General features: G+C 32.1%; 3 protein-coding genes across 4 annotated transcripts; all 3 read left to right on the top strand.

Moving 5' to 3' along the window:
• The first annotated feature begins 28,413 nt into the window (after window positions 1–28,413).
• On the top strand, window positions 28,414–79,777 carry LOC132741316 (complexin-like). Of its 2 annotated transcripts, none has more exons than XM_060729447.1 (6): window positions 28,414–28,531; window positions 55,086–55,290; window positions 60,531–60,694; window positions 61,467–61,608; window positions 70,195–70,338; window positions 78,576–79,777. In XM_060729447.1, the coding sequence occupies exons 2-5, from the start codon at window positions 55,236–55,238 to the stop codon at window positions 70,287–70,289; spliced, it is 456 nt and encodes a 151-aa protein (XP_060585430.1). In that variant the 5' UTR covers window positions 28,414–28,531; window positions 55,086–55,235; the 3' UTR covers window positions 70,290–70,338; window positions 78,576–79,777. The 2 variants fall into 2 exon arrangements, with proteins under 2 accessions (XP_060585430.1, XP_060585429.1); XM_060729446.1 differs by lacking the exon at window positions 28,414–28,531 and adding an exon at window positions 38,692–38,931.
• A 12,147-nt stretch (window positions 79,778–91,924) lies between these two features.
• LOC132741318 (uncharacterized) lies at window positions 91,925–117,829 on the top strand. Its single transcript, XM_060729450.1, has 15 exons — window positions 91,925–92,066; window positions 93,669–93,794; window positions 96,761–96,862; window positions 99,938–100,105; window positions 100,618–100,693; window positions 101,454–101,632; window positions 102,548–102,715; window positions 104,261–104,376; window positions 106,472–106,637; window positions 111,627–111,800; window positions 113,644–113,793; window positions 114,554–114,676; window positions 116,396–116,542; window positions 117,285–117,484; window positions 117,767–117,829. The coding sequence occupies exons 2-15, from the start codon at window positions 93,713–93,715 to the stop codon at window positions 117,827–117,829; spliced, it is 1,914 nt and encodes a 637-aa protein (XP_060585433.1). The 5' UTR covers window positions 91,925–92,066; window positions 93,669–93,712.
• A 601-nt stretch (window positions 117,830–118,430) lies between these two features.
• On the top strand, window positions 118,431–124,720 carry LOC132741314 (uncharacterized). The gene is made up of 5 exons (XM_060729442.1): window positions 118,431–118,641; window positions 119,199–119,367; window positions 121,349–121,475; window positions 122,187–122,353; window positions 123,516–124,720. Exons 1-5 carry the CDS (start codon window positions 118,461–118,463, stop codon window positions 123,541–123,543), a joined length of 672 nt encoding a protein of 223 aa, XP_060585425.1. The 5' UTR covers window positions 118,431–118,460; the 3' UTR covers window positions 123,544–124,720.
• The last annotated feature ends 4,383 nt before the right edge of the window (window positions 124,721–129,103 follow it).

The following is a 129,103-nucleotide window of genomic DNA, read 5'->3' as shown; positions in this document are numbered from 1 at the left end:
CTTTTTTCCAAACTTGGACTCTGGTTAAGTGTTTGCTTACAAGTTGGTATCTCCAAAACTATTAAAGGGAAAGTTTGAAAACTTCACACACTTATTTGAGATCATAATTGGAGGTCACTATTTAAGGCCAGTTATCTAACATTGAGTTTGACAGAGTTATGGCTCTTTTTGAACTTAGAAACTTCTACAGTCAAACGTGTATTAAGCGACCGGGCAAGGGAAACACCCAAAACGGTCGTTTAATGAAACGGTCTCTTAAGACGGTCAGCATGATATAAAAGTCAAGATTTATAAATGACATCTTTTTTATTCGGTGGGATTGTTTTTCAACTTCATTTTCATATAAATGTTGAAAAAAAAGTACGCTCCGATAATCTAAATGGATGCAAATGTAAAAAATAACTTTCTGATATTTATTGACAAAACAGTTTCAAGATCCATTACGTACATGTTTGACATTTTTCCAGAATTTTTTAACTTCTCCGTTGTTTTCCCTTGTCTCCAACACGAAAACACTATTAGTGAAGTTGTTTTCTGTTGTGCATTTTTTTTCATTTAAAATAAACAAACTACATCTATTTGTTACGATTAATTTAATGGCTGATCAAGTTCAAAGTCAATTCAATGCAGTCTAAATGTCAACAAGCGAAGCGTATACACCATCTCAGTATGGGCGGAGCGTTGCAATTTGTTTATCCGATATTATTGGATAATACATGTCACGCGTATACTTAACTTCATTTGCATACGCTAAAACGGTATGGGAAATAGAGTTTTTCACACGTTTATTGTTGTGTTTTGATTGTTGACACTTGTGACATAACGAGGTGGCGTTCTCTAAAAACACAATTACTTGACAGGTAAAAGTGGTCGTTTAATGAAAAGATTGATGTCAATTAGGTGACTCATTAGCGGTCGCTGGTCGCGTTGAGCAAAAGTCGCTTAATACATTAAAAATATAGAGAGAAAATGATCGGGGGGAATTTCAAGTGGTCGTTTAAGACAAAAGTCGCTTAATACACGTGGTCGCATGGGCAAGTTAGACTGTATATATCAAGGCTCTTGTTTTACTATCATGCACTGAGTGTAAGTTGAGCATGCTGTCCTAATGGCAGCTCTTGTTTTAAAGGACAAAGTTATGAACTCACATGGGGTAAATAAATATTCCGTTACCTGTGCTTTAAAAACCAAAATAAGAACCATGTGTGCAAAAATTCTAGTTCAAATTTCAAGTGCAAGTTCTATTTACACAACTACTAAAGGTGTTCAGTTGAGACTCATGTCTTTGGGTTGTCATAAATATTTTCACTTAATTTATATGTGGGTCGATAAGGAAGGTGATTAAGGGTTTATTACCCCCCCCCCCCCCCACTACTACCCCTTCCATGGGTTATGCATAAAAATATTTTACTTATCTGGATAGAAACGTCAGTTGTTTTTCTTCTTGAAAATCATGTAAGAATTGGGTATTGCAATGGAAACTTCATAAAATACTAAGCCCACTCTAGCATATACAAGTACATTATCCCTTGTCAAAATTTTGTTAAAGATCTGTTAAAAAAATTGTCTGGATCTGAACCAGACTTTGCCTTTATGATCTTCATGGCCCTTGTTTAACTGTCAGTGACCAAGAATAATGGTAGCCTTTGCTCATTTAGTTCATTAAGTTCTTAGTTTAATACAATAAGGTTCTGCCTAACTCTGTAATTTTGTTCTTGAAATAGTATGTCATTCTAATGATTTGTACACTAGCAGTTTAAACATCAGTCTCAAACCATTAATCACTGTAATTAAAGTATTTAAATGTCAAGGATCTAAGAAGCATTTAGTTGTGACAACTCTTTCATCTAGAATATGGTGTAGGAATTATTTAGTTTTAACCATGATCCGGCCTGCTAATGGCAACTGAATTAATCCATGTGACCACTGCAGACCAAAATCAGCCTGCACATCTGTTCCCTATCCAGTCTGTACATTCACTGCATTGTTTTGAAATTTACCCCAAAAATGATAAATGGTTTTGTCCAGAATGAAAGATGGGCAAGTCCATTTAAGATATTTAGCGTGGTTAGGGTTAATGGTTAACAATGTTTTTGGGATCATTGAATGTCTAATGTCAGAGGTTAGGAAAATTAAGTACCAAAAAAAGGACACAGTTCTTAGACAAAGGTTGGAGGCAATCTTTTTAATTTCCCAAGAAGAGTCGTAAATATTTGATGAATTTTATGTCAGTATTGATGCATATTTGAAATGATAAAACTGCCACCATTATTGAATACTGCCTGACTTAATGCCTGTTTATGGTAAGAGTGTAAGTGCACGGAATTATTTCAGAGCTTCAAAAAGAATAGGTTTGTACTTAACAATTACTTAAAGCAATAATTTCAATGTGGACTGAATGAGCACTTACTGCCGAGACCTCTGCAAAGTCTATAATTAGTGGTTATACCGGAGGTCTTTCATCTGTATAATTTATTTTAAGTGCATTCACCAGACTTCATGTTTTAAGTTGCACTCTTCCATCAAGCTTAGGTTTATATTCTACTTACTTGGCTTCATGTGCCTTAAATGATAAATAAAGGGGTACCCAAGGTCGTCATTGACCAGTAAAGCTTGAATGTTGCCATACTGATTGCTATAATTTTTCTGGTCCTTTGGGATCATTAATTCTGATTATTTTAATGTTATAAACTGAATACTGGTTTAGCCAGGAAGACTGAATATTGGTTAAGTTAGCGGGTATAAGAGATTAAGAAGTCACATTATCTCACTCGAACAGACTTAAATAAAACTGAGTCTTTAATTCGATCACCTATTTGATTGGTTTTCATTGCCCTTGTGGGTTCTCTGCTTTTTTGAAGATTTTTACAGGAATTCTATTTTTAGCTCCACTTTTCAATGAAAAAAAGCTATTGTCATGACCCTCATCAGCTTCAGTGTTGGCCAACCTTTTCATGAAGGCCCATTTTCTCAGAAACTTTGCAAGCTATTCTCTTCAAACTAGAAAAACTTGTTACATTTTTAAATTGGAATGCATTTCCATAGGGCAACTAACTTTTGTTCTCAGTTATGCCCCCTTTTTAAGCATGGTCTGATGAGCTATATGAATGGATCATGACCACAAACTTAAAATGTTCTCTTTTTTTCTATGTCTTAGACCATCAGAGCAATAGTCGTTATCTAGAATTTGGCAAAAGTGGGTTTTAATATCTAAGCTTCTCCTGATACAAAAACAAACCTTACCATTATAGTTTTACAGTTCACTACAGTTCACAATAGATAAGTCATTCTGTTGTGCTTATTTTTGGAAGCTGTAGCTGTTAAAGTTTCTTAATTGTATCCCCAGATTAGCTGGGAAATTATTCAAATTATTCTTAATTCCGAAGTAAGTCTTTTATTAACAAATTTTAGATGGCGACATTATGGTTATACTGACACATATTCATCATTTGGCTTTTGTCTTGGTGTGATGAGAAAACAGAGAATGCCCATTTGCCACTTTTTGTCATTCTTACACATAATATCATAATTTCTTTTCTTACCTGTTCTTGAGGCAAAAGAAATTAACACTTATGATATACAAGCACAGGCTGGCAGACAATTTCAGCAGCTTTAAAAGTAGTTTCATGAATATTTAAACATAAGTAGATCATGAATATTTAATGTTTTAAGTTCCTGTGAATTTCAAGACAGTCGTTAATGAATATTTTAAGCTAATTATCGACCAATCAAGAACAGACAGTTATAGTAACGTAATTTTTTTTTTCTGTGTATCATGTATATTTGGAGACCTGTTAAGGAATGGTAAAGGGAACCATATACTTTGTCAGATTTCATTGCCAAAGTGCATTATATCTCATGAACAGACCTGATAAAACCTGTGAATTTTCATATATGCATTGTACATGTATAAATATGTGATAAAATACTTGAATTGTTACTATTCAAATTGCTTAAGTGTTAGTTAAAAGTAAACAGTAAGAACTTCTTTCATTTGATAGTCACACAGGATATATTTACTGTAAGCTGGTTTAGTTATCGCCCTTTCCTTTTGTTACGCCTTTTGTGACTTGCTTATAAATGCCAACAGCTCAAAATTTTGTCATGAAATTGAGACCGATTCATGAGTCGAAGTCCCGTTGTGTTGAAGTTTTTACGCAAGTCCCTTTCAACTTCGACTTACCAAAGTTCTATGGGGGGGGGGGGTCCGTGGCCGAGTGGTTAAAGTCGTTGACTTCAAACCACTTGCCCTTCACCCCTGTGGGTTCGAATCCCAACAGGGACTTTGGATTCTTTCATGTGAGGAAGCTATCCAGCTAGCTCAGGGAACGTCGATGGTTCTACTCAGGTTCCGGTTTGTGTCAGAAATAATGCACGGAAGGGCACCTGAGGTCTTCCTCTACCAGTAAAGCTGGAATGTCACCATATGACCTAAAATGTTTTGATGTGACGTAAAACCCAATTAAACAAACAAACAAACAAACAAACCAATGTTCTACTGTAATTATTTTTGTTTTTATTGCCACCTCTGTTTTGTAAATAATGACTCACTAGTCAGATTATTTTGTGGAAATGGTTTTCATGCTACAGAACACTAAAATTGTTAATATTTAGTGAAATGTTCTCGCTTCTTAGGTCCGCGTTTAAATCATAATGGTATTTGTCTCAGACCAGTGTTTTTTTTTTCAGTTTTGGGGGAAGGGGGTCGTTGCCATTTGGAGGGGGAAAAATGCAATAGGAGAGGGAATTTCATTTCTTTCGCAAATGAGGAGAAACAAAAAACAATCCAGTGCATATTTTGATATATCACCTACCACTGTAAAATTTACTGTTGTGCAACATTGTTTTCTTTCCATTAAAAAGGGGAACAAGTCTTGCAACACAAGTTTAAAATACATCACTTTTTCTAAATATATGGATCTAAAATATCAACAGCAGATTTTAAAATGTAGCATGTTAAACTTGTTGGGATGCCGGGAGTAGCTTTCCTTACCTACCCAGGAATGCTTTGTAATCAACCTTTCTTAACAGTAAGTCTTACATCTCTATGACAATTTCTCACTCTGCATCAGGAGGGGACATATTTGTGTCATTCCAACATCTCTTGTCTTGTTAGTAACATGGTTTAAATGTGCATGTCTTTAGAACATGCAGTAAAACATTTCTAATTGAACATTTTCATGTAATCTGATTTTCTGTCCTAATTAACATGTCAATTGATTACCTTCTTCAGCAATTCTGATAGGATAATTTCCTGTTTCATAAATGTTAACTTTGTGCAGGCATGTAAAAGCTATTTTCTTCTTTAAATCTTAAAGGTCAAGTTCTGTATTTTAATTCTGAATTCAGGTGAATGCTGCACTAACTGAGAGCTGGTCATGATAACAAAATTCCTTTAATGCCACCATTATAGAGTCAGTAAAGACTGATGTCTTACAAATCCAAGCAGTCTTACTGGGCTTTCACAAATTCTTTGCAGACTGATCAGGCTTTACACAAATTACATACAATCTGACCAGGCTTTACACAAATTACATACAATCTGACCAGGCTTTACACATTTGTCATGCAATCTGACCGGGCTTTACACAATTTTTTTGCAATCTGACCAGGCTCAACACAAATTCCATGCAATCTGACAAGGCTTTACACAAATTTCATGCAATCTGACCAAGTTTTACACAAATTTCATGCAATCTGACCAAATGTTACACAAATTTCATGCAATCTGACCAAGCTTTACACAGATTTCATGCAATCTGACCAAGCTTTACACAAATTTCATGCAATGTGACCAAGATTTACACAAATTTCATGCAATCTGACCAAGCTTTACACAAATTTTATACAATCTGACCAAGCTTTACACAAATTTCATACAATCTGACCAAGCTTTACACAAAATTCATGCAATGTGACCAAACTTTATACAAATTTGACCAGGCTTTTCATTGTTGCTCAGTTTTTTCTTGACTGACTGAAATCCCTCAAAGTTCATTGATTTTCCTTATTTGTATATAGTTAAAACTTAAAAGTCTTCTTTAAAAAAAACCAAAGAGCAAGAGCTTAGATATTAAGCATAAAACATCTTCTAGTGGGTGTCTACCAAGTTTGTTCAATTAAGGTCCCTGGGGTTAAAATTGGCCTCGCCACGGGGGCCTATATACAGGTGAGCGATTTCAGGGCCATCTGTATGATGGCCCTCTTTGATTCAATTAATCCAGGGATTCAAACAAACTTTTAGCCTGAAAGCTTCACAGAGCACAACCATTCTCAATACAGTGGTCAATGTGTTGTTAGCTATGAAAAACAGAGTTTTGTTCTGGAGTATATCTATTGGATAGCCTGTTAGCCAATTTGCATAAAACAGGTACTTAAGTTATACCATTCGTGACAGAATTTGAACTCTGATTTTTCAGAAGAGCGGGTTAATTTTCAATTGGCATACTTAGAAATGTATGTCCCTGAAGTGTTTGTAAACATTATTTCCTTACACTTTTGTTGACACTTGCGTTTTTTTTTGGAAATTTTTTAAAATTAACATGATTAAAAGAACATGATAAAGCATATAAAGTGACACTGATTAGAAAGTAACTTTGTCCAAGTAACATTGCCAACAACATTGTCAATACCGTGTCTGTAATTAGACATTTTGAAAGCAGCCTTAGTAAAAAAAAATCCCGGTAATTAACTATAGCAATATGTTAAAGGATTCTTACACTACGTCCAATTATGGTTTCTTTATATATTTAAATGGAGTGGCTCTGCCTTTGACAATAATTTGTTAGCACAGTTATATTTATAATGGTCCTAATTTTCTCACAGTTCATTTATTTGCTTGTCAAGCTTTTCTGTGAATTAGATGACCTCAATGCCATACAAGGGCTTGATGCTGGTAGTTAAGAACAGATTAAGATTTATTTTTTTCTCCAGGAAACTTATTTTCCAGAGCTTTTTCTCGATATTTATTCGCAGGATGGTAATCTATCATTTGGCAAAATATACTCGTATTTTTTTCAAAAAATCACATTTTTGTATCCTTATGATCATTTCTGTAAAGATTTTTAACAAAATATTATCTGCACATATTTCTATACTTTTGCATAATGACTTATATTCATGCATGCATGGCTTTAGCATGAAATCTTATGCTTTTCTAGTTGCATATATATTTGATATGTTTATGCATGGTTATTGCATGTAATTATTTATACAAGGCATTTTTTCTTACAAAGGAAACATTACACTGGTTTTCATGGAGTGGCAGAAAAACATGTCACATTGAAGATTCCATGATAAACTTCATATGAATACATTACTGTTGACGTTTTAAAATTCAAAATTTCACTTTATTTTTATGTTTCAATGTTGTCAGTTCTGGTTAATCACGCAATCTGGTTGCTAGTGGGTGTGGACTAGTGGGTGTGACTAGTGGGTGTGGACTAGTGGGTGTGACTAGTGGGTGTGGACTAGTGGGTGTGACTAGTGGGTGTGACTTAGTGGGTGTGAACTGATATTACTACCGCCAATGAACAGACGTCATCAATCAATCTGAGTCGGCAACATTTTAGGGATTCCTTTTTTCTCATTTTTTGCAAAACTGCTTCTTATGTATTTGCATTGCTTTTGCATAATTTGCATGATCCATTGATTTGATGTTACCAGCAAAATATCTGTTTTGAGAATACGGGAACAAACTTTATGTTTTTATTAAAATCTCATTGAAAACAACAAAATGTATTCTTTGAAATTGTTCCCTCTTCACTCTTTTATAAAGTGACGTAGCTTCTTCAAACAGAGAAAGAAATGACAAAAAAAAAACCAGAAATAAAGATTTATGTGTTTCCTGTTTATTTAAAATCTTTCACTGTAATTTCTCTACAAAATGAGTGAGTTTCCTTTTAGTTATATTAAGTTTAGTTTTAATAGTACAACAGCGTGTTGTGTTAAGTGCAGTTTTTTTTGTGTCATTGCACGCAGAAACTGATGGATTATGGGAAGGAATTTGTTTTTTTTCTCTTCTGTATCATTTTACGTGACAATTTAATAAGGAAATGAAATGAGATGTATCGAAGTTTCTTTGTACTGTGTGACGTTAACATGTTCTCTAAAGAATGTGATAGAAATAATACAGTAAAGACTGTTTACAGTGACCTTCGATGGGAGAATGAAAAAAGGTCATTATAGACAGGGAGTCACTGTGGACAGTCTCTACATAATTCGGATATATGAACATATCAAACCACTATTTTGTTGAAAAGCAGGTAGTGCCATACTAAGGGTTTGATTATATTTTTATTGATATTAAACATATCAAATGTCATTTATAAAAAACAAGAGAGTATTAAAATTGCATGTATAATTGGTTAAGATTATAAACTACACCATAACATTAGTATTTAAAAGTTACATAATCTTTAAAATGTAATTTATATTGATAAATCTGTTTGTAAAAAAATGTTTAATTTCAATTTTACTAATGAGATGTTACTGTAGAGACATTTAATTTTGTATAATCAGCCTGTTTTTTTTATGGAGTTCAATGTATTAATAAAACATTAGGTACAAATCTCCACATAATTTCTACAGATAAGTGCTCCGAAAAAAATTAACAATCGAGGTTTCAAACATAACCACACGTTTGGCATTGTTTATCTTTACTCGCGAAAACACCGCAGTAATTGTGTATATGCAGGTGTCTTTAATCATTTTATCTGCGAATATCGCCATTTTGTGTAATTGTCAACGAACAGCCACAGTGTATTAGCGTGTCGCCGATTGGTCAATGCAAACTGCCGTAGATACAACGCGCGTTCTGATTCGTCAATCGCATGAATACGTAATGAGAAAGATAAACATAGTGAACTCTTGCCTTGCGGCGTGTATTGAACTTTGTTGATGTTGACACGCGTTCTTAATTAGTGGATTAAGGGTAATTGGTTGTAATTGAGAGGTAAACAAATTATTAACAGCGGTGTAAATAAGTATGCCGGAAAATTATAAAAATTAGGCGACTTCAAAATCTCTTTGAAGCAAAGTCGCTGATCCGAAGGCGACTTCTTCGCCTAGTCGTCACCTAGTTCAAGTCTTGCTCCCCTTGCAAAAGTCGGTGTTCACGGCTCAAATACCGTAACAGGTGACTAAATCATGGTCGTTGTACGTACTAGACAGGGAGTCGCTACATACAGACCATTTATATAGTAAATACTGTTTGGCGCACCTAACTATGGTCACTAAAGACAGAACGTCGCTATATACAGGGGGTCGCTAAGACAGTCTTTACTGTACTACAATAAAAACACGACAATAAGATGTAATTCAATATTATGTATATTAAACTTATTTTGACAACAAAAATACTTATAATTATATACTTCTGTATTTACTTGCCTCATAGAAATATAGTTTTTTACTCTCAAATTTGCAGGATTTTGCTTAAACATTTATAGTTTTCTTTGGACTTCTATGATTTGCTTGTAAGGAGCATTGTGTGGAATAATCCTTTGAAAACATATCTTTTTAGCTTGTAAATTGAAAACAGTATGTATTTGAACAACTTAAGTTTTCTTAAATGTTTCCTCCAGAATGTCTAATTATGTCGTACAGGATAGCTAATTGTATTACTGTTTTACTGGTAAACTCTGAGCTCATCAATTAAGTACAGTGCTTGATGTATCGTTTTTTAATGCAGACTAAAACTGTAAGATGGGGAGTGGACTTCTTTCTCTTATGGCCCCTATTTAAATTATTCAATTATTGTACTTGTAATTATGATGAAATAACTGTTGTTAATTGGTTTCTAATTAGTATCCTAACTGGAGTGTAACAGGATTTTTTTTTAGGCTGGGTTTGTAAGTCTCACAGACAGCGTTTGTCATGTAGCCCAGACTTTCCAACATTCATGATAAAGATTTTTGTACTCCTTTCTTGCATTATATGAGTCATTAGCAGGCACTTGAATTGAAAACCAGCAATCTGATGGCATCATATGACTTCCCTAAGCTTCATTGTATGTAAACAGTTCAGTGTACTCACAAGATTCAAACCAGGTTAACTGTATAAATTGCTGGATAACTCTGCTGTAAAATATCATCTATTTACAGAAATAAGTAGAATTGCTATAAACCATAGTATCTGCTGTTATCAGGAAATATGAGCACTGATAGCATCAGCAGATTTCCTTGTCCCTTGACAACATTGCCCACTCCCCATTTAAATGAAATAGTAATAATGTATAACATAGACACCAATATGATTTCAGCTGAAATGCATTAATTATTGATGCATGTGAAAATGCAGGTCTTTAACTTGATGCAATTTTTCCAAATTTCTGTTTCACAAAGCCGTGGAAACTATTGTATGTCAGTTATAATGTCTAAAATATTTATCCAGAAAAGTTGATATGTCCTATGATGACAGAAATATCGTTAAGTCTTATATATTATGTCAGTTTGATGTCATAGAAACACATTGCTAGACCATATATATTAATATGCATTTGTTTGTATGAATAATTGATATATAACAGTCTTGTTTTAGAAATATTTCAGGGAGTAATGGTTAATTTAGAGGATAAAATTCCAATAGCATGCTCCTTGCGTCATTGTTGAGGGACTACATGTATTGCATTTTATCTGACAAATTTATTGGGAATTTATAATTAAAGTGTTTAGATGAAAACCATAGGGATTCTGTAGAAAAGAGGGTCAAGGTCACTGATTATATGAGTGCAAGCTGACAGTTTTCATACCTGAAATAATTATCATAATTATGCATGAAGAAACTTTGGGACATATGGTATGGCATTGTCCATGCTTGGTGCATCAGTCTGTCCATAGACAATTGGTTTCTGCAACATAACTTTTGAAGGATTTCAATGATTACGTTTTTATTTAGCATATAAGTATGTAAGATATCAAAACACAGGTCAAATTCGATTTTTGGTGCAATCCACTTATTATTTATGAAGTTAATAAAGTTATGCCCCTTTATATGGAAGCAATCTATTGCAAATATGCTGATATAACTTTAAAAAAAATATATTGTATAATTTTTTTATACATTCGATGAAGTAATCATCTTTTGTGCTAAGTAAAATAATAAATTTGCTTTCAATTCATGATCTTAAGGGCAGATTTTTATCCTTGATATCTTCTCTTAAATTAGCCATTGGTTTTATGTTGCCCTGTCTGAGCTCTTGTATGAAGGTGCTTTAAAGTTAGTTGATCAGAGAGGACCGAATAATTGTTTCACATCTATAGAAATCTGTGCCTCATATTTATCTTCATTAAGTCTTTTTCTCCAGTCAACTTAAATGCTAGCACTACCATCTTCTTGCTTTCACTGTCAGAAGAAAATTGATTATACAGGCCAAATCTTCAAATCATAAATTATATATATCTAGACACATTTAATGAATCCCTAGAAAATCCCATTTCTAAATCTGGTAATGGATGACTAGGATCTGACCTAGACCTCACTTTGGTAAATAAGCAGGAAAAGATTGCTTATATTACATATAATATAGTATATTTTTGTCTATCTGGCTGACAAAATAGTATGTGGTATCCTGGCAGGCATGTAAAGTGCCATCTATCACACTGACACAATGATGAAGCATCTCTAGAGAATTATTCTTCTACAACACTGAGCAATGATCATGAAGAAATATTCTCCCACTCTCCAAACCACTATCAATTTACCTGCTTTAACAATATTGAATTCTTCCCATTAGTTTCTTTCACAATGTTTTCTCAGATTTTCATCAATTCTAATAGGTTAAAATGTTTAGGATTACAATTCTCTCAAAATTCCATTTTGCACATGCGTTTAACTCCTTACAAACAAATATCAGATGGTTCTCTATTTTTTTTTTTGTGACAAGGACATATCATAATGGTATCCTTCTAGCCTAAATGTCTTTCACGTTATGAAATGTAAGTATACAACTGTCTTTAAAGCATTTTGTATGTAGAAGTGTTTTTTTTTTTATTATTTGCAACTTTTAGCTCAAATTTAATCATTTTGACTAAGTCTGGCCGTAAATAAGACACACCTTTTTCTTAATAAAAAATCAACTAAATAATATCTGACCTGATAGTGAGTAAATAATTGCCAGCCATGAAGTTTGAAAATTACCTAAAAATAAAGGTCACAAAGTCATACACTTAATGTTAATAACATACCATCATTAAAGGTCACAGGGTCACTTCAAGGTCATTCTTTAGACTTGAATTGCATACCATCATTAAAGGTCAAAAAGTCACTCCAAGGTCATTCTTTAGACTTGAATTGCATACCATCATTAAAGGTCAAAAGGTCACACCAAGGTCATTCTTTAGATTTGAATTGCATACCATCATTAAAGGTCAAAAGGTGTCTCCAAGGTCATTCTTTAGACTTTTATTGCATACCATCATTAAAGGTCAAAAGGTGTCTCCAAGGTCATTCTTTAGACTGTTATTGCATACCTTATTAAAGGTCACAAGGCCTCTCTAAGTTTATTCTTAATACTTTAATTACAATCCATCATTAAAGGTCATATGGTCACTCCAAGGTTATTCTTTAGACTTTAATAGCATACAACCATTTAAAATCACAAGGTCACTCCATTGTATTACATTAGACTTTAATAGCTACTTTAAAGGCAGCTTACAGCCATATCATACATGTATTTTGGAAGCATTATCTTTTAATTCAAACATTAGTTTTTGCACTAGATATATAGCTTTATACACTTAAAGTAAGTCCTAATTGTATTATGCACTTTAAGTAAGTCCTAATTGATAATATCTGATGATAACTGATGTAAGTAACATTGCAAATGTCACATTGTGACTTCAAATATTGATTTATTTTCTCTTGATAACAATGTCCAGGTCATTTATAAGCCAAGCAGGGTATACTGTAAATAACACACTGACATTGACTCTTAACCTTGACCTTGATTGATGGTTAATGGAAACTTAGAAACTTTCAAATCTATTCTTGTTTGATAATTGCTTTTATGTTTTTGTTACACAATTGATATCAAACTGACCTTGACCTTGTGTGTTGACTTACATTTCCTGATTAAAGCTTGTACATTTAAGTCCAGTAGAATACACAGTAAACAAGAAAAAAAACACAAGAAAATTGACCCAATTTCCCTTTTGACCTTGACCTTAATTTTATAGTGAATGAAAACTGGCTTATCTTTATTAAATTGTCTCCTGATACAAGTCTGAATATTTGAGTTAGATAAATAGTAATTCATAACTGACCTTACCATATTCATCATTGTGACCTTGACCTAAATTTTTGTAATTTTCTAATAAGTAATCCATGGTATGCTGGGAGAGGATAATCTTTACATATCTAATTCTGAGCTGAATCAATTATTCATATAATACAAAATGTAAATTAATATTTGTGGTCTAAAAATGTATTGAATTGAACAGACAGAATATAAAAGGCTTTCTTGCCTTTCTGTCATCACAAGAGTACAGTTCCTGCTTTGAATAGATATTCTGATATTACAAATATGAATTCCCATGCAAATTTTACATCTTTCATCTTATTTTTAGAATTATTTCTATAGTATACAGTTCGTTTGACATTAAAATGAAATATTTTCAATGTTTGTCTACATCAGTTGAATAAGAAACTTTGATTATATTATGTTGCAGCATAAAGTCTTGTTAGCCACAAATAATGATTTCTTTAAAAAAAAAAATGATATGTATAAGTGCAAAATATGACCCAAATCTGTATCTTTTACCATTGATTTAAGAAATGCATCAGCCATTGTAACTTAGCTCCTATTCTTGTGAGGATTTTAATTTCTAGGTTTTAAAACTCTTTGTAGAGGTTTAAACTAAGCGCATTTCCTTAGCTGTCTACCCAAATGGGACAATCACTTGATTAAATCTTTGCTTATTATGCCTCTGCAATGTTCCAATAAAAAATAATTCACTGCATTTACTTGATAGTCACTGCATTTACTTGATAGTACATAGTATGCTATAAAAGTCTGGAGATCAGTGATGGTTATGCTATAAAAAGGGAGAAAAATAAAAATACGCCCATTTCCTCAGCTATGCCCCATTATCTTCCATGTTGGGGGATGGGAGAATTTACAATTGGCTGCAATGGGTTTTTTTAGCGAAAGGGGTTTTTCGGTTTTTCCCTTCAAAACATAAAATGAATTTCTTTAAATTTATAACAATGTTTTTCCCTTATGGTTCTTTAACAAATTCCAAAAGGCGAGACCCTTTTTTAACCCGTAAAATGTGAACCCCGAACACCCAGTAATTACCTGTTTTTCTTTTTACAATGTTTTTTATTTTTAAAAGGGGCCTTTTTTAAATTTACAAACAAAATTACCTTCAAAAGTCTTTAAAAAACAGAAGAAAAAACCTTTTTTAAAAAGGGCATTATTTTCATTAAATTTAGGGAAATTTCAAAGTAGATTCATTTTTTTTGGATGATCCCCCTTTAAACACTGATTAAAGGCATACCCCGAATTTTAAAGGAAAAAAACCCCCTGAAAAAAAACCAAAAAACAGGGAAAAAATACCCTTTTTTAATGCCAAAAAAATCAAAAACGCAACATTACTAATCAATAATTATTTATATATTTCTTTGAATTTGTAACATGGGAATAAACATTTAGCTGATATTTTCCTTGGTCTTAAAAACATCTTTATGTGTTAATATTGGTCCAATGATATAATTTATTATCAAAATTTCTTCTATAATTGTGGAAGTCCGATGCTGATGCCACTTTGTCCTGTAGTCAGTATCAGTTGATTGCAAAATTACCCTGAGATAATTTTATTCATTTGTTTGATTTACGGGGCTGAAATTTCCTGACGTTATTATATCAGATAGTTAGGAGAATCTTTAAAGTTGAACTAAACTGATTTAGCAAAACAGACTGGCCATTTAACGATAATTTAATATAGTGTCATACAATAAAAGTTGGCCACAAATTTTGCAAATTTGGTCTGATGGCATAACCTTGTTGTGTTCTATAGGAATATTATCAAGTTTCTTTGGAACAGTTTTATCAACATTTAAAGACATGTTTAACCAAAGTTTATGTTTAGAGAAATATTGATTACCTTTAAGTATAGGTTAAACTTTATTAGTTTGTATTTAAAAACTTAAATTTATGCAATCCTATTGGGCAAAAAAATAATTTCAAACACTAAAATAAATTAAAAACAAATATATGTCTGAAACTCTGACATTATATTTTAAAGATTATACTATTTAGGTAGTATCTTTAATGGTTTGGTTTAATTTTAGAGGTAAAAAATATTAAACCTTTTTTCCTGGCAAACAATTTATGAATACTTAAATCTTGTTTCCTTCTTTTATTTTGAGCCAGCTCTTGTAGTATAATGTATAAGGAAAGGTTAGCCCCAACAAAGTGTGAGTCTGAGGGCTTTTTATTGTATATACAAAATGTTTCTACATATGCAAACAGTGCAGACCAAGATCGGCCGGCAGATTTGTGCATTGTGATCATGGTCTGCACTGTTTCTTTCAGTCTGTACTTATTTTGAAAGTTTCTCTACAAATGATTGATGTGTTTTTCAAACTGAAAGATATTTTGGGTGGTTAGAAGAGGTTAAAGTGACATATATTACTTATATTCTGATATTGTGACCATTTTTTTCCAAAAGTTAGTTTTTTATGAATTCCATTTTTTGTTTTGTTTGACAGACTGTCATCTGAGTACCAAATATAAATCTTGTCATGGCATTTGTTTACCACTTAGTCACAACATACAGTAACTTTATAAACTTCTCAATAAAGTTTTATTTTCTTCATAAATCATGATGTACAAGGAATTGTGAAATACCAAAGGTAAACCATTTTACAAAAAAATTGATTAATTGATTTTGGCTTTCAAAGTATTGAAAGTTTTACGATCCTGTACTGTCTAAATTTAAGATTTTGTTCCCTCTCTTTTAACACCATCATAGACAAATGATGAAGAAAGTAACTTAAATATTTCCGTATTTGGAAACAATGTGGTGTATTATTTAAAGGCGACTTCTTGTGCCATAAAATATTCTGTAGTTATTTTAATCTTTAGGTGGATAGTAATAGTTTTGGTTTGTTCGTAAAGCAACCATCCCTTCCATTTTTTGGGGGGAAAAAATAAATGAAAAATGTCTTCAAAAGAAAATAACAACACGGGTCTTAACATTTTCCTGAAACTAGCTCAGAGAAATATTAGCTTGTTTAAAGTGTATGAAGCTATATGAGCCGCGTCACGACAAAACCAACATAGTGGGTTTGCGACCAGCATGGATCCAGACCAGCCTGCGCTGGTCATATACCTTCAAAAAAAATAATTATTTGAACTTTAAACACAAATACTTCCAAAATGCTTGTATGAAAGGAAGATTGGAATATATTGCCTTAAATGGCAATGGTGCATGCATGATTATACTTGAAATATAGTAGCATAATATTTTGTTCTGGGGTGTGTTAATTTTAGCTCACCTGTCACAAAGTGACAGGTTGAGCTTTTGTGATCGCTTTTCGTCCGGCGTCCGTCCGTCGTCCGTAAACTTTTACTTTAAATGACATCTCCTCATAAACCACTAGGCCAATTTCATCCAAACTTCACAGGAATGTTCCTTTGGTGGTCACCTTTAAAAATTGTTCAAAGAATTTAATTCCATGCAGAACTCTGGTTGCCATGGCAACCGAAAGAAAAAACTTTAAATATCTTCTTTTAAAAAACCCTAAGAGCTAGAGCTTAGATATTTGGCATGAAACATCTTCTAGTGAGTGTCTACCAAGTTTGTTCAAATAAAAGCCCTGGGGTCGAAATTGGCCCGCCCCAGGGGTCATTGATTTTCCCTATATGCATATAGTAAAAACTTAAAAAATCTTCTTTTAAAGAACCCAAAGAGCTAGAGCTAAGATATTTAGCATGAAACATGTTCTAATGAGTGTCTACCAAGTTTGTTCAAATAAAAGCCCTGGGGTCAAAATTGGCCCCGCCCCAGGGGGTCATTGATTTTCCTTATATATGCATAATAGTAAAAACTTAAAAAATCTTCTTTTAAAGAACTCAAAGAGCTAGAGCTAAGATATTTAGCATCAAACATGTTCTAATAGGTGTCTACCAAGTTTGTTCAAATAAAAGCCCTGGGTTTAAAATTGGCCCTGCCCCGGGGGTCATTGATTTTCCAAATATGTGTAAAGCAACAACTTAAAAAATCTTCTTTGAAAAAACCCAAATAGCTAGAGTTTAGATATTAAGCATGAAACATCTTCTAGTGAGTGTCTACAAAGTTTGTTCAAATAAAAGCCCTGGGGTAAAAATTGGCCCGGCCCCAGGGGTGTCATTGTTTTAAGCCCTGGGGTCAAAATTGGCCCCGCCCCAGGGGTGTCATTGTTTTTAACTATATGTAAAAACTAGTAAAAACTTAAAAAAGTCTTAAAAAGCCCAATGAGCTAGAGGTTAGATGTTTAGCATGAAACATCTTCTTATGGGTGTCTACCAAGTTTGTTCAAATAAAAGCCCTGGGGTCAAAATTGGCCCCGCCCCAGGGGGTCATTGATTTTCCTTATATATGCATATAGTAAAAACTTAAAAAATCTTCTTTTAAAGAACTCAAAGAGCTAGAACTAAGATATTTAGCATCAAACATGTTCTACTAGGTGTCTACCAAGTTTGTTCAAATAAAAGCCCTGGGTTTAAAATTGGCCCCGCCCCGGGGGTCATTGATTTTCCTTATATGTGTATAGCAAAAACTTAAAAAATCTTCTTTGATAAAACCCAAATAGCTAGAGTTTAGATATTAAGCATGAAACATCTTCTAGTGAGTGTCTACAAAGCTTGTTCAAATAAAAGCCCTAGGGTCAAAACTGGCCCCGCCCCAGGGGTGTCATTGTTTTTAACTATATGTGTATAGTAAAAACTTAAAAAAATCTTCTTTTAAAAAGCCCAATGAGCTAGAGCTTAGATGTTTAGCATGAAACATCTTCTTATGAGTTTGTGGGGGGAGGGGGGGCTATATACAGGTGAGCGACCTCGGGGCCATCATGGCCCTCTTGTTATTAATACAGAATATTCATGTAGGAGTTTTGTTCTTTGTATTTTAAGGGTTGAGGTAGAAAAGATTGAGGCAGCAAAGATAGAAGGGATCTTGATTTGTTATTACCAATTTGAAAGGTATGTGTCGAAAAATGTTTATTTTATCGTTTTGAGTGCTAGCAATGATATATTTATAGTCAACATATACTACTGGTATGGTCAGCCAGGTCAGCTGACACCTCTGTGTAGTCTGACTTGTCTCTTTGTACTATTTGATACTCACTGTATCAGAATCCCAGTGACTACAAGTTTAATGGATATTTTTACAAGCCCGGTATATAAATTTCAGGAACAGGACAGGAAATCTTTGTCGTTTGAAACAATACAAAAATTTCATTCAATAGAGTGACGTTTCATTTGCATATATTTTACTTAACTTTTATCAGAAGACTGCTGTGCCTTGTTCATTAAGTTCTTTCAGTTCTTTCTATGACAGCATAACTCAGGATTTTCCTTACTAGGAATTTCTTACAGAGGGTCCATACAGCATAACTCAGTATTTTCCTTACTAGGAATTTCTTACAGAGGGTCCATACAGCATAACTCAGTATTTCCCTTACTAGGAATTTCTTACAGAGGGTCCATACAGCATAACTCAGTATTTTCCTTGCTAGGAATTTCTTACAGAGGGTCCATACAGCATAACTCAGTATTTTCCTTACTAGGAATTTCTTACAGAGGGTCCATACAGCATAACTCAGGATTTTCCTTGCTAGGAATTTCTTACAGAGGGTCCATACTGCATAACTCAGTATTTTCCTTGCTAGGAATTTCTTACAGAGGGTCCATACAGCATAACTCAGGATTTCCCTTACTAGGAATTTCTTACAGAGGGTCCATACAGCATAACTCAGTATTTTCCTTACTAGGAATTTCTTACAGAGGGTCCATACAGCATAACTCAGGATTTCCCTTAATAGGAATTTCTTACAGAGGGTCCATACAGCATAACTCAGTATTTTCCTTGCTAGGAATTTCTTACAGAGGGTCCATACAGCATAACTCAGGATTTCCCTTACTAGGAATTTCTTACAGAGGGTCCATACAGCATAACTCAGGATTTTCCTTACTAGGAATTTCTTACAGAGGGTCCATACAGCATAACTCAGGATTTTCCTTACTAGGAATTTCTTACAGAGGGTCCATACAGCATAACTCAGGATTTCCCTTACTAGGAATTTCTTACAGAGGGTCCATACAGCATAACTCAGGATTTCCCTTACTAGGAATTTCTTACAGAGGGTCCATACAGCATAACTCAGGATTTTCCTTACTAGGAATTTCTTACAGAGGGTCCATACAGCATAACTCAGTATTTTCCTTACTAGGAATTTCTTACAGAGGGTCCATACAGCATAACTCAGGATTTTCCTTACTAGGAATTTCTTACAGAGGGTCCATACAGCATAACTCAGGATTTTCCTTACTAGGAATTTCTTACAGAGGGTCCATACAGCATAACTCAGTATTTTCCTTGCTAGGAATTTCTTACAGAGGGTCCATACAGCATAACTCAGTATTTTCCTTGCTAGGAATTTCTTACAGAGGGTCCATACAGCATAACTCAGTATTTTCCTTACTAGGAATTTCTTACAGAGGGTCCATGAACCACTATGTTTGAGATTTAAGGAGTCAACTGTAGTTTAAAGGTGTCTCCATATCAAAACTTAATTATATTTCAATCAAAACTTTTTATAAATTTGTTCATCACTAGGCTTCTGTTTCAGGAGCACATCAGTACAGAGAACTATAGAGCTTTAAGTTCAGTGGGTATCTTAAATAGAAAATGCCTAAATAATACAGGGGATCAAAGTCTGTTTATATAAAAGTTACCAAATTACTGTCGAGTAATGGAAATTCTAAATTGTTGTCAATTTAGGTTTGGATGTCCTCAGGAGGCATATTCCTGTTGAAAAATAGCAGTCCTGGGACCAGAACCTAAAAATCTATGTCAGGGAAGCAGAAAACCTGCTTAAAGGAAAACCCTGACATTTACTTTAACCTGTACACCACTGACTTTGTGTAAAATAGAAAAAAAATCCCTAAAGGACACCCAAAATGGCAAAGTTGAAAATGTTGTGTGATTAAGCCTGCACATCGACAGGACTGGAAATTACAAGCTATAGTTCATGCCCCTCTGGCGCTTGCTTAAGCAGAATTCAACATTTTAGCTTTTGACTTTTCACCTTCAGTGATTAAATATCTAAATACAAAATAAGCATATGAGTTTCTCCAGCAGACTGTAGCAACTTGTGCATTGACTTGGCATTATACTGGTGGCAAAGATCTGTTATTACCGACATTAATTTTCAAAGATTTAAACAACTTGATTCCCTACAAGGAACATTATAATAAACAAAAACAAACAAAAATTTCTTCTAGGATTGTTCTGTAGTAATTTCGAAAGTCTTAATTTAGATGCCCATAATTTGAACTATTTTAAAATGCTTTTAAAAGATCCTTATAATCGTGATCAAGCACATATAAAAGCAGGAGGGAAATTGCTGGTTCCCATTTTCTAAGGCAAAAAACTGGTCATATTCATTGTCTGTTTAATTAAAGATGCAGAAATAGTATTTGAGGTTTTATTGATGGAGATTGAAGAAGACCAAACAAAAATTACAAGATGAGTTTTCTGAAATGATAAAGTTACGCATGAAATGCGAAAAATTAAATAGGAAGTTGGTTTAATAGCAATAATATTTTAAAACTAACAAAGACCTTAACAAAAATTGCTAAGTCTTTTCCCATTTCACAGAAACGTGCGCTTTTTTTAAGGTTAACGAAAAACTTTTATGAAGGGGGATTTAGAGGGAAACATTACTTTCCTTTAATAAGATATTAAATTCGAAACATGGAGCATTGAATCAAGGAATTTCCCTATTAATGAATTAAGGAATTTCCCTATTAAAATGTAGGGACATGTAAAATGAGTTTTTTTTCTTGGTTGGGTTTTATGTCACACCAACACAGTAAAGGTCCTATGGCAACTATCCAGCTTTATTTTTGTAGGAAGACCTCTTTGCATTATTTCATATTCAAAACAGGTACTTGAGTATATCCACCTACCTTCCGTAAGCTAGCTGGATAGCTTTCTCACAGTAAAGAACCTGAAGACACAAGCGCAGCTAGAGCCTACAGCAGTGAGAGGCTTTGAAGTCAATGACCTTAACCACTGACCAAATGAAACAAATCAGTATTAGATATAAATAAAGCAATGAATTAAGATCACAAATGCACAAACAAAAGCATTGTCTAAACCAATGTTTTCTACTGTATTTATTGTGTAAGTTTATATGGTTGAGCACAGAGGATCAAGTTTTGTGTATAATTTTGGAGATGTCTTCTTAACCTTTGTTTTTTTAAAGAAGAATATTTGTCAGAAATATGAATGATTTTCTTGTATCATTAAATGGGAAACTTTATTTATAAAAATTTCCAGAATTTTGAAAATCTGTTTCATCTTAGGGCAAAAATCTTGAAAACTGCAACAATGTCTATTTTAATAGAAGTGACAAAGACATGAAGACCTGAGATTATGTTGTCAATATCTTAATGCAATATTTTTTTAAGAATTTCTGGTCATGTTTTTGACTTGTAGATTAAAATGTAAATACATAGTCAATAATTTTAAGAAGGATTTTACTACAAAATTTATTTGAAAATACAGTAGAATGTATTTATGGCTTTATTTTTAAAGTCTAATCATTTAAAATGACAGTAAACTTTCTATTTGAAGGATATGATTAATTTAGATATTTCATATTTCATCATTATAGTAGATATTGTTATTTTGAATTTATTTTGGAAAAAAAAAACAATGAGGAAAACATATGTATAATAAGATAAACATTGGTATAATGAGATAAACCTTGATATAATGTGATAAACATTGGTGTATTGAGATAAAAATTTGAGTAATGAAATAAACATTTATAATGGGATAAAAAGGGTATGATGAGATAAACATTACTAGAATGAGATAAACATAGATACAATTAGATAATGCTGGAATTATGAGATAAACATTGATGTGATGAGATATAAACATTGGTATGATGAGGTAATTGTTGATGTGATGAGGTAAAGTTGGTATCATGAAGTAATATTTGATGTGATGAGATTATAAAACATGGAATCACATTAGAATACTGAGATAAACATTTTTATATGATGAGGTAATCATTGATGTGATTAGATAAACTTAAGTATGATGAGATAAGTATTGATGTGATGAGATGAACATTGGTTAGTTTAGATAAGTTAAGAATAATGAGATAAACATTTATATGATGAGGTAATCATTGATGTGATGAGATAAACATTAGTATGATAGGATTAACTTTGGTGCATTGATATAAAAATAAGTGAAATCATAGAAAACATTAGATTAATGAATTTAGCATTGGTATTTTAATTGATGAAAACATGAGAGAGAAAAAAACTTTGTGGGAAGAATTTAATACTGTTAAAGCAGGTAAATTGATAGTGGTTTGGAGAGTGGGAGAATATTTCTTCATGATAATTGCTCATTGTTGTAGAAGAATAATTCTCTAGAGATGCTTCATCATTGTGTCAGTGTGATAGATGGCGCTTTACATGCCTGCCAGGATACCACATACTATCTTGTCAGCCAGATAGACAAAAATATACTATATTATATGTAATATAAGCAATCTTTTCCTGGTCATTTACCAAAGTGAGGTCTAGGTCAGATCCTAGTGATCCATTATAAGAAATGGGATTCTCTTGAAAATTATTAATAGTGTCTAGTATGCTTACACCCAGACATGTTACCAGAAATGCTCTCTTTTTATATATTATATTAATCAAAGGGCTGCAAGCTCTGTGGTATTTTCTGATCTTTGTAATCTAAATCGTACTGTATATCTGTATGTATTTTCCTGTATAAGTTTATTTTTGTATACTATAATTCATCTTACAGGGCACCGAGATGCAGCGACTGTGTTTAGATTTTTTACTATAACAGCCACACTTTATCCTTGCATATCGTGGCTTCTTCCTTTAATAAAAAACATAAAAAAAAAATATTTGCCTTGACTGGGATTTGAAACCCAGACCTCTCACACCCTGAACGAGCGCATTTACCCTGCACCACGGGGAAGTTACGGGGAAGACAGCCAGAATAAAATAAAACAATTCTTAATTTAGAATTTCTATTTTGGGTTTGTAATCCTTATTAATTTCGAGGTATTTTGCATATGATAAACCTGTTGTTTAACACTGATGTAAATAATTTAATGAAAATCTTCACGCCAAAACAGTCTGACATGTATATATTCCACTACTAGAAAGTCAGATTTATTTGTGTACTACACTCTGAAATATTCGGTAATCAACATCGCTAAAAATAGCATTTTCATTGATTTATACGATATTCATCTGCGTAATTTGTGATTGTGCATTTATTGACAATTCTATAAACCAACGCTACTTTTAAACTTTGAATGCGTTGTAATTTGTTGGATACTTTTAAGCTGTTTTGAGAAGTACTTGTTGTTAGGTTTGTCGTGAAATTCTGTGCCAGAAATTGAATGTCAGCATTGTATTTCCAGATCTGCGATCAGAAAATACAAAAACAGAGTGTTTCCAGATATCTCGATTAATTAATGTATTCAGACCTTAAATTTCTTCATCTTTAGAGTCTTATTTATTTAATCCATTTGTGCATATCTTCAGACCCTTGTGTGCATAACTTCAGAGCCCAGTGTTCATGTCTTCAGATCCCTGTATGCCTATCTTCAGATCCCAGTATGCATGTCTTCAGAGCTCTATTTTCATATCTTCATAACCCTGTATGCAATTATCTTCAGAGCCCTATATTCATGTCTTCAGATCCCTGTATTCATATCTTCAGATCGCTGTATGCATATCTTCAGATCCCTGTATGCATATCTTCAGATCCCTGTATGCATATCTTCAGATCCCTGTATGCATATCTTCAGATCCTTGTGTGCATGTCTTCAGATCCTTGTATGCATGTCTTCAGATCCTTGTATGCATATCTTCAGATCCTTGTATGCATATCTTCAGATCCCTGTATGCATATCTTCAGATCCCTGTATGCATATCTTCAGATCCCAGTGTGCATGTCTTCAGATTCCAGTGTGCATGTCTTCAGAGCTCTGTTTTCATATCTTCATAAACCTGTATGCGCATATGTTCAGATCATTGTGTGTATGTCCTCAGAGCCCTATGCTCATGTCTTCAGATCCCTGTATGCATATCTTCAGATCCTTGTGTGCATGTCTTCAGATCCTTGTGTGGACTGTGTTTATGTCTTCATAACCCTGTAAGCATATCTTCAGAGACTAGGTGTGCATGTCTTCAGATCCATGTGTTTCAGATTCCTTTGTTTATGTGTCCAATCTGTGCATGATTTCAGTGCTTAATTTACATGTTTTTAGATTCATGTGTCTTCAGAGTCCTATGCATATCTTCAGATTTGTTTGTAGACCATCATGGTTTATGTTTTATATTGCTCAAATTATTCAATTGCTCAGCTGCAAGACATAGTGTTCATTGATGTCAATTTCATTTTTTTTTAATCCTATGAATCTTATTTTTTCTGTTGTTGAAATGATGTGGTAATTTTGTATTTGAGAAATTAAAAATGAGAAATTAAAATTTTTTGTAATAAAAATCGACCACATAAATCTGTTCTTTTGCAGGATTGAGGCAATAATTTGATATCTCCTTCAAACACCCAAGCGCAGCTGTCCTTACTTGATATGAAATTTCTCCAAATTCTTTTTTTTTTTGGAATTTTCATTTAAATTTCTTCCACATAATTCTGGAAGTCTGATGCCACAGTGGCCCCCAGCTAGTATCAGTTGATTGCAAAATTACCCTGAGATTATTTGATTTGTTTGTTTGATTTACGAGGCTGAAATTTCCTGACGTTATTATATCAGATAGTTAGGAGAATCTTTAAAGTTGAACTAAACTGATTTAGCAAGATGCTTTTATAGAAACAGACTGGCCATTTAATGATAATTCAATATAGTGTCATACAATAAAAGTTGGCCACAAATTTCATTTTTATCCTATAACCACATGTATTGTCCTGGTTTTACTGACTTCCTACAATTTGTTTTTGAGGTATAAATGAGGTACAAATAATACTTTGTCAATATATCAGAAGTGCCTCTTTTGTTGAAACAACTCTAAATTTTATTTTTTGCAACTCAAATCTCACCAACTTTTCCTGCTTTGAAATATTTCAGCATTAACAGGATTCCACTAAAGTTTTTTAACATGATGGAACTGGAAATAATTTTTCTAGATAAATGTTCCATTTGATGCAGGGCTTGACTAATACCTTGTTTGCAAAATTTCAGACCATTCTCTCATTCTGTTTTTCAGTGTGAAAAATAATTCAAAATCGAAAATTGTTTCAGCAGGGTTGGTTCCAATGACCTCATACCCCATCTAAGAAGGTGGAAACTTCTGTGAGTATAGGTCAATAAATTGAGGCATTTATAATGAAGGAAAGTTACCAGTGGAATCTCAAGGAATATAGTAAACAATTTTTAGATATTTTTGAATATGGTAAGTTTGATTGGACAAGAAGACAGTCAAAAAGACGAAAATGACACACATGTTACTTTGATATTATAAGGAAAAGCAACAGCAGTCTAAGTCTGCCTTGTTTATTGCACAGACAGATTTCTCTTTAATTTCTAGAAGAAGAAGGAAAAAACATTCCCTCACAGTTTAGTTAACGAGGGCAATTAGAATAATGTTATTCAAGTAGAAATATTGAACATACAGCAGTAGCAGCTGGTGTATGGCTGTCTTTTGTTCACATAGGACTTCCATACGGAGAATAAACTAAATGGCATAATCAGCATAGTTTCTTGTCAGATCTTTTGTCCAGAATTACAAATCAATATTCAACATGAATATATTCATATTTTAAGTGAAGAATATGGAAGTTTTTAGGTTTTAATAATTGTCCTGCTGAATTTGTTTAAAATAAATTAATGGAGCAGTCAGGATTCCATTTTGGAAATGTTAAACTTAATGGACCTGTCCAGCATTGTATATAATATACATGTACCAGTATTTTTTGGGAATTATGAATCAAATTGAAAGTAGAGCTTAAGTGGGTAACTTCTGCAAATGTGTTTTTCCCCATCTAGCATCTGCGCATTCTGATCAGGATCCATGCTGTTCACTTACCAACCCTTTTACAAGTAGAGAAACTGATAGCAAACAGCATGGATCCTGATGCGCAGGCTGGTCTGGATCCATGCTGGTCGCTAACGCACTATGTTGGTTTTGTCGTGACGCGGCTTAAATGCCATATAAGAAACTATCGATGTGACAGAAGGTTGCACTGCTAAGTAAGTCACTATGCTAGACATATGTTGATATATTGAAAGAATAGAAGAAATTTTAGATTTTTTGTTTTTTTGTTTTTGTTTTTTTTAGTTGTAACAGGTTGCGGCACAGTAAAATTGAATTGCAAATCAATGTTCTAGACAGATACGTTTATATTGGAGTTAAGAAAATGGAAATATCTGGTATTCTAAGAATTGTAACAAGATTTAACACTGAAAGGTTCTTCTTTACCTACAAAGTCTTTTGCTTAAATTTCTTTTATTGTCTAAGAGTGATTGATGACACAGAGTTTAAACTGAATACCTGATTTGAATTTGATTGGATTGACTGGATTAAGGAAGCCGATTTGACCCACTTTTTTCCAGACTTGAAGTAAGGAAACACAGCTAGTATTTCTGACACAGATTTTGACAATTTATATTCCAAACAGTGATGACTTGTGAATGTGACACCACTATAATAATAATAAAGACTTTATTTAAAGAGGCAACATAGTTAGGCATGCCTAGTCTTCCCTATGAGCCTCTATCAAATATACAATGTACATAGTATGAACATTTACAACAAAAGGTATGATAAACAACAACAGCAGATGTAGTCAAATAATACAGGGGAAAAAAACGGAATCCCTAAAGATCACTGAAAATGGCAAAAGTTAAATTGTTGCAGGCTTGATAGATTGACTTGAAATTTTGAACACCCATAAACTAAATGTATTGTTACTGTCATTTATATCAGTTTGAAAAATTTCAATATCAAATTAGTAATCAAATAGAGTTGCTCTGAAACTCAGTAAATATGGGTTGTTTTATTTTGTGCTGATCATAGAGTATACAAACTAATGTTTACAGTTACAACTTACAAACTTTTACTTACAAATATATATATATATATATATGTATATATAATTAGTACAAACACAATTTATTTGTAAAATAATCTAAATTGCTCTTTTCTAGATTCTGAGACATGTACTTGCTCAGACTCTGGTATCAATTAATTCCTACCTTTTCAATTTTAATAACCAGCAAAAAAGATATAGTTTTGTTTGAATTTTATGATAGTATTCCAGTCTATTGCTAATCATTTTTAATGACTAAAGAAATTCTATGAACGTCTAGACAGAATTTTTTGTTCATTTTACTTTTGAGGATAATGTCAGAATTGATGGAATAGTAATATTTATGTGCGCTTTTTTTAAAAGAAGAGTTTGTTTCTTTCCTGTTCATTTAAAAGGTTTTTTCTCATGTAATGTTTGTTAAAAAACTTTAATTTGTTTAGTCATATATTAGACTGTTTTTCTCTATATTTTAGAATTAAAGTTTCATTTTTCTTTCCTGGTAGACAAAGACCTCAGATGCTCTACCGTGTTCTTATTTCCTTCTTTATTTTGGTACATTGGTGAAAAAGTCATAGAGGATTAGATCTAAGTATTTAGGAGGTCATCGGCTTGATCCGGTCAGAAACCATTTTAGTTATAGCATTCTTCAGGTCCGGCGCTCAGCAATTCATTAATGGGATTAGTATCGGAAGGGGATTTTGTCCAGCCTTTTGTCCAGCCTTGCAAAAACATGAAGGGGATTATGTCCACCCATTGAGGGGATTTTTGTTCGGGTATGTGAAGGGGATTTTGTCCGAAGGGGATTTGTTCGTACACCACTTCGGAATGGTCACTCCAGTGTCAATATAAGTTCTCTGCATGAAATATCAGTGTTTTCAGGGTGATGTTTTAATGAGGCATCCCTATAAAATCAGACATTGCATTTGTGCTACTGGCTAAAATTACACACTGCCAACCATTTAACTGAAAGGATGTTGACTTAAAAACTCTAAAGTACACTACTTAGAATAGGAAAGCTATAAGTCAAGATGAATATGTTAATAATATTTCTGGAACTCCTGCTATAGAGAGATTAAACAGTTTTAATGATAATTTTTAATTTGATAGAGGTTTTCTTTTATATATTTTCAGTTAATATAAAGTGCAGTGTCACATAAAGGGAAGGTTACAAAGACAAAATTTTTGCTGATTCTTAAGTGCCATTTCCAGAAACAAAGGTAAACATTTTGTGTGTGTTATTTTCTGTGTTTTTATGTCCCCACTTAGGGGGCGGGGCATATAGCTTTGTCCATGTTTGTCCATCCTTAGCTGTCTTAATGTCACACTGTTCAACATTTCACTGATAAAAACAGTGAAATGTTGGGGCATCCGTGTCCTATGGACACATTTTTAGTTAACTTTGACTTCTATTGAAGATTCTTGATTTTATCACTGCAAGACATGTCTTGTTCTAAAGTTTTAACAGGAAACAAGAAAAAAAAAGTCATGTCTTTGAATGTACTAGCTTCCATCTTATAGGAGATCCAAAGCATATATTTCCTATTTTAAGGTAACACTGAGACGCCCCCCCCCCCCCCGTCTTATATGTGGTCTGTCTTACAGGCGAGTACATATTGTATGTTACTACTCTATATAGTCTATGCCAGCTGTCTAAAAGTTAAAAGCTTGAAAACTGCCTGAAATTCAAATTGCACAATTTGGTAATAGAATTCTGATGGAAAAATTACGGTTGTTATTTGGGGAAAAAGTGCAAAACATCCTTAGCTATCTCAAAACAACAGCAGGGGGGATTAAAATTTATCCTGTCACATTTGTTTGTGACAGAACCCATTAGCTATAATAAGTATTGTGGATTGTTTGGGCTGAAGTCACAGGATATCAGCGGTATTCCAGGACGGATTTCTCTCTAGATTTTTCGCCTGTCATTTGCTGGAGAAAATACTAGAAAGTCATAGCTATAGACGGTCTTAGAAAATAACAAACTACCCTGATAGTAAACATGATTAATAGGAAATCTATATGTCAGCTATAGCTGTTTGTTTTTGAGAGATTGTCCCGTTATCATTGATCTTTGAAAATGTTTGTTTTATAAATTGCAAACCACAATCAGCTGATAATGTTGAAAGTATTGAAGAAATTTTGTCAATATTGGAAACTGATATTGGATTTTAATCAGGAAATTTAATAGATATTGCTGAAGATAGTGAATTAATTGCTGAAGATAGTGAATTAATTGCTGAAGATCGTAAATGATATGTTATTCCAGTACTTTCAGGTAGAAATGGATAGACTTTGGGTCCATGTTGCATATTTCATAACAAGTGATGGGTATAATTCCAAGGGGGATGAAAAAAAACTATTGTTGTTTATTTTTTGCTAAATTGAAACTTCCAGAAATTAAAATAATTATCTATCTCTAAGAATACTAGATTAGTTAAATGGAAAAGAAAGGGACTTACTTGTTTAAGATTAATCTTCAAAGTAATAAAGATTAGAATGTTATACCCACTCATTGTAAATCTCTTAACTACACCTGTAACCCCCTCAATTTCCTTAATGTTCTTGCCCAGCTTCCATTTTTGGAACTGTCCATTATCAGTTTTCAGGATATCAATTAGAGAATTCAAAGTTTGTCAGGGCTAGTGGCAATAAGGCTAAATACTTTTTGTTTTAGCAGACTAAAAGTTATTTTTGATAGAAAACATTTAAAAAATTACAATGTCATTTTAATTTGTAATCCTCCAAAATCATGGATTTACTTTAAATGGCTTCAACATACTAAGCGTTGTTTGCTTAGGGAACAGTTCTACAATATGTGGCAAATACTGGCACATGTATATCTTTTATTACAGAATAATTTCAACCAATTTGATTTACATTTTATTAAAAAGTGAGGCTGTCAGTAAAGTAGATCAGTATGGATATTGATATGGTGTATTATAGCTTCTGCTTTGTCTGTGGTAAACACTAGTTGTAGACTGGTTGTTTTCCTCTAATGTGTTTATCTCCTTGTCACTTTCATCACTGTCCTTGCAATCCAGTATTTAGGATCACAAGTGCCCAGTAATTTGATTTCAAAGTTTATGTAGTTGTATCAAAATAGCCATTTCTATAAATCATTCTTTAGAAGTCATAATGCATTGACAATTTGAAATACAAGATAAACCTTTAAAGACTGGTACAGAAGAGTTTCCTTTATAGTTATTTGGGGAATTGAATTTTAGAAAGAAAAAAAACAACACTGTTTTTCATGGACCAAGGGTATTCTGGGATTTTTTTGCTTATATTATTTTCTAAATCCAGAGGAAAAAATTCCCAGTTGAAAGTTACAAAATAAAAATATTGAATAACAGATTCTCAAATCTTTGAAAATAAGGGCTTCTTCACTAATATGGTGATAAAATGTTTGAAGATGCCATCTTTGCATTCATTTAATCACTGCAAAATTTAAGTCATGTATATTTTCATTTTTAACAAAACAAGCTAAAATAACTTCACAATTCCATGGGTATGGGTCATGGGAAAAAATCCTGAAAAATCCCCTGGGTTTTTTAGACTAAATTTAGTAATGTGTATCAAATTCAGATGACCCATATGCATTGGCAATATGAAAAATAAATTATAGTTCTCAAAGCTTAGTAGAATTCTACTTTAAAGTTATAGAAAATTAGATGTTTTTTTAAAAATAAAAAATAAATATATATATATACATTACTATATACATTACTAAATTTATCCCCCCAAAAAAAGTCCCCCATGTCCGTAAAAAATGTGTTTTATATATAAAAAAAGAATCTAATTTAAGTGACATCTTCAGGAACAAAAAGTTTAACAAGAATATATTGAAGTATTATGTTTCTATACCATCAAATGACAGAAAAAAAAAATTCCCAATCAGATGAAGAGCTCTGCAATTGAAGTCTACGTTGAAAATGTTCTAGAAAACACTTCCTGAAGTACTAGCTTGATTTGCATAGTGGCTTCATTAGTATTCGGTACAGGAGACTAAGGGTAATTGGCGAATCTTCTTACCATAATGATATTTCAGGGCCGCATGGAGACGCCAAGTTATCTGGCTTGCAAATTAGCTTTAATCACACAAATAACTCAGTATTTTCTTTTACACTCGTGGAATTGCTTAACTTAGTTTTAGATGAATGACTCAGCAATTTTTTTGTTTTTGTTTTGTTTCATAGAAGTTTTTTTTTTTCAATCCTAGGAAGGGTGTGATAATCTGATGAGACATTTGAGAGTTTTGACTTGGTAAACAATTCTATTATTATAATATTTTTATCTGTATTCATTTTTTAGATCAGCTATTTCAAGGATAGGGAGAGCTATTGTAACCAATCCAGTGTTGGACTGTCACACTTTGGTTAAGTTTTTGTGTGCAGGGTGGTATTTCCAACACTAATATGAAGAGAAAGGGTTGAAACTTCACACACTTATTTAAGAGCATAATAAGGGGTCGCTGTCCAAGGCCAATAACTCTTAACATGCATTTTGACAGAATTATGGCCCTTTTTGAACATAGAAAATTCTACATTATCCAGGCTCTTGTTTTACTATCAAGCACTGAGAATAGTCGAGCGCACTGTCTCTTGCTTTATATTGTAAAATATATTGAACATGATTTTCAAGAAATACAAAATACTTTTATATAGATAGAAAATTTTTCATCTTGTGGTATGAAGATTGTTATTTTACACTTGCGGCGGTACTCATGAAATATTTATTTTCATACCACTTGATAAAAATAAATCCTGTATTTATAGAAAAAAAACTTAAATATCCTCTATTTATTTTGGTAATGTTTTGTAAGGTTTAGTTATGATATAAAGTCAGGACTACTTCTTCAGTGGAATAATGTTAGTGCCGTCATTATAAACACAGTAGGCGGCAATACTTGTATGGTGTATCAATTATACATAGAAAATTTCCAGAAAAAGTAAGCCTTTTTTTATATATCAAAGCTAATAATTACAGTAGTTAAATAAAGATTAAGTGTACAAATTACAGTATTTGTGGCTTTAAAGTCCCTTTTTATTGTACAGATTTGCGACAAACTTATTCATTTGAAGTTTTATAGCACCTATAAAAATGGCAGCTAATTATTCACTATTGAAAACACCGAGGTGGGTTTGACACTTTGACATTGCCAGGAATATGTTTTGTGTTTTATATATTCATAAAGTTGGCTTCCTCTGAAAGAAAATTGAAAATATTCAGTATCGAAAACTGAAAAGACGGGTTTGACATATTTTGGGCATGTTCCGAGTTTTATTTGATCGTAAACATAGATTTCAAAAGAAATTGCAACGGTCTCTGTAGCAGAAATATAACAATAACAGAAGTAATTTTATCTTTATTACATTCTGTCTCGCAATATAAATCAACTGTCACAATGTAAATGAGATTTCCAGTTTTAGAGAAACAAGACTGACTTTGTCACAGAAGGAGCTCGCCAGTCTTGGGGTAGTCTTTTGTAAGGATAATATAATGAAGGGATTTTTGTGTGTGTGTCTGTACTTTTGCACTATGAAAGTTTTCTGCAAAGTAGAATGCTACTGGTTCAAATTCTGTCCAAGAAAGTTAAAATTCATAATGTTTCTGGACAATATAATGATAAACAAACAGTTGATTTGTTCAGTACTAAAGAATAAAGGGGACTAAATGACCCCCTGTAATTAATTAAAAGAAAATAACAAATGATAAGACCTATTAGTCAGTTTTCATAGAAGTTTCCTTCTAAAGACCAGCTTCCTCCCTTCCTTCCATCACATTTTTAGTTTCTTCTAAAACTGTCATGTCTTGTTAGATTTTATCACTTTCCTCAATAGATTATCAGGAACTTGGCAAATATGGGTTTTTCCAAGCTTATCAAAGGACAAACAAACACAGTGCACTACTCTTCACAATTTCACAATAATAAGATCAAATTGTTGTCCCCTAGCACTGACTTAAGCAGTGTTTAACATTTATACATGACTATATTAGAAAGAACTTTGAATTTAGAAATTTCGGCACATGAGTTCACATGGAACCTTCATTGTGACACAGTTTTATGTCTTCTTGCAAGGAAAGCAGAGTTTAAAAGTTTGTGTGCTCTGTTGTCAATGGTAGAGATTAATGGTCAGTGTTCAATGTTTGTACCTGGGGATAAGATGGGGGAAAAAACCATTTGCCAAGATGTGGATAGTATTTATTCATTATAAAAGGCTAAATGTCACCTCTTTTGATTTATATGACTCATGAAATTCATGTTACTAAATGTTCAGATTGAACAGACATCATGGGGAGACTGCAAAAGGATAAGAAACAGCTTCTGAATTAAGATGCATTAAGTTGAATCATGGATTGCCTGTACATAATTGTTATAATAATGAAGGCTAAAGCTAAAGCCCTATGACAAATTGCCAGAGACTTTGTTTATTTGAAATATATTGAATGATGTCTGATGTGTGTGCAAGAATTGTGGCAGCATTTGCATGCCATCAGGCAATATTTATACTGGCTTGTCAAATCTCATTGAAATTAGTAAAACTATAGTAGATGATTTATTTTCTTCTTGCATACAACTGGCAGGATTGGAAATTGATTAGACGCAGAAATTTGTCAGTCTGTAGATGCTTTTTAAGATAACTGTGCAATGTGAGATGATATTAGACGTCTTTGAAATTTTACAGAGCTTTGATACTGTTTGGTATAATGTGAGAAAGTGTTGTTAAGATTTTTAGATATTGTGTGATAATTGTGAGAATGTCAGGTTGTTTTGAACTAATTTGTAGGTCTTATATACAGCGCAATACAAGGAACTGTTAGTAGATTTTAGATTGTGTTACATGTGAACATATTTTATTACCTTTAACTATGTTCTTTTTAATATGATCAAGTTATATTGAATCTTTGTGTGCAGCACAAGAACTTTGATCTATGTATACATGAACTGCTCTGTAAAATATAAGAATTATTTCACCATCTTTAACTATGGTTTAGCAAAATTTATACTTGGTGTAATAATTTAGCAATTGTCACACCAGCTTTGTGGTGTTATAGATCCTAGAACCATAGTGTTTTAAGTCCTGGAATCATAGTGTTATAGGTACAGGAATCATAGTGTATATAATGTATCCAGGAATCATAGTGTTATATGTACCGAAATCATATTTTTATAGATGCTAGAATCATAGTGTTATAGATGCTAGAATCATAGTGTTATATATACAGGAATCATAGTGTATAGATGCAGGAATAATTGTGTTATAGATCCTGGAATCATAGTGTTATAGGTACAGGAATCATAGTGTATATAATGGATCCTGTAATCATAGTGTTATAGATACTGGAATCATAGTGTTATAGGTACACGGATCATAGTGTTATAGGTACACAAATCATAGTGTATATAATGGATCCTGGAATCATAGTGTTATAGATGCAGGAATCATAGTGTTGTAGAGTCATTTCATTAAGTTTTTGGTAAACAATTTTTTTGCACTCTATTGTGAAAATCTGGAAGTCTTTTGTAACAGTCTTTGTGCCTACAAACTCATTTATGGAGCAAGGAAATACTTAATGAAACACTTGATTCCAGTGACAGCAAATCTTATTTGTGTGTCTGTATTTGCCTCAGTCTACTGGAGTCTTAAATATTACATTATGGTGTGTGCCTGTCTAAGTTAATACGCTCCCATTGTCAACAAATATTCTGCTTTCCCTTGTCAAGTGTCTCTGTTTTTTGTTGGATTTTATTTGTGGTGTCAACATTTTGTAAAGTTTTATAATGTCTGGCCAGGTCACTGGCTCAATAAACTGGTTCAATGGTATTCACAGATTTTGTTCAAATCCAGTAAGGGACATTTGATCCTGCAAGTTTAAGTTGTTCATTGGTTGTTCAGCTACATTTAGGTCCCTCCTCAATAATCAAAACATGCACATCATGGGTTTTTATGGTTGGTAATATGTTTTAAGTTAATTTTGCTTTGAAAGAATTGAGTACCTGTATTTCTTTTGATATGTAATCATTAAATGATGATTTAGTATTTAAGACAATATGTTCAGTAAGTTTACACATCAAAAATGTATTTGGAATCATCAGTTGATTTGTATCCCTTAAGCTTTTATAATGTTTTTGTTTTTGGACATTACCAAAACAAAAGATTTTAATGTTTCTCTCGGTAACACAATTTTAAAAACCTTCTTCATGGGAATATGAAATTCAAACAAAAAATCGTACATGTACAATAAATAATGCCCATCTGTACAACACAAATTAACCAATCATAAATGATCTCTCTTATCACTTTATGTGCTTTGTGTCTCTATTGAACTTGCTAATGTATATCTCAATAAACTTTAATTGATTCTACGAAAATTGATACGTTCTCTATGATCATCGGTAATTGACAAAGTTGTCGTGGCAATGTAATCAGGTTTTGGAATCTGTGAGATTGCAATGGGTCTCTTTAATACACCATAATTTGATATTATTTAGATAGTAAAAAGTCTGTCTAACATGTAAATGTAACATCATAATATCATGGTTATTGATTGGATTCTTCGCTGACCTTGAATGATGTTAAAAGGTGACGCGGCTCAGCTAAATTTGCAGACATGAGGGTGTTTTATATGATACAACTATTCTAAAGTTTCTGGGTCTGGTAGGTGTTTTATTTTCTCCGGGATAAACACAGGGTTATAATATCCGAGATTGCACCTTAATTATGCGTTGACATTATGTTTATTTGATATCTGTTGAGAGATTTTAGAGAGTGATTGCAGATTTCGCACCTGAAGCGCTGACATTGTCTATATTTGATATATATATAGAGAAATTTATTGACCATTTCACAGACAGAATGAAGAGGTGCTAAGAATATCCTGTGTACCATATTTATTTCAAATTAATACCTTGAAGACAAAGTCTAATAGGCTTAATTTCGACCACTTGGATATAATTATATTATGATCCAAATAGATAAGATTTGTGGTCCTGTGTAGTCCTTACTTCAAGTTAAAGGTCACAATGCTTAGAGAAATTGCTTATAGTCTGTAGATAAAACTTATATTTTTACTTTTTATATGTTACAGGGAAAATATGTAGCCTGATATGTATCTATCAAAATCTTGACCAACAGAAACCAATTCCGCATCATTGCCAATCGTGCAACACAGAAACTTCATATTAATAATACAGAAGACTGCTCTTGGTTCTGAAGAAAAATGGTCTTAATAAGGGGATGGTCTTAACAGGGATCTTAATGCATGCAGCATTGTCAATTGGTTAGAAGAAAGAAGTAGTATAATGTAATAGTGGTGTGATCTCAATTTTGGATAGAAAGACCATTAAAGCAAGAAGAAGAAAATGTCTGTTCTTTGAAAAAATTGGTCATAATAGTAGATTGTGTTGATTGGTTGTGAAAATGGGGTGGTTGTAAGGTTTCTCATGTAGTTTCGTTAAAATATTTATATATAAATAGAAAGGTCTTTGTTACTATTTATAGATTAGTTTTTACCATTATCCGACTGGCAGCACCAGATTCTATATATCATTGCGTAACTGGTGCTGACCAAGATCAGTTAACACATCAGTGCATGTCTGATCATGATCTGCACTGTTTGATATTCATTCGACAGTCAGTACCTATTTTGATATTTTCCATAAAAGTGATGCATGGTTTTTGTCTAGATTTGAAAGATGGACAAGTCAATTAAAGATAATTTAGGTGGTAAGCTGAGCAGTTTCATGTGGTTAATTTATATTGTTGCATTAATCCATCAAGAACAAAGTTTGTTGTCTCTGTGAATTGAGTGATTTATTTGTGCTTGTTCAAAAGTCTAACACCGAACATGTAAATTTATTATATTCTCAGAGGAATCAACTTTGAAGTTTTAAAAGCTATAATCATTGTTTCTTTGTCTTTTGGAAGTAAGAGAGAAACCTATTTAGAATGAATGAGATATAGGAAAAAAAAAACATTTGACTTGGTTGTTGATGATGGGACAGACTGTGACTGAACAAATTAATGTATCACCATCTTAATGTAATAAAGTGCAATAACCTTTTAAAAGTAATTAAAATATTGTGAAGTGAACAAGAATATGTTACTTACATACCACAAAAATTATCAAAAAGCAGTCAACATAATTATGCAAAAAAGCCTTCAAAATCAGTCATTCTTGGCACATAACATGTAAATTATCACTTGAATCTTGAATTTTTTTAACTTTTCTTAAAACTTTAATTAATTTTTCTAAAGTTTGGTTTTCTTAATGTAATTTTGGCTCATCTGGAGGCATGAAGCTTCAACCTATTACTATGGTGATAAATTGTATATTGGCCTGACTCTAGCTCATGGTCAAGGTTGCTGATATCAAGTCATTCATCCCCTTTACCACTTTCAGTTCAAATTCACAAGGAATGTTGAATTCATAGGAAAGTTGACAGAATGTTGGTGATTGACTGAAGCTTAGGTTTATGTCTTATGAAACATGACAGAAGCTAGCCAGCCAGCTTGCAGTACATCGGTGGTATGTGTCTGAAAAAATGCATTATGGGACTGGCACCTGAGACCTTCTTGTACCAGTAAAGCTAGAAAGTGACCATAATTTTAACCTTTACAGTGTTGATGCACATAAGACCAAATTAAAAAAAGGTATTATAAAAAAAAAGTTTTTAGGTTCAGGCCAGCATACATTTCCTTGCTGCTGTACCTGAAATTCTTATCTTCTTATCTGGTGGCTTAGCTAAATTAAGGAGAGCATGGTATTCATAACCCAGCGGTTGCTGGTTTGATCCTTGGGGAGAAATATCTTTGATCTTAGACAAAATAAATTGGTAATTGCTGGTTCAGTATATAGTCACCCAGAAAAGTCTAATAAAAGCCTAAGTCTACATATTCATTCAGCATTTTCAGTGGGTTACAGTTTTAAAGAAATAAACTAAAAATAAAAACTAAGAAAAAAATAAAAAGGCAAAGAATGTTTTTTCCTGTAATCATTTGCTTGTAGCAATTGTTTAACACTGTCCCCCACTATTTAGCCATTTGATTAATGATTGAGGAGAAGTTATCAGTTCATAGTGGAGAAATAGGAGAGTACCAGGTTCTTATTTCAAGAACATTTCCAGCCAGACTGTTTAACTGAAATCCAGTAACAACTTGCACAAAAGAAATGAGAAAAAACTGCATAAAATATGATCTTGAAATTATTAAAATAGAGCTGTAAATGGACTGCCAACAGGTATTTGTAGGGACCGCTCTATTATTGCGGAATTGTCTGTGGTATTGACAGTTTTGTCCGATGTGATTTTATTTGTGGGAAATTAATCAATGTTGTAAATATTGGTCTTTTTTTTACTGAGTGTCCTGAAAGTGTAGTATTAACTAGATAACAAGTCTCCAAAAGTTCCAATAACCGGAGTGTAGTGATAAATGACAGTTCGGTGTTAATTCTCAGATTCATATTTATAAGAATTGCAGCTTGTTTACCATTCTTTTTTGCCCCCCTTTTTCCTCTGCATTTCTCTGTATTGGTTTATATTAAATAGTGTGACAGCTCTAGAGTTTTCTGAGGAATAGTGTGGAATTAAAGGAGATATTTCTTACATTTAAAAGGGGTAAGTTTTTTCTCTCTCTCTTCTTCTGCAGATAGTGTAGACAGTAAATATGTCAAGCGCTTGGTTTCTCGTTTGTGGCTTTTATTTGTCCTTTACAAACATTTGTACATTAATGTTGTACAAATGTTAAGAGATATTATATGTTGTCATGGAAAAAGTCTTTGTGTGCTTTTGTACTAGCTCAGACTTGTAAATTATTTGAAATTCTTTAAATAGCCTGATACCTAGAGTAAGTAATTAAATGACAGTTCTGGAATTTAAGTTGGAAATTCTTACACATTTTGTGATAGTTACAGTTTTAGGCTTTTCTCAGATGATCCAAACATTTTATGGTAGTTACAGTTTTAGGCTTTTCACAGATTTTATTGGATGAGATACATGCATGGTTTTCTGATTGTTGACACTGAATGATTTTATGGGAATTTTTTTAGGATTTAATAGTATCTGAGAGAAGAATGAAAAACTAAATAGTTTAATGTAAATATATTTAAACCCTTTAAATGCTTGCTGAGCTAGGTAAAAGACCAGTTTGCCACTAGTGTAAATTCAAGTAAGGAAGATACTTTGTCTTGCCCGAATATTGAACTAGCCACTCAAGGTTTTCATATAGGGAAAGCATCAAATTTGTAAACCAAGGGTAAATGGTGCGATCCCTTGCACCAGGAAAAATATCTCTGTGAAAATAGATCTAATGGATGTCGAGTCAAATAATAATTTGTTTAGAAATCATGTGGAATTATTTGTCGGTCATTTGCAGAGATATTGTTAATTTCTGGTTTAAGTTATGCATGAAATCTGGTTAAATGGACTGGCTGCTGAGATATGGCGAAAATGTGTAAAATCGTCATAAAAAAACAACATAAAATCAAGGTCAACTTGCATATTAGTCCTGCCTGTACAGACATTATTTAAAGCAGCTCATTTTCATGATTTTATTATATTTAAAATCCTATTCCTTTCAGAAAAAGCAATTTCAAATTCAAAAGCCATACAAGTCCATTATACTCATTATACTTGAAATACAAAAGGTTTACATTTTATCATATGGGAATCATACGCTGCTTTTTATGGAATGGCACTGACATGTCACATTGAAGGTTCCATGATAACTCGTGTATAAACACATTTGTGGATGTTTCAAAATTCAAGATTTCTCCATTACCATGATCAAATGTTGAATTCTTCTTAAGTTGGTCCTAGGGCGTGTGGATGGTAACAGCTTGCACTTTCCAGTACCGTCCATGAACAGGCTTAATCAAACTGAGCCTGCAACATTTCCAATTTTGTCATTTTGAGCGTTCTTTAGAGATTCCGTTTTTCTCTATTTTAGTGTTAATGGAAACTGCATAAAATATAAGAAATTTTCATAAAGGAGTCTGACTATAAAAGACCCAGTAATGTAGAAAAGGCTGTAAAAATGGTGATTTTTTTATGAAGAAACTTTTCTGAAGTGTTTTTTATGATGCTAACAGTAAGATGTAGTAGTAATAACGGCACTGACAGAAGACTATGACAGTGATGATAATAATGATGTAGAAGTTTGAAATCCTCTAGGTAGATTATTGCCATAAAACTGAAATTTATCAATATCTTCTTCCTTTATATGATGTATTACATGTTCTAAGTAATGTTTATAATATTTAGATAACATCCGTTTCTGCTATGTCAGAAGTTATGTTGAAATTTTGCCTAAATATGATAAAATAGTTATGTCCAGACAAGTCAATAAAAGAATTGAGCCGTGTCATGACAAAACCAACATAGTGGGTTTGCGACCAGCATGGATCCAGACCAGCCTGTGCATCCGTGCAGTCTGATCAGGATCCATGCTGTTCGCTTATCAACCCTTTTACAAGTAGTGAAACTGATAGGGAACAGCATGGATCCTGATCAGACTGCGCGGATGCGCAGGCTGGTCTGGATCCATGCTGGTCGCAAACCCACTATGTTGGTTTTGTCATGACACGGCTCAATTATTTAGTATGTTGGGTGTTAATTAAAATGCAGTCAAATTGTAATAAACAGCTGGTATTTAAAACTTGATCAAAGATCTAATATACCAAACTTGTCCAAAACTTGTCTTAGATAGCAGGTAGAATACAGTCAAACCTGTCTTTACAGCCAGTGTCACATGTAGAATACTATCAAACCTGTCTTAAACAGCCAGTGTCACATGTAGAATACTGTCAAACCTGTCTTTTACAGCCAGTGTCACATATAGAATACTATCAAACCTGTCTTAAACAGCCAGTGTCACATGTAGAATACTGTCAAACCTGTCTTTTACAGCCAGTATCACAGGTAGAATACTCTCAAACCTGTCTTTTACAGCCAGTATCACAGGTAGAATACAGCCAAACCTGTCTTTTACAGCCAGAATTGAAATTTGAAAATAATTTTCTTATTGATGATTGTGAATGGTTACTTTCAAAGCATTTTTTTATATAGGAAAAAAGAATATTGAAATAATTTTTATATTAACAGATTTTTTCTGTACTGCGGTGTTTATTTAGTGGTGATTTTCACAATAGGTTGATATAAGCTGTTTGAATATCATTATGACATTTGTAATATAGGTAAACCTGAATGATCTCATATATTGTCATTATATATCAAATTAAAGCAGAAACATTTGCTATGAAATGTTGATTTTTTTAAATTTGTGCCCACAAAATGACTTGAATAAATAAAACCACAAATTAATATTAGTTTTTGACATAAATTTTTCTTTTAAATATTTCATTGATAAGTTTTTGGGTAGAAGAAATGAAATTTATTAATTATATGAAGAAATTGAATTGGTCAAGGTCATTAAATCAAGGTTAGTGGGTCAAGGCTAAGTTATTGTGTACTAATATAATGTTAAGTTGTGTAATGAATACTGGACATTTATTTTCATCTGTGTACGTAGCTTATTTGGCTTAAGTATCTCTTGTTTTCTGTTGTAGACACATTGGTTTCTACAAATAATGAGTTTGTCTCTAACAAATGCAAGAGAAGTTCTTGTTTATTTTGTTGTCTACATTTATTTGATAAAAAATTGATACAATAGATGTTATCTGGATCTCCACAAATGAGCTGCGTCATGACAAACCAACATAGTGGGTTTGCGACCAGCATGGATCCAGACCAGCCTGCGCCTCTGCACAGTCTGATCAGGATCCATGCTGTAGCTATCAGTTTCTTTACTTGTAATAGGGTTGGTAAGCATATAGCATGGATCCTGATCAGACTGCGTGGATGCGCAGGCTGGTCTGGATCCATGCTGGTCGCAAACGCATTCGTTGGTTTTGTCCTGACGCAGCTCAAATTTATCTTTGGGTTCAAAGTTTCAAACAAACTTTTACTGTGATAGCTTCAAAGTGCACTAAAGTTAACAGTCACAGTACAATACAATGGTTTACAATAGCACAGTGCTCTATGGTTGACTATAGAAAGATCAACGCTCACTATGAACATTATATTTATTAAAGTTAAACTATAAAGGTTTGTTTGCACCACAGAATTAGATGGGGAAAACCCACATTTGCCAAGTTCTCGTATACCTTTATTGTAAACTGCTAATTTGTCATGATGGATATCAATATCTTAGGTGTGCTTGTTTTATATAATTGAGAATTTGAAAAGTCTTTTTAAGACCTTCAGAAGGTTAACCACAGTAGGCCACATCTTAATATTGGTTGCAAAGGGAACTCATACTCAAAGTTCCTGCAAAAAAGATAAAGAAAAGAGAAAAACAGCGATGCAGTATTGAATTTTATAATGCATCATAAGTTTATGGCCGTCTGCTGAGCCATTAAATATTGGCAGACTCTGTTTATTAATATTTTACAGCTTTTTAAAGGTTTTCATGCAGTTTTGGATATTATTTTCGATGAGTAAAACAGCAGTTAATTATATTATATAAATAAGATACTATTTATATCTAAATTTTGACCTTGTTTTATTATTCCTGATGGTGAGAAAAATGCTTGTAATTCTTATTTATTTTTAGATAATTTTTAATGTGATCATTTTGTTTCCAATTTTTTACAAAAATGTCAAGAAAAATAACATTTTACCTTAAAATAAAAACATGCATGCCATTATCATAGTTCTTTAAGATTGCACTTATTACAATTTTATTTCCTTTTTGAATCTTTATTTGTAGAACAAAAACTTCCAAGAAAATCTTTACTTCCTCATGGAAAACTGAAATTTGACCTATATATTTTATTTCGGGCATTAACACTGTTGTTGCTGTTTTAGAATCTTGGTCTGGCAGTTTATCAAAGCTTCTAGGTGATTCGGATGACATACAGTTTGATCATGTTCAATAACGTGAATATTTCTGGTGTCATATCTATACATTATTCACAGAGACAAGGAGAAGGAAGTTATTTCAATATCGGTTTATGTTTTCTATGACACTCTGGGGACTCTTCCCTGTTACCACAAAGGTAGCAAGTTTCTTGTGAAAAGTACAGCGAAAAGTAATCGACTTTCATATAAAAATCTCTATATTTAAACATTTATGTCGCTTAAGTAAATCATCATTAAATGATATGGATCACTATCATAATTGAACACATCTTCAGGTGTTACAGAATCATACCCTATGCAAACTATTTTTAATGATGAACTTTGCTTGACAGGTTCTTTGGTGACATTTGGACAATATCTTGCATTTACCATTGCTGTCCGGAACAGGCTTTTACCACTGCTGTCCGGAACAGGCTTTTACCACTGCTGTCCGGAACAGGCTTTTACCACTGCTGTTTATAAATTGGCTTTTACCACTGTTGTCCATTAACATGATTTTTATCACTGTTGTCCATGAACAGGCTTTTACGACTGTTGTCCATCAACATGGCTTTTACAAATGTTGTCCATGAACAGGCTTTTTACCACTGCCATCCATAAACAGGATTTTTAATGCTGCCAAACATGAACAGGCTTTAACGCTGTTGTCTACAAACAGGCTTTTACCACTGTCGTCCATAAACAGGCTTTTTACCATGTCGTCCATGAACAGGCTTTTTACCACTGTTGTCCATGAACAGGCTTTTTACCACTGTCGTCCATGAACAGGCTTTTCACCACTGTTGTTCACAAACAGGCTTTTACTGCTTCCATCAATGACCAGGCTTTTACCACTGTTGTCCATGAACAGTTGACCATGAACAGACTTTTACCACTGTTGTCCATAAAAAGCACTTCCATACAGGCTGATCTTGGTCTCCACTGTTCATGTTTCACAAAGTTTTGAATTTTCTCCTAAAATTGATAACTGGTTTTGTAAAGGATGGACAAGTCCATTGAAGATACAATGTACATAGTGATCAACAACAAAATGATACAAAATGTACCACAAAACTATTACCATAATAGAACAAGTTTGGCTGAATTCTCAGTTTAATTATAGTTATAGAGAATTGATGGTTTACAGCATCAATTTTGCATGTTACTGTCAGGTAGATTAGATTCTGACTTCCGGCTTTCTATTTGTACACACTGGTTTGATCACAGGTTATGCTTGAAAAAACAAACAAACATTGATAGGATTTATATGTTTTTGGAGTCTGCAGTACCATTTATATGTAGTGGTGCTAATCCTCTCCCAGTATCAAAACTAATAGTGATAACAAATGTGTTTATCATCTTAGTTGAAGAAAAATATTTCTTTTGTCTTCTTTTACCCCCTTGGTGTAGATATCTAAGAGAGACAGCATTAACAAGTAATGTTTAGTGGATATTGACCTTTCCTATTGACTGAGAGCTATGAACTTCTGGTAATGTTAAAAGGGCATATGAAGCATTGATAAAATTCACAACAGATCTGTCTACATCATTTAACCTTTACCCTGCCATATTGCTTGGATTCCATTTATGGGACTGTTCAGTAAGGGGGAAATCCTAATGAAAGTTTATAAATTGATCATTATATAAGCTAGTAGAACAAATTGTGGTATTGTTCAAACAACACATGTTTTTAAAATGACAATTAAGTTATTAAAACAGATTGTTGTTAAATTCAGATTGTTGTTCAAGTAAGATTGTTGTTCAAGTAAGATTGTTGTTCATTTAACATGTTTAAGATTATTGTTCATTTAAGATTGTTGTTCAATTAAGATTGTTTTTCAATTAAGATTGGTCTTCAATTAAGATTTTGTTCAAGTAAGATTGGTGTTCAATTAAGATTGTTGTTCAATTAAGATTATTGTTCAAATAAGATTGTTGGTTAATTCAGATTATTGTTCAGTTAAGATTGATGTTCAATTAACATTGTTATTCAAGTGAGATTATTGTTTAATTAAGATTATTGTTCAATTAAGATTGTTGTTCATCAATTAAGATTGTTGTTCAAGTAAGATTGTTGTTCAAGTAAGATAATTGTTCAATTAAGATTGTTGTTCATTTCTGATTTTTGTTCATTTAAGATTGTTGTTCAATTAAGATTGTTGTTCAATTAAGATTGTTGTTCAATTAAGATTGTTGTTCAATTAAGATTGGTGTTCAATTAAGATTGTTGTTCAATTAAGATTATTGTTCAAATAAGATTGTTGTTGGATTAAGATTGTTGTTCAATTAAGATTATTGTTCAATTAAGATTGTTGTTCAATTAAGATTGTTGTTTAATTAAGATTTTGTTCAATTAAGATTGTTGTTCAATTAAAATTGTTGATTAATTATGATTCTTGTTCATTTAAGATTGTTGTTCAATTAAGATTGTTGTTTAATTAAGATTCTTGTTCAATTAAGATTGTTGTTTAATTAAGATTATTGTTCAATTAAGATTGTTGTTCAATTAAGAATTTTGTTCATTTAAGAGTGTTGTTCAATTAAGATTCTTGTTTAAATAAGATTATTGTTCAATTAAGATTGTTGTTCAGTTAAGATTGCTGTTCATTTAAGATTGATTTTCAATTAAGATTGTTGTTTAATTGACACTTAAGTAGCCATCTGGCAAAGGATTTGACCCATGTGACAAGTGCAGACCAAGATCAGCTGTCACATCCTTGCCATGTGATCATGGTCTGCACTGTTCACTATCCAGTTAGATTACTAATCATTTAAATGTTTATTTTATTTTTGAAATTTGCATAATGGTTTTTGGTTCATAATGAAAGATGGACAAGTCAGTTGTAGGAAGGGTTTTTGTACCCCACATTTCACACTAGCAACCAACAATTACTTTACACTAGAGAGTCAATTATCTATGACTTTTTACCATCAGTGATCACTTGAAAGGCCAAATTTCCTACAAGATGTTACACAATTGACCAAAAATCTACCTTTTTACCTGCTAAATTTGTGTGATGGAATTGGGTGGCTTTGATTTTTGGAAAAGTTCATTCAAAGTTGAAGGGATTTCAATATCAAAATACAAAAATTAAGCTGGCGCCAACTGTATAGAGTCTGATCAGACTACATGTATATGCAGTCTAGCCTGGCTTCCTACTGGTGGCAAAGGCTAATCACTTATGGTTCCAGTATTGTAAGGGCTATGAGGGTGCATTGACACTTGTCCTGACCACACACCACATAGTTTGTGTTTTTGCATTTTGAGACTACAGATTCTTTAAATTACAGGGACTTCAGTATAAAAATGGTGATAATTAATAGTCCAACATTATGGTCAGTTTATTCTACACTAATGTTAATATAGACGTTTTCATTTTCACTACTAACACCCTATTTGTTAGTGATTTGACATGTTGTTTCATGTGTTAATAGTTACCTTTATGTCAGCAAATGTCATTTGACATATGAAATTGTTTATTCCCTTAATGTGACACCAAGTTAAAACTGCAATTTCAACTGAGCTGATCATATTTGATCTAGCTTAGATCTATGAACAAATTTAGTGTTTAATCAATTATTATCTTGTAATGCTCTCAGGTATTAACTATTTTATGACTTTTATCAAGCACATCTGTTTGGATTTTTTGTGTGTGTGGGTGGGTGGTGGGTGTGTTTGGGCTAGAATGCTGATATTCTGGTAGATATTAGGTCACATTCCCTATTTTATTTTTAATTTGACTATATCCTTAAAATAGGTGGAGCTATCTGACTATATCCTTAAAATAGGTGGAGCTATCTGACTATATCCTTAAAATAGGTGGAGCTATCTGACTATATCCTTAAAATAGGTGGAGCTATCTGACTATATCCTTAAAATAGGTGGAGCTATCTGACTATATCCTTAAAATAGGTGGAGCTATCTGACTATATCCTTAAAATAGGTGGAGCTATCTGACTATATCCTTAAAATAGGTGGAGCTATCTGACTATATCCTATCCTTAAAATAGGTGTAGCTATCTGACTATATCCTATCCTTAAAATAGGTGGAGCTATACTACTTACCCTCAGGCATCTTGTCATTACACTTTTGGTTTTGTTTTTCGTGCCACCTTACTTTTTTTTCTATACCATTTTAGGTATTGCTTTGCTTTGAAACTAGAAATATTGCATGTTGTTAACTCTGTTATGAATTTTGACATAAGATCCCAATTTTGAGCAAAGCAAATTTAGCTCCCAAAAAATCCCAATCCTAAGTGTATGGGTAATATAATCAAGGCAAATTTAAATAATTGTAATAATACCTATTTTTTTAAAACCAAATTTCATACTTATAATTATTTTAACAAAATAATGTAAATTTGTTTTTACCCTGTTCTGAGACTCTCCAACAAACAACCAACTTTTGCCTTGTAATTAATCAACATCATACAAGAATAAAAATGTGTCATCCTTAGCATGCAATTCAGTCATAAAAAGCAAAGGAAATGGTGACATTTTAAAGACAGCGACAACTTGTCTTACATGTTTTGTGGTCGAGGAGGGGGGGGGGGGGGGGGGGGGGGGGGGGGGGGGAGGGGGGGAGTATAGGAAGAAATATATTCAAGCACTGGTGTATAGACACAGTAGCAAAGCCTGTCTGATATGCAAGAATTTGTTTCATTTATTACCATACAGTTATGGTTAAAAGCTTGGGTGTAATTTTGCAGACAATTCTCTTCTGTTATATAAAAAATATAGTAATTGCGGTAAAATGTCTTGAAATAAACTACTTGCCACTTACAAGCCATTTTTTTTACCCCCCCTAAGGATATAACACTATGTTGCAATTACACCCTATTAACTCACGATCATCGCTAACCTATTTTTTCTTGAAGGAGCTTATATGATTGTATTAGAATTATTGTTAGCTTGGTTAACCTTAACTTCCATATTGATTTTCCCATACAGCAATTTCTTATCTCGGTATTCGCTTTAATTTGTCGGACAGAGTACTCTCCCTTGACGGTGAATGACGGGTTTCGCTTTAATCAAATTCACTATGGAAGATGGAGATGATTCAGATTGAATGTGATTTTTATGATATTTGACAAAAATGAGTTTCGATGCATTGTCAGCAAAGATTTGTCTAAATATAGCACAGAAGTGGTCTTGGTTTTCTAGAAGCTTTCTTTTGTAATTCCTAGTTCTCTGTTCACATGCAATGAGAACTTAAATTTTGTGAGACAATTAATGAAAGGAGACAGAAATGTCCAAATTGAAAAAAAAGAAGAGTTACTATTTTACAGTTCATAATTATGATAATGAAGATTTTTAAAAATCTAAAAATTCTCTGCATTTTGTATTTTGTTTTAAACAAAATTTGTAGTTTTCTTTTATTGAGAATAGAGATAGTTAAATGTTATTTTATATTAACTTATATAGAATATACTGAAGGAAGAGGAAAATATGTTTTTTGAATGTTAATTTGAATATTGTAAACTAAGAACTAAGAATGAAGTGTCAACTGGTAGCACTTCGAGCTTGAATATTCGAAAAATATTTACCCACTGTGTTGGCATTGGCTTTACACTTTGGTTAATATTTTACTTGAAAGTTGGTGGTTTCAAAAACTGTTGGAGGGAATTGGTTGAAACTTTCACACACATAATAATATGAGAGCACAGTAGAATAGTTACTTTCCAAGGCCCGTAACTCTTACATACATTCTAAAATAAATATTTGAACTTAGAAAATCCAGGCTCTTGATTCACTATTAAGCACTGAGAATAGTTGAGCACACTGTCTTACCAACAGCTCTTGTAATATTGATGGAGAAAACATGATTATAACTCTGTCTCATGATGATAATTAGTATTATAACAAAAAAAAAAATTTATAATAAAATGTAAATATTTAAAGGTTGCAAGTTCTGGAATATAATAAAACAGCTGAAATACTCTCTTTAAATTCAAGTGGAGAAATTCACATAGAATTTTAACATATTTTGGTACAAACTTCGAGTTTCTTTTTCTATACATCTGTATAACATAATATTTCACATATGGGTTTTACCAGCATATTATTCTTTTCATAACATGTTATTTTTATTCATGAAAAGAAATACAACGGTCATTGAGCCGAGACCTTCTCAACGTACAATATACGTGATACAATGTTAGTAATTACCCACAATATTCCCCGAGTGTTGCAGGCCTTGACGAGGACTCAAACTGGGAATACTGGGAATACTTTAACAAGTTTCCTGTTGTTGCGGAAGTACATTTGCCTGTATTGGAAACTTGCGTGCGTAAAAAATACGTCCATTGTTATTCGGTGACATCTTTAACTAGGTTGTATGCAAATCACATCCCAGAAGATTTTGAAAATATAATTTGAAATCGTGTTTGCTGAAACAATATTATGCTTGACATTTTTCTCAGTTAAGTAATTTCATTTTGGAAGAAAATATTGGTGATAAAGAACATTACGAAAAGAAATACAAATAACAGTACTCTTGTTTACTGTAATTTGTACCAAATGACCCCATTTGTTTGGTTGCGTACAATTGATCTTAAGGCCTGAATGTATTTTGGTGGATATTGAATATTTTTCAACCATTTGATTACTTTGAACCATCATAGTTAAGGAGCTTCTTTGAATTGGCAAGTCCGGGTTTAAAGTTTCCCAACTATCAATTGATTCCTTAGTTGCCAGGGCTTTGTGTTCAAATATAATTACGCTGCTCTAAAGAATATACTAGAATCATTGAGCTCATTTGTTATATAAATCTCATTGATCGTGGGTTTTTTAATCTATTGAAATGGTCTAGTAGCGCCAGGTTCCGTTGTTGGAACTGTTCTTTATCAATTTTGGGGATATCAATGTGTAAGTTTTTAAGTTTGTCAGTCAGCAGTATAAAGCCTGGTCAGTCTTCCTTATTTGCAAACTAGTCTCGGATATGTAAACTGTCTAAGATATGCAAACTGGTCTCTGATATGCAAACTGGTCTCGGATATGCAAACTGGTCTAGGATATGCAAACTGTCTAAGATATGCAGACTGGTCTCGGTCTGGCGGATATTCAAACTGGTCTTGTGGTCTCAGATATGGAAATTGGTCTTTGCTAGGCAAATTGGTCTTGGATATGCAAACTGGTCTCAGATATGCAGACTGGTTTTGGATATGCAAACTGCTCTTGTGGTTTCAGATATACAAATTGGTCTTTGATATGGAAATTGGTCTTGGATATGCAAACATGTCTTAAATGTGCAAACTGGTCTCGGATATGCAAACTGGTCTTGGATATGCAAACTGATCTTGGATATACAAACTGGTATCGTGGTCTTGATATGCAACTTGATATTTGATATGCAAATTAATCTCGAACATGCAAACTGGTGTGGGACATGCAAACTGTTCTTAGATATGCAAACTGTATTGGATATGCAAACTGGTTTTGGATATGCAAACTGGTCTTGGATATGCAAACTGGTCTCAGATATGCAGACTGGCCTCGGATATGCAAACTGGTCTCGGACATTCAAACTGGTCTGAGGCATGCAAACTGGTCTTGGATATGCAAACAGGTTTCACTCTAGACTAGTGGTAAAGACTTACCACTTTCAGGTCCAGCAAAGTAACTAAGGGTTAATTGTAATGAACAGTTATATGATTATTGTCTTTTGTTTACTGCAATAGATGGCCAGACACATTAATGATATACCATTTCCAGTCCTAGAAAATAAAACATACAATAAATATTAACCAGGATACACCATATAACTGACAGACTACAATACAACCACAGCAATAGCCTGAATGTGGTATACTTTCTACCTTTATGTTGAATGGTGCCTGTTAGATCTATGGTCAGGTTCTATGAATTACTATATTAGATATAGCATAAATAGTTTTCTCTCTTAACTTATGGCATTAGTTTGATTAGTTTCATTGAAGCACAACTGTGAATATAGATCTTGCAACTAAATCACATTCCCCTTGTGGCTGAGGGGTAGCCTTTACAGATTGAGGCATCAGAATTACAGCTGCATTTTAACCCTATGTGATCATAAGAAACGACTTTATAATTTTGAATTATTAGAATCTATGCAACTTTTAACTCTTACCAGATTAGAAGGTTTTGACCCCTGGTGTTGCTTAAAGTTTTTTATTCCCAAGGTGAGCCATAATCATTTTTTCAGTTTCCCCGGTGCCATGATGACCCTACACTGTGTTGTTGCATCGTTAAACCAAACCATATCAGACAAAAAAACTTAAATTGCACTTCACATACTGGTATTATTTAACAGTCCTACTATTACCCAGCTTCTGTCAAACATGATTTAAAAAAAATCTGAATGGCACTATTAGATTATTTCATCTATTGCCTTTCCCAGAGGGTATGGGTTTGAGAATTTATAAGATCATCACCATTATTTTATTAATCGGACACCGATACTCGGTCAAGTTTCAAACAGAGATTTAATATATCGTAACGTACAAAAAGTTCAAAATTAAATTTGAAAAAATATGTTTAAACTATTGAGCCTATTTTAAGATAGATCTGTTTAAACCTTAAAAGAACACATAGCTATAAAAAAGTTTATGATTACTGTCTGTAATGATGTAAAATAAATAGAAACATTAGACAACCATTGTAATGTTATGTTACCTACTCACAACATATTAATTTGAAATGATTTTCAGATAAAAAGTAGTTCCACACGAAAATAGTCCATGAGTTTTGTATATGGATTCAACAGATGATGAATAGTTATTGGCACAAAGTTTTAAGTTACTTTTTTGTGTCGTCTGCAAATTATTTTCTCGAAATTTTATAATGTAACAGACGCAAACTGCCATTTTATTGGTCTTAAGTTGGTACATTTCCTTGTAGTTTTTCCTTATATGCACTTGCAGCAATAAAAAGGTAGGTTTGGAGAATATTAAGGCTATTTAAAGTACTAATTTGCCAGCTAGTTGAGGGTAATGTGTAAGAAAGACATTAGAAAAAGAATGTTTTTATTTCTTTTGGCAAGGAGTTTTTAGTATTTAGACAAAAGTGTATGTTTTCTTTCTAACCTCTTTGAGTGAACATAGACATGTGCTTTAAGTCACACCAGTGGAGTAATTTAACTGATTGTGGAAGACAAAAAGAATCCAACCACTAATGGGGTTTGAATGTAGATTTATCTGATTGTAAAACACAAAAAGAATCCAACCACTTATAGGGTTTGAACCTACAAATTTAACTGATTGTGGAAGACAAAAAGAATCCAACCCTTTGTGGGGTTCGAAACCTATAAATTTAACAGATTGTGGAAGACAAAAAAAATGGCAGAACTTGTGGGGTTCAAACCTACAACCTTCTGCTTAACCCTTTCACTGCCATAGGGACGGTTCATGCCGTCCCTGTTATTTTCGGCGTATTTGCCATATGGACGGCTTTAGCCGTTTCTGTAATAATAATAGTAATAATAATAAATTAATAATAATAATAATGAAAATAATAATAAATATAAAGAAAATTATACCATTGACAATAATTATTATTATACTCACAGATTTGGAAACACATATAATTATTATAATACTAATAATAAATAATAATAATTATATTAATTAATAATATAGTCATTTCTTAGAAAACCCTCTGGCAAATAGGTAATCAATAAAACAATAACCCTCTGGCAGCGAAAGGGTTATGAGTCAGGTACTGTACCCCTATACCATTCTTCTTCTACAAGTTTCCACAAGTGGAGGGTAGCACTCTTTCTTCACAGGTCTCTACAAGTGGATGGTAGCACTCTTTCTTCACAGGTCTCTACAAGTGGAGGGTAGCACTCTTTCTTCACAGGTCTCTACAAGTGGAGGGTAGCACTCTTTCTTCACAGGTCTCTACAAGTGGAGGGTAGCACTCTTTCTTCACAGGTCTCTACAAGTGGAGGGTAGCACTCTTTCTTCATAGGTCTCCACAAGTGGAGGGTAGGTGTCAGACCCCATGGATGGCTTTAAACTGTTTTCATAAGTTGTTAAATCCTTACTTAGTGCTCAAAGAATTAAGGAACTTAATGGCAATGCACCCAATTTATGAGCTATTTTACCTTGTAAAATTAATGGCTTGCACCCACTTTACTAGCAATTTTTCTTACGAAAATTAATGGAAATATTTAAATATTTGAAGCCAGACTACTTGCCATTTGTACTTTAGAAAATTTATGGAAATATTCAAATATTTGTAGCCACTTTTCAAGCTATTTGAAATTCTATGCTTAAAAGTGGTGACTTTAAGTGCTAAATTACAATACAATAAAACTTTCTGTCTAAAGTAGTTTTAAATGTTCTGATATTACTTTGAGGCAAAATATACTCGCACATGCATATAATCATCTAAGCAGAGGAAAAAAAGAATAGAAGATGACAACAATGCATTATTTTGTATTAGAATGACGCCATTTTACTTTTCAAAACTCTTATCTGTCGACCCAAGTTTCTTAAAAGCATTTTCCTATATCGGACTCACAGAGGAATCATCAGACCTGCAAGAATAGGAAAAAAAAACATAAAAAAAAACTGTACAACACTTGATTAATCCCCTTAGAATTCCATTGAAAGACAAATACCAATTTCGTCTCCAATGCTTACTCGTAATATCAGGATAGTTTTAATAAGCCAGTTACATCAGTTGTGCACCGTTTACTTCAAAATACAGAAATCTCAATAAAATCCTCAGGCACATAGTTTCATTTATACAGATATTCAGTATTGATATATTGCTCTGCAAATGGGCAAATAAATTGATTGATAGCATTTCTGGTTTCCGCCATTATGCAAGAGTGATTGCTGCATTCACATTGTGTGTCAAGGCTGAAATTGCTCAAAAGATCAAAAATGAAATGTATCGTAAAAAAATAAAAATTCCCGTGCATTACAAAATGCATCATTGCTTTAAACCACAAGAGTATTAACCAACAAGTTATCTTTATTGAAATCTTCAAAGGTTTGCTTGAATTCATTCATAATCGTGTTCAGAAAAAAATGAAATCATCAGCATTTACACTTTATTTCTGGGTCTTATTTCTGACGATCTTGCACATTTGATTTACCCTGCTTTGATGTTGAATTTAACATTCATATATTGCCAATTTTCTGGAAGTGTGATTAGGAACATTATTGTTACTGCTTAAAAGACCACATACTGATGTCATAGGACTGTCATAATAGGAATGGAAAACCTATGAGTTAACCGAAACTAATACTCATATCATAGTCTGGAAACCTTTCTGTTGAAAATGTGTCAGAGTTAAATCGTATACATGCACAGTGCGTAAACTGGATTGCAGGTATTAGTTACCCGCACCACAGAGCATACCTATTTATTGGCTTATTTTTTTTCTGGGGTCTTCTTGTTGTGACAGCAGAGAAAGGGATAGCAATTGAAATATCATATTCATATGCTAGTTCATTTGTTTGTTTTTTTCTGCCCACCCTCCCCTCATACAAATCAAATAGCCTCATCATGGTTCAATGGCTACACCCCTTGTTCAAATCAGAGGGCATCATGTTTGGATGCTCTTTCTATAACTTACGCCCTGATAATGTAACAGAAATATTTTGCCGTTTTGTTTGACTTTAAATGCACATTTGGTATATTACAAAAAAAAGAAAATACATAGTGAGATAATTTAAGTAAGGATCCGATCTGATTTCTTTTCATGTCACAGATTTCTGTAAAAGACATGTGTACATTTGCAGAATGTGCAGCCAACAAAATAGATTTTGGTGGGACGGAAACTAAATATCTGGTTGAAATAGGCCAGTATGGCTGGCACATGCTGTTTCCGTCATTCGTATTACTGAAATAAACACGAATGTTTATTTTATATTTTCAGAATGTTACCACGGAAATAAAGCAGAAGACGTTATTGGAACATTAGTTAGACTGTGATATATTGGAGGGGAGCTAACTCCATGATCTTTCAATAATAAACGAGGGTACATCTTGTAAGGTATAACGAGGTCCAAAATTACGTGCCAAAACAATGGCTTCTTTCATCGCAAAGCAGATGGTAGGAAATCAGCTGAAGTCAGTAAAAGGTAATTTTTTAGTAAATTTTTATTTATGTATCAGTCCGTATCAGTTTTCCGTTAATGTCTTGGTCGCTAATTATTCCTGCAGTTTGCTTATTTACACAGCAACTCAGCTAGTAGATTAAAATAATTTGCAAAGTCATTAAATGCTTAGATAATGTCAATAAATTACAAATTTGTACCAGTGTGTCAATTTGCTGGTTCAGTTGTCTTCCTTTATTAAAATAAAAAATAAATCCATATATATATATATAGAGAGAGAGAGAGAATAATTATTCCAGCCTTATAAGACATTTTTTTAGTTTTTGTAAGCTCGACTTTTTTTGAAGAAAAAAATATAGGTATTGTAACAGTCATGTCGTTGTTGCCGTTGTTGTTGCCCTTGCCGTTACTGTCTGCAAACTTGTACCTTGATCATATTTTTTTAAGTTCTTGGTGTATTGTCTTCATACTTGGCCACAACAAACCTTTGGACAAGAACTTTCAGTAGAGTCAACTAACTTTGACCTTCATCCATAAATGATATATATATATATAATCGCTTTATTTGACTATTACTTTGTAATTAAACATTGGATTATTAGATTATTATATATGACCTTGACCTTTAGGTGACCTTGACTGTCAAATGATTATTTAATTTCTTAATGGATTGACTTCATACTTGGACATAACAACCTTTTAAGTAAACCAGACTGAACTTGGCCTTTGGTTTTTTTGCTATAATTGGCTGCAAATTTGTTATTTATGAGTGGTTTTTCTTCATACTGGGACACAATTATCCTTTGGACAAGACCTTCAAGAAGACAAAATTGAGTATGACCTTCACTCATCAATGACTTTGACCTTGAAGGTCAAATTGTTGTAATGTCACTTTTTTGCTATAATTGGCTGTAATTTTGTAAATAATGAATGCATTGACTTTATACATGTACACAACAATCCTTAACCTTTCTTAGGACAAGACAATAAAGAAGATTTAATTGCACTTGACATTGACCTTAATTGGACTTAACACTTATGGTTGAATTAGTGAATTTTGCTACAGTTGGCCATAACCTTATTAATTTATGGATTGATTTATACTTATACAAAAGAACACTTATGACAAATCCTGTATGTTGAATAATTCAAATATGACCTTGACCTTTATTTGATGTTCTCCAAGATCAAATTATTGAAATTTGTTTAAATTGTCATATGTTTGTTATTTATTTCAATCATGGTTCATACATTTGTACTTGGATAAAAGAACACATTTGACAAAACGGATATGTTGAATTATTCTGATATGACCTTGACCTTAATTTACCTTTACTGTCAAAGTCAAATTACAGAAGTTTACATGAATTGCCATAGCTATGTTATTTACTTACAGATTTTATTCATGCTTGGACAAAAGAACATGTATGACAAAACCAACATGATGATTAATTCAAATGTGACTGCCATGATGATTAATTCAGATATTACCTTGACCTTTAATTGACCTTGACAATTAAGGTCAAATGTGAAATTTTATTTTATTTGTTGTAAAAAATGTTTTGCAGGGGTACTCTACTAAATCAATGCGATCAGTACCTTAAAGCTGCCTTTATCTATTATTTCTCGCTCATTTTTTTCGTCTTCTTTTTTTTAAAATAAAAAGTTTTAAGTTCACAACATTTTGATGCTATTTGTTTTGTTCTTGAATGAACAGATTCATTTACAGGTCAGTATTTACTAACATTGTTAATGATATGTATACTAAAATACTAAATGGGGAATATTGGCATTTCAACAACAAAGTTGGCTTTGTTTGTTCTCTGAATAACCCCTTGTGTGAAAATATTTTAACACTATTTATAGAAGTAATTTCACTGTTTTCACCTAATGAAGTAAATAACCAAGGATGGTCTTTTAACTTTTAGGTGCTTGATTAATTCTGTAAATAATTCTTTTGTGAATATCACTGGTGTATTATATATCTATATTATAAAAACCTTTGATAAATAATTATTTCTGTAGAAAGTGATAGCCTTTTTGCCCTTCTGGGTTATTTATTTTCTCGCCTACAGATTAACCATGTATTCGGAAACAAATATTTTATAAACAGATATTTTATTTTTATGTTAGCTACAAATAAATTTAACATGTTTCCTTAAAAAAGACTTTCAGTGATTTTTTTTCAGTTAAATGGAAAGAGGCCTAAGACTTAGCCACTTGATTTTGGGAAAAATTATCGCGAAATTTTGCTAATTTGGGAAGTAAAAAAGCAGGTTTAAGTTCAAATTTTTTGGAAAGCTGCATGATTTTAAAGAAAATTTCAATTGGGAAGAGGCCTTTTATCAGAGTCTGTTATATAAGCAGAAAAATCACTGATTTACTTGCTGAATGAAATCAACAAGTTTGTGGTTTGGTGACTGAGTTATGATCCCCGACTAATACACTGACACCCTACTCTTCTTTATTAATAATTGTTTATTATTATTAATTTAGTAATCATTCTGAGTGGCTTTATTGTGTATATTTATTTTCATTCACCACTTGAAATCTATCTGTCATATTTATGTTTTTGGAAGATAGGGCAAGGTTACAGAGATTCTCTGGCCCTGAAATAGTCATTGATTCTGTAAGGTCAGCAAAATATAAAGCAGCTGTAGACTTACTCTGGAATTAGGAATATTTTGCTTTTTCCCAGCTATTCTGGGGGTACAAACAAACTCTTACAGTGACAGTTTCGAAAAATAAGTGCACAACAGCTTGAAATATATCTATCTTGTACCTGGGGTGGGGGGAGCTGGGGATTATAGCTTGGACAATACCCACATTTGCTGAGTTCCGGATAACATCTTTTATACAAACCTTGGTTCAATCTTGGTTCTCTCTATCTGCTCATATAATCATTCAATAGAAATTATAAAGAAAAGTGTGTCAGAACTAGAAAAAATATTTCAGAAATGAACAGACATTACTGTAATGTGTTATTTTATTTAGACAGAACCAATCAAATATTGATGACAGTGATGATTATCTGTTACAAATTGGTATGAGCATTTTGTATGGAAATAACATTTAATATAAAAATACATGTATACACCAGAACATTAATAAAAAAGAAAACAACAACAATTTTATTCATTATCAGCCATGGCAGCTAAGTTTTCTATTGATTGTATACATGTATATCAATCAATGACTGCGTGCAATAGTGTCATATACTAAGTTAAATAACCACAAAGATAAGTCATTGTCGCAGCATGTGTTACTTAGAATGGAAGATTTCAGTCACCTGAGGTCTCTTACTGAACTTTTCACCCTCAAACGTTTCCTGGACTTAATTTGATATATCTCCATTTGTGGCCATCTTAATTCTGCTATTAATATATATCTTATTTATGACACACTGGAAAAGTAAGTGATGATAACATTTAAATACTATATTTAAGCAATGTGTTAGACAGCTGATTGATTTACTTGAATTATACATGTATGTGTACATGTATATTTTAGCTCAACTAAGAATAGCAAACTGTCTTTGGGCAGGTCTTGTTTTAACATTTTGAAGTTATCTTAAAATGAATTTGTTTATACCTTATTTATTTTTGTTTGTGTAGAAAACAATAAGCTTATAGGTAAAAGACACACATTCAACCTCATTCCAGGATTTTACCAGCTGGTACTAAGCTATAAGTATAAAGTTTCTTGCAACAGCTTGCCCTGTCCCCCTGACAGGGTTGAACCCATGCTGTCAGCAAATTTCTTAGATTACTAGTCTGCTGGTTTAACCATTCAGCCATGCCACCCCTGAAAAAGATTGACAAGACAAATTTTCCAATTGTTCCTTACTTTGATTTTTAATTTCTTTAAGGTTTTTTTAAGCAATATATATGAAAAAAATGTAATCATTTAAAAAATTTTGTAAACAACTTCTTGTCTTTTACTTGCTGGTTTTTCTTTATACAGAATTATCCATAGTTGTACCTTGTTCTTTAACAGTTATACCTTCTTCTTTAGCTTTTCTAAATTATTCTTCTGAGTTTATTAATTGCATTTCGACCAGCTACCATTTTTAGCTTGACTATGAAGAATAGGGAGAGCTATTGACATTGCCATCACACTTTTGTAAAGGTTTTGTGTGCTATGTGGTTTTCAAAACTGCTGAAGGAATGGATTGAAACTTCACATATCTTTGAGAGCATGATAGAAGGTCACTCTCCAAAACCCATAAATGTAATATGGACTTTGAAACAATTGCAACATCTTTTGAAAATTCCATGTTATCCAGGCTAATGTTTTACTATCAGGCACTGAATATAGTCAAGCAGGTTGTCCTACTGTCAACTATTAACTGCTGGCACTTTTTGTGAGGTCTTTGAAGCAAGCAGAATTATTCCATGGTCTTAATTAAAATAACCTTCTTGTCAGTAAAGTAGTCCTTTACTTTTACATTTTGAAAATGCAGCAGAAAACATGGACAAATACGAAGAGAAAATACGAAATTTATATAAAGAAATAAAACTGTTATATGAAATTTGCCTAATTTAATTTCACAATTATGTGAAATGAATTTTGCAACATTTATATCCAGAAATAAAAATGTTAAATAAAATTTGCTTAATTTATTTCCAGAAACATGTTAAATGAACATTGCTAAATTTATGGCCACAAATGTTAAATGGATATTAATATCCAGAAACATGTTAATAAATGAATATGGCTTAATTTATATCCAGAAATGTAAATGTTAAGTGGATATTACAAAGTTATATCCAGAATCTTGTTAAATGGATATTGCTTAAGTTATAGCCAGAGAAACATAAGTGCTGAATGTATGTTGCTTAAATTATTGCATAATGCTAAATATAGATTTATATATCAAGAAATATAAATGCTGTAAGTTTATATGGCTTTTATATTGCTAAATAATTTATATCCAGAAATGCTGAAGGTTTGTATAGTAGGATAACTTCTTTAACATTGTTCATAGTGGAAATTCGTACCTTAAAATGAACGGAACAATTTTCTTCCAGTTAAGAATTTGTTGTGGTTCCAGACAAACTGTGTACTGATTGCAAATGTTTATGTTTAACCACAAGATAAGCAAACACCTAGCTCTTAAACAAGTCTGGATTACTTTGCTAATAAATAATCTAAAAAAGAATGTGCCTCATGAACTGCAGTCTGGATTAATTAACTTGCACTGTTGTATATTATTACGTCACAAATTTCCTAAAAAGGTAACTATCAGTGTAAAATGTTTGCAGGTGCTATGGGTGGTGATGATGAGAAAAAAGATGAGGGTGGTGCTGATGATGGTGAGGATCCAGAAGTTGCTGAGGCCAGGAGGGAAGCTGAAGAAAAGCGGAAAGAAAAACACAGGAAAATGGAAGAGGAGCGAGAAGAATTGAGACAGTCTATAAGAGATAAGGTAAGGAAAGTAGGTGAGACTGGCTAGAAGAAACAATGTAAGGAAAGTTGTTTAGACTGTTGTTTAGACTGTCTATAAGAAATAAGATTAGGAAAGAAGGTGAGTCCGTCTATATGAAATAAGGTAAGGAAAGTGGGTGAGATAGTCTATATAAGATAGGAGAGAAAAGTAGGCGAGACAGTCTATATGAGATAAGGTAAGGAAAGTTGGTGAGACAGTCTTTATAAGATAAGGTTAGGAAAGTGGGTGAGACAGTCTATATGAGATAGGATAAGGAAGTTGGTAAGACAGTCTATATGAGATAAGGTAAGGAAAGTTGGTGAGACAGTCTTTATAAGATAAGGTTAGGAAAGTGGGTGAGACAGTCTATATGAGATAGCATAAGGATGTTGGTGAGACAGTCTATATGAGATAGAATAAGGAAGTTGGTGAGACAGCACATAAGCGATTGGGTAAGAAAAGTGGGTGAGACAGTCTATAGAGCATAATGAAGAAAAATGGATGTGCCAGTCTATAAGGCATAGAAATGGTAAGTGAAGTGGATGTTGTGATACATAAGAGATAAGGTAAGTGAAAGTGGCTGAGGCAGTCTATAAGGGGTAGAGTCAAAGTAGTGGATGACATAAATAAAAAAATGAATAAATAGAAAAGATATGACATTTGTTTTTTTTAGATGATTTAATTATCTCAAGGATTAAAGCAGTTGCATTAGTAGACAATCAGAAAAGATGATTCTGGATTTGATATTTGATGTCTGTTTTTATTTCTTCAGTATGGTTTGAAGAAGAAGGTACCAGAAGAAGAGGGAATGATGCAGCCTCCGGAAGAGGCCGGACGTATCGGACGGAAGAAGAAAACACCTGCTGAGCTCGCAGCGGAGGCAAATGCTGATAGTGACGATGAAGATTTCGCAAGTAAATTCTCTTCACTGTGTTGTTGTATGAACTTTGTATAGTACATGCTACTCATATATATATATATTACCTTAATACTGTACTTTACTATAATTGTATACTTTATATATTCTAAACCACCTTAATCGTTCAACTGTATAGGCAAAATGTGTACAGTTCAGAAGTAACATTATTAAATACATCATTTACATCAAATAATCAATCACATCTCTAAGTCTATGTATATACAGTCTAGATCATAATCAAACTTTGAAGAAGATGTAATTCAAATTACAAGTTGTAGCTTTGTGATGTCAAAAACTTGTTGTATAAGTTACAGAGAAAGATATTCTCTTAAAATTGCTGTATGAAATGAATGGATACAGGAAATGGTTGAAGACAATAAATCATTATTTCTCTTTTATTAAATATAAGCAATAATTTATATACAAATAACGAGGATATGATGCTCTGAGAAATCATAGAAGAATATATACTAGGTATCGAAGAGGTGAAATGATAATGTTTAGACAATGATGGTTAATACTGATGGAGTGGTACATATCACTGCAAGTTTGTCTGATGTCGTGTGTCTTGTGCCGTCGTACAGACGTCAGGCAAATTGATCATTTATCATTGTAAATACTAGAGATATTTACTAACATTACGGTACATGATAAGGCATTGACTGCGAGATTATATATGAGGTTAAATGAGAGCTGAACACTACAGTGTCGTTAACCATAATGCACTTCGTGAATAAGATTTTTTGAGATTGTTGTGTTGACCTCGCATTTTTATTGATCGCATTTTTATTGATCGTATACATGTATTTACAAATTAATTGATGCCAAAGTGTGAAAGTGTACATTTTGTTTGTAATATAGGTAAAACATAAGAACATATGTGTAATTTGGTCGAAAAAGACGTTAAAGTTGTTAGTAAATTCTTCAAACAATCAGCATCAGTAAAACAAAAATCTTTGTTTATGGCCTAATTTTTAACTTGCATTTTAATGAATTGAATTTTGAGACAGATTTTTGTTGGGTGATTGTTTGAAAATTAATTATTTTTGTTGCAAAATAATAATATTGAATTCCTTTGGGTGAAAAAATGTAAACGTTCTGTTAATTATTTAAAAAAAAAAAATGAATTGAAAAGAAAAAAGATTGAAATTTAATGAATTTTAAGTTACTTGATTTAGAAATTTTATTATTATAGACACAAAAAAATATGTTGTGATAAAGACAGAGTTGTGAACATTTTTCTGTAGAAAAAAAAAATTGAAAAAAAATAAAAAAATTCACATGTGTTTTAACATGGTGGCTCTGCCATAATGATATTTATAATGATATTTATATTATGTATAATGTGTAATTATTATGTAATGTATATAGACTGTGTAAAGTTGTATATAATATTGATATTAATTTATTGTATTTAAAGAAAAAAAAAGAAAGTTAAAGTTTTAAAAAACCTGAATTCTCATTAAACAACAGTATACTCATGGAAATATCTGTAATATTTGTTTTATGTTTTATTATAATTTATAGGTTAAGTTTAGGTCTGTAAATATTTTTTTTTATTTCAAATGAAATATGCTCATTTTTGTTATATTTATCACTCTACTGGGGAACTGATTTAAATGGCAGTACATTTTGTATTTGTTTATTTAGAAAATAAGACTATAAAATTTAAAATTCTTCAACATAGACTGGTCCATTATGTTTTTTATCACTACTTAGGGAAGTAGACTTGGTCTGCCACCTTCTAAAGATATTTTTTAAGTTAAAAAATGTGCCTGTACAGGATTATGAATTTTGAACAATTACAGACAATATTTTATTTAGCCTTGTAATTTTTTTTATATAGCCTGCTAAAACCAAATGTGATTTGGCCTTTGTAAGAGCCTGACCAGGGTACAAAATGTAGCTCAATATTTGTATTTTGTTATTAAATCCCTTATAATTCAAATGGACTGTTCCAGAGTCAAAGAAGGGCAAATCCCATTACACAAATTCAGGAGATTATGCTATGAGGAGTGGGTCATTTTACCAGACTTATAAGACCTGTCAAAAGATGTAGGGTGTAAGGGGACAGAGGGGACACTGCTAGCTTTATTATGGAATATTTGTTTTAATGTTTTAATGCCAAGTTTTTCAACATTTCATCAACATTAACTTGGCAAAATGAGGAAAAACTTTTTTTATTTTATTTTTCTACAGATATATAATGCTTAATTTTTTTTCTTCTAAGGGTTTAAAACAGAAGAAGCATAACTTTAAGGCTCTGAACTACAAACAAGTTTTAAAAGAACAATTTCATACACTGTCCAACTTTGTTTCACTTTAAATTACATTGCATGTAAATAATCTGATTGAAATGAAATTTTACCATTGAAAAAGATCATTCACCATTATAGAGCCTGGCCAGCTTGCAGATCCACACAGTCTGGACAGACTCTATTCTGTTGGTTGTTAAGTTTGTGTAATTTAATATTGAAATTCTGTAATTTTCAAATGGATTATTCCAATATCCAAGACGTGAAGTTCAACAGTTTAAAGGATGAAAGATGACATTCTGGCATTGGCATAAATTTATAATGTATAATATATTTATAAATGAGAAATATAACTGTAAGAAATAAAATAATTTAATTTTGGCTTTTAGTCACACTTACCACTTACACTGTAAAGACCATATGACAATTTTCTGGTTTTCCTGGTGGAGGAATAAAGTGTGCCCCTTTGTGCATTATTTCAGGCACAATTGGACACCAAGTAGATCAACTGCTATTTTATATGTTTATATTTAGCAAGCTGGGTAGCTTCCACATTCCCCCCCCCCCCCCCCGAAGAAAAAAAAAAAGTAAAATAAGATAATGATAATAATTTGATAGCCAAGCTTTGATATATTAATTTTAGAATACTGAAATAATTAATTTTACTATTTTCATGCTCAGTAATTTTTCTTAATAACCTTTGTTTAAAAACAGTACGAAAGAAATTCCTAATTTAGCTAAATATTTGATTAAGATTTTCTTGAAAATGGACTGATTAGAGGTAGTGTAAGCTAATAATTGAATTATGTTATATGATAAATCAGATATTTACTGAATTAATCATTTGGTTACTATGGCAACATTTGCAAGTTGGTTTTTTTTCCTTCTTCCTATAAAAAGGTCAATTTAATTTGTAGAATAAGTAGGGAAATAATAGGAGTTTTGTACATTATTAAACAACATGCCAGCAAGAACTAAAATGCCAGCAATTACTAAAATATTAGATAACATTTCAGTTTATAATTGGAAAAATTCAGATACAAAGAAAATAAATTAGCCCTAAACATGCAGATCTAAGTCTTTCCCACTGGTAAAAAAGCCAGCCAGGCCAACCTGCTCATCCACTGGTTCAAAATCTCTTTAAATATATTTTGTTCTGTGGGTAAGCACTGCTATCCAGTTAGCTATAAAAAAAGGTTTAGATCGAAGTTCTACTCAAGGGCTTGTCCATGCCTGAAATAATGCAAATAGGGGTACCTGAGGTTGTCTTTCACCTGTAAAAGTTGGAATTTCTCTATATGTCATTTACAGTGTCAAAATGACATTAGAATCTATCCAAAAATAAAAGTGTACCTTGCTTTGTGTATTATGGAAAAAAATTTTGACTTAGAGTGGTTAGAATGAATGAATTTGCAGTAACGTATTTTTAGATTTCAAAACTCTCAATTATATCAAACATATCTAGTTATAATTTTCGTTATTGTCTGATATCGAGTTAATTGTCGTAAATTTCATCTTAAAAGGTACAGCTTGTATGACGCCTTCAGTCGTAAAATTAACGCCAAAATAATCCAATTACTGTCACAGAGATTCTTTTTTGTGCGTCATACAATTTCAGTTATTTTATGTGAAGATTTCTCAGCGGAAAATTGTCAGTCTAAAAGGTTTCTCCTGGCACCCTGGGACTAGTAACACAACCACCATTTCTTATTAATCAACAAAAATGATAATTTGACTGTACGACTATTTTTATGCCAGGAATAAAGTGTAGGAGTGGGTAATGTCTAATTCCTGTCTGTATTATAGTTATGTCTAATTCCTGTCTGTATTTGAGTTGGAAAACCATTTTGTAGACTGTTGCTCATTTCGCGTTGCCTTTTGAGGCTATTGTATTTAATAAGTCTGATATTTATATGGTGTTACAATAGCCTGGCTTTAAGAGGGAGACTTTTGTATCTGTCTTGCCGGGAGGTGACTAGAAACACCAGAGAATAAGTTTGCTCCTTTCCTTCATTCCAAGAATCCAGTCTGAGCTTGGGTCATTCCATTAGGGAGTTTAATAAAAATGTTTTACCCTTGTTTGCAACAATTCTCTTGATATACATCTAAATGCACAATTTAATATATTAATAAATGGGAGTAGCATGGGCGTACACTTTTCAAAAAGCTCCTAAATAACACTATGCATTAGGATCTGACAATCACCAATAGGTTGTCACCTTCTCCTGACCTTTTAAACAGCCATTTAATCATCTTATAAGAAATAAGTAGATCTGATCTTTAGATTTATACTATGGATGATATGGTGTGCTGGCAACAGCTTTAATGTTTTTTGTTACAAATACTTAGTTCAAAGCCTTTGTTCCACACAATATAAACAACTTCTAAATGAATATATGAAAACTTGTAAGGACAAGCATGTCTTGCTCGGCAATCCCATTTTCTGACTTTACATTTGAAAGGTATCATAAAATTGAGTTTAAGATTGGGCTGGTTTGTTCCATCAATTGAATCCATAGAAACTCTTTTGGGATTGTTTGTGACAGAGTGAGCAATAAAAAACTGATCAAATATTTTTTCTCATTTTTTTTTTGGTTTTTCTTGAAAAAATTTTATCATACAGAAGATTTTTATCATTTTCATCAACAAATCTTTGCCTGCAGTCTTTCATACATGTATGATGCTGACATAAGCATTAAGATAATGTACATTGTATTGCATGAACTTGATTTTTACCACAAAGTGTGTGTGTGTGTGTTAGTGTGTGTGTATTATGCTTGTGTATGTAAGGTGATTATATATATAGATTTTGAGTGGTGAATGGGTTCTTTCTTGCCCTTAACTTGCTGGTGAACTTTTCATTGATTTTAGCCTTTGCCACCCGTAAAGTCCTCAGCATACATGTGAACTTTTTTTGATGATCGAGATTTTTCTACAAAAAAAGAGGTAGATTTTAGAATTTGCAATAAACAAAGAAGGAAATTCTTACATGAAAAATAGAGAGATTTCTTAAATTTGTGAAATTTTACCCATTATTTTAAGAAAAATCTTTGAACCTGCTCAAAGTAGGAGAGTTGAACATGTATAGGCCAGCCTGCAAATCTGTGCATACTGAGCAGGCTGTATACCGTTGGGAGCTAAACAAATTTGTATGTTGATTTCCTTTAATACTTTGAATAAACTGTTCCAAATTCAAAGCAAGGCATATCCATTTTACAAATTCCACAGGTTGAAGGTTTAGATGATACAGGTTTGTGAGTGAAAGTACATGTATAGGACTGACACACTGTTTAAGTAAATGTTAAGAAGTATAATGAATTTCTATTACAAACATGCTATGTTAATTAGGAATGTCTGACTAACAGAAACACTTGCCTGTCCACTCTCTGTGTTTGGATCCCATGGAGTCTTTGGATTCTTTTATGCTTTGATGCTATCCAGCAACTTTACAAAAGGATTTGTGGTTCTACCCAGATGTGTACTCATTCAACATCTGATTATAATTATGATGTATAAATGTCAGTGATGAATGTCAGTGGTGAATGTTGGTGGTGAATTTAAGTGTGAATGTTAGTGAGGAGTTTCAGTGATAAAAGTCAGTGATGAATGTCAGTGGTGAATGTCAGTGACGAATGTAAGTGACAAATGTCAGTGGTGAATGTCAGTGGTGAATGTCAGTGATGAATGTCAGTGGTGAATGTCAGTGATGCATGTTACTGATGAATGTCAGTGGTGAATGTCAGTGATGAATGTCAGTGGTAAATGTCAGTGATGAATGTCAGTGGTGAATGTTGGTTGTGAATGTTAGTGAATGAATGCCAGTGATGAATATCAGTGAATGAAAACATTGTCTGTTGTTGCAAGAATATGATATGTATTGTAATGTCAATGAAATATTGTATGTTTATAAAGTCAGTTGATGAAAAAGATGATTTTTTTTTTTTGAGAAAATAAGTCATCACAGTGTAAAATAATAATGTAGTTCAAAGAACTGTACATAATACAGTGAAATAATGGAACAAAACATTATGTTTTTAAATATATGGTGGCCAAAAATTGAAAATGTAATAAAAGTTAACAGTTACAGCAGATAAATTATTTTCCAAGATTGAAAGAATGTCAGTGCAAGTTTTTTGAATGTGAGGTGATATTGATTGCACAAGACAGGAGTTTTCAGACCTGCTTAAGCACATGCTGATAAATGTACATTTTAATCATATAATCTGATCCAATAATGTTAGTGGCATCGTCAAAGCAATTGTCATTCTTGATAAATAATTGTTATATTTGATATGTTAAATGTTACAGGACAATAAGTTAGCTGAGCAGAATATAATATAATTATTTAATTATATGTGATTATCATTGAATGTTATCCATAGAAATTTATTTTTACTTCACCAAGCTGGCAAAGGAGTGTGGTGGCCTTATGGTTAAGGTTTCTGCATCTCAACCCACAGATCATGGGTGGTTCGAGCCCTACTTGGGTCACGACCATGTTTCTTCATATGACACCAGTACTAGTTGGTTCCAGGAAACAGACTGGAAAGTGATTAATAACATAAGTTGCAAGAATTCACAATGGAGCTTAAACAAATATGTTTAACCTAATTTGGCAGGGCGAAAGTCTTAGAATTATATGTATCTGTTAATTATTCATCTTTTTAAAGACAGGAAAGTAGTACCAGTATTTGATTGCATATTAAAAATCAATTCAGATATCTCAATTTTTACTTTAATGGTGATACTTATTAAGATTTTACCCCAAATTTACCATACCTTTGCCTGTACCAGGTATGGTATTTCCTGACCTAAAATCATATTTTAGAAATGATGACACTATACTTTGATACTACAACATGAAAATACCTATGAATTTTGACAAATACTTTTTCACTAATTTTTCATTTGTCATGAATAATACTTTGCATGTTTTCTTATTCAAGTATAAAGTAATATTATGCTGACTCATCGAAAATGAAGAAATTGTAACCGTCTTGATTTTAATAAAAATTTTCGTAAAATTATCAAAATATAATTGTTATTATTATCAAATTATCATAATTTATTGTCATGATTATTATTATTATTATTATCATTATAATTATCATTATTGCTACTATTATCATTAGTGAAGTTAGTGAGCTTATGGTCAATGAGGGTACAGCATTGTTATCTATGTGATCTATCTATAGGCATTATTTTTATGGTATTTTATAATTAGCATGTAGCCAAATTTTTATACCTTTTTGCCTCATACATGTAATATCCTAACCTTTGACCTTAATTTTACCATATATAGAGAAATTTCCATATATAGTAATTATTTGGTATGCGTAATTAAGTTATTTAAAAAATTTATGTTTCATTTCATGAAAATTTAATAAGTGATATATTGTCAAATAAATATGATAGTAGTTTGTGAAGAACTTGACTAGTTTTAATTGAACTTGTTTATTTTACTATATAATACATTAATATACCTGTTTATTTAATTAAGATACAAGTTTTGTTACGATGCTTAAATTGAAAATACGGATTTCAAAAGAATTTTTTGCCCATATCTGTATGCCATTAATTTTGATGATGAGCAAAGCTGTACATTAAAGTAACTTAAAGGATTAAGATTGCCATGTATGGTAGTATTTGTATGGCATAATGGTGGAGATTAAGCATAAATCTGTATATATTATCCCTTATTATGCCTTAGAGATAATTATTTTTCCATACTATTATGGCATTATCATTATTTTGATAAAGCTTTAAGCTTATATTGGAATATCAAATACAGAGCTAATTAAAAAATGTTATTATGATTATGTTAAGGTACTAAAAACATTGGTACTTAATTATGTTCATTTATAAGCATCATTTGTTTGGCATAGGGCTTTGAAATTAATATCACAAAGATGAGAAAATCTTTGAGTTCATGATTTAGGGATATAAAACATCCATTGTGATCTGGCACAATTCTGCTTGTGTTAAGCCCTTAGCCAGCTGGTGGCGGCTGGACCAGTGCAGATCAAGATCGACCTGCACATTCCAGCTGTCTGGTCATGGTCTGCAGTGTTCACTATTCAGTCAGTACTAATATTTTGTTTTTTGAAATTTTCCTCCTACAAAAATAATACATCGGTGTGTAGTTTGAAAGGTGGATTAGTCCATTTAATGTATTAAGTGTTTTAAAGTTTGAATTAAAAGATGATCAATGATTATCATATTACGAATGTAGGTTTAATGTATTAAGAAGAAATGTTAGGTATATTACATGTGTAGAGGCTATGTATGTTCCGAACTAACCCTTTTTACTTGTTTACTTGTTTCAGAGCTCCCTGGCAATTTAGGCGAGATAACTAGCAAAGTTACAGAGCTTCCGTCTAAGTTGGCCCAGGGTGTGGGTGAGAAATGTGCCCTCCAGTAGGCGCACATTTAATCCCCGCCCCCGTACATGGCGGCTAACATTCCATCCTGTAAGTGTCACTGCATGTGGCTGACTTCGCTAGCTTTAACCATGATCCGGCACTTGACTCAGCACAACTAAATTTAGTAAAAAAAAAAAACCAAAAAAAAACGTTCACTATATAGTGTATGTGCCCTATTATACCATTTGACTTTTACCATAAAATTTTATTATATGTATATGGCAAGCAAATCAAGTAGATATAACTCTCTAATTTCAAAATTAAATTCACATGATATCTTTTTTTCATAAATATATACTTTTAACAGAGGCAAAGAATAAAAGTAAGTTTATACTATGAATGCAAGGATAATTTACAAATGAAGAAATGAGCCATTTTTGCCCTTGTTTGCAGTGATGGGTGATGGAGAGAAGGGGAGGGGGTGGGGAATAGAGGAGTTTTCTCGTTCTGGACTCAAAATTGAAAAACAACCAGTTTTATGCATCAATGCTTTCTTGCTTACTTTTGTATATAGGCCTCTGAAATGAAAAACTTACATTGGCATTTGGCTTGAAAATTTGAATTGTATGGTTGATTTACTGATTTTGCTTTATTGTAATATTAAAAATAAATGTAAAACAGTAAAAGTCAAATGGTCGAGGCACTTTGCAATTCATCACTCCAAAATTAAAAAGGCCATTTTACTAAGGCACAGTTTAGTGTTGTTTTTACACAACTCATTAATATCACTCTTGTTTCATGTTAAATAAAACGTCACCAATTGCACTAAAAATAGAATGTTATTAAATACTGTTGATCAAATTAATTCTTCCGTTGTCGTCTTTAAAGAAGAAAATTGAAAATAATGACACAAAAAATATGTGTTAGGCCACAAAAGAAATTTTAGGTGAGTTATTTTCATGAGAAAAGATGCCACATCAAAGAATTGTCAAATGTTCATTCTTTTATTAAATTATTTATAATTTAAACCTTTCATTATACTAACCGACAGTAAAAGCCAGGCAAGTCTGTAAACTGTATATTCTTTTATTACATTTTCTGAAAAAGGGGGCGCAGTCTGATCAGGATCCATGCTGTTCGCTATCAGTTTCTCTACTTGTAATAGGGTTGGTAAGCGAACAGCATGGATCCTGATCAGAGTCGCAAACCCATTATTATGTTGGTTTTGTCATAGCGCGGCTCATATCTGTTTTTAAAATTCTTTAATTAATAACAAACCATTCCCATTTCATAGCAAAGTACATAAAAAAATTTTTTTGCTAAAATGAACAAGTTAATATCTGCATTTAACTGGAAAACTTTCAAACTTGTGTAAACTGGATAAATTTAAGAACAAATAGCAATTAAAGTTATTCTAATAAACGTGAAATGTTAGATATTTGTTTTGTTTCTCTAACTTTTAATTTGAAAAGTTAAGTACCGACAAAAAAATTACATTAGAACATAACTGAGTGAGAATTTCTGTCATACGAGAAGTTAATGTGTTGAAAACAATCAAATTTCTCTCTTATTTTTGTGCAATTTTAATACATTAATTTTTAGAAAATTCCCTATAGAATTCAGTAATGAATATTAAAAATTAAGCCAGAGAAAAATTTTTATTTAATTTTTCGGTTAATTAATTTTTTATGATGATGACAACTCTTTGAGAAGTTTGATTTGAGGCAGTGTTTGTGGGAAACTTGTGACCGAAATTGTGTTTGTTGGATATTTGCGACAGAAATTTAGCATTTGATAGATTTTTTTATTCGATAGATTCTTAATAGTAAGATTCTAGAATTTAAAAATATGAAAATATAGAAACATAACTCTTGAAGAAGCATTGTAATACTTTGTAAACAATTTTATAGAATTATGATGACTTTAAATTAACAAAATAGCAAGAGTCATGGCCCCTCAGGACAAATAATTTTGAAACAGTCAGTGTTAAACATTTAAATGTTTAAAGGCTGTGTAAGAAAAATTTATGAGCTGCGGCAGTGAGACTGTCTAAAAAATTCACTGGCTAAAAAGATATTTGAGAATTATTGTTTTGTCCCAACGAACAACAATGTTTTTAATGATAATTACTCGCCTAGTTAATTCTTCCAGTATTTAGCTAAATCTGCGCTTATCTACGCTCTATATATTGTTTCCTACACAATTTTAGTTAATCGATCAGTGCACTCACTGTGAATCAGCGAACCTCAGGGTTCGATTCCCAGATGATGCAGATTGTGATTGATCATGAAATCTTTTCTACGGCCATTCGCGCTGCACCTCTGCTCTGGCATGTACAGAGTTAACTGTTCTCAGCAATAGTGCTGACAATTTGTACTGGTTAATTGCTTGACAGCCTATTTAAATTGGCTTACTGCCGTGATTTTTAAGGTGGATGGGGGGATGGGGGTAATCTACCAACACTGGGATCATTAAAATATTGTAAAGAAGAACAAGTTTCAAAGATCAGTTTTTCATTTCAAAAAAATACTCAGGATTATTAAGACAAAATAAAAAAACAACTCCATATCTCTTTTATTTTCATAGCTTATTAACCATGTCATTTAATAATTAATATCAATAATTGTACAATAATTTATTTAATTGTTTGGATGAAAACACTGATATTTTCTAAAATTTATCACTAAAAAAAATATTGATAATTTGATAAACCAATACCTGATTTCTGTTAAATAGAACAAAATTAATGCATGGGGGGATTGATTTTAAGGAATTTATTTTTGTTGTGTGAATTTTAAACATTTTTCAATCCAAACTGAATTAAAAGAAATAATGAATAGACCAGCTTAGCTTGTAAAATATCGAAGGTTTAAAAGGAGATCCACTAAGGTTCAAAAAGATAAAAATATGAAAATTAAAAAATTCTTGCATAGAGAAATGGTGGCACTTAATTGAGAAATATAAAGGAAAAAATATTTTAAAGAAGTATACTCAGAACTGAATTTAAAAAATAATGTACGTTTTAGCCCAATTTTAGTTAAAAATGTGTAAATGCTTTTCATTTTTGGGTGATTTTGCACAATTTAAATGAATATTCTTGGAAAACCTAGTGTCAGCTACTGATCTGAAGTTATGTATTGGTCAAGATTTATATCAATTGGTACTCAAACATCTAAAAAATATTTCCAGTCCCGCCATATCAAAAAACCTTTAAGAATAGGCGCCCTTATCCAATAAAATTTAAGAAAAGAAAAAAATCTTAGGTTTAGCCAAATATTTGAAAAGAAAAGAAAAAAACTCAATCAGTATAAACTTGCAAAAGTATCAAAAAAAACAATAACGTTAAATAAATTCATTAATTATCCTAGATTTTCTATGACAAGGTTTGTACTTTGAAAATATTTCATCCCCCCCCCCTCCCACTACCCCATATAAATGATCATTATATAAGTGTTTTTGTTTCATAAGGTAAGATCAATGTGCTGGAAATTTTTTAATGGTAAAAGCAGTGAAAGTGAGCCAGTATGTGTGGGCTATACATGTGTGAACTTTGTTTTAGTATATTTCCTAGTATATGTAATATGTTTCACTAGCCTGCACCCATATTTTTATAGCCAATTTCATTTTTTCAGGAAATTCAACTTTTCAGGCACCTCACCAAAACGAGGCTATAATCAGCTGTGTATTACTTAACTAATTGCGAAAGGGTTGTAACTCATATTAAATAAAGAAGGAGTTACAATCCTTTTGCACCAAGCTGTGGTAATGTTAAGTACTAAAATTACCTGCTTTTACTCCACCAAATATTAAGTGATTAAGTACCTAAATATTAATTCACCACCAAGCAATCAATAAATAACAATTATTTTTGCAAATACATTAATGATTTATTTATTATTATAAGAAATCACTTATTTTAAGAATACATCACTTATTTTGAATTATATTATAAAAAATACATTATTTATTTTCATAAGTTATCACTTTCTTTTAAAAAATACATCACTCTTTAAGATAAAACACTTATTATTAAGCTTATAAAAACATCACTGTTGTTTTTTAAATTCAAAGTGCTGTCAATTTGCTCAGCACTTAAATATTTTACCATATGTATAATGGAACACATTTTTAATTAATACACCACCACATGTTTATACCACCACTTAAAGTAAACAAAGTCATCACTACTTATATACAGTGTATACTAAATTTAATGAACGAGTTGAATAATATGGTTTTATTCAACGAGTTCAATAAATTTAGCATTGAATCTGCACGAATATAATATTCTTTTTATCACATATATAAAATGAGAGCAGTACTGGCATGCGAGCAGTTCCCGTACAAAAATCATAGTTACTTAAACATTATTTTTTATTACGCTCACTCACCAAAATTTGAATGTTACACATCAATATTCAGCTCGTCACACAAATCATGGAAATTCCATCATGTTCTAAACATAGTATAACCCTTACTTATGAGGCCTCATATGGGGTACCGAAATTATCCATTATTTTGTATGAAGAGAAGTAGTTCCCGTACATAAAATCTAACCCATTATAATTATACAATTTTATTATATCGGACCTATTTTTTATTTACAATTGTTGAACAGACCATTATCTAAGAGATAAATAGATGCAATTCAGGAAATAGAGCGTAGACTAAACGCGGGTATCAATTACCCGGTACCGTTACCCCAACGCATTCACATGCAATAGCATGCTTGTATGCATGATATTTTACGCATCAAAGCCATAAAATTATTATATATAGTAATATTGGTCAACATTCTGATAATTAAACAAGTTTACATCACATTGCCTACTTATTTGTAAACAGGTGGTATTAGTGGAAAACCCTTTAACAAGCCTCACGTGTAAGTATTTTTGCGCATGCGCACAAGGACGGAATCCCCCAGAGAAAACAAGGTCACGTTTTGACGACGCACAGGTGAAAGTGATTTAAAATGGGACTTTATATACGTACTGCCGAACTGACACTTAGATTTTGTCTCGTTTATGTATCTGCTTGATTTGAAATTAATTTTTGAAGAATGCAAGTAAAAATCAAGCGTTTAAATGAAAAATACGGGTACTGCTTCTGTACGGGAACTGCTCGCATGCCAGTAAACTGTTAAAATGAGTAATTTTTCAATGACGCGCCTATAGTGTAAAGCTAACATTAGCGCGCTTTAACGCTATGTTTCTATATAGCGCAAATGACGTCACGTCAAAGTGTTATTACACAAGTGTAATATCGTTTTTATTAAATGGCTTTATTACACTCCTGCGCCGCGTTTTATGTGATAATTTTAAATATTAAATGACTTAAATAATTCTTTTTTACACAATATCATCATTTAAGTACTGAAATATTCTTTTGTAAGTACTGAAATAATCTTTTGTACAGATCAAAATACATATTGATTTGAAGTAATATACATCACCATTTATGATGTACTTAAATCATCAAATATATTTCATGTGTTATCTTCTTTATACACCACTAGATATATTTTTTTCATTTCACTTTATACACCACTAAATACAATCACTGTAATAGCATTAACCCACCACTAAATCATCTTTTTAATACTTCACTTATCATTAAAAGCTTTTATTAATTTTAAATTTCTTGTGACCCACTAAATGTTAAAGTGTTCAGTACTTAAAAATGAATCATCTTTTTAATGCACCACCAGATATTAAAAGTTGCATCAAGACATGACTAAATATTCAATTTCAATATTAAGCATCTACATACATCACTCCTTTAGTGCTTAAATCAGTAATCTTTTTTGATAAACCACCAAATATTATAAGTTTAAGAAAACCACTTAAATTCTAATGTTAAGTACTTAAAACATCTTTTTAATATGGTACACCACCGAATATAAAAAGTTTAGATATTCCTTTTATGTAAAGCACTAATAAATCATGATTACTTTAGATATTCCCTTTAGACAACCACTAAATGTTGAGTATATAAACACATATTCAAATACCATGAATAAGGGCCTGCAATATTTCTTGAAATGCATCACAAAATGAAATTTACATGATCAAATACACTACAAAATGATATGAACAATACATTTACAAAACATCAATAAATATTGATTTATTAATTTGTCAATTGAAATATTCTTTTTATTATACCACCAGTAAGGAGAGTGACTAAAGGTTTGTGAGTTTGAGCCTTGACACAGAACATGGAGCATCCATGGCAGAGCGGTTAAAGTCATTAACTTCAAATTTGCCCTATCTCTCAGTGCTGTGTCTGAATCCCACCAGGGACTTTAACTACTTTTATGTGAGGAACCTTATAATCCAGCTAGCTTATGGAACATAAGTAGTTATATTCGGGTACCAGTTAAATGTTCCTGAAATAATGCATTAAGTGGCACCTGAGGACTTTCTCCACCAGTAAAGCTGATAAGCATTTGAATATTGTTTTAACACATTTCTGAATTTTATAAGGCCTGAATATTCTTTGCGATACACACTTTAAATATTACTTGAATACTACACTACACTGCACACTAAAATACTGAAATATTCTTTTTCTATAAGGCAATTGAAATCACTTAAATCATTCCTTTTATGTACCACTGAATATACAATACATGAATATTCATTAAGTACACCACTAAATATGTATATTTACACTAATTGCTCAGTATACTGGTTGGTTGGTTCCTGAGGAATATATTCAAAAGTGTGTCCTATAAGTTTTCTTCACACTCAAACTAAAATAAATTCTGTATAAACTAAATAATTACATTACATATAATAATATATTGCAACCAATATGTTATGACACGCATTTTATTAAGATCAGAGACATATAATAAGTATATAGTGTCTATGGTTAAAGATCAAGTGATAATTGGCTATTTAGATGTTGTAAGTTCAGTGGCTTTGCTAGTACCTCTTTATTTTTTTTTACATGTGTATGTATCACATATATTTATTTTTTGTATTTTGTTTATTTTAATATTAGAGCTACATGTATTCCAATGTTCAACATTTTTTGAAGAGTCACCAGATTTTTCCCCACCTCCACAGTGTATAAAGTTTATTTAGTGCACATAGATGTCCTACATTGGCAACAGATGTAGAGTTCTCTATATTTTGAATAGTTCATTTAAAACACAAATTCGCACATAGGATACTGAATAGTTTTAGATATCATGACAATCTAATTTTGAGTATTCTTTTTGTAAAAAAAATTCATACCTATCTGGTCCACTTTAATGTAGCCCTCAAATTATTTACAAAATTTAACTCATCTTTGAATATCCCAAGAAGAATATGGGTATTTCTCTCATTGTTACCAGTAATCCTACAAAATATAATATAAATACGGTAAATATTATGTATTTATTAAACTAAGTCTCGTACCCTGTTGTATAAAAAATTTTCTTGATAGGACTTGATAGGATCAAATTCATCACTGTTCAATGTTAGTATATAGGATTTAAATGTCAAATCCATTATAGTCCGAAAACAATGGTGTACACTTTGGCACTTTGGCTGGGCTCTTTACTAATGGCATAAGGGGAACATTATGGCAACCTAGAGCTCTGAAAGGTTAAATAGCACTAAATCTGGCCACTTACGATAAAGCTCTCAATCTGACGAAAGAGTTATGAAGTGCTATATCTGGCATACGGTTATGAAGGGCTAAATCTGACCAAAGGGTTATGAAGTGCTAAATCTGACCAAAGGGTTATGAAATGCTAAATCTGACAAAGGGTTATGAAGTGCTAAATCTAAAGATGTTTAAACCATATGCCATATCCCTGTTTTTTTTGTGTGTGAGCATGCATGTGTATTAGTTATAGATCACAAATATGGTATGATATTATAAATATTGTATGCTTTGTTCAATTAAAAGTATAAAGTATAATATTATTATTCAGGTTAAAGGTTATTGAACTGTATTTCAAAGTTTTCATCTTTATGCTCAGAGAAAATCATAAGAAAATGAACCATGTTCTTAATAACTTTTTGATACATACATAATTTTATTTGAATTGTTTACTGTCCTGGATTTGCTCTCAGCTAATATAATAGTGAAAGGCAACTTTAGGAAATTGACGAAACAGTATTACATAAATTTAAGTAAACTTATGAAATAATTCAGATTGGAATTACTGTTGTATACTTTTAACATGGTATATAAACTATGATTTTTTAATAGACTTAAGATATCATAATATATACTTGGATATATTTTTAAATAGTCTTATGAGATATCAATTTATTGATTAAGTAGACTTAATATATGATTATGATCAACCCTTGGAATTATTTTTTTTTCCCTGTATATTTCAGGAGGTCCTTTAAATCAAAACATGCAACTTTCTTGATGACTGTTCTGTAATCCTGCTCAGGAATTGGATTTTAAATAAAAAGATATCAATGTTTTTTGAAAACATTGAGAAAAAAAGAAATTATGCAATTAAAATTTACTTTTAAACGTTCAAATATTTAGAGTGAAAAATGTTGTGACAGTGTATGTTAGATGGTTTTTTAGCTTAAAAATTGTAAATAGACGAGAAATCAGCTTAATAATGATGTTATCACCCACAACTGACCATAGATTACATAACTTTCCCCTTATGTGCCCTCGCAATTTTTCTTGTTTTTTTCCTTTTTCTTTCTCATGTTACATTGCTTTCAAAGAAATGGCTCGTAATTTGTAATTTGTATTTTGCCATTATCTTTAATACTATACATTCATTGGTAATATGCTAATACTTTTTCTAGAAAAGAACACTAACATAATGAATGGCCATGTTTATTTTGCAATGGTTTGTTGGAAATTAGAAATAGCAGCAGCGTATCAGGAAATAATATAGTTGTTGTTTGTTATATTGTCATGGTAGCCATCATAGAATTAAATGATTCTATTTGATTATCTCAAAACATTGTCATCAACTTGTCTCCAGCCATTTTTCCTAATTCACTAAAGTGGTGATATGAAATCACATTTGATCTCCATTGTGTATTATGGGAAATGTACCGAACCAATCCAAATGTTAGTGCAAACTTAACAGTACAGTACAATTTCAAATGCTATGTCCCTGAACAATACAAGTTGCTGTTTTATATGGAAATTCTACAGAATCTCTTAAAAAAGATATCATTGAGTTGCAATGCAGCTCCATTAATGTTCAAAGTGGGTGGGGTACTCAGCATTTTCAAACTGGGTGGGGTAGTCAGCATTTTCAAAGTGGGTGGGGTACGCATCATTTTCAAAGTGGGTGGGGTGTTCACCATTTTCAAAGTCGGTGGGGTACTCACCATTTTCAAAGTGGATGGGGTACTGAAAAATATGTAGCAGTTCCTTTTTGTTCTTAATTTTATAAGAAAGCTTTCAGCTACAGTACATTTTCAAAATGTGTATATTTATTTGACTACTTTTACAATCTTTTCAAAGTGGATGGGGTACAAAAATAATGTAACGATAATTTAAAAGTTTCAGTTAAAAATATTGTATTTAATTACAACTACTTTTAATTACATATTTGTTCATTTAACCCTTTCCCCCATGAGCATATTGTGAAAAATGGCCATTTTCACTGAAAAGCCTCCTCTAACAAGTTCAAACTGCTATGAAACTATGAAAAATGCTTCAATACTAATCAAACTTGGCACAAATGTTGACTGGACCATTGCCTTTGTAACGACATGCTCAGTCTTAAATTTCCTGTTACCATGGCAACGAGGGGACATCTCAAAATTGCCAAAAATCACTTTTTTGCCTCGATTTTTTCCATCAAAATTTACTTCAAAGTGCTGCAACTTCTCAAGGGATTGAGATAGAGTCAAAGGCTTTTCAGCGTTGGTTACACGTTACCTTATGATCAACCTGGGGTCATTTCAAGCCTCTCACAAGTCCAAAATTTTCTTGGCGATGAGGGGGACTCTGCCCCCCTTCAAACCCCCCAAACAGAAGGGGGCACATCCCCCTTCTGGCAACCCCCTGATGTATTATTTGGATGGGGGACGGCGCCGAAAAAATGGTCACTTTTTTTTACAACATTTCTCAAACGAAAAACAGTGTTTGGGGTCTAAATAGGATATTTTTTCACTGTTTGAGGCCTCAAAAAGGGGGGGGGGGGGTCAAAAAGCCGTCGAAACACGCTTATATAAGGGAAAAGGTTAAGAGAATTTCAACATAAATAAAGTATCATTTTTGCTATCTTTTCTTCTCAGATATTATAATTATCTTTCAATATTATCTCAAAATTATTCTTACACATGGTAAAAAAAAATGTGTTTTCTTTTTGGAACTATTTTTCTGTATAATTTATTCATATATAGTTAAACTACATTTGTATTTACTCTTAATAAATAAGTTAATGAATATTCAACTTGAAATTCAAGTATTGTGAAACTTGTAATTCATGTAAAACAAGTACCGGTAATATTAATTACATAAATTACTGTTAATTATTTGTTTTGTAAAACCAATTTGAATTTGAAAATTGTTACTATTAAACACAGTTTCAATCCATGACAGCTTGGTGAAAATATTATCTTTGAAGTATTCAAAATTGTATTCTGTTTTAAAGCAACTTGTTGTAAAAGACCTTGATTTAAGAATATATTTCAGTTTCAGAGTGTTTTACACCAATGTATTTTATAATAGGATGAATTGATAATTAAGTGTTGATTTTTATTCTCCCAGAACATTTTTTCCAAAACATGAACAGTTGAATTATAGTATATAATATGTTAATATTGTATAATAAGTGAATGTTATTAAGTTAAAGTTAATATTATTGAATTGAAGTAAATGTTATTATACAAGAATTATAAATATGTTTCTGTTCTGATGATGATGGTGTTTTGATAAGTTTTGTAAATGAGTCACGTCACAATAAATGGCACCACAATAATAGATGGTGAAATGATGTCACAAAAATGAAGCGATATTACTACTTTAATATAAGTATTAATTTTTGTGGTCCATTTGGAAGTCCACCACTTTTGAGTATTGAGAATTAAGTACCGCTCATTCCGGTACTAGGGGATGTGAGGGATGTTGCACTTTTTCATTATCCCTCACGTAGTCAGACTCAATCAAACCGAGTCTGCAATTTTCATGCAATTTTGCTGTTTTTAATACTTCTGGGGGATTACTTTTTTCCAGGTATTAGTTCGGATATGTACATGTAATTTGTATTTCAAACATATCAAATTATCTCAGATATCTGAAATATCATCTGTTGACATCAAAATAAACGGAAGTTAAAGAAACCGAGGTTAGCAAGTAAATAATAAAAGTGCCGATTTTTCATTGGAACTGCATTCATTACTTGATTTTATTTCTGCAAAAATACCCTTAAATGATATTTTTGAAATTGACATTTTAAAAAATTAAAATTCTCCTAGACAGTGTTAAATTTTAAAGTTAAAATAATGTGAAAAGCCTGATATTGTTGCTATTTATGTGAGGTACCATTTTATTGTGACGTTTCTCATAGTGTATTTTATGTAATATATAAATATATACGTGTTTCTGTAGATATATTTAGCTAGCTTGTACGTTCAAATTTTTTTTGATGTCCGAATAATATGTTTTACTGATATTGTCATACTTTATGTAACATGTAACTAATATACATTGTACCTTAGACTTTAAGGAGTTGAATCCATTTATAAAAATATACTAAAGTGATATGGGCAAAATTTGCCTCCCAGTTTTGAATAGCAGAAGTCAGTGTCCAGGTTTGCGGATTGTTTTATGGCGAGAGAATAGGAATTGTCTGTTGCTTCTGAAAATTAATCCATCAGTTAAACAAATTAAGTTTCAGTTTTAAGAGACGTCTTAAGTGTAATTTCCTTGTTTTACTAAAACCTATACAAAAATTAGTGTGAAAATTGGAATTTGATCACTCCCAGCTAGTTTACAGTTGTATAACATAATTTCACCGATATATCTCAATCATCCACGGTCGGCCAAAAGCATTTTGTGTAATGCAAGACTGATACACTTTATTGTCTAATAATTTGAAAATTCTACGTTTAAGAAATTTTCCAGATACATAAAATTTACTGATGTTTATAAAAATAAACAATTATTTTCTTTCTTAATGGACAGGACATAATGTGACATAAAACGAAATGACATTCAACTCACGATTGGGGTAGAATTTAGGACACCTGACAATATATTGATGTAAAAACTTAATTGTACCACAGGTGTAATTAACAATACTTAAGTTAATTTAATATTTTACTCCTATTTTGTTTCAAGTGTGATTAAAAGAAAATGAATATCAAATGATATTGTAAGAGAAAAAAATACTGTCCTACAGGAAGTAGATGAGTCGCAATCAATTTCTGTCCTAATTCAGAAAAAGAAATCAGGGTCTTTATTTTTGTTTTTCATTTTACATGACATACATGTATTTATGGATGGAACATCTTAAAGAGAATTGAGACATTATGTTTCAGAACATTATTTTGTGTTTGTCTGGATATCCGTTAAACAAGGTTACCCAGAGCAACTTTGTGCCCAGACTGCGGTAAACCATTGGAGAGTAGTAACAGATTTTCTGAGATGAGATTTTTAGCTGTATAAAATATTAAAGTATATATTTTTGGTCCCACCTACGTTAACAAAGTATTATTTCAGGAAATCCCACTGAAAATTTTTAACTTTCTATCTTACAAACAAAATTATATATTGCCAATGGAATCTTTAGTATTGTTTATCAAAAGGTATTTTAGGAGTTTGAGTTGAAACTTTTAACATGCTTGATTGAATGTATCTATAAAATCCAATCTTCAAAAAAAGGGGAAAAAATAGATTGTCTTTTGCACATGTATTAAAGTGGAAACTGGAAAATGCATAGCTTTATAAAAAGTCATTTTCTCGTGATGATCTCATTTCAATGTGGAATGGATTAAAATGAAAAAGATGTCATATTGTCATTGAAAGTATATGTCAGTTTGGAAAAAAGGTCAAAGCTCATTTTAGGCTCATTATCTGTTTTCATTTTTGTTTGCTCTGAAACATATGAAACATTCCTTTAGTTTTTAGCTTTACACAATCGAAGATTTTGTCTTAATTTTACGTAAAAAAAAAAAAGAACGACAACAAAACATTCCATTTGTCATACCTTGGCTTTAAATATAAATCTGGGGATTTTTATGGCTTGCGATATTATGTAAAGTTTTAAAACTTTGAGCAGTGTGGTCGACTGGCAATTATTTGACCGACAAGTTTGAACCCTGTTTGGATCCTGTTGTTTTCTTGAGCAAGAAATTTTAACCTTTATTGTTTTCAGTACAGGTTAGTTCCAGGAATAGACTTGCCTTTTTAAATAAGCTGTAGTGGTTTATTCACAATTGAGTTTAAACTATGTATAAACTAATAATTATGGTTTGTCAAAATAGAATTAAAGAAAAAAACCTGATTGATAATTAATATTTTGGAGAATTAAATTAATATTAAAATGTCATGGTTAATTAAGGGTTCTTTTTTTACATGATTAATTTTGCTAGTTGGATTAATAGTATAATATTATAAAGTGGAATAAATTAATATATAATTATACTGATAAGTAATGATATATACATGTAGATATATACTTATTTTTATTTATTTATTTTATTCTGTCTCTCTTATTTGTAGTCCTTCTTCAAGGCTACAATGTACTTGATTGTAATCTTAGTCTGTTATGTGATACTTTAACTATTCTTAGAATTTATAAAAAAAAAAAGTGTATATAATTTAATAGATAGAGACAAAATGTAAAATTGATACTTGAAAAACAAAATGTGTCCAAACCGGCTATTCTGCACCCGATCTTTCCCTCTAGTTTCTGTCAGAGCTTCATAGGATGATTGTTATTTGAAGGAGGTAATACTTTATTTTATTCTCATGCCTAACAAATGCCTCATCCTTACTAAAAAAAACAAAAAAAAACAACACTTTCGGGCATAAAATGCTCCGCCTAGCGGTGCTCTTGTGTTTTTTTTGTTTGTTTTTTTATATATTGAAATCTCTTTTACTTACAATGAACTGTCCCAAATTCAAAGCATAAGGCAAGACTAGTATATCATACAAAATTTAATGTAGCAAAGAAATCAGTAACACTCAGGATTTGCCTTGGTTAGAAAATTCTTTTTAGCTAAATTTGACAAGAAATTCTGTAGCCAGTTCATAAATTCTTGAACGGTGTATAGAATGTTAGCAAATGGCTGAAATTGCTAATGGCAGAATGAGCCCTGAGACTTAAGGAAAGTAATGGTTGTCGTTTAAGATACGAAATTTGCCTATGTTTTACTCAATACTACTCAAGTTATGTTGTGTTTATTTTACTCATTTTTGGTGCATTTTTATGTTTTTTTGCCACATATTATTTTGTAAAGATTGATGCAGAAATATTATTTTAATACATCAAGATACATGTATATATAAATATGCTTTTTGATTTAATTGAGCTCATATGCCTTCAATGTACATGTATACATGCATTACTGTTTCTTTATATAATGTGCAATAGTAAATATTTTCTGTTAAATTCATTTTCTTTTTTATACATTGCCCATTCTAAATTGTTACTGATTATAACATGTTTTGTGAAAAAAGAATTTTGTGTTTTTTGAGCTCAAAAAGTTAAAGCAAAGTATACAATTTTAATAAGGATTTTTTTATTCTTGTCTAAAGTAAAATTAATGTCTTTATGTCCCTAGATATAATATTCCATACCTTATAGGAATATTTTGAAGATATTTTACTTTGTGTTGGAGATTATTATAATTTTTTGTTTTGTTTTGTATTAGAGATTATATTTTTCAATCAAAGGGAGAACACTGTAACAAGATTGTTTTCTTAATTATTTACTTTTCAAATGACTGTGTCCATGTGAAGTCAACCTCGTTAGATAAGTAAAAAGAATAATTCAACACAGCTTTTGTAGAACAACAAGATAAAACAATTCTGCTGACTTTTATTTTGGGACCAAAAAAATTGAAACATTCCAGAATGTTCGTCACATGTTTATCATTTACTTTGCTATATCTATTGAAACATATTGATGAAGATTTATTGTGCAATGTTAAAAGGATGTGAAGTTTAAAATGTCAAATTTCCTATTTATACTTACATATTCCAACGCAATTGATTTATAATGTTGTTCAAATGTTTCAATATTATGTCATAAAGGAAAAAAAAAACAGTGCAAGTTATTTTAGGAAATTGTATTTATTGTAATTACTTGCAGATATTTTAGGACATGTTTTATTTTGAATGCTCACATGGTTTTGAAATCCATTTATTCAAGTGGCATTACATGTTTTCATTTTCCCCAACAATTACCATATAAATAAAGATAGAAAAGAGATGCTATTCTCTACACATGCGAGGGGTTTATCTTTTAGAACAAAAATTGTATTTTGAAATATGGCATGGTGACATGGTAAATAGTTTTGGTAATGTTGAATTAAACATCACATGAATAATTAGGATAGAATAACATGTCTCTGATAAAATCTATCTATGCTGAAATGACAATGACCCTCAGTGTAACTGACCGTATTTCTGCTTTATTTTGCCATCACTTTGAACTCCCCCCACTGAAACATATTAACATATTTCAATTTTGAAAAACTTAAATTAGTTGTATGGTAATATAACTTGATATTAATTTCATTGACAATAACTATAATAGGTAAACTTGATTAATATTTATTCATGTAATGAATGACTGATGTTATTTTTAGACTATAATAAAGTTAAAAAATAAATCAAGAAGATTTAAATGGTTATCTATTTATAAGATACTTTTTTAAACGTTGGCTGATTTACAATATGTCAATGAATCTCAAGTCTCTTTGAAATTTCAATGCCAAAGACACGTTTTTCTCAGTTGTAAAAGCTTTAAAGATGACTCCATATTATCAGATCTGCATTTGTGTTATATTTATAAAGAATCTGTTAAAGGTTTATAATTTATATAGTAAGCCAGTCTAAAAATAAAACTCTTCTGTTGATCAGTTTCAAACATGATTTTTTTTTTAATCAACAATCTGTTTGCAATAATGAAAATTTTAGACTGGTTTGCACATGAAGATTTATCCTGCTGTCTCTATAATAAGAAAAAGCTTTAAAACTTCACAATGTATGGTATATTTAGAATATCTTAATATTTATACCTGTATTTTAAAATTTCTGTTACATAATGTTCTTTTGAGAAAATTAAATTATTCAAACCAGTCTGAAAACTTGAGCACCTGATTGGTCAATTTCAAAATAGTATTTGAAATCGTCCAATGAAAAGTCAGAAGTGTCAGACTGGTTACTGAGATTGTATAGATAATATTTGTTCAAATATAGTATGTTGCTCGCATTAGGTTCTGATGTTGCATTATTATTATGTGTATTGTTAACATTGTTTTATAATGAGTTGATTTTGTTTTTTTTATTTGAAAAAATAAATCATTCACAAATAGAACATAATTGTTGTGGTATATATATATCATTTGTCTAAAGTTGTGGTTTGACTGTGTAACAACAATCCAGGAACCTGATAACATTGTACTGCCAGGGATATATATAGAAAGCTGTTGGTTTTTTAGCTCACCTGTCACAAAGTGACAGGGTGAGCTTTTGTGATCACTTTTCGTCCGGGGTCCGTCCGTCATCCGTCCGGCGTCCGTCCGTAAACTTTTACTTTAAATGACATCTCCTCATAAACCACTGAGCCAATTTCATCCAAACTTCACAGGAATGTTCCTTTGGTGGTTACCTTTAAAAATTGTTCAAAGAATTTAATTCCATGCAGAACTCTGGTTACCATGGCAACCGAAAGAAAATACTTTAAATATCTTCTTTTAAAAAATCCTAAGAGCTAGAGCTTAGATATTTGGCATGAAATATCTTCTAGTGAGTGTCTACCAAGTTTGTTCAAATTAAATCCCTGGGGTCAAAATTGGCCCTGCCCCGGGGGGTCATTGTTTTTCCCTATATGTATATATAGTAAAAACTGAGAAAATCTTCTTTTAAAGAACCCAAATAGCTAGAGCTAAGATATTCAGCATGAAACATGTTCTAATGAGTGTCTACCAAGTTTGTTCAAATAAAAGCCCTGGGGTCAAAATTGGCCCCGCCCCAGGGGGTCATTGATTTTCCCTATATGCATATAGTAAAAACTTAAAAAATCTTCTTGTAAAGAACTCAAAGAGCCAGACCTAAGATATTTAGCATTAAACATGTTGTAATGGGTGTCTACCAAGTTTGTTCAAATAAAAGCCCTGGGGTCAAAATAAGCCCCGCCCCGGGGGTCATTGATTTTCCTTATATGTGTATAGCAAAACTTACAAAAGCTTCTTTGAAAAAACCCAAATAGCTACAGTTTAGATATGAGGCATGAAACATCTTCTAGTGAGTGTCTACAAAGTTTGTTCAAATAAAAGCCTTTGGGTCAAATTGGCCCCGCCCTGGGGGGGGGGGGGGTCATTGATTTTCCCTATTTGCATATAGTAAAAATTTAAAAAATCTTCTTTGAAAAAACCCAAATAGCTAGAGTTTAGATATTAAGCATGAAACATCTTCTAGTAAGTGTCTACAAAGTTTGTTCGAATAAAAGCCCTTGGGTCAAAACTGGCCCCGCCCCAGGGGTGTCATTGTTTTTAACTATATGTGTATAGTAAAAACTTAAAAATCTTCTTTTAAAAAACCCAATGAGCTAGAGCTTAGATGATGAGCATGAAATATCTTCTTATGGATGTCTACCAAGTTTGTTCAAATAAAAGCCCTTGGGTGAAAATTGGCCATGCCAGAAAGGGGGGAGGAGAGATCATTGTTTTTCATTATATGTGTGTAGTAAAAACTTAACATTGTGAAATAAAAACTTAACATTGTGAAACATCTTCTAATGAGTGTCTTCCAAGTTTGTTTAAATAAAAGCCCTGGGTTTATATACAGGTGAGCGACCTCAGGGCCATCATGGCCCTCTTGTTCTATTACCACTGCTTCCCTTGTGTCTGAGGGGTTGCCTTTAATGTTTGAGGCATCAGAATTGCAGCCACCTTTTATTCCTACGTGATCGTTAGTGGCGACGAAATGGGTTTGAATAACTGGAGTCTATGCATCTCTTAGCATCAGCAGGTAAGTTGGGTTTTTTACCCCTGGTGTTGCATTGAAGATGGTAACACCCGAGGTTAGTCAAAATTATCTTTCCTGTTTTGGTGCTATATGACCTAAATTGTGTTGCTTTGCCATAAAATCAAAAAAACAAATACTATAAGGACTGCTTGCTTAAATGGCTGAAATTAGGCACATATTAGCACTAGCATAACTTCCTGCTGTGGCTTACATTTTTTTCCAAGAACGGGAAAAATAAAGAAATTTAATTTGTCTACTGCAATTTATAGTAATTCCATGAACATCTTTTGTGCTATTAAACACACCTCTGACAATCCAGAGCAAAATTTAAAAAAATATCTATGGTATGGAGACCACTAAACCCTTTCCCCCTTCTCACCCAAATGTTTGCTTACACATACATTTAGCCATAGCAACACCCTTGATTAGGTAGCAGAAGCCTGGTTGCACCAGTAAAGGTGATAAAAAAAAGTCATTGCTACAGTTATGGTGTCCTATGCCGATGCTTTTGCTATCTTTAAACTTAAATATTGGTCAAATTTTTTTTTAGGTTCCTGAATGGATCGTCTTCACACTGGGACACAACAACCTTTTTGACAAGACATTATGAAGACTCATAAATGACCTTGATCTTCAAGGTCAAATTTTTTAATTTTGCTTAATTTTTGCTAGAACTGGCTATAACTTTGTGATTCATGACTGGATTGTCTTCATACTTGAACATAAAACATTTAGACAAGTAGACCAAATTGACCATGACCTTTATTCTTAAATGACCTTGAACTTGAAGTTTAAATCATTACTGAATTTTGCTTGATAATTGGCTTGTGAATTGTCTTCATTCTTAAATACAACTATCTTTTGGGCAGTGTCTTAAAGAAGACCGAATTAAAGTTGACCTTGACTTTTAAATGACCTTGACCTTGAATGTCAAATTAATGTGAATTCACAGTTTATGCTATAATTGGCGGTAACTTTGTAAGTACTTGATGTAGAGCTGTCATTGATTCAATGCAAAGCATATCATTGATATATCGATATCAAGTAACTAAAATCAACGATACACCGATATATCGATAATATCCTATACTCACTTGTCTGTCATTCATTTTCATACCTGTTTCAATGATTTCAGTCAAAAACATGTTCTGTACAGTGTCTTGTCCACTGCATGATTTTTTCTATACAATATTTTTTGTCACCATTGCTATGAAATAATTCCACTATATAACAAAAGCATCACATTTGATATAAATAATTGTTTCTGCATATATTTTGGGTGAATTGTATAATTTCTAGACATTTAATTTATAAGTCAAAAGTATCGATTTTTTAAAGATCCTGTATGTTTTGTGATTGATATTGTTACTGTGTGTATCACACACTTGCAAAATATTATATATGTATATTATTATGCAAATAAAACAATTTTCCTACATCCAAGAATATGTAAAATGTGTACTGCAAATATTTGTGCACATTATATTTAATCAATAAGTTACATGCATTCATTTCTTATTGGAAAATTTGACTTAGAATTTATAGAAAATAAATTTCTAATTACCTCCCTTTATTTACGCGAAATGTTAAATTGGGTAATATCTTTATAGATAATGCTTATTTGAACTTACAAGATTGACACATCTTAATTTGAGCATCATATTTATGAAATAAAACCATGAAAAAAATGTGTTACAGGATCTTTAAAATGTGTATCGATTATTGATTGACAAAAAAATATCAACAATGCATCGATATTGTTGAAATCGATGACAGCTCTAACTTGATGTATTGTCTTCATACATGTGCACAATAATCCTTTGGACAAGACTTGATTAATTCCATCGGCGGGGGATATAGTTTTGGCGTTGTCCGTCTTTCTGTCCGTCCGTCCGTCCGAATTTCGTTTCCGGAGTAGTTCTCTGCAACTACTGGCTGTAATTCAACGAAACTTTATGGGAAACATCAATATCAAGAGGAGATGCTCATATCATTGGCTTGTTCCGGTCCGACCCTTTAACTCTGAGTTATGGCCCTTGATTAGTTATGTAGTATGCATATAGAGTAAAAATCGTTTCCGGAGTAGTTCTCTGCAACTACTGGCTGGAATTCATCGAAACTTTATGGGAATCATCAATACCAAGAGGAGATGTGCATATCGTCGGCTTGTTCCGGTCAGACACTTTAACTCAGAGTTATGGCCCTTGATTAGTTATGCAGTATGCATATGGAGTAAAAATCGTTTCCGCGCTACTATTCTGCAACTACTGGCTGGAATTCAATGAAACTTTATGGAAACCTTCAATACCAAGAGGAGATGCGCATATCGTCGGCTTGTTCCGGTCAGACACTTTAACTTAGAGTTATGGCCCTTGATTAGTTATGCAATATGCATATTGAGTAAAAATTGTTTCCGGCGTAGTTCTCTGCAACTACTGGCTGGAATTCAACAAAACTTTATGGGAATCATCAATATCAAGAGGAGATGCGCATATCGTTGGCTTGTTCCGGTCAGACCCTTTAAGTCAGAGTTATGGCCCTTGATGAGTTATGTAGTATGCATATAGAGTAAAAATCATTTCCGCACTACTTCTCTGCAACTACTGGCTGGAATTCAACGAAACTTTATGGGAACCTTCAATACCAAGAGGAGATGCGCATATCGTCGGCTTGTTCCGGTCAGACACTTTAACTCAGAGTTATGGCCCTTGATTAGTTATGCAGTATGCATATGGAGTAAAAATCTTTTCCGCGCTACTATTCTGCAACTACTGGCTGGAATTCAACGAAACTTTATGGGAACCTTCAATACCAAGAGGAGATGCGCATATCGTCGGCTTGTTCCAGTCAGACACTTTAACTCAGAGTCATGGCCCTTGATTAGTTATGCAGTATCCATATAGAAAAATATTTGTTTCCTCGCTACTTCTCTGCTTCTACTGGCTGGAATTCAATGAAACTTTATGGGATACTAAGAGGAGATGTGCATATAGTCGCCTTGTTCCAGTCAGATACTTATAACTCAGATTTATGGCCCTTGATTAGTTATGTAGTATGCATACATCTCATTGGCATTTCCAGATTTTACTATTTAACACAAAGTTATGGCTCTGTTATTGCCCTGAATATTTATCAAGTTCAAAGAATATAACTGTTTATGCCATGATTAATATATAAATAAAGCCTTATGTCTTCAGTTGTTGTGTTAATAATAACCAGTACTCGGTGGGGGATATAAATTCAATGAATTTGCTTGTCTATAAAATTATAGCACATTTAAGTCTATAGGAGGTGCAGGTTTCTATTTAAGTTTAATAAATCAATGTTATTCTTACTTTTGAATTTGAAGAAAAAAATCGTTTTCTATCAAGATTTAAGAAAAAATCTATAAAATATGCTTTTAGATCAAAATTTGGAAGAAAAAAGTATATTGTTTAAGCTATCTACATTTACAGTAGTAGGGTATTGAAGCACTACAAAATTTACTTTCTTTAAACCATTATAATTTTCACTGTCATGGAACATTGATTTTCAAAAGTAAATAATTCACCATTGTCTTTTGTCTCAGTTCTTTACATTGACAGTAAAATAACCCCCATAAAAGCTTAATTATTGATTGTGGAATACTAATCGTTTTCTTAAAGTCGGCTAGTTAAAGGAAATAAAATTTGGAGATAATTACTCTGGCATTTTAATTGGTATGCTTTCAATTATTCATGAAGCCTCTCTTATGGAAGTTAGTTTTAATTGCTTCCTTGTTCTAAGTTTAATAGTTTAATTATTTTTTTACTCATTAAGGACAAACTTAATTAAAAACAAAATTTATTGGCTATTATTGTATTGGGAAAAAAATATATGGAGGTAGGGTTGGGGAGGGAAAGAGGGTGTTGGGAGTATTAGGGCAGAGGTTATCCTGAATATAGAATTCTACCTAGGTTATGATGTGATTTTGGTAGATTTCACTCCATATTATTGCAGTAAGCCACATTAAATTTACCAGAGCTGTGATTTTGGTAGATTTCACTCCATATCATGGCAGTAAGCCACATTAAATTAACCAAATCACAGTTTAGCCACCACATGGGCAGTCTCTTCAGAAGTTTACCAGTACTAGTTGCCTTCACTATCGCAAGAAACTAATAACATCTGCACATGCCAGAACAGAGGTACAGTGCAAGTGACAGTAAAAAGGATTTCATGATCAATCGCAACAAAAGTGACATGCACTTCTGGTAATCAAACCCAGGTTGCCCGATTCACAGTCCAATGTTCTACCTTATTGAGCTAACCAGACAGTTGAAAATTCTACTTTGGGTAACTGAATCGCTGATAAAATGTATAATGAGGAGTGTGGAAGGGGTTGATTGTGTGTATAGATGAATGAGGGCTTGGTTCTGAAAAGGCCTCCAGGCTCGGGCGAAAGGGACTCTATGAGGGGTTATTATCTCCTGCTGAATTTCAAAATTCTACTTTAATGTACCTGAAAAATTGATAAGATGAATAGAAAAGGATGGGTGAAGGGTCTGTTGGGAATGGAATGAGATGAATAATATCTTGCTATGGATGAAGGGGAGAAGGGTGTTGGGAATGGAATATGAGATAAATAATATCTCGCTATGGTTGAAGGGGACAAGGGTGTTGGGAGTGGAATAGGATAAATGATACCTCACTATGGGTGAAGGTGAGAAGGGTGTTTGGCAGATGGAATAGGATTAAATGACTTACACTCAACTATGGGAGTGAAGGTGAGAAGAGGATACTGTAGGGAGTGGATATGTAAAATAGATCTCGCTACGTTGATGATGTAAGGAGGAGCTAAGTGGTGTCTTGGGTGTGAAATGAGATATGAAATTATATCTCACTGCGACGTTCCAGCGTTACTGGTGGAGGAAGACCTCAGGTGCTCTTCTGTGCATTATTTCAGGTATGAATGGGCACCTGAGTAGAACCACCGATGTTCTGTAAGCTAAGTGGATAACTTCCTCAGATGAAAGAATCCAAAGTCCCTGTCAGGACTCGAATCCTCATTGGTGGAGGGCAAGTGGTTTAAAGAGACAACGATCTTAACCACTCGGCCACAGACACCCCAAAAATTGCCTTCAATAACAACAGAAAAGTAATTCAAAATCATATTTTGCCAACCCTGTACAGACAGACAAGGTTATGGTGTGCATATCCATTTTTGGTGCATAAGCATATTGATCATAATGAACAAGGTACAATGCAGAACTTTTCTTTTTTTGGTACAAATATAAGAATTGCCTTATCTAAGTAACAGATACATGTTATATATGGTACAGATTAAGACTACTGTGAGGAAGGGAAGTTAACTGTGGCAGTAATCATGGGAAGACAACTTTTGATATTTCACATCTGGATTGTATGTACGGTTCTGAATCCTGGGACAGTAAACACGTTATTAGAAGGTGAGTTTTTTTTTTTATCATTTTAAGAAGTATGTTTTGAAACTTTTGAAACTTTTGTCTTAGAATGTATTATAATGTTATCATGAACATTTTGCAAGAGATAAGGATAAGCAGATTATTTCTGAGGAATTTTGTTCTTTTGCTTTTTTTTAAGTATAAAATCGAATCCATAGAGCAAAATGGCATTTTGTCAAGTCCTGATGGAGATACTTTACAGGTATGCCTGCTGTGCACAATAGGGAAAAGTTATCAGATTTGTAATTCAGGGACCAGGTGCAGTCAATTGGGCAGTCGATTGGGCATGCAAAATTTGTCCATGACAATTCCGATATTTGAGCCACGCCACAACAAAACCAACATAATGGGTTTGCGACCAGCATGGATTCAGACCAGCATGCGCATTTGATCTATAGCAAATTATACTCATCAAATTTTATAAAACCATATGAAAAATTATAATTAATTTATCAACAGTTCAGATTTACAAGGATTACGAAACAAATTGTCAAAATTTAAAAAAAATTTCATCAATATGACACATTTTTAAGGTTAGTACATAGAGAATAATCGTAATGCTTTGAATGAAAGCTATCCCAAGTATGAGATCAGCATATGTTTTTGCCAAACATATAATGGTAGCGAAATTTCAGAGTCTGATGCTGTTAATTGCAAATGCCGAAAGTAGGCCGCTTTTTTGAAGCGGTTACTTTCCTTTATATGTACACTAACGCCGAAAAAATTCAGGGGAGATCAATGGGTGAAGATGGTCAAATGACATGCGAATTAATTTTCAAGCAAAATGATTCCCGGATGGTCGAAGATTTCTAATATTGTTTTATTATTTATAGATAAACGTGCTTATAGTAAGCTTCATGATTATTAACATCTGTGTTTAACAAAAGTTAGCATCGAAATAATAAGGGTTACAAACCCTAATTTAAAATAATATGGTTTTCTTTAGGCCTTTTACATTATAACCATGGCCGAGCGGTCTGGAGTTAAAATCCAGGAAGGCAAACCTTCTTTTTTTTAAATTATTTAAGTTTAATAAACATTGAATTGAATATCAGTGTTGCAATTAGTCTTAAAGCCAATTAACTACAATTAAAACGCTGGAAAGCACTGGTGGCACTTTACAAAAACAAATTGGTTTATAATCTCACAACCTTCACCTTTCTGACATTCTGAGACCCAAACAAATTCAGTGCCTTCTGCGCTTTGATTTGTTCAAGTGATTGTGGTTTTGTAATTTACCCTCCGAATCAAGGCAGTAAGTCACAGCACAGTTCAGCCTGTTCATCATTTATAGGCAGGCTGTCAGGCAGTTTATTATCCCCCGCCGAAAATTTTCGGCGGAGGATATAGTAATAGTCTCCGTCCGTCTGTCCGTCCGACCTTCCGTCCTTCCGTCCGTCCGTCCTTCCGTCCGAAATTTTTGTCCGGAGCATATCTCTAAAAGTATTTGAGTTATCAACTTGAAACTTCATAGGTGGATAGACCTCATTGAGGAGGAGTGCAGTGCACAAGAATGATAACTCTACCTTGCATGATTTTTGAGTTATTGCCCTTTGTTATTTTTCAAAATTGATTTTTGTCCAGAGCATAACTCCAAAAGCCTATGAGATATTAACATGAAACTTCATAGGTGCATAGATCTCACTCAGGAGGTGTGCAGTGCACAAGAATGATAACTCTTCCTTTCATAATTTTTGAGTTATTGCCCTTTGTTATTTTTCATACCTAATTTTTCACCTGAGTGGAGCATAACTCAAAAAAATGTTTGAGATATCAACATGAAATGTCATAGAAGGATAGATCTTATTGAGGGAGAAATGAGTGTGCGCAAGAATGATAACTCTTCCCTATACAATTTTTGAGTTATTGCCCTTTGTTGTTTTTTTCATGCTATTTTGTCCAGAGCTTATCTGAAAAAGTATTTGAGGTATCATCTTGAAACTTCATAGGTGGATGGATCTCATTGAGGAGGAATGCAGTGCTAAAGAATGATAACTCTGCCCTGCATTATTTTTGAGTTATTGCCCTTTGTTATTTTTCAAAATTAATTTTTGTCCAGAGCATAACTCAAAAAGCCTTTGAGATATCAAAATGAAACTTCACAGGTGCATAGATCTCACTCAGGAGGTGTGCACTGCACAAGAATGATAACTGTACCTTTTATAATTTTTGAGTTATTGCCCTTTGTTATTTTTCATACTTAATTTTTCAATTCAATTTTTTTCTCAAAAAGTATTTGAAGTATCAACTTGAAACTTCATAGGTGGATAGATTTTACTGAGGAGGGATGCAGCACACAAGGATGATAACCTACCCTGCATTATTTTTCAGTTATTGCCCCTTGTTATTTTCAGCCATCAGTATTCACATAGGTTTCAAATCTGTAATCACGATAGCCATCAGTTTTCATTACCAAAAGACCTCTTAAAATGGAATTATTCTGCTCTACTACATATACATTCTTCCAATGAGCAAACACATTCGGCGGGGGATGGCCATGTTGACATGGCTCTTGTTTACCTTCAAATTTGCAAAGAATATATATTACAGCTGTATGTGGAGAGCAGTGGTACAGTGCATTTGACCGTAGAAAGGATCTCATGATCAGTAAACAAAGAAAGTGAACGTGCCCTGGCAAGGAATCAAACCTAGGTCATTAGAATTATTGTTCAATACTCTACCAATTGAGCTAACAACATACATGTGAACTCTCCCACTTTTAGCGGGAAACTCCCACTTTCTGCAGCCATATTTTCAAAGATTTTTGTTTAAAATAAGGGGTATTTTCACAAATGAAAGAAATCACCTTCTTTTTTATTACAAATTCTAAATCTCCATCTATTTGAAGAAAAATCTCCTACTTGATCATCAAATAAAGTTCACATGTATGTAACGACAATGCTACAATGTATTTTTTTTCAAGATATTATCTTGCTTTGTATATATTACAGAGGGCAATTATGATGATCTTACTTGTATGTCAGAGAAATCAGATGTCGGTGTAGACCCCAACGCCATTTCTGGCAGTTTAACAGGTCTAGACAATAACTTGGGTATGAAACAAGATATTGTTTATGGTGGCTGATTTTGTGCCGAAAAGTCAAGAATTGACAAGGCCAGTTTAATTTTATTAAACCTCTCTTCACTCTGCCACTGTTTTATTCCTTAGATCTCGCTCCAGGCTCCCTTTTATTAAACTGCACTCTGGGCCCCGCTAATAAGCGGTTTTTAGCTCCATGTCCCTGCCATTTTAAGTTGTTAATTCTCAAATTTCAACCCCGAGGGTCGCAGAGTAAAAACACAAACGGCACAAATCAGCCACCATAATTGTTCAATAAATGTTAATTTTTAGCTCGACTTTTCTATGAAAAGGGGAGCTATCCTACTCGCCCCGGCGTCGGCGTCGGCGTCGGCGTTAGCGTTAGCGTTGGCGTCACACCTTGGTTAAGTTTTTCGTACCACCCCACTTTATTTCAGAAGTATTACAAGTATGGCTTTGAAACTTACCATACTTGTTCACCATCATAACCTCCATCTACAGACAAGAGTACATAACTCTGTCAAGGTTTTTGACAGAATTATGGCCCTTTTTTCACTTAGAAAGTGTATTGAGCTTGGTTAAGTTTTTTGTACCACCTCACTTTATTTCAAAACCATTGGAGGTATTGCTTTGAAACTGACCATACTTGTTTACCATCACGACCTTCATCAACAGACAAGAGGACATAACTCTGTCAAGGTTTTTGACAGAATTATGCCCCTTTTTGACTTAGAAAATACATTGAATATGGGTAAAATCCACTTATTGCCTTAACCCTTTGAGATATTGCTTTGAAACTTTTAATGCTATTTCACATCATTACCCCCATCTGTACGCAAGAGAAGGTAACTCTGTCAAGGATTTGTTTTAAAAATTAAGGCCTTTTATCGACTTAGAATCTTGGTTAAGTTTTTTGTACCACCTCACTTTATTTCAAAACCATTGGAGGTATTGCTTTGAAACTGACCATACTTGTTTACCATCACGACCTTCATCAACAGACAAGAGGACATAACTCTGTCAAGGTTTTTGACAGAATTATGCCCCTTTTTGACTTAGAAAATACATTGAATATGGGTAAAATCCACTTATTGCCTTAACCCTTTGAGATATTGCTTTGAAACTTTTAATGCTATTTCACATCATTACCCCCATCTGTACGCAAGAGAAGGTAACTCTGTCAAGGATTTGTTTTAAAAATTAAGGCCTTTTATCGACTTAGAATCTTGGTTAAGTTTTTAGTACCAGTCCACTTTTTGACTGAACTGTTTGAGATATTAATTTGAAAGTTGGAATACTTGTTTACAATCATGATTCCCAAACATGTCCAGGAGAAGGTAATTCTGTCAAAGATTTTATTTGAATTATGGCCCTTAACTGTCAATGTTTTGTATTATAGGCAAGCACTAAAAAAGTCGAGCGCGCTGTCTTACGGACAGCTCTTGTTTAAACAACTGGACTATATATATAGACACAAAAATTATGTGCTTTCAAACTTTGCCTCAGTTTTGGTTTTAAATTTTCTAAAAGTGGAGATAGTGCTCCATTTTACATAGCCTGCTCTTATAGCAAAAAGGTCTTGATGTACCACCTTAAAACTTAAAAAAAAATATGTGTGTGCCTTTTAAATTTTTTTTTTTGCTCCTAAGAAGATATAGTCTGTGCCTTGTTTGTCTGTCTGTCTGTCTGCACTAAAATAGAGAGCCATCTAACTGTAAACAGAACAATAAAGAACCATAGAGTTCATTCCTTACCAATAGACTAAAGGGCAAATGAATGACCCTTTATTAAGCAAAGGAAATGTACAAAATAAATAGCCCCTTATATCATTACAAGCACATGTCCGTCTGTCTGTCACACTCTTGTCCTGAGAATAACTTGAAAAGAATTGAAGGAATTGAATCAATACTTTGAACAATCATAGAGACCAATAAGAGGAAGTGCTTTGTCAAAGAACAATAATTTTACCATACTTATTTTTAATTATCTCCCTTTATGATAATTTCAAAATTATCTATCTTATATCTCATTAAAACAACATATGTTATATAGATAAGTAACAGGAAATGCATCGTTTAAAAACTCTTCAATACTTACCTTTTGTCACTATGACCTTTACCATTGAAGCATGTCTGACCAATAACTAGAGGACACTTTACTACAGTACTTAAAATTAGTGTTAAGGTTGGTCATCTCTTGATGATGACCCCTATTGATTCTGAGGTCAATTTGTCACAGGTCAATGCCACTCAGTGATTTTGACCACCGAATGCTTTTCTGGCCAAAAGCAAGAGAACAATTTGGTTTATAGTCTAAAATTTAGTGTGGGAGTTGGTCATTACAAGTAGATAACCCCTTCTAATTTTCAGGTCATTAGGTCAAAGGTCAAGATCCAAGTGATCCTATAATTATAATCCTTGTCCTGTAAATAACTTAAAAAGGAATAAGCATTACTATGTTAAACTGAGTTGAGACATTACGCTCCCTAGGATTTTGAGATCATTTGGTAAAAGGTCAAGGTCACTGTGTCACACTGATTTTCAGCATTACTTTGTTAAACTTAGTAAGGACATATTGATTTTGAATCATTTGGCCAAAAGTCAAGGTCACTGTGACACACTGTTTTTAAGCATTACTTTGTTAAACTGAGTAGAGACATTATCCAGGGGCAGTAGATGTTCCCTATAGATTTTGAGATCATTGGTCAAAGGTCAAGGTCACTGTGACACACAAGTTTTAAATCCTTATTGGATCAATAACTGGAGAAGTACATGTAATAAGCATTTGCTCATGAAACATTGTTGGCCCATTGTCTATTTACAGTAGTAGACTCCTTTTGATTTTGCTGTGTCTATGTGTCTTAAAATTCATTGAAAAATACATAGAGTGAAACTCTATGACGTGCAATGAATTTTTTAATAACTTTCTTCTTAATGATTTATTTTGCACATATTGTCATATAAGAGCAATAACTGGTTAACTCTTATACATTTAGAAGGGCATAACTCATTACTCCACTAAGGTGACAATATATTCCTTTTATGATTTTTATGCTGATATGCACATATATTATCTCTTGCACTTTCAGCTTTCTCATATGTGTGCGAGAACTTCAAGTATATGTTTAAATGTTGTGGGAAAATCAAAGAATGGAAACTGTGGGCTGGTAAAACTGGAACGATCCAGTTACAGGTATGGAGACGAACTGATACAGCCGTCTATGAAATGATCGGAGAAAACTATTGTCAAATTACAAGTAAGTTTTTACAGAGGGTTTAAAAGTTATATTCTCGTTGCAGCATGCCACTGTAAGTTAAAATCTCTCTTAGCACAATTGAGTTTATTTGAGGAAGCATTAATTTTCAACTGGCTTGCAGATGGGTTTTCCTCTACAAGTAAAAACAAGTTATAGTTCCCAGAGTTAACAGTGATGCAGAAATAAATCATTTTTACATGCATATAGGAAAAGAAATTGAAAAATGTTAAACTTTACCCTATGGTAAATATTAGTAGTTTGTCAGTCAACAGTAAGGAGGTGGCAATAGCAAGTCACATTTGGTGACCACAGTTCAACAAGATAGCATGGTCAGCTTTACTATAGAGAATATAATATAAGAGGAGAATAATTATAGGGTTATCTTCCAGTAGTAAAAATTAGAAAATACTAATGTGACCATAACAGAGAAGGTTTTACATTAAATTCAACCTGAAAATTGAAAGAAAAAAATCATAAACAATAATTTATATTCTGTTACTTTTCTGTTTCAGATGCAAATCAGTTAACAACATGCCCCATCAATGATTATGATAAAATTCTAGTACGATACGGAGACTTTGTTGGCTGGTTAGTACATTTTAATGTTGAGTATAAAATATTATAAATTTTGGTTGACTGTCGCCAGTCGAAAATATTTTTGAATGTTTTGTATCTAATAAATTAACTGGGTAGCAAATCTAAAGCAGAAAATATTGTTCTAGAATCTAGCAAAATCCCCATATTGAATTGAAGGAAAAATTTAGCGATTTTTTTTCTCTGCGATATTCATTGCATTAGGTTAGGTACTTGTGAAAAGAACATGATATTCAGTATATTATTTTCATATTGTAGAGTGCTCTGTTAAATAACATAATTAATTTGGAAATTCATGTACTGGAATGAATGTAAATAATTTGTATGTATAGAATAAAGTAGAAAAATAAGTGAACAAAATGATTAAAGATCCTGTTGTACTTTAAAGGTTGTTACCACATATTATATATGTATATAATTATGCTTAAAAACATTTTTCAAACATAGAAGAATATGTAAAATATGTACTGCAAATATTTTTCCGCATTATTATTATAATCATTAAAATTAAAACATATGCATTCATTTCTTATTGAAAAATTTGACTTGGACTTTATGGAAAATAAATTTCCAATTTTGTAACCTCCCTTTATTAACATGAATATGTAAATTTGGTACAATATTGATAAATCTTCATTTGAGCATTATATTTATGACAAAAACCATAAAAAATTTGAGTTACAGGATCTTTAAAGAATATTCAATTTGTATATTTCTTTGGTAAATATAATTTTCTTTTTGTTGAAATTTCCAGGCATAATCAAGGCAACGAGACGATAATGTATATGGAAAGAGGTCGTACTGACAGCACACTGGAGAATCTTTTCCGTCGTAAAAATGTGGGAGATTTGTACCCAGGTGATACGTATGACTGGAGTGAAGTTGAGGCCTATAATGACAGACTATATGCTTTACAAGCCATCTATGAAACATGTATGTTTTACATTGTATACAAAATACTTTCACCTTACTTTCTTACTTTGGGTAATACACTAGCTTGGTCTTGGTCTTTTAAAACTTCCCATTCTCAGTTAAAGTCATTCAGAATCGTAAAAATCTCAAATTAAGCAGACTTGTACAGCTGTAAGTAAGATCTGCAAGCTGACATGGTGTTATACAGGTGGTGTGGCGCCACCTATCAATATATTTACCAATAGATTGGGAGCAGACACAATTTTGAAAGAAGTTTTTTCCCAGGGTGCACAAAATTGAAGGCTAGAACTCTTCTGAATATAGAAAAAAAAATTCTATATTTATTGTCAAAGATAATGCACATTACATCATGATCTTATTTATTCAATCATTTGCTCAATCATTCATCTATTCATTCATTTAATCATTCACTCAATCAACCAATCAACAAAGTAATCAATCAGTCTATATGTACATGTACAACCATAAGGTTGCGTATTTTGAGTCCAAAATTATGATTTATTTTATCATTGGTATGCTTAACCCTTTCCTTCATGAGCATATTGTGAAAATGCCATTTTCATTGAAAAGCCTCCTGTTACAAATTTAAACTGCTATGGAACTATGAAAAATGCTTCAATACTGATAAAAGTTTGCACAAATGTTGACTGGACCATAGTCTCTGTAACAGCATGCTCAATCTTAAATTTCCTGTTACATTGGCAACGGGGGACGTCTCAAAATTGCCAAAAATCACTATTACGATTGACCCTTACCCTTCTGGTAACCCTTTGATGTACCTTTTTTATCAACATTTCTCAAACGAGAAACATTGTTTGGGATCTAAATAGGGCATTTTTTCACTGTTTGAGGCCTCAAAAAAGGGGGGAGGGCCGGGTTGAAAAGTGACAATTACGTTTTAGATTTTTTTTTCAGCCACCAACCCAACATTTGATGTGAGTGATATGACAGTGCCTGACTATATAAACAATGGAGATACAATAGGTAGAATAACGTATCAGGACACTGACCACATGGATAACCGGTCTTTGATTGTTGTACCGTACGAGACATCTACTTACTATACTACAGATATCCCATCAGGTTATATTTGTATTTTCATATTGCTTTTTGGTAGGGCCGGGAATTATATTCGAATATTCGAATATTCAAAACACTACGGAATATTCGAACATTGAAAAACGAATACGAATATTCGAAAAAAAGGAGAAATGTTTTATTTTTTGTCATTACTTTCAAATTTCTATTAAGATCGTAAATTAAACCTTTTCCATTCCCTTGACCAGGTGTTCAAATGTTTGTATGACGCGTGTCAACAAATATCGCCAATTAACTGTGAAAACTTTGGGGTCTAGTTGATCAAAAGGGCACTCGTTTCACAGTTTGCAATTTACCTGTTTAACAGTTTATAATGTAAATTTTTCCGATTTTAATTATCTTATTTATTGTTTTCTGTGTTATAATCTTTCCGATTTATCAATAATTGTCTTAAATTTTGTGAATAAGAATAAATCGGCACGCATTACGTAATCGGCGCGTTATGAAAGCATGGGAAGTGTCTAAATTCCGTCAGAATATATTTATTCCGTAGACATTAGACACCGTGTGATATTTACTGCGTTATACTTAAGAATATTTTGAAATTTATCTAAATTTATAAAAAAATTAAGTTTCAATATAATTATGTGTTTTTGGGGCTTAGAGGCTACGATGATTCATATTACTGTCAGTCAAGTCACGCGAGTTACATCCCGTTGATAAGACAGCGGTCAGGTTTACCGTACAAAAGACAATCAAATTATGAATTTATTTCAAAAGTAAACATATATCTCGATTTACAATATATAAAATAAAATAAACTTTGACATAGCAATAAAATTCTTTTTAATCGCCGATTATTCTAAGCATTTTAAAGTAGTATAGTACTATTCGACGCAATCAATTTCTGATACGTATACGTCAAAGAGAAATATCGGAACAAATGTTGTAAAAACGAATATTCGAATATATTCGAATATGGAAAACGAATATTAAAACATCCAATTCCTTATTCATTCCCAGCCCTACTTTTTGGACAGGTTATATGGCCAAGCATAGCAGTAAGCATTATATAACCAAAGATGCAGGACATAGATAATATGGAACATTGTTGACCATATTACCTGTCAGAGGTCTTTATTTAAGCTATATATTTCTTTTATGTAACCAAAGATGCAGGACAAGGATTATATGGCAAACTGTTTATGCATGACCATATACATGTAACATTTTTATTAAGCTATATATTTCCTGTTTGTAATACTGCACATTTATAATGTAGCTCTTCATTTGATAATCGTAATTTTTATATAGTTTTATATACACAGCTATTGTCAGTTAACAAGAAATCTTGTATTTTAAAACAAAACAATCTATTATCAATTTTAAGATTTATTAAGTAGTGAAAAAAAAAGTGAAAATTGCTGAGCCAACATTGCATGGTATATGACAGATGCCCGGCCAGGTTCTGCACTGGTCATAAAGACTTTGCAATTAAATTATTTCGTTTCTTTTTTGTAAGCATAATCAGCCAATTATTGGTTTTTCTTTGTTATTTTTAATCTATTTTAACTAACTATATTTTAAAAGGCTATGTGTCAGCAAATACAGCATACAGACCGAGGGATGATGTTTTAAAGTTTGCCATGTACGATCTGTGTTATAAAACAGCAACTGCGTCTGTGACAGTGTCAGTCAAGTTAATAGTAAGTCAAAATAACTGCTTTATTGTTTTGCAAATGATGTCTTGCCTTTTACAATCAGTATTAAGCCAGGTCAGCCTGTACATCCATGCATTCTGACCAGGCTCTATACTGGTTGGGTTCTAATTCACTCTCAATGTCTGCAATAATAAAATTTGTTAAAATTTATACTTTGAAATCAATGCGATAATGACTTAATTGTCATAAGTCACCCAGTATAAAATGAGCCGTGTGATGACAAAACCAACATAAAGCGTTTGCGACCAGCATGGATCCATACCAGCCTGCACATCCGCGCTGTCTGATCAGGATCCATGCTGTTTGCTTACAAACTCTTTTCAAGTTGAAAAACTGATAGCAAACAGCATGGATCCTGATCAGACTGCGTGGAGGTGCAAGCTGGTCTGTATCCATGCCAGTTGCAAACCCATTATGTTGGTTTTGTCATGACGTGGCTCAAATTATACAGTCTCCATGTTCATGTAGTTTAACCAGACTTATATACATGTATTGTCAAATGTTCAATATGATCTTTCTCTGCATCATTATAATAATTATTATAATTTTTTCATGTATATAGTGAGTGAACAGGTAAGAGTATAAATAAATTTTCATTTTGCTTTAATTCCTTTTAATTTGATAATTTACATCACATAGACAATAAATAACCCCCTGATCCAAACGAAATTTCTGTAAATATCTTTTAGAATTTACCTAACAGTTACCTTCAGTTTATAAAAGTGTGGGGCAGTTTTTTTATATTTTAGGCAGATTTTAAATTTTATCCAAAACATTTTCAAATATAAACTGTTGGTCAAACACCATTCAAACAATCAATCTTTTGAAATATTAAGTCAATTCAGCTCACCTTTACTATGAAAATATGAGCATAATGTCACTTTAACTTCTGTTCTTTGATATTTGATAGGGGTTTCACATCATTTTGACTTATATATGATATGTTGGTTGCAAGATCCTTGTTATTATCTTTAGAGCTTTCAAATTGTATCTTAAGTAATTGTGACATTAACATGTGACATAACTGATAATGTAACCTTTCATGTCACATAATGGCTGTATAGCAGAATATAAATCAAGACTTGGTGTGAGATATTATACAATTATTGACTAGTGAGCCATTGAATATGATGTGATATTCACCGGCAGATGACATATTGACCGAGGCGATAGCCGAGGTCAATATGACTTTCTGCCGGTGAATATCACATCATATTCAATGGCTCACTAGTCAATAATTGTTTTATTATATGAATAGGCTAAGAAATAAAAAAAATCACAAAAAGTACACCCTTATATACATGTACAAATTTTGCCTCGTTGAAGCGCGGGAAAAAAGATGCACGTGTAAAGCGTGCAACGACTTCGCGAACGCTGCGCATACAAAAGTAATTCAAGTTTATACTCAACATTGCGGTGTAGCCTTTAAGTAAAATGGTAATGTATTGATATTTTAATCGAGAAATATGCCATAAAGAACAAAAAGCAACAATTATTTTTTAAGTAACATGCATACTTAGCAGTCTACGGTGTATGATCATTGAATATGAGTCTCAATCTATTTTTAGACTGGGAAAATCCAATTCAGCCAGTGAATATGATACTACACCCAGTAAATATGATTTTATAAAAAGTTCTGTTGACTACTGTTTGGACCAATGAGATTGCAGATATATTTAGATCATATAATAATATAATATAAACTGATCTCCGAACTACTGCTTCAGTTACATACAAATCAAATCTCTAACTCAAGAATGAATAATCCTTTTGCAATATGTACATGAAGTTTAATTAACATGGCAGAATGATTCTTGTCATTGAAGTATAATTGAGCCGCGTCACGACAAAACCAACATAATGGGTTTGCGACCAGCATGGATCCAGACCAGCCTGCGCATCCGCGCAGTCTGATCAGGATCCATGCTGTTCGCTTACATACTCTATAACAAGTAAAGAAACTGATAGCGAACAGCATGGATCCTGATCAGACTGTGCTGATGCGCAGGCTGGTCTGGATCCATGCTGGTCGCAAACCCATTATGTATTTTGTCATGACACGGCTCATTTTTATTGACAGGATCTAGTGATTGATAATCTGGATGCTACGTTTACAATATCTGAGACAAGTTCGACCCAGACGTTACTACATACAGTGACGGTGACAGACCCCTCAGATCAGTGGTACTGTTATTCTAACTGGGATACAAGCTATCCGTTCATGTTGAAAGCTTTGACCACAGAATGTAAGTTCGTAATATTATATGATTTTGCTATAAATTCTTTTTAACAGATTACTAATACCAGTTATCTTGAATGCCAGTAAGCATGTCTGTATTTCTTTTCAAAAATTGCTGTGACAAAGGAAAACAACCTCTCGGATGGGTTTAATCGATTTTCAGACAGAGTTATAGTCAGATCAGTCCAGAAAAGGAAAAGTTGTAGCATGGCCGAGTGGTTAATAAGGCAGACTAGTAATCTAATGATTGCTAGCCGTATAGGTCCAAACTCAGTCAGGGTCAAGTTGTTGTTTCCTTGAGCAAGAAACCCCACACTCATTGCTCAGTACTGGATGGTTCCAGGGATGGATTTGAAAGTGTGTCTATAAGCTTATAGCTTCTTACACAATCAAACTAAAGTAAATTCTGTATAAACCATAAGGAAAAGTTAAGAAATTGAAGATCCTGCACCAAACTGGATCCAAAGTAGTTTCATATTTCTATCATGTTTTGTGTGCCAGCCACACTACAGAATGATCAATTTTTGTCTGGTAGATGCTTGGAATCATGTCTATATTGAATTATATTTCTTACATTTTTATAACTGTGGAATATTTAAAACAGCATTTGAGGGATATATATATGTATATATGTTTGCAGCATATATATGTAGAATACACATGTATATAATTTTAGCTTAGATATATGTACTATATTTTTTCAGCATGTAAATGTAAATTATTTTTTAAGCATATAAATGTGTCTATTTTCTTTCAGTAGATAAAGGTGGAATATGTCACACAGAATATAAATGTAGAATATATTTAACTGCATGTAAATGTAGAATATTTCTTACAGCATGTACATGTAGAATATTTCTTACAGCATATACATGTAGAATATTTCTTACAGCATATACATGTAGAATATTTCTTACAGCATATAAATGTAGAATATTTCTTACAGCATATACATGTAGAATATTTCTTACAGCATATACATGTAGAATATTTCTTACAGCATATAAATGTAGAATATTTCTTACAGCATATACATGTAGAATATTTCTTACAGCATATAAATGTAGAATATTTCTTACAGCATATAAATGTAGACTATTTCTTACAGCATATAAATGTAGAATATTTCTTACAGCATATAAATGTAGAATTTTTCTTAACAGCATATAAATGTAGAATATTTCTTACAGCATATACATGTAGAATATTTCTTACAGCATATAAATGTAGAATATTTCTTACAGCATATACATGTAGAATATTTCTTACAGCATATACATGTAGAATATTTCTTACAGCATATAAATGTAGAATATTTCTTACAGCATATGCATGTAGAAATATTTCTTACAGCATATAAATGTAGAATATTTCTTACAGCATATACATGTAGAAATATTTCTTACAGCATATACATGTAGAATATTTCTTACAGCATATAAATGTAGAATATTTCTTACAGCATATACATGTAGAATATTTCTTACAGCATATAAATGTAGAATATTTCTTACAGCATATACATGTAGAATATTTCTTACAGCATATAAATGTAGAATATTTCTTACAGCATATACATGTAGAATATTTCTTACAGCATATACATGTAGAATATTTCTTACAGCATATAAATGTAGAATATTTCTTACAGCATATACATGTAGAATATTTCTTACAGCATATACATGTAGAATATTTCTTACAGCATATAAATGTAGAATATTTCTTACAGCATATAAATGTAGAATATTTCTTACAGCATATAAATGTAGAATATTTCTTACAGCATATAAATGTAGAATATTTCTTACAGCATATAAATGTAGAATATTTCTTACAGCATATAAATGTAGAATATTTCTTACAGCATATACATGTAGAATATTTCTTACAGCATATAAATGTAGAATATTTCTTACAGCATATACATGTAGAATATTTCTTACAGCATGTACATGTAGAATATTTCTTAGAGCATATACATGTAGAATATTTCTTACAGCATATACATGTAGAATATTTCTTACAGCATATAAATGTAGAATATTTCTTACAGCATATACATGTAGAATATTTCTTACAGCATATAAGTGTAGAATATTTCTTACAGCATATAAATGTAGAATATTTCTTACAGCATATAATGTAGAATATTTCTTACAGCATATAAATGTAGAATATTTCTTACAGCATAGAAATGTAGAATATTTCTTACAGCATATACATGTAGAATATTTCTTACAGCATATAAATGTAGAATATTTCTTACAGCATAGAAATGTAGAATATTTCTTAACAGCATGTACATGTAGAATATTTCTTACAGCATATAAATGTAGAATATTTCTTACAGCATATACATGTAGAATATTTCTTACAGCATATAAGTGTAGAATATTTCTTACAGCATATAAATGTAGAATATTTCTTACAGCATATAAATGTAGAATATTTCTTACAGCATATAAATGTAGAATATTTCTTACAGCATAGAAATGTAGAATATTTCTTACAGCATATACATGTAGAATATTTCTTACAGCATATAAATGTAGAATATTTCTTACAGCATAGAAATGTAGAATATTTCTTACAGCATGTACATGTAGAATATTTCTTACAGCATATAAATGTAGAATATTTCTTACAGCATATACATGTAGAATATTTCTTACAGCATATAAATGTAGAATATTTCTTACAGCATATAAATGTAGAATATTTCTTACAGCATGTACATGTAGAATATTTCTTACAGCATATACATGTAGAATATTTCTTAAAGCATATAAATGTAGAATATTTCTTACAGCATATACATGTAGAATATTTCTTACAGCATATAAATGTAGAATATTTCTTACAGCATATACATGTAGAATATTTCTTACAGCATATACATGTAGAATATTTCTTACAGCAATATAAATGTAGAATATTTCTTACAGCATATAAATGTAGAATATTTCTTACAGCATATAAATGTAGAATATTTCTTACAGCATATAAATGTAGAATATTTCTTACAGCATGTACATGTAGAATATTTCTTACAGCATATAAATGTAGAATATTTCTTACAGCATATAAATGTAGAATATTTCTTACAGCATATAAATGTAGACTATTTCTTACAGCATGTACATGTAGAATATTTCTTACAGCATATAAATGTAGAATATTTCTTACAGCATAAAAATGTAGAATATTTTTCTTACAGCATATACATGTAGAATATTTCTTACAGCATATAAATGTAGAATATTTCTTACAGCATATAAATGTAGAATATTTCTTACAGCATATAAATGTAGAATATTTTTCTTACAGCATATACATGTAGAATATTTCTTTCTTACAGCATATACATGTAGAATATTTCTTACAGCATATAAATGTAGAATATTTCTTACAGCATATAAATGTAGAATATTTCTTACAGCATATAAATGTAGAATATTTCTTACAGCATGTACATGTAGAATATTTCTTACAGCATATACATGTAGAATATTTCTTAAAGCATATAAATGTAGAATATTTCTTACAGCATATACATGTAGAATATTTCTTACAGCATATAAATGTAGAATATTTCTTACAGCATATACATGTAGAATATTTCTTACAGCATATACATGTAGAATATTTCTTACAGCATGTACATGTAGAATATTTCTTACAGCATATACATGTAGAATATTTCTTAAAGCATATAAATGTAGAATATTTCTTACAGCATATACATGTAGAATATTTCTTACAGCATATAAATGTAGAATATTTCTTACAGCATATACATGGTAGAATATTTCTTACAGCATATACATGTAGAATATTTCTTACAGCATATACATGTAGAATATTTCTTACAGCATATAAATGTAGAATATTTCTTACAGCATATACATGTAGAATATTTCTTACAGCATATACATGTAGAATATTTCTTACAGCATATAAATGTAGAATATTTCTTACAGCATGTACATGTAGAATATTTCTTACAGCATATAAATGTAGAATATTTCTTACAGCATATAAATGTAGAATATTTCTTACAGCATATACATGTAGAATATTTCTTACAGCATATACATGTAGAATATTTCTTACAGCATATAAATGTAGAATATTTCTTACAGCATATAAATGTAGAATATTTCTTACAGCATATAAATGTAGAATATTTCTTACAGCATATAAATGTAGAATATTTCTTACAGCATATAAATGTAGAATATTTCTTACAGCATATAAATGTAGAATATTTCTTACAGCATGTACATGTAGAATATTTCTTACAGCATATAAATGTAGAATATTTCTTACAGCATATAAATGTAGAATATTTCTTACAGCATATAAATGTAGAATATTTCTTACAGCATGTACATGTAGAATATTTCTTACAGCATATAAATGTAGAATATTTCTTACAGCATATAAATGTAGAATATTTTTCTTACAGCATATACATGTAGAATATTTCTTACAGCATATACATGTAGAATATTTCTTACAGCATATAAATGTAGAATTTTTCTTACAGCATATACATGTAGAATATTTCTTACAGCATATAAATGTAGAATATTTCTTACAGCATATACATGTAGAATATTTCTTACAGCATATACATGTAGAATATTTCTTACAGCATATACATGTAGAATATTTCTTACAGCATATACATGTAGAATATTTCTTACAGCATATACATGTAGAATATTTCTTACAGCATATACATGTAGAATATTTCTTACAGCATATACATGTAGAATATTTCTTACAGCATGTACATGTAGAATATTTCTTAAAGCATATAAATGTAGAATATTTACAACAGTATAATTGTATATAAATGTAAAATATTTCTTAAAAGATATTTCAAACAGCAGTAAAATATAGAATATTTCTGACATATAAATTTAGAATATTTTTATTTAAATGTAGAATATTTCTAACAACATATAAATTTAGTATATTCTTCCAGCATATGGCTTCTATGTGGTAGAGCACCCTGGTTTAGACTATGATTCCCCACTAAACTATAATACACTACCAGTTGTCTGTGTGGAAAATAAAGTTACTTCAACAGCTACTTACACAGCAAATATACAAGTTGGATTAACAAAGAGTCGACCTCCAGTCATTACAAATCTTTATGGTAAATAATGAAATTCTCTTACTTAATTAAAAGCTAAAATAGTATATGAACAACCTAACTTTTACCTCGACTATTCGAAGAATATGAGAGCTATTGTAGTCGCCCCGGCGTCGGCGTCAGCGTCCACGTCGGCGTCTGCGTTGGTTAAAGTTTTTTGTAAAGTCAAATATCTCAATTATTGCTTGAGATATTCAGTTGAAACTTACAATACTTATTTATAGTAACAATGTACATCACATTGACAAGTTGGATAACTCTGCCTACAATATTTGCAGAATTATGCCCCTTTTTAACTTAGAGATTTTGGTTAAAGTTTTTTGTAAAGTCAAATATCTCAATTATTGCTTGAGATATTCAGTTGAAACTTACAATACTTATTTATAGTAACAATGTACATCACATTGACAAGTTGGTATCTCTGCCTACAATATTTGCAGAATTATGCCCCTTTTTAACATAGAGATTTTTGTTAAAGTTTTTTGTAAAGTCAAATATCTCAATTATTGCTTGAGATGTTCAATTGAAATTTACAATACTTATTTATAGTAACAAGGTACATCAGATTGACAAGTTGGATAACTCTGCCTACAATATTGACAGAATTATGCCCCTTTTTAACATAGAATTTTTGGTTAAAGTTTTTTGTTAAGTCAAATATCTCAATTATTGCTTGAGATATTCAATTGAAATTTACAATACTTTTGATAGTAACAATGTACATCAGTTTGCAAAATTGCATAACTCTGCCTGCAATATTTGCAGAATTATTTGCTCCTTTGAAACTTAGAAATTTTGGTTAAAGGTTAAAGGTCTTCAAAGATATTTACATGAAACTTTACACATGAACTTAGGGTCATAATTTGAGGGTCATAATTGTATGTCACTGACCAAGTTCCATAACTCTATCTTGCATTAAGGCTGATTCATATCCCCTATTCTACTTAGTCTCTTAGGTTAATGTTTACATGCAAGTTTTACATATCTCAATAACTATTAAAGATACTTATTTAAAACTTCATATATGCATTTAGGGTCATAATTGTAGGTCACTGACAAAGATCCATTATTCTATCTTGCATTTAGGCTGATTTTTCTCCCTTTTTTCAACTTAGAAATTTATGGTAAAGTTTTGCTTGTAAGCTGTTATCTCCATAACTACTGAAGGGTTTGTGCCTTTTTGGGGACAATTTTATGCATTCATAATAATAAAGCAGTGATTTACTTGATAAAACATCTTAATAAAAAGCCTTTGTACCTTTTCTGTCAATATTATGTATTCATAGGTAATTAGTATTATTATACTCAATAAAACACCCTTGTAACATTACCTTCCTAATAGTCAAGCCAATACTGCATAATAAGACTCTCTTCAAGGCTTATTACATGAATTTATAAAAAAAATTAGACCTTTTGGGAACTTAGAAAATTTAACATTATCATGGCTCTTTTACTATCAAGCACTTAGAATAGTCGAGCGTGCTGTCCTACCGACAGCTCTTGTTTTAGTCAATATTATCAAAATTATATTCATATTGTATTAAAGAGATGCACTTTCGCTTGTTCCTTTGTTTCTTTCTTCGTCCCTTCCTTCCTTCATCCTTTCTTTCGTTTCTTTCTTCTTTTGTCCCTTCCTTCCTTTGTACTTTCCTTCCTTTCCTCATATGTTCCTTCTTTTGTATGTTCCTTTCTTTGTACCTTCCTTTGTACCTTCATTCTTCCCTCCCTCCCTCTATTCATTCATTCACTTCATTCATTCATTCATTCATTCATTCAATCATTCATTCATTCATTCATTCATTCACTAACTAACTAATTTTTTTAAATTTATTTAATGATTTTACAGCTTCTGTTACTGTAAATGCTGAGACAGCATTTATCGGAGACTCGGTGTTTGTCGTCACGGCAACAGATCCAGAGAATGAAGTGATCACCTTCACTATGAGTTGTACCTCTGATGGCTCTGTAGACACCACAACATTTAGAATGCTAAAAAGTGAGCTATTTGTACACTTTATCTCACACTGAATTAATTTTGTTATTTACTTTTTGATATTAAGCAACAACTTGATTAAAGTGCCTTTCAATTTTTATTATCTGTTGAAAAAATATATGTGTTTTGTTACAAATTAAGTATTTCAGTAATTTTATCTTGCAAAAGTGTATCATATTACTGTTCACCCTGCTTCAAAACAGCGTCACGATAGCGATTCATTATGCGTGACCATGACAAAACAAATCGTCCACTTAACTAAAGTAAAATGTAGAAAGTGGACTGGTAGAGTAGTGCTATCAAGGGTTTTCCTTATTGTTAATGTATTCTATGGTCTGCAAACTTCATTTTTCACCTTAATTCTGTCGATTTGACAATTATATGAAACGATTTATAACATATTTAACTTTTAGAAATCCAGCTAGCTTACGGAATGTCGGTGGTTCTACTCAGGTGCCCATTCGTGCCTGAAATAATGCACGGAAGGGCACCTGAGGTCTTCCTCCACCATTAAAGCTGGAACGTCGCGATATGACCTATACTGTGTCGATGTGACGTAAAACCCAAAACAAACAAACAAACAAACTTTTAGAAGGCCGCTTTAAGACAATAGGGTTATTATAAGAGTATATTTATCTGGAACAATGCATTTGACTCTTGGCAAGGATGATATTAGTTATAGAAGGAATGTATGTGGCCGTTCTAGTAAAATCCATTTTTGTTGCTGGAATACTTAATGATCAAATTTTTTATATTCTTCTAGATGGTGATGTTGTGCTGAAAAGATTTGTAACATTATCCACGCTACACCAGTTTGACTGCGCTGTGACTGTTACAGATGCTAGCGAGGATTCAACCACAAACTATCTTCATATCTCTATCCTTGGTGAGATAATTTTTCATATTACTATTAGTTTGTTTTTTTTGCATAAATTGGCCTCTTTTTGGTAATTTTCATAGATTGTAAGTGCCATTTGTGATTAGTAATTTACTTTCTTTGTTCATCTCAAAATATGTTACTTTTAAATACATTTTCATAAATGTTATGAAAATTAAAATGAATCTTGAAGCATGCTGCTTAGCCGCATTTTGTTGTTTGGTTTTCTGGTTTTTACTCTGATTTTATCACATTTTTAATGATAGTCATCTCTAAATGGTCAATCCATCTAATTATCTTTCCTGGATTACCATTTCTTTGCAAGTGACGGGACTTCCAATCTCATATGATTTCTGAATCTGAACTAGGAAAATTGGGTCCTTACACGTGTGTACGTGTACGTGTTCCTTATATGCGAGTGTGTGCTATATCTGAATTTGCTATAAGTGATAACCACGGTATTTATTGGTGAAAAGTTTCACTAAATTATCTAGTCAGTTTCATAAAATTAACTACATTGGTATCATATAAACAAGTTAGTTTTTTTATTGTGACAGCTATCCTACCAAAGAATTTGTGTGGTGTTTTTGAAGTTTTGTAAAAATGTGCTTGCAACTCTTTAATTAGCTGGATGCCACCAGAAGAGCCCAAAATTGTTCAAGAAAAACCCATGAAAAATGTACTAAGATTTAAAGTTACATTAATAAATATGTAAAAATATTTTGCCGTCGGCCTAACAAACAAGCATTATACAGTTTCATAAACCTTTTTAACAGTTATGTTGTAAATCTCATCAAATACTGTTCTTAAATTAGGATTTTAAACGGAAAACCCCACGGTAACACTAAAGTTCGTATACGAATTTTAACATGCAAATGAAGACAATAATCAGCTCGTGTATGCGCTACGTCACATTGTTATAGTTGTTATCCGGAACACAGCAAATATGAGATTTTCTTGTGCAAACACACTTTAACCGTTTTAGCTTCACGGTGCACTAGGCCTGTGGTTTAGAAAAAAGTAATCATCTCATAAAAAGGATTAAATTTGTATGAAAACATCCAGTACAATCCGGAAATATACCGTTAGATTAGAACTGCTGCACATAGTCATGTTTGTTGATTTAATATTGATGTACGGATGAACCGAGGACAGAGTTTCTCATGCAAACAGAAATAATTATTATTGTACTTCCGATTTCGCCGCAATGAGGTTGCCCATTTTTTATGCTTATAAAACTTATTTTGGTTGTCTTGACACCAAAATAAAATCTGGAGTCGATATGAAACCCAATTTATTAATAAAATGACGCCATTTCTGTTTTTATGAAATTTATTAAATGTAGCTTTAAAGAAAAGTAAATAGATACAAGCGTGAAGTAATAATTTACAGGTTATGTGTGATTAATGACTGATTTTGAAGTATTATCACCATATTTCTACTGCCTGATTAATGCAGTAAGGACTATTTTAAGTATTTCTCTTGTTGGTTATTTACGTGGATTGTAAGTGCGGTTTACAATGTATAAATTACTTTCTTTGTTCACTTTACAATATTTTACTTAGGAAATACATTTTCAATATTTTTATGAAAATAAGCGGGAATCTGGGGGCATGCTGATTTGATTGAAATTGAAATTTTGTATGTTACTTAAGTATACTTATAGCATAATGTTAATTGAAGTTCTGTTGATGAACGTATAATTTTCTATGATTTTTTTTACTGTAGATGCGGATCATGCTATAGTTATCAACAACTTGCCTGTACACCCTATACAGCTGAAAGAAAACACGGCTGTAGGAACTTTTCTGTATAAGTTTGAATACGCGGACACTGATCGAGGGACCTACGATACAAAATATTGGTCCTGTCTTTGTTTGATCAGGTGCGATTTCAGATGACAGATTGAAATAAAAATAAAGTTTTTTTTGGGTTTAATTGCCCCTTTAAAACTTGCCTGCAAAAACAGATTCTGCCATGTATTTAGTGAGCCCAAGATAGCTGCATCCCCTGGTCTGACGTGGTGGGCACTGTTTAAAATTTGATATTTTTTTTTTTAATTTTTTTTAAGTAAGACAGATTCAAAATTTAAAAAGGGTTTTGTCAAAGTTTGAAAAGTACATGCCCTTTAAATTTTAATTTTAATCTTCTTATAAAAGAAAAGATTGGTTTTTCTAAAAAAAATTTTATTTTAATCTGGGAAATCCCCCATTGGTAAAATGTTTAGCACATTTACCATTTTTATTAAATTTTTAAATTGAGTTGTTAGTTTTTCAAAAGTTTGGCAGAAATTAAGGGTATTGCCCAAATTTTTTGATTAAAAAATTTGTGTAATACAACATAAAAACTACCGAAATTATAAAAAAAAACTGCCCCACTCTTTTTAAGAATTTAGTGAAACAGATACATTCTGAATGAATAGAAATGTTCATTGGTTTTGTGGATTACTGATTATTTTTTTATATTGGCAAGATTTCATGTTATTTTTTTTTTATCTAAATAATCTTCTCTCCTGCTCTCTTACCATTTAGATTTATCACAGATTTATGTAGTATAAATCCATGGATTTATTGAGGGCATAAAATGTCACTTTTAACAAAAAACCCATTGTTTTCAGCTGGAGTGCTCTCCCTTACCTATGCAGAAATTGATGCAGAAGATCCATTAGTAGGAGTAAACAAAAACTATGCTCTAAATATAACTGTTGGTGATGTAAAGAGTGCTGTATTTGGGGTAGTTATTATTCAGATAATAAACGAAAATGAGGCGCCATGGTTTACACATGATTATTTCACGATTGATACCATTGAAAATGAGGTAAGTCAAATTTTGTTATCAGTTTATGTACCCGTATTCTTATTTCTAAATTGTTTGTACATTAGAATTTCACCATTTTCAAGTCTAAATGTTGAATTCTGCTTAAGCCGGTGCTAGGGGGCATGGACAGTAACTGCCCACGAATCACCGGGGCTGGACATGTTGGGATGATAGAACACAAAAGTAAAAACTATAATAAAAAAAAAAAAATCACCACATAATAATGTATAACATACATGCATAGATACACAAAATATTATTGATTTAACACTTAACCTGCAGGTGGCAACACAACAAGTGCAGGCCAAGGCCAACATTTGGTTATTTCATTGCAAGGAAAAATAGAAGACTATATAAAATGAAAAAGTTTTCACATTCTGTTTGTCTTTCGAACTTGCCAGATCGATATGGTACATGTATTTTTGTTTTTGCCACCTAAATTGTAGGCATTATATTTCAAATTTCATACCAGGGTGATAACTTTAAGCCTCAAAAGTCTGGCTTTTGAAATTTTAGGACCGGGGGGTTATAAATTTCCTGTTTTTAATTTCAAAGAAAAAATTTTAAAAATTTCGGGATGGACTAGTAAATTGGAGTTTGTTTCTTTTGGATGATGATTTGAAAATGCCGCAAATACGTACGGGGCCCATTTCTTCTCCCGCTGTGAAAATGTCACAACAAAAAAGTTTCTTTTAAAAACCCCAATACGGAGAAATTTAAATATAAAGGAGACTCCCCTAGTATTGATGGACCCGAACAGGGGGAGTGTACATTGCCCGAAATTCGGTCTTCAGTCCCCGGGTTTAATTTCATTTTAAAACAAAATTAAATTTTCCTTTTTTTTGAACAGCTAAATATACGTATTTTGGGGGCAATGCACCAGTCGGAATTTTCTAGGGAAAGTTCGCATCGTAGATTCAATGGATTATGATAATGAAAAATTAAATATGAATTTAACGCTGGAGGGCAGAGTATTATGGCTATAGACAATGATGGCAGTATCTATTTGGTCACTAGTTTAGAACCTCACACAGGCTCATCATTCACACACTCTTTGAAGGCATCAAATGACGATAATTTAATTAAAGATGTTTCAATTAATTTGATCATTCCAGCGACAACAACTGTGGTTACAACAACAACTGACCGAAATAAAGGTACTGTGAATTCACTTTATTTAAAGAGCATGAAATTTTGTGGTTTTGTCAAAAATGTGTGTTCTTAAATTTGTAGTTGTCTGTTTATGCAAAAAAAAAGAAAATTGCAATAACTTGTTATATATAAAATAGTCTAGCAACAGAAGAAATGAAATTTCATTCAGTTTTAAATTTGTTGATTGACTTATCCATGAAAATGTTACAGTCAATGATATTTCACCTAAAACATGTATTAATAGTATATATGTATATTTATAATTATATAAACTCAATATTTTAGCATGATATTTCTTTGATCAAGATAACTTATTTAACATTGTTACTATGCTGGCACCAAAAACATATTTCCATAATATGCTATAAGCAAAAGAGAATTATATTTTGCCACCAAATCAGAGCCTGGTTTAAGAAAAATTTTGGCTGATATTCTTTAAATTTCACATTGATATCTCCAAAATTTATAATGAAACATTCCAATACAAAAACGGATGCTGGACAAGTCCATTAAAGAAATTCAGGGTATACAAGTTAAAGAAACATATTTCTTATTTTGTCAGATTTTTACGAGGATGAATGGAGTTACTACTGGTTATTTCTGGCGCTGTTTGGATGTCTGCTAATACTGATAGCTGTAGTGTTCGTTCTATTTCGCATCTGTAGATTAACACGCATCGGTCCATATTGTTACCACTGCTGCATGAAAGGGATATGTTGTCGACCACCTCCGTAAGTTTGTGTGACTGACCGATGGCCTAATTTAAACCAAATAAAGCATAAAATGTTTATTACACATAAAGTTAGCAGCTGAATGCAACTGTCATTATACTCAGTACTTCTTAAGCTGTCTGTTAGTTTTATTTATAACATAACATTTGATATTTTTTCCCCTTTTTTAACAAGGTAGTACCTCACTTGTGTCTATAGAAATGCACATAATGCAAGTCAAAAGTAGGGGCTTGGAGCTTTCTCTACTTGTAAAAAGCTGAGAGTTCACCTGAATATGACCAAAAACTTGCACATGATAATACCAAACAAATGAGAAACTAAAAGGTGTGATATTATCTCCTTTGCAAAACCTTGCCATCAAAAGATATTATTGTGTCGCCTTGAAAAAGGCGACATATAGGGGTTACTTTTGTTGTCGGTGTCGGCGTTGGCGTCCCCTTAAGCTTGTCCGGAGCATAAGTCAGTCATTATAAGTTTGATTGACTTCAAACTTCGTATGCATTCTTCTTATAATGACCCGAAGTGCAGTGCATAAGAACCGGTACTCTGCACTTCCTATTTTTTGAGTTATTGCCCTTTGTTAAATTTCATACTTCATTTTTGTCCTGCCATTACTCCTAAAGTATAAAAGCTATGGACTTGAAACTTCATAAGATGACAGTTCTCATTAAGAAGAAGTGCAGTGCACAAGAACTGGTACTCTGCATTTCTTCTTTTTTGAGTTATTGCCCTTTGTTAATTTTCATACTTTATTTTTGTCCGGACCATTTCTCCTAAAGTATAAAAGCTATGGACTTGAAACTTCATAGGATGATAGATCTCATTAAGAAGAAGTGCAGTGCCCAAGAACTGGTACTCTGCATTTCTTCTTTTTTGAGTTATTGCCCTTTGTTAATTTTCATACTTTATTTTTGTCAGGGCCATTTCTCCTAAAGTAAAAAAGCTATGGACTTGAAACTTCATAGGATGATAGATCTCATTAAGAAGAAGTGCAGTGCCCAAGAACTGGTACTCTGCATTTCTTATTTTTTGACTTATTGTCCTTTGTTTATTTTCATCCTGATTATATGCAAAATCTTTTTACTTACACAGAAAATACACAATTAAGATCATATCAACAAAAACAACTTCAAATCCCAAAACCTAGACTGGAGTTCTGCAGAAAATCTTTATCATATTCAGGGTCAAAACTTTGGAATTCTCTTCCCTTAGATATCAGAAATTCCACAAATTTACAGTCGTTCAAAAATAATTATCTTAAATGGTGGTTCTCTGGTGGGAATAAAACACATCAATTTGTATTATAAAATGATAAATGTATATCTGAATTGCAATGTTTATATTCTTATATAATGTTTTTTCCCTAGATTTTCATTTTATTTGTTTCTTAACTACAATGTATTTGTAATTTTGTTGTTGTTTTATCATACCTTTTGTTTGTAAATGTTTATATTATGTACATTGTATATTTGATAGAGGCTCATAGGGAAGACTGGGCATGCCCAACTATGTTGCCTCTTTAAATAAAGTCTTTATTATTATTATTATTTTTGTCCAGGCCATTTCTCAATAATTATAAAAGCTTTAGATATGAAACTTTATAGGATGATAGATCTTATTGATAAGAAGTGCAGTGCACAGAAACTGCTGCTCTGCATTTCTTATTTTTTGAGTTATTGCCCTTTGTTGATTTTCAAATTTCATTTTTGTCCTGGCCATTTCTCCTAAACTACATTGTTCACAACTATTATAACATTTTTAAGAATTTTTTAACCTTAAAAAGTTTAAGGCAAAAATTGCATGTATTTATGACTGGACTAATGATTTGTATAGTATCTCAGGGTTGACCATACTGTACAAATTTATGTACAGACTTGCCTTAATACCTTGTACCACCAGGATTTTAGAAAAAATTTACAGTAAGAAAGTAAAAACATAATGCATGATATATATACATTGTACATATATAGATTATTTACAGGCCCGGAGTGAGAGGGTTCGGTGATAAAGGCTACGATTTGGCTACATTTGGACATAGGCACACATATGCTGATGAAGATGAAGAAATTGATGGTTGGCTTCAGACAGGAAAAGATAAGAAGTCAAAGGTAATTTCAAAAGGCTATCTCCTGCAATACAGTCCACTTGTTGTCATTAAACAAACCTTTAAATGTTTGATCAATGGAACAGTTATTGTATCTTATGTTTCTTATACACTGTATTTGACTCTGTAGCTTGCATCCCAGAACTAATCAGCAAATGGTCATTAGTCAAGTTTTTGTGCAAACCTCCTGTTCCTAGGTTTAAAGTGAGAGGTATGTTAACAACTGTGCAACATATGTATGTTAATCTTTTACAAGTTGGTGTCTTGGATTATCACCTGATGCAATGAAGTTCTTTCTCCACCAGCATAATGTCCACCAGTAGAGCTTGAATAAGTCACTGTATGACTAATACACTGTCTGAGTGTGACTTAAAATCCAACAAAACGAACAAACCTGGTCAGTTAAATTCTTTGCCAAAATAATAAAAGTTGCTTTTCTATAATAAAAATGTTGAGGTACATAATTATGGAAGATTGTTTTGGCAAATAGGTAGCCTCGTTAAATAAAGCCCTTATTATTATTATTAATATTATTAATATTATTATTATTACTATTATTACTATTATTATCATTATTATTACTATTATAATAATATTATTATTATTACTATTTTTATAAAAATGGAGAATATATTCATATGACAAATATTTCATCAGAAGGACTTATAAGAAGATGTCATGAAAGGTGTATTATTTTTGTTTGTGTTTATTACAGGCTCCAAAGACAGATGAACGGTATGGAACACCAAACAGTGGTTATGATTGGTCAACAGATGTGAGACCGGAACCAGTTTACGAGATGTTCCGAGTACCGTCAACTAGTACTATTCCGAAGGCAGCAAACTACCTTGATCCCCACACATCAACCAGAAATATGCCAAGGTAACTTAATGACATTATATAAGTTTTAGTATAAGGGTTTCAATTTGGGTGGGGCGATATTTCTGTAAATAATTATTGATCTTGGATAGGGGTGTCACATTTATTCGTTAAAATGAGTATGGTCGGTTTTTAGCTAAAAACCAGTTAGAAGGTATCAGAGCTTACTTTTTGAAAATTAGGCACAAAAGTTTTAAATTGATTCTAAATATTACTTAGTATTTTATAACAAGATATGACTATTTGTATTTATTTTAGTTGCACTCAACAATGTATTTTTCCCAACTGATCCAATAAGGTACGAGCCTAACGGAAGATAATTACATTGTACTTCATATTTGTACATATATTTAAATCCTTTTGAGTGCAACAAAATACAAACAAAATGGCATATCTTGTCATAAAAAATTAAAGTTAATGCTGAAAATCTAAAAAGTTTAATAGTACTGGCGATTAAACATTTAACACGATTATTAGGTTGCCGATTATACGGTTAGTATTTTGTATTACCCTTACACCCCTGATCTTGGACCTTGAGACAAATGGTCATTTTTCACTCATCACTGAACCACCTGAGATAAGTTGTCAGTCACTTGCAGATAAATGGGTAATTACTGCCCAATTAGTTATCCAGTAAAGCTGGTTCGATGGACTGACTGCCAGATACATGTATGACCAAAAATGTGGAAATACAGTGTAAAAACCAGACAAACAAACAATATTTTTTGGAAAAATTGTTTATTTTAGCTTGATTGTTATGAAAGCTTGACACTCGTTTGGCCACTTTGGGCAACTATTCAGTACTGGTAGCCAGTAAGGGTAATTTAGTTGATGGAACAACCCCTGAGCTGAAGACCAGAAACATAAACGACTAATTTAGCAGTGACCCCTTTTTGTCTATAAAATATATTTGCCAATGTAAAACAATATTTGTGATTGATTTATACAGTCTTCAACTGTTTGATTTATAGTCACCAATTTAAGAATCTCACTCACTAAATCAAATGGTCTTATGAGCTGTTTTCTTTACCTTACAAAAATAAAAGGGCATAAATAAATTTTTGTGGTTTTCAACCTAAAGATAAAATTAATGTGAAATTCAGTATAGTGTTGTGATGTCTGTATGTTTTATTTACTGTAAATATGTCTATGTTTTATACTTCAGAAGTCATTCCTGGAAGACAAAACCATGATGAAAAAGTATCTGACATTGGTGACATAGTTGAACATTATTACATGTATTTAAGACAATAACTCCTCCAGATAATTAAGAAAATTTATATTCTATATATTATTAAATTTGCAAAATAATGTGTATGATAAATTGGCATCATTTATGTTGAAGATAAGGTGTGTGTGGGAACAGAATCTTCATTTTTACTTTGATACCTTAAAATTCCTATTTAACGCCCCCGGGGGCTAAATGTTTTCCGGGGGGGGGGGAATATTATTACAACACAGTTTTTCCTAAATCCAAAATTCAATGTACCGGTAAGTACATTTAGTTTTAGCAAGTGTTGGTAATAACATTAAAAAGTGTTATGGTTTTAAAATTTATATGATACATTTTTGTGTTTACTATAAGATAAAATTGGTGCTCAAAGATTTGAATAAAATTATGGAATTACTCCAGCATATGAGTAGATTTTTGCCAGATCAAAAAGCCTAGGGTGGGGGGGGCTTTATTAGAAAAGGGGCTTGTAATAGGAAATTTACGATAGTTATGTTCTAATTGGCATATTTGTTGATTAAAATATTATTTTTTCTCTTAAAGTGTTTAGAAGTAAACTGACAGTAATGACTAGAAAGTTGAATCACTTTTGTTGCGCAGCAATGGTATAGCTGTTAAATTAAAAGCCTGACATCATCTCCTTTACGTGTGTCTTTTTTCCCAAACAGTCAAAAATTGCTGTTATTATACTTATTACGCATAAAATAATATAACTATTTGTTCAGTTTTTTCATGTTTATGCTATATTTATATCACACATTGAAGTGAGAAAATATCTATATTTTCTTTCGTGCTGAAATATTGCAATTTTCTCACTTTGCAATGTGATGTATAGCATATTCACTCATAACAAACAAATATCATTTACCTATATACATGTATGTACTAGTGTACACACTTTGTTCATTGTTATCCTTATGATCCAGGAATACATGTAGGCATGTCTTTCGATGAAGCTATTTTCATCTTTGTTGTGAAACCTTCCTTTTTAAAACCTAAACTGTATGTTTTAAGTTATGATTCTGAAAAAAATGTCATATCCAGTTTGAAGTCTGTGATATATATTTTATAATTCGTTTTCATGATTATTCTTTGTTTGAGTTACTTTATTTGAGTAATAAAAGTTACTGTTTTTGTCATTTTTTTCTTGTTAATCACGAGATTTATCAATTTCAATGCATGTGAACCTTTGGGGGAAGCATCAAAAACAGTTTATAAATACATGTACCTGGGAACCATGGGGGAAAATAATTTTTTACACTGGGGAAGCATTATAATCAGTTGTAGTGCAAAGGGAACCTTTGGTAGGTATCTAATCAATTTAGATAAAAGGGAACCTCTATGGGAAGCATTGTGATCAGTTTCAATACTATGGAACCTATATGGGAAGCATTGTGATAAGTTTTAATACCAGGGAACCTCTATGGGAAGCATTGTGATCAGTTTTAATACTACGGAACCTATATGGGAAGCATTGTGATCAGCTTGAATACTACGGAACCTCTATGGGAAGCATTGTGATCAGTTTTAATACTACGGAACCTATATGGGAATCATTGTGATCAGTTTTAATACTACAGAACCTATATTGGAAGCATTGTGATCAGTTTTAATACCAGGGAACCTCTATGGGAAGCATTGTGATCAGTTTTAATACTACGGAACCTATATGGAAGCATTGTGATCAGTTTTAATACTACAGAACCTATATTGGAAGCATTGTGATCAGTTTTAATACCAGGGAACCTCTATGGGAAGCATTGTGATCAGTTTTAATACTACGGAACCTATATGGGAAGCATTGTGATCAGTTTGAATACTACGGAACCTCTATGGGAAGCATTGTGATCAGTTTTAATACTACGGAACCTCTATGGGAAGCAATGTGATCAGTTTGAATGCTAGGGAACCTTTACAGGAAGCATTGTGATCAGTTTTAATACCAGGAAACCTTTATGGGAAGCATTGTAATCAGTTTTAATACCGGCAAACCTTAATGGGAAGCATTGTGATCAGTTTGAATACTAGGGAACCTTTACAGGAAGCATTGTGATCAGTTTTGATACCAGGGAACCTCTATGGGAAGCATTTTGATCAGTTTTAATACTAGAGAACCTCTATGGGAAGCATTGTGATCAGTTTAATACCAAGGGAACCTCTATGGGAAGCATTGTGATCAGTTTTAATACTACAGAACCTCTATGGGAAGCATTGTGATCAGTTTTAATACCTGGAAACCTTAATGGGTAACATTGTGATCAGTTTAAATACTAGAGAACCTCTTTGGGAAGCATTGTGATCAGATGGGAAGCATTGTGATCAGTTTGAATACTAGAGAACCTCTATGGGAAGCATTGTGATCAGTTTGAATACTAGGGAACCTTTACAGAAAGCATTGCGATCAGTTTGAATACAAGGGAACCTTTACAGGAAGCATTGCTATCAGTTTTAATACCAGGAAACCTTAATGGGAAGCATTGTGATCAGTTGTAAAGCGCCAGATTCATGCTAATTTTCATGAAAATTTTGAAAATGTGTTTAAAAGTATTATTTAGTGAAATAACCAAAAGGAAGCAATTTACACGATATCAATGGCACTTACAACCCACGTAAATTACTAAAAAGAGGACAAAATATGCAAAAATATCCCTTACTGCGTTAGTAACGCAGTAGAAATATAGATATAAATACTGAAAAATCGGTCATTAATCGCACATAATATGTAAATTATTACAAAAACTTTGAATCTTTACACTTCTCCTAAAATCTTAGTACATTTTTCTCAGGTTTATTGAAATATTTTCGCTCATCTGGAAGCGTGCAGCTTTAATACTAGAGAACCTCTATAGGAAGCATTGTGATTAGTTTCAATACCAGGAAACCTCTATGGGAAACATTGTGATTAGTTTCAATACCAGGAAACCTCTATGGGAAACATTGTGATTAGTTTCAATACCAGGAAACCTCTATGGGAAACATTGTGATTAGTTTCAATACCAGGAAACCTCTATGGGAAACATTGTGATTAGTTTCAATACCAGGAAACCTCTATGGGAAACATTGTGATCATTTTTAATATAAGCAAAACAGAAATACAAGTTTATTTGACCAATAATTTATTCAATAAAACTAACAATCATATCAACAAATGAAACTTATGTTCACAACAAAAAAAACATACAACTTCATGTACATGGAAATCTCATAAATATTTGAAACACAAATTTTCACAATGCTAAACATTTGATATAATCTCTTAAATGTTTATGCCAAGATTTAAATTGATTTCTTCTCCCTAAATCTACAAAATTCATATGGAAAAAAAAATAAAAGTTGGTCATCATCAAGTTGAATATTCTGATAGACAGAAATGATAATCAAAAGTACCATGAATGCACCACTTTTCTCATAGTACTTTTGATCTTAATTGGAAAACAAAACTTTAGGAGAAAAAAAGTTATGTCCCTTGAAAAAGGCCTTGATGTCCTTAAATACAAAAGCAAACAAAATTATTAAAATGTCCTAAAGAAAATTTCAAAAGAGGAAAATAAACTTCTGTAACTATGCAAATGCCTTTTTTTTTCTGTTTAAAAGATTTTTTAGGGAAAAAAATAAATATCTATAAAAACTTTTAAATTTTGGTTAATCAAGGACATAAAACTACTTAAAGCAGCAAAAAAATGTTTCTTTTATTTTCAGATTTAAATTATATATATGTTTACAAATGTTAATATATAAATATATTCCCTATTTAACTTTCATTGTGGTCAAAAACCACATTATTATTATGCTTAGAGCAAAGTACATCCAGGTTAAACTCCTGAACACTTCAGTTGAAGAAAGCAATGAAAATTTAATTATGCCCAAAGATATTCCATTTCATATTAATTACCAATTACCACTTCCTTAATATATGTATACTATATTTCAAGGTTAAAGACACATGCCACAGAAACAGATAATTTTTTTTTCCATAATGATAAATGGCAAATGTGCTTAATGTATATTTGTCATAAAAGTAGCGAAATGTAAAAAAAGTAGTATTTTGACTTCCATACAAATTACTAAATTTTTTACAACTGTAATAAACTATACAATGAAGATATCCTTGATCAATTAGATTTTGAATAATTGAGCGAACACTTTACTTATGAGTATTAAATGAATTGTAACATAAAAGTTATGTATTTTTCAACCTTAAGGCAATTATAATAAATGCAAAACCCTCAATCTGCTAAATTTCTACATATATAGAGACCTATCTAGCTTGTATTAAAATTTTGAATTTTGGGGAAATCAAGGTATAAATTTTAAGATTAGTCAGCCAACAATATACAGCCTGGTCAGACTGTATGAATGTGCAGCCTGGCCTGGCTCTATACTGCTTATAACAGGTTATCATTTGGTTACAGCAGGTTATTTTGTTTGTTTTGGGTTTTATGTCACATCGACACAGTATAGGTCATATCGCGACGTTCCAGCTTTATTGGTGGAGGAAGACCTCAGGTGCCCTTCCATGCATTATTTCAGGCACCTGAGTAGAACCACCGACGTTCCGTAAGCTAGCTGGATAGCTTCCTCACATGAAAGAATCCAAAGTCTCTGTCGGGATTACAACCCACAGTGGTAAGGGGCAAGTGGTTTGAAGTCAACGACCTTAAACACTCTGCCACGGATGCCCCACCCAGCAGGTTAAAAAAGTATTAAATGTGACATGTACATTATCTTTTTTTTACTGCACTACTTTCTGAAACCCACTGACATACAATGAGTGACTTATAGTCGAAGACTTAGATTATATCTCACAGAAAAAGCCCAGAATTTCACAATTAGTCAATTATTAATTTAATTATTTTCAGTATTTCACTAATAAGCAATAATTATATCTAATATTTCACTAAATGAATAAAATAATTACTATTTCATTAATTACTGTGTAATTAAATCTTGTATTTTCCTATAATTAGCAAAATTAAAATGATATGTACCCTCTTAAATTATTTATGACATCACCCTCTTACATAATTTATGACATCATCAATCCCAGCATGCAATACAATGAAAAAAGATATGGCAGGCTAAAAAAATCTTGACTAGATTTGTCCTCATGATAAACTTTCTTATCAAACTACGATCATTCTTGCACCAATATTTATCACTATAATAAAGTTGTTATTAGTTATTTAAAGGAACTCCACTGAAGTACAAGTCTAAAAACATAAAAATTTGAAATATATAGACCAACTTGTTCACTGTAACTGGAAAACTATGCAAATGATCATAAAACTTTGTTTTTAGGATGCAATTTCAGGCTGTATTTGAGCAAAAAAAAATTTTTTTTCAATTTTGGCTTATATTGCATAATTAAAATGATTATAATACAAAAACAGAGTGAGCAAATAATGTGAAATTTTGAACACATATAATTGGTCTATACCTTATGTTAGGTAATACATGTACATAAATGTTAAGAAAAAAAACCCCAGTTCCAACTCCTTCATGTCAAAAACTTTGGTGGAATC

Source organism: Ruditapes philippinarum, unplaced genomic scaffold, assembly GCF_026571515.1.
Source record: "Ruditapes philippinarum isolate M1 unplaced genomic scaffold, ASM2657151v2 ctg1458_1_1_1_1, whole genome shotgun sequence".
In the NCBI taxonomy this organism is placed as follows: domain Eukaryota; kingdom Metazoa; phylum Mollusca; class Bivalvia; order Venerida; family Veneridae; genus Ruditapes; species Ruditapes philippinarum.
Note: the sequence above shows the minus strand (reverse complement) of the source record. Positions and strands in the feature narration are given on the sequence as shown.

Excerpts from the sequence above, each read along its gene's own strand:
- LOC132741316 (XM_060729447.1), top strand. The coding sequence starts at position 55,236 with ATGGCTTCTTTCATCGCAAAGCAGATGGTAGGAAATCAGCTGAAGTCA. Across the intron at positions 55,291-60,530 it reads TCAGCTGAAGTCAGTAAAAG|GTGCTATGGGTGGTGATGAT; the intron begins GTAATTTTTTAG and ends AAATGTTTGCAG. Across the intron at positions 61,609-70,194 it reads TGACGATGAAGATTTCGCAA|AGCTCCCTGGCAATTTAGGC; the intron begins GTAAATTCTCTT and ends TACTTGTTTCAG.
- LOC132741318 (XM_060729450.1), top strand. The coding sequence starts at position 93,713 with ATGGGAAGACAACTTTTGATATTTCACATCTGGATTGTATGTACGGTT. Across the intron at positions 100,106-100,617 it reads AAACTATTGTCAAATTACAA|ATGCAAATCAGTTAACAACA; the intron begins GTAAGTTTTTAC and ends TTTCTGTTTCAG. Across the intron at positions 113,794-114,553 it reads AACATTTAGAATGCTAAAAA|ATGGTGATGTTGTGCTGAAA; the intron begins GTGAGCTATTTG and ends ATATTCTTCTAG.
- LOC132741314 (XM_060729442.1), top strand. The coding sequence starts at position 118,461 with ATGGCTATAGACAATGATGGCAGTATCTATTTGGTCACTAGTTTAGAA. Across the intron at positions 118,642-119,198 it reads AACAACTGACCGAAATAAAG|ATTTTTACGAGGATGAATGG; the intron begins GTACTGTGAATT and ends TTATTTTGTCAG. Across the intron at positions 121,476-122,186 it reads GAAAAGATAAGAAGTCAAAG|GCTCCAAAGACAGATGAACG; the intron begins GTAATTTCAAAA and ends TGTTTATTACAG.